At 40.1% G+C, this 144,179-nt stretch overlaps 3 protein-coding genes and 2 non-coding genes across 13 annotated transcripts; 2 read left to right on the top strand and 3 right to left on the bottom strand.

Moving 5' to 3' along the window:
* Positions 1–16,170: 16,170 nt before the first annotated feature.
* On the bottom strand, positions 16,171–80,703 carry LOC131308164 (myosin-15). Of its 9 annotated transcripts, none has more exons than XM_058334988.1 (38): positions 80,319–80,703; positions 77,217–77,360; positions 75,893–76,038; positions 75,660–75,816; positions 73,907–73,965; positions 72,835–72,991; positions 70,708–70,857; positions 70,460–70,596; positions 62,409–62,555; positions 62,208–62,309; positions 61,369–61,426; positions 61,170–61,271; positions 60,744–60,781; positions 60,515–60,641; positions 60,245–60,418; positions 58,091–58,222; positions 57,121–57,230; positions 48,839–48,899; positions 48,535–48,712; positions 42,856–43,061; positions 41,799–41,918; positions 40,475–40,573; positions 40,094–40,315; positions 39,249–39,388; positions 38,653–38,743; positions 38,442–38,492; positions 38,264–38,353; positions 37,970–38,140; positions 37,691–37,843; positions 23,030–23,206; positions 22,579–22,716; positions 18,467–18,537; positions 18,279–18,378; positions 18,134–18,190; positions 17,994–18,050; positions 17,834–17,914; positions 17,669–17,751; positions 16,171–16,826 (listed from the first exon to the last, which is right to left on the bottom strand). In XM_058334988.1, the coding sequence occupies exons 1-38, from the start codon at positions 80,436–80,438 to the stop codon at positions 16,703–16,705; spliced, it is 4,530 nt and encodes a 1,509-aa protein (XP_058190971.1). In that variant the 5' UTR covers positions 80,439–80,703; the 3' UTR covers positions 16,171–16,702. The 9 variants fall into 9 exon arrangements, with proteins under 9 accessions (XP_058190971.1, XP_058190969.1, XP_058190970.1 ...); XM_058334986.1 differs by having other exon boundaries at positions 38,653–38,764; XM_058334987.1 differs by having other exon boundaries at positions 17,669–17,747; positions 17,830–17,914; positions 38,653–38,764.
* LOC131309048 (small nucleolar RNA snoR100) lies at positions 65,523–65,630 on the top strand. Its single transcript, XR_009194722.1, has one exon. It is a non-coding gene; the product is annotated as a small nucleolar RNA snoR100 (small nucleolar RNA).
* Positions 80,704–96,491: 15,788 nt separating the features above from the next.
* On the bottom strand, positions 96,492–104,388 carry LOC131306784 (uncharacterized). Its single transcript, XM_058333212.1, has 7 exons — positions 104,237–104,388; positions 103,277–103,408; positions 100,326–101,676; positions 99,296–100,291; positions 97,615–97,751; positions 96,779–97,002; positions 96,492–96,682 (listed from the first exon to the last, which is right to left on the bottom strand). The coding sequence occupies exons 1-7, from the start codon at positions 104,386–104,388 to the stop codon at positions 96,492–96,494; spliced, it is 3,183 nt and encodes a 1,060-aa protein (XP_058189195.1).
* LOC131309000 (small nucleolar RNA R71) lies at positions 101,405–101,510 on the top strand. The gene has a single exon (XR_009194673.1). It is a non-coding gene; the product is annotated as a small nucleolar RNA R71 (small nucleolar RNA).
* A 16,060-nt stretch (positions 104,389–120,448) lies between the features above and the next one.
* Positions 120,449–121,348, bottom strand: LOC131306785 (uncharacterized). The gene is made up of 2 exons (XM_058333214.1): positions 121,207–121,348; positions 120,449–121,128 (listed from the first exon to the last, which is right to left on the bottom strand). Exons 1-2 carry the CDS (start codon positions 121,346–121,348, stop codon positions 120,449–120,451), a joined length of 822 nt encoding a protein of 273 aa, XP_058189197.1.
* Between the last annotated feature and the right edge of the window lie 22,831 nt (positions 121,349–144,179).

Raw genomic sequence — 144,179 nt, forward strand, 5'->3', positions numbered from 1 at the left:
GAGGTGAGTTTATGGGGAAGACACTGGAGGATGCTTGGGATTACTATGAGTCACTAGCTGAAAAGACCCAGTCTTGGCAGTTTGCAGATCCTGGAGATAGGGCAATGTACAATCAAGGTCCTATTGGTCCAGGAAAGTTTTCTATTGTGGAGCATACAGCTTTTGAAACTCAATTGGAGGAGATTGCTCGAAAGCTTGATAAGTTGGAACTTAAGAGTGCTCAATCTCAGGAGGTGAAAACAGTATGCCAAGTGGAGGAAGTATGTATTATTTGTGAGATTGTGGGCCATTCTACCAAGACGTGCCCCAACATTCCTGCTCTTAAGAACGTGATTATTGGGATTGCTCCGGAAGAGGTACATGCAGTGCAACGTTTTGACCCCTATTCTCAATCTTATAATCCAGGGACTCCTCAACATCCGGCCGTCCGTTGGAATCAATCTAATGAAGGGAGTTCTTCTCAAGTCCCACCGCCTGCTTCTCAAGTGCCTTGGAAACAATCTCAAAATGCTTTCTGTTTCCCTCAAGCTCAAGGTCTGCCAGGATTTGCTCCTTCTGGTCTGTTCCCACATGCAAACCAAATTCATCAACCACCTGCCCAGTTCCAACAACAACCACCAAAGCGTTCTTGGAAAGATCAATTCAGTGCTCTCTTGCAAGGTCAAACTCTATCAATGAGCAACAAACTTAGATGATGAATGATATCAAAACCAGTTGGGGAAGTTGACAACTACGGTGGGTTTGTTACAACAAGAGAAAAGGAAGTTTCCTACTCAACCTCAACCTAATCCGCAAACTATGTCGAATCCGTCTAATGCACTTTCTCAAGGTCTTCACTTTGCTAGCTCTTCGGTGACTTTTCCCGAGCAAGCAAAGGCTATTATTTCTCTTCGAAATGGCAAGGTAGTGGATATTCAAGTGGTGATGCCTCCGGAACCTACCTTGTTGCTCTCTCCTATCGAGCGTTCAAATCCAACACCAATCCTTGGGGAATCTCCCAAGGAACCGAGCAAGGAGACTTTTGAAGAAGAAGGAAAGGATAAAGGCAAGAACAAGGAAACTGTACCGGATCCTCGATTTATTCCAACACCGGCACCATTTCCTAATCGTTTGAAGGCCTTGGCGAAATCAAATTAGAATGCAGAGTTGCATGAATTATTCAATCAAGTGAAGATCAACATTCCTCTCATGGATGTGGTCAAGCAAATTCCCTCATATGCAAAGTTTCTTAAAGATTTGTGTACTCGGAAGTGCAAGCTTAATATTCAAAAGAAGATATTCCTTACTGAGCAAGTGAGTTCTATCATTCAAACGAATATCGCTCCAAAGTACAAGGATCCAGGGAGCCTTACTATTGCTGTCACCATTGGAGGGAAGCGTATCGAACAAGCCTTACTTGATCTTGGTGCCAGTGTTAATCTACTTCCGTACTCGATTTATCAAGAACTTGGTTTGGGGGAATTGAAGCCTACTCGTGTTACATTACAGTTGGCCGATCAGAGCGTTCGTGTACCAAGCGAAGTAGTGGAAGATGTTCTAGTGCAAGTTGATCAATTTATTTACCCGGTGGATTTTGTGATTCTTGATACAAATCCAACCGATTCTTCTGCTACCTCTACTCTGGTGATTCTTGGGAGACCTTTTCTAGCCACGACAGATGCAATTATCAACTGTCGAAATGGACTTCTTAATATGACCTTCGGTACATGAAGACGGAGGTCAATGTTTTTAATGTGGGCAGTCAAATGGGGGATGACGAGAACATACATGAAGTAAGCCTTATTGATACTCTTGTAGAAGAACATGTGGACGAGTTGCTCTATAGTGATCCTTTGGAAGTTGCTCTTACAGCCGAAGAAGCCGAATTTCTCGAGTCTTCTGAAGTGAGTTATTTGAGTTCGTTGCTTGATGAGAAGGATGAAGTTTGTGCTATGAATTCTTGGACTCCAAAGTTTGAAGAATTTGAAAAGCTACCACCGATAGAGAAGAAGGTTCTTCCATCTAGTGTTGAGCCACCGAAATTGGAGTTGAAGCCCCTACCTGACACTTTGAAGTATGTTTTCCTTGGAGACAAGGAGACCTATACTGTGGTTATTTCCTCCTCTCTTGGGAATCTCCAAGAGATGAAGTTGATCAATTTATTGAGGAGACACATGAAGGCTATAGGGTGGACCATCGCCGACATCAAAAGGAATTGATACTACTCTTTGGTCACACCATATCGCTTTGGAGGATAATGTCAAGCCGTCTCGCCAGCCCCAACGCCGCTTGAACCCTATTATGAAGGATGTAGTACGTGCAGAAGTTTTGAAGCTGCTAGATGTGGGAATCATTTATCTCATCGCCGATAGTAAATGGGTGAGCCCAATTCAAGTTGTACTGAAGAAGTCTGGGGTCACAGTTGTGCGCAATGAGGAGAACGAGCTCATACCAACACGTGTTCAGACAAGATGGAGGGTATGTATCGATTATCAAAAACTCAATGCAAGCACCAGGAAGGATCATTTTCCCTTGCCGTTTATCGATCAGATCTTGGAAAGGATAGCCGACCACGCATTTTACTGTTTCTTGGATGGATATTCCGGGTATAATCAGATCAAAGTTACTCTAGAGGAGCAAGAGAAGACGACATTCACTTGCCCCTTTGGAACTTTCGCTTATCGTCATATGCCGTTCAGTTTGTGCAACGCTCCGGGGACCTTTTCTAGATGCATGATGGGGATTTTTAGTGATATGGTCGAGAAGATAGTAGAGGTTTTTATGGATGACTTCTCTGTATTTGGCGACTCATTCGAGTCATGTTTGGCCAATTTAGAGAAAGTGTTAACACGGTGTGAGGAGAAGAATTTGGTATTGAATTGGGAGAAATGTCACTTTATGGTAACCGAAGGCATCGTTCTTGGTCACATTGTGTCTTCCAAAGGTATCGAAGTGGATAAGGCCAAGATTGACTTAATTGGGAACCTTCCTACTACGAAATGTGTGAAGGACATCCGTTCTTTCTTAGGGCATGTCGGGTTTTATCGACGGTTCATAAAGAATTTCAGTGCCATTGCTCGATCATTATGCCATTTGCTTTCAAAGGATGTACCTTTTGAGTGGACATCGGCATGTGAGACAACCTTCTCCAAGCTTAAATCCTGTCTTACTTCACCACCTATCGTACGATATCCAGATTGGGAATTGCCGTTCGAGCTTATGTGCGACGCGAGTGACTACGCTGTTGGAGCTGTTTTGGGTCAAAGGAAAGAGAAGGAGACGTATGTGATCTACTATGTGAGTAAAACGTTGAATGAAGCCCAGATGAACTATTCGACTACAGAGAAGGAGTTGCTTGCTATTGTCTTTGCCTTAGACAAGTTTCGGTCTTACTTAGTGGGAGCTCCGATCACAGTCTCTACCGATCATTCCATGCTCAAATACTAATTAGATGGATTCTCCTCTTGCAAGAGTTCGACATTACAATCAAGGACAACAAAGGCGTAGAAAATGTGGTGGCTGATCACTTGTCTCGCTTGGAGTTCGAAGACCACACCTCTCACATCCCTATCGGTGACTCTTTTCCCGATGAACAATTGTTTGGTATCTCCTCAACCCCATGGTACGCGGACATTGTAAACTACTTGGTGACGGGTTTGACTCCGGCTCATTGGAATACTCAAGAAAGGCATCATTTTCTAGTCGAGGTGAAGAGGTTCTCCTTTGATGATCCATACCTTTTTAAATATTTCGCAGACCAACTTATTCGTCATTGTGTTCCTAATCCGAGCAACAAAGCGTGATCAAATTTTGCCACACGGAGGCTTGTGGTGGTCATTTCTCGTTCAAGAAGACCGCCGCTAAGATCTTGCAATGCTGGTTTTATTGGCCGAACTTGTACAAGGATACTTTTGCCTTTTGCCGGGGTTGTGCTTGATGTTAGCTCCTAGGGTGTGTTACTCAACGGAATGAGAAGTCTCTTACCCCCATCATAATTATTGAAGTGTTCGATTGCTGAGGTATCGATGTCATGGGCACTTTTCCTTCATCCTTCGGGTACCTCTACATTTTGTTGGCGGTCGACTACGTCTTGAAATGGGTAGAGGCAATTCCTACGTGCACTAACGATCATTCAGTGGTGGTCGAATTTCTAAGGGACAACATTTTATCAAGGTTTGGGATGCCGAGGGCTATAATTAGTGATCAAGGGTCTCACTTTTGCAACCGGTCCATTGCCGCTTTGATGAGGAAGTACTCCATTATTCATAAGGTTTCAACGGCTTACCATCCTCAAACAAATGGTCAAGCAGAGCTAGCGAATCGGGAAATCAAGAACATCTTGGAAAAGACGGTTAATCCTACCCGTAAGGATTGGTCAACTCGTTTGGTCGATGCTTTATGGGCTTACCGTACTGCGTACAAGACAATTTTGGGTATGTCTCCCTATTGACTCATCTATGGAAAAGCTTGCCATTTGCAGGTGGAACTTGAACACAAAGCGTATTGGACGATCAAGAAGCTCAATTTCAATATGCCTCTTGCCGGAGCCCATCGGAAGCTTCAATTGACATAAATCGAAGAGATGAGGTATGATGCTTACGACCACTCTAGCGCTTATAAGTATAAAATCAAAGAAAGGCATGATAAAAGAATTGTGATTAAAAACTTTAAACCTGGCCAAAAAGTGTTATTGTATAACTCTTGTTTGCATCTTCACCCCGGTAAATTGTGGTCACGATGGGCCGGTCCTTATGTTGTTAAAACTGTTTTCCCTCACAATGCAATAGAAGTAGAGAACATGAGTAACGGTTCCTCTTTTAAGGTGAACGGTCAAAGGCTTAAGCCTTTCCTTGGAGGCTTCGAAATTGGAGAGCCCGATGAAGATTTGGTCAATCCTGTTTACACGGATGACCCTGTTGGATAGTTTTGTTTTAACTTAAATTGCACAGGGAGCAACAGCGTAACTGCTGAATTTAATTTTTTGTCGGACCCGGCCCCCGGGTAGGGGGTACCCACCATTGACTTGGGTATATGTAGCTTCGCACGCCGCTACTAAAAAAAGGATCGTGTGCCCAGCTCCAGTTCGAAGGGCAAAATTTGATATCAGTGACATAGGGCTTTAATTAGCTTTTCTGATAGGAGTAATTCACAGTTAAACACTCACGTCTTCCAAATTAGCCCCAACGGGGGCGGCATAGATCCTTAGGTTAGGCATTGATATTCCCGTGCTTACGCACTTGGCTCTATCTTGATTGCTTGCCTGGTTATGATCTTAGGGGACGCTGGACTTCATTGTTTGGCGGAGTCTAGCTGTGACTTGGACTCTTCGAGTTCTAATATTAAATCTGTATATATTGTGCATATTTGTTCTTGTTTTTTGTTTTGCATGTTTTATTGTGTTTTGTTTGTTCTGTTCTGTATTTCTTGTTTTGAATGAAGTCTTGGAGACACCTCATATGCAAAAGATTACACCAACGTGCTAGTGTAAAAAGGACTTTCATTAGTCTTCCTTGGTAATAGTTTATCGTTAATGATCCATGCCCTCCGAAATTGCCCCTAATCGGTGGCATCTTAGGTCTGTGGGTGAGGCTTGATATTTCCTGGAGTGCACGCTAGGTTGTATCTTTTCTTGCTTTGTTTTGATCATAGGGGACGCTGAACTTGATTGTTTGGCGAGGTCGAGCAATAAATTTTATTACGGGCGCTAGCATAACAAATTTTCGACGGTCTAGTATAGCCACCCATTAAGCCCCACCGATAAGAAATGGGAAGAAATGTATGACTCGTGTGATCGCGTGAAGATCAGTTGGTGTTCATTTGTTTGTTTGGCTTTTCTTTGTGTTTTTCTTGTGTTTTCTTCATGCTTTGTTTCTTTATTTTCTATCTTTTCATTTTGGTTTTGTTTAAAGCCGGATAACACGGGCCGGTGGTTCTAGTGTCAATTGTTTTGTGGAAAGTCATTCTCTTAAGTCTTCTGCAGGGTTTATGTGCTACCACACCAGCTTTGGTAGTTTGGGCCTAAAGCTGGGGTGAGTGAGGCATTCAAGAGCCCTAAGCATGGGTGCGGCTACGAGCCGCGGTTGTTAGTCCGATAAAGCTTTGGATATGGCCCAGTATGACTAGTTGTGGTTCCGAGTTGGTAGAACCGAAGGAGTAAGCCCTGGAAGCATCTAATCTGACTAGAACAAGACATTGACATGAAATCCTTCGACTTGGTCGAGGTATTTAGGGGTTGACATTCCCCTTGGACGGTACATTCGCTCACTTTCCTTTCTTCGCTCTTGTTCTTATTGCTATGAGGGCATAGCATTGCTTTAAGTTGGGGGGAGGGGTTAGCTTATGCGCTATTTGTTTGCATTTTTGTGGAAAATTGGAGAAATTCAATAACACTTAAAAATTAAAAATCCAAAAAAAAAAATTGAGATAATGAAAATTTTCCATAAATAAATAAAGCTTTTTACTTGCAATTCTTCTTGCTGTCACGGTTTTTGGTTCTTTTTCATGACTTGTTACATGCTCAATAATTGTTAGTTGGCAAGAGTCCGTAGCAATCCTAAGAATTTTTGTGCTTCTCAATTTGCATGCTTAGTTGAAAATTGAATGGTTTAGGTTTTGAGTTAAGTTTTTGAGCAAACTTTGGTCCATATCCCCATCTTCTCAATAAAAATGCTTGTAGTTAGGAGAATAATCGCATGTTCATGTCTAATTGTGTGTCGTAACGACTCTAATTTTCATTGAATAAAAATTTCATTTAAATTTTTTATTTCTTTTTAATTACTCGATATTACTTTAAATATTTCTTTTTAATTCCTATAATTTGTCATAATTAGATTTTAGCCCTTCAAAATTCATTTCTTGATTAAAAGCCCTATTTGGCTAGTAAAGTTAGTTTCCAACCGATTAGTTGGACGAACCGGACCACCGATCCACCTAGTTACAATACTCTAACCCTAATTGGACATTTTTGACCATCGTTGAGCCTTATGGACCCCTCAAAACCCTATTGAACCATTAGACCATAGAGGTAATCATTATTACCCCATGACTAGTCATTTCAAACCCTAATTATATCCAAAATCCCTTTGACCATTGGACAATAAATGTTAGGGGAAATATTGTCCATTGGACAATAAATATTAGGCTTGGCCAATAAAGGTATGTATATGACAAGACAAGTCATACAAAGAATCCCATCATTTTGCTTCCAAAAGAAGCTACCTTAGCCATGCATGCATGCACACCTAGGATATAGCCTTAAGCCTAACTATCTTAGGTTTTACTTTCCTAGATGAATATATATATATATATATATATATATATATATGTACTTATATATACAGTCCGTCTCCCGTAAGGACCACCTCATTTTAATAAAATGCGGACCTCCCTTTCCCGATTGAATTTCGATGATCCGAGTCGCTCAATGTGTTCAGAACGTGATTTTAAGGGTACCCGTGAGAAATCAGCAAAAAAAATGACCGGAAAGGGTTTCATCCGAGCAGTTTTTGTTTATTTTTTATCGAACGATTCAAACAAAAACTGCTTGGATGAAGCCCTTCCCGGTCATTTTTTTTGCCGATTTCTCGTGGTTACCCTTAAAATCACGTTCTAAACACATTGAGCGGCTCGGATCATCGAAATTCGATCGGAAAATGGGAGAAATGAGGAGGTCCGCATTTTAACTAAAATAAGGACTCCCTCATTTGAGATTGACTGCTTATATATATACATGTATATGTTTGTGCATAGTGTAGAGAGAGAGAGAGAGAGAGAGAGAGAGAGAAGCCGAGAGGAGAGAGAGGCCGAGAGTGAGAGAGTGAGGTGGAGTGTGTGCTTGTGTTTTGATTACTTACACAAGTAACCTTTAGCCCATAAGCCTAAAACCTACTTGACAACCCATTCTAGTCTTTCAAAGTACAAAGTTAGCCAATGATTTTATTCTTTCTTACAAGCCAACCCATTTTAGGACTTGACAAGCCTTAAAACCCTTCATGATTACCTAAGTCATGGCCTAAAATGGATGTGACATTGCTTGGCATGCTTGGAAGACTTGCCATGCTTGAAATGACAAGTCCATGGAGCAAAATCCATGGGAGAAAACGAGAGAGAGGGCCGGCCAAGGGGGGAAAGGGGGGAGCCAAATTTTGCTATAAATAGGACCTCCCCACCCACCATTCAACTCACACCTTCACCTAGCAACTTCTCTCTCTAAGAAATTTTGTGTTCTTGCTTGTTCTTGCCTAGTTCTTCTTTGTTCTTGAAGTTCTTCCTAAAACACCTTTTCGATCCAGAAAGTCCAAGTAGTTTAGTCAAGATCAAGTTTCGAGAGAAACCTTTCTTTTTCGAAACTTTCGGAAGCATACCTTAAGAAGTTACTCCGCCCGACGTACTTTTTCCGTAGCCACCACTACCGCCAAGAAGAAAGGTAGAACCCCTAGTCCAATAACTCTACGTATAGCATAGAATCGTACGTTAGAAAGTAGATTAATGTTCTTGATTCAAAGTATCAATATCCTCATCGTTTTCCTTAAGTAGTTAAGGTTATCTATTGTTTAGTTTTCAAATAAATAAGGTTATCTATCGTTTATTATCGTCATGCATGGTAGTCAACAAGTGTATCTTAATAATGGAAGAATGAGCATGTTGAATAAGCTACTTTTACTCAAATAAACATGTGTTGTTTTGAATTTCCCATAAAGGAAGAAAGAACGGTTTTCGAAAGATAAGACTTTATCATTGATAGAAGTATTGGTATTTTGATCTTTAGGATGGTTATGAGCATGATTACTAATATAGAGTTGGATGATCTTGCTAGTTTAGTTTCGAGATTACAATGAATGATTTATGTTTGTGAAAAGTCCTACTGCGGAGTCTATGCATGAAAACGAGACACGAAAATCAAGAAAGTAGAAACATGACACCTAGGGTGTGGTTTGATGAAAAAGCGTGTTTTGAAAAGGTGAAATGTTTTGGAAACCGCAATGTGGCCGGACATGGTAGCCCATTGTGTGGTGTGTGTTTTGTGTGCCAATGGGAACCCGGTGCGGCGGAACCATTGTGAGGATACTCGGGAACCCAGAACGGCGGAACCGAGGTTGGGTGTATGGCTTGGTTATCCGTGGAGAGGAGCAAATGCAAAGTGTGCCAATGGGAACCCGGTGCGGCGGAACCATTGTGAGGATACTCAGGAACCCAGAATGGCGGAACCGAGGTTGGGTGTGTTAAACAGATTTTGGAAATAATGATAAGGTTAATGAAATGTGGAAAAATGATGACACAGTCTACGAGAAGTCGCGTAGGAGAAACTCAGAACTCATAGACACCTACGTTAGTTGAATAGTGAATGTGGTGTGTCATTGTTAATTGTGGTGTTAATCATGTACATGTCGAAATCGTTCAATTGTTTGTAAGTTAAGGGTTAGTGGGTATGGGTTATTCTATTGAGCCCTCATAGCTTACGGTGTTACCTTTGGTGACCCTGACACATTATATTGGTGGTGACACCAGTATAATGTGTCAGATCTCAAAGATGAACATGGCGAACTTTATACCTTAGAAGCTTTTGGAGCCGAAGAGCTGGCCCGAATGGAAGAGGAAGCGGAGTAGTATATACGAACCCTAGCTACCCCTTCTTTGTTGATTAGAAGTACTCTTTTGAAACTTATGTTGTAATATTGAGCCAGACTCCTTTTAATATTCAATGAAATTGTCCTATTTAACGTTCCCAAAATTCGGGGCGTTACAGTGTGATGTCAACTTTGAATCATTTTGGAATCCATGGCGCACTTAGGAAAGGATACAAGGTATTCTTTGCATGATCATACCACATATGTGTCACCTCGTCCTACTTTGCATCCTGTTATTTTCCCGTCCTTTGCTTAACCTAGGTAACCGGTTGTTCGGAGGGTTGTTGGGGTGTGATTTCATTGTTCAAAGGTGTTTTGGGGGTGTTGGATAAATTTTTGGAAGCTCTAGGGTTTCAAATTGAAGAAAGGCAAAATTTCTGAGTAAAGCAGCTCGGCATCGATAGACAGTGAAAGTTTCAATCGGTACCGAAAGGTTATGGGGATCAACCTAAATAGGTTCGGCATCGATAGGACGTATTTTTGCCATTGGTACCAAAGCCCCTATAGCAACAGCTCAAGCAGATCGCTATCGATGGAATGGATTTGGTCCTATCGGTACCAATGGGTCTATGGTTCAAATCAGTCCAATCAGGTCGTTCAAACCCAAAACCCCACTTCATCTTCTCAAACCTGACTGTCTTTCTCTCTACACCTCCATTTTCACCCCAAGCCCTAACCCTAAACCTTCAATCTCCAACCAAAAACCTCCATATTCTTCCATAAATCCTCCAAATCCCTCGTTTCCTTCAACAAACCTCAAGTTTTCTCCCTCTATTTCAAATTTTTTAGGCCCAAACCAAGGTAAATCCTTTTCCCCTTCTTTTAATCCAAAAAGTTTCATCTTTTTCCACATATATCCTTGTTTTCTTCCTATTTTTCACCTATTTATTCAACCCCACCATATTCTTACCCTACATTCTCATTTTTCCACTCAAAAATTAAAACTCTAGAAAAATCCCACAAAAATCCGAAAATACCCAAAAATAAAACCCAAAAACCCTTTCAACCTACAATGCCAAGGATTAAACAAACCGCACATCGGGCAGCTCCTTCTCAACCGGAGATTGAGGAAGAAGATGATTTTTTGGCAAAGGAGGAGGAAATTCAACCAGAGGAGGCCTCGGGTTCTTGGAGTAGGAAAAGGCGTAGGACTCTGGCTGAGATTGCAGCAGATAAAAGGAGAGATTGGGAGGGCAATTTTGTCAGCAAAAAATTCAAGAATGATCGTCAAGTGGATGCTGAAAAATTCAGACCTGATCATGTGGGCATCCAATGCATCATTCACAAAGGTTTGACCTTCTGGACTGAACCATTACTTGGTTATAATAAGAATGCTGTTATTGAGTTTTACAAGTATATGCCAATACCTGAACGTGATTGGGAATATGACCCGGCTGTCAAAATTACATCTCGAGTGGGCGGTATTGATATTGAAGTTACCCCCAATGATATAGCACGGTATTTGAAAATTCAGCGCCCCCCTCCTGAGTCTATTAATTATCCTAGGAAAGATGAGTCGTTGGATGTGCAAGTGGTGAACAGTGCTTTGTATAGTGACCCCACGCAAGCTACAGTACCCCACGTGCCTAGAAATTTCAAAGCTAATGTTAGATTCTTGAACAAAGTTGTCCATTTCAATCTATACCTTCAAGGCACGGAGCACAAACCAACTAGGAAAAGTGGCGAACTTCTGTTTGCTTTCATGACAAATGATTTGGTAGTAGATTGGGCAATGTTCATTTTCACTCAGTTACGAGATTTCAGAGCTAATACGTTGATCACTGCCAACATGCCTTTTCCCTATATGATTACTAGTTTGTGTTTGAAAAAAGGAGTTTCGGGGGCTGAATATGAGAAGTTGGAGGAACTTTCATCTGGACCATTTGATGATTCATTTGACGAAAAGAGTTTGTCTCAAACTCATGTTGCTAAAGATAAACAGGTTCTAAGGGGGGATTATTTGACCACAATGCCATCTAAGAAGGAGAAACAATCATCTTGGATTAAGAAGCTGTTTTGTCAAGGGGTTGTACTAATTAATTCTCGAAGGAAGGAGAAGGCTGAGAGGAGACAAATTATGAGGGAACAAGAGAGACAGAGGAGAGAGATAGCCTGGCAGACATCGATTCTGAAGCAACAGCACGGGGTGAAGTATGTCCCCGAACTGGTTGATGAAGGGGAAGTTAGTGATGATTTTGCAGGATATGAGAGCGAGAAATTGGTTGATTGAGTGGTGGTATGGTGATTGGAGGAGGTAGTGAGTCGGTGGTTAGAAATTCCCCTTACTTGGTCGGGGTCTAGGTTGGTTGACATGCCAACCACTCTATCCTTTTGTTTTGTTGCATTTCAGTTCGTAGTTTAGTTTTGCACATTATTTGTAGTTGGTTTATTGGTTTGGCCAGTTTGGCCCTCGACTTGGTTCATTTTGTGTTGGCGGCGGTCACTCGGGCAGATAACCAAGCTAGAAATAGGCCGTCGCCCATTTTTGCTAACCCTTTCTTTGTAACCAAGGTCATTACAAGCTGAAAAAGACCTTAGTTGATCCTTAGCGCGCATGGATTCCTTTGTGATTGACTATTTGATATTTGCATAGTTAGTTGCATGGCATGCTTTCCTTTCGTTATCCAGATTTCATCTACTAGTTTTCACTTCAGTTGAATAAAGTGCTTTCGTTGTTTGAGGCATAGTATTTCTTATTCGTTGTTGCCTGTTTATCAAGCACTTCTTCGGTGGATATGGTTTTAGTCTGAATTCGCAGGTTTTGTGTCCCGTATCCTCCCTTTGTTCGAGGACACAAACCTTTTTAGCTGCTCTTAGACTTGTTTGATACTTAGCCTGTTTGGTTTGATGTTGAAATTGTGGATTGTAGAAATGAAATAAAAGGCTAGAATGTTGAACTCTTGTTAATTTACAATGTTGAGCATGTTCAAAGTTGTTATAGCGGATGAATTGCAAAGTTGCTAAGTTTTCCAATTTTCGCATTTTATTTGCTAGGGACTAGCAAACCTCAAATTGGGGGGGTGTGATAAGCACCCAATAATGCAATGTAGGGTTTGCTAGTTATTTAGTTTTAGATTATTTTATCACTTAACTTAGTTGTTTTGATTGCTTTCTGCTCGCGAGGTATATTGGCTTTGTTTTGTAGGAAATCACCTAATAACAGAGTTTTAAGACCCGATGGCTAAGGCAAGGTGACCCGACGACTCTCAAATTGGCAAGGCGGAGCAGATGACCAAGGGCTGGACTTAAGCACCTCGGTATCGGTACCATGAATTATTTCCAATCGGTACCGAGCCTCTTCGCGGCAGCCTCAAGCTTGCTCGGTATCAGTACCTGCTTTCTGGTCCTATTGGTACCGAGATCCTTCAAAAGCAGTTTAAGCCCTTCTCCATCGATACTGAGAGCCTTAAAGAAGGTATCTTTGGAGCATCCTAGAGAATATTCCGTGCACGTACCTTGGATGATATAAAAACCCGTGATGTCATTGTACAACAAGTAGAATAGATTGTATTGCCTAATTTAGATCTAGCCTAGATTTGCTTACTTTTTGAATTGTTCTTCATTTTTCAGCACTTTAACTTTAATTTTCTGTCTTAGTTAATTAGTTTTTGCTATTGTTCTCTTCATTAAAGTTGTAGCCGCTACTCCGATCTATCGTTTAATCTAGTTTTCTTCAAGTGTTATTATTTCATTATGCTTAGTAGATTTTTGCTCGCTCTTATCTTCATAGATATGTGTGAGTAGTTTTCTAGGGTTAGGTCATGGGGTGATTAGCACCTCATGGCTTGAGTAAAAATTGCATTTTTCACCAATAAAATTTAAATCTTTGGTTCAAAAATCGATGTGTAGTTCGGGTTTGTTTGTTAAATTGCCAAGGTATTAACCTCCTTGATCATGTGTAGGTAAGAGCATCGCCTACTTACCACACATGATGCTTGGAGCTCTGTTGCTCGAGGTGTTTTCTAAATAAATTCCAGAGCTAGCTTGGTAATTGAACCATCTTATCTTCCGGTTTAGGAACCTTAATTGAGTATCTTAAACCGCGTAATTGGGTGAAATTGTGATTTTAATTCGAGTCGCGGGTGTTAGTAATTCCTAGACCTAACCTACCTTTTTATCTTAGTTTATTCGCTTTTAATTTAGCCTTTTTACTTTCCACCGCAAACGTAAAACAAAATTGGTTGCCTAAAGGCCAAAAACCCGTGCTTACTTCTACAAATCCAACCAAGCTGTACTAATTATTCCTGTGGGTACGATCCCGGTCTTCCGGATTATTATGCTTCAATTAGACGCTTATACCCTACGCTTGGGGTGATCTTATTCCTTATATCGGAGAGAAACGAAGCAACCTACAGTTTAAAGTTTCAATTTTTTCCCACCCAAAATTTATCAACTTCGCGTAAAAGCAAACAACCATCCACAATAGCAATCGGACAACTCTGAGGACCAACTTGAAGAGCACTGCACCACCTACTGCTAGCATAGCCACCGCTTCTATTTGTATTTTAGGAACATAAACTTTTCCTTTGCGTGGGTGTGTGGGTTGCTTACTTGGTTTAAGCAGAATGGAGCTGTTTATGTCTAATGCAACTTCAAGAAGGCCACAAATGCACAAAAGAATTAACTCTCGGAGGGGACAAAAAGATCTGAAAAAGAAATGAACAAATAGCCAACAAAAGTCCTAACAAAATTCATATTTGCCCGAGGGATTTCAACTCATCTCTTTATTCCCAATAAAATTTCACAAATACCAAGACCCTACAAAAAAGGCCATGGTTGTATTCTCGTTGTTGAAACTTGAGAAAATAGATGAGAAACTTACTCGAAATTGAAATAGAAGAGCGAGGGGCGATCTCTCATAAAAGTAGAGATCGCAATTCACTTTTTTTTTTGTGCGCGTTTAATCCTTGTTCTTTATTTCACAGATGATAACGTCCAAACACAAAAGGGTCACCCAATCTCATGTAAGCAACATGTCAACACCAATGGAGAAAAATAGCATCCTTTCTTTTTAACAACCTAAATAAAGCATCACAATTGACTAAGGAAAAATCATTTTATGCATGATCAAGAGACATAAAAGACGAACAGAGAAATAATATATAAGGAAATGTGGAAAAGAAGCCCAAAAATACTACTTGAAGTTGCAAAGATTGGAACATCAGCATCCCATATTCCCCGCTAAACGCGGACGCCTCATTTAATTCTCCTGTATAAAAATAATAAAAAAAAACCCAATGATATTGATATGCAGAGAGACAACTAACGTGCATATAATGATGAACATGAATTTCCGTTTGACCGAAAAAATATATATAATGATGAACATAAAAATGAGAAACCCATGCGAATTCGGTAAACAAACGCAGAGCCAAAACAGGCACAATACAGCGCAAAAGAAAATTTTTAATACACCAGTTCATACATCCAATTAATTCCAAATTCCAAAATCTGTAAAACAAACTCAACCTTCAATGTTGCAATTTGGGCAGTGTAGGTATGGTGGTGTCCGTAAAAGATTAGGAGGAGAAGTAGATATGGAGGAAAAGAGGAGAGAGAAGAGTGTTCTGCTAGTCCTTACTTGACCTCGCTCCCATGCCGATGGGAGACGATGGAGAAGGAGAAATGGGCCAGATGCACTCAAAGTTTAAAAACTGAAGTAATGATTATGGATTTTCGACCAGGAACTTTTTTTTTTATCGGTAGTTTTCTAAGAGTATATGTATGGGTTCAAATTGGCCCTTGACTGAAAACCACAATCCAGATTGCCTTCGATTTCAAATTTTTCGGGTGAAAGAAAATATAACCACCATGTGCTCATCAACTATCTTTCTGTAGTCAATTTCAGGAATTGCTTCCGTTGTGGACTTTTACCGAACACGTGGTGTGCAAGTAACAATAAAAATTTCAACCATGCACTTTAGCACAACCACGAACTACACAACTCCGAAGCCAGAGTAAAAATAAAAATCACAAAACTTGAGAAAATAATTTCGTAGAACTTACCAAGAGTGATTTCTGGAGTAGCCGGAGGTGGTGAACGGGATGAGCTTGGAGTCGAGCAGCTCGCAGATCGAGGAGAGCTGGAGGGGGCAACATGGATGACGTTGCCTCGGGACTCCTCCTTCTGGTCGATGGAGGAAATGATGCGCCAGGAGGCGCGGCGGGCGCCGGTGACATTCTTGTAGGCGACAGAGAGGAGGTTGTGCTCCACCACGATGAGCTCCTCGGATTCGTTCAGACCGGAGACCTCCATGAACTCTTCTCCATGAACTCAACAGATCCTCGGCGAGAGAGAGAGAGAGAGAGGAAAGTAAAGCAATTTTAGGGTATGTGGGTTTTAAATTTTGAAAACAAAATCGTAGTTTTACCAAAATGCCATTTTCCACTTTAGAGAATTGCCCTAAATCAGATTGATATATACTGAAATGCCATCTTTGTTCTCAGCCCCAGTAAGGCACACTATTTACAAAAATGCCATCCAAAAGTTAGTTTGTGAGAGGGATAGAATTAGACCGTTGGATTTGTAGGAATGGAGGGTTGAGATTTGTTTGGGGAGCAAATATTATATTGGAAAAAATCCCTCCCTTGTTATATTGATAATTGTCCAACGTATGATACATGGAAATGTAATATTCCAGCAAAATAAAGGGGACACAGGCTTAACCAGAAGCACAAGGAAAGCCTAACCAAAAGTAGAATACAACATGAATGCATTTCAGATATGTTCTTGCTGTACAGAGCTTAAGCTTCATATGGTAAATATCTTGCTGTACAGAGCTTAAGCTTCATATGGTAAAGGAGCCTTTCAACTAAATTGATACATCTTCCTCTACAATCACTACTTCCTAGCACGTGTAATTCACTGGAAAACCAAGTTGATCCTCATCCAACTTCTTAGGGGGAGTCTGCAAAGGGGACATTTTGATTTCATTCCAGCAGTTCACGAAGTCAAATCTACCACTGTGATGGGCATGGTTTCAAAATATCAGAACATCACAGACCTGCATTTGTCTCATGTAGTAACTGTGTTTCTTTCACCTAAACATAGGCTTTGCTGAAAGAAACAATGACCTTAGAGTCAATGGCTGGCAAATTTACTTTGTAGGCTGGACCAGAAACTGTGCAGAAGCATAACCAGACAAGATCATTGGAAGCTCAACAAGTGAAGGATCTATTGCTGGAAGCGCCATATATATATCCTCAGTAGAGAATGGAATGCTGCAACAAGGCACTAAAAAAATGTAAGAGAAATGCCAAGCAGGAGGGAAAAAGCATCTGGACAAGATATACCTAAAAACTGAACATTGATCTAAAAATGAACAGTTTTGAGGGGTCGCCTATTAGAATTTTTAAACAGTAATTCATGTCTGGGAAATGATTCACAAATAACAAATTCCTACAGCAAACTAGCAAAAATGTGGCAATGGCATTTTCGAAATATGAGCCAAAATCATGGACACCCACTTTAAAATGAAAGAACCACAAAAGGCCAAAACAATCAAATTTGCACGAACATTCTGTTTATATATAATTCTGTTTATGTCTTACTTGGCACAAGTAGCATTACCTTGTTTTGTTTATTTTCCTCATCAATGCAAGAATGCCAATTTGCCATCATTTAGAAATTCAAATACTTACACAACACAAAGGTAAGGGCGGGCTTGGCGCAACGGTAAGGTTGCTCCATTGTGACCTGGAGGTCACGGGTTCAAGTCGCGGAAACAGCCTCTCTTCTTGCGGGGGTAAGGCTGCGTACATCAACCCTTCCCCAGACCCCGAGATGGCAGGAGCCTCGTGCACTGGGTTAGCCCTTTTAACACAAAGCTTTAGAAGCATGCTAAGCAGTTAATGGTGTCGAACACTATCCTTATTAATGATAATATTGACAAAGTTATCCAAAAAAATATAACTCCTATATCTCTTCAATAAACATGAACAGAAAAATTATTTCTTAGAACACAAAAGCACAAAATGACCAAATAAACAAGTAGAAACAATTTTCTCAATCGGTATGAATTATGTGAAACAATTCGATATGATGATAGGTGTAAGTAGTTTACCTCAAATCGTCGTCCAGCAAAAAAGAATTCGAGGTTAGATTCTGGGAGTCCTTATTCAAAATCTCCCTCATCTGAGCAACTACCTGTGTAGCCATACAATGTTCAGAAACCATGGGCAACATTGTAACCAATTAACAACAACCAGGCAAGGAACTTTAAACTTGCCTCGTTTGATACGCTCTGAGTTCCATACTTGTCATCCCAGTACATAGTACTTATCCGATATATTTGCCTGACAGTCAATGCCTGCCCAGTATGATGATCTGTATAAGTGGAATGCTGAAGAAAATCTATGATAAAGAAGTGGCCAGATTTAAGAACTTACTGGACATAGATCTTGCCTTATTTCGTCCAGGGATTTTTTCCTTTTCTGATGTATCACCTAAATGATTTACAAGGCCCTTGAATAAATACAGCTCTGAAGTCAAAATCAATACAACTTTCCATTACAGGTGTAGCTCATACCAGAAAGCCAACAGCTTGTCTAATATAATTTAGCTCGTGCCATGAGGTTCCTGCAAACTGTATTTAGGAATGACTCAGATTCAGTAACACAAATTCCGATTTCTGCAGTAAATGCTTGCCAACAGAAGAGGAAAACTCTGTTTACCTCCTCTGTCGCACCAACAATCCATTTTTCTAGTTCCACCAAACCCGATTTCACATATTCTCCATTGGAAAATGTGCAACATTCTCGTCGCAGCAGTAGACTGAGAGAAAAAGATTCAGCTCAAGACCAAAGCCTAAATTCATTGTCATTGGAAGAACACAATGAACTCTAGGATCTAAACTACTTACCTGTTGAAAAGGGATATGTTGATGAAAGAGAAAACCTGGGTAGCAATCTTACGGACAAAAAATGAAGGTACCTGGAACCACATTAGTTTGGGGCACAAATTCATAAGTCAATGGGCACAACACTGAAAATAACAAAACAGAACAGAGAAAAAGAACCCATAAATTACTATCCCTGTGCAGGGACAAAAGAGTTTGGTAGCAAAATCAACCAAAAATCCACGCACGAGGAGCGATATACAAACAATTCAGCTGATCTTGCTAAGCTTTTACAGGGTTATTTCGACTGATAAACCAAAACAGTGTTGATTAATGCCACCTATTAATCGACATTTCAACCCCTCAATTTCTGTTTGTATGTTGGTCAAAAGACTCAAAACCACTGAGTTGCCACTGAATAGGGCTTTCTATACTATAGAATGAACTTTCATTCACATGTAATAAAGAGAAAAGTAATAGCCATTATTATCATCTTTACTCGGGTCGTATAAAAAACTTGACAATTTGGCAAGCTCCTTTCGCATCATGTAGTGGTTCCAAGTCTGCATCCTTGCTTAAGGAAGCTGTTATTGAACCCCACCATCTCGCTCAGTCAATTAGTCATCAACCCAAAATTGTTGCAACACCCTTCCTTCCCTCCAACTACCATGATATGATAACCACCATCATTCTGCTGTTGGAACTGACAGTTCCGATAATTAAAAACCTTGTACTTTGTTTAAAATAAAAGTAGCACTATTTTCATCAATCAAATTTGATGTACTTGTTGAAGATATTGGTCCTATTCTCTGATTTCTTACTAAGTACTCCCTCCATTCCATTTTGTTTGCTCACGTTTCCTTTTTCGGCTGTTCCAAATTGTTTGCAATTTTCCATAATTGGAAACCACCAAAAGGGCAAAGTTCCAACTATACCCTTTCAGTGTAAAATTCTAACACAATTATTAAACTATTAAAGTAATTCGAAAGGGTACGGAAATCTATACACTTTTCAACCCAAAGCCTTTAAGTCAATAAAATGGGACAGAGAGTAGTAAGGTTTTTATCTGTGTGTGACAGAGAAGTAAACTCGAGAAAGAACTATTGTAGTGTTGTAGACAATCAGCTTTGTGATTGTGGATCTATCAAAGAGATAATGGTTGAGATAAGAGAAAAAGGTACATTGATATAGTTGTGGAAACGTGGCATGGTGATCAGTTTTAATGGACGAAGATTGCAAAACTCAAACGAAATTGACTGAAAACAATACAACCTGCACAAATATAAATTGTAGAGCAACTGACTGAAATATAAACATGGCACGGTGAGTGCGTCGAATAAAAAGAGTAGAATCTTGTGTACTAGGCTGGAAACTAAATTGTAGAGCAACTGACTGAAATGTTTATACCAAGCACGCGAAGGCTGTTAAAGGACAAAGAAAGTGCGACAAAGACGACAAACGAGGCTAGAGGGATGAGAGCAACGCGAACGACAAATATAAATTTCTTTAGAAAGGTACACATTGACGAATGCATTATTTTTTTTTTTTTTGAACGGCGAATAAAGTTTTTTTAATCACAGTAAAAATTACCAAAAGTAGTAAAAATTACCAGAAGTAATGTTACAGAGATTAAAAGGATAGGAAGACTAGGCATCATAACGAACAAAATGCATCCCAACCAACACTCAATCTGCCCGCTAATCCTATGCCGCGAACTACCCTAAGAGCCAGCCACAAAACAATACAACCTGCACAAACCACTTGGAACCACTTGGAAGTGACTATCATCTAAAAAGCCCGCCTAAAGCAGACCCAATCACCACTCCACCCCACCCCACCCCGCCGTCCACCCACCATCGCCAAACAATGTCACCGGACGGAAACTTTGCACCAACAAAACCTGCAAGAGAACCCTTCATAAGGTTTAGGTCAAATCTTAGATCCAAACAAACAGCAACAAGAACCGACCAAGAAGTCAAATGGGACAGACCCGGAGATCAGACGCGCGACTCCACATTAGCCGTTAAGTGAAAAGATCGAATACACCCAACAGTGTAAGACCGGCGGGAGCCACGCCCAGATCGTCTATGCCATTAGGCCCATAAATCGGAAGCACCCAGTAGTGCTACCAGCGACAACCCAGGAGCTGGAATCGGAGAAAATCCACCGAAAACAACCCACCTCCACCGAGCCAACCAAAACCACCTCCCCCCGCCACAAAACACCACGGCCCCCTCCTCCACCCAAACCAGCCAATCCCCCCGCCAGATCTGCAGCCCCCATCGCCAGCCCCACCACCCCCCGCAACCCCACCGCCAGAAAACCTCCACTATAACTACAGACCCCACCACCACCAATCCCCACCGCAACCCCAAACCACCAGCCAAGCCCCAACCCACCACCATCAAAACCCCATCCAGATCCGCCAAACAAAAAAACGCAACAGCCACCGCCGCCACCTACACGATCGCGAGAGGACGGATCTAAAATAGAAAGAATCACCTCCAAAACACCACGCAGCACTTTAAAACACCACGCGGTATTTCAGAGCACCTCAACCCACTTTAGAGTGTCGTGCGGCATTCCTCAAGGCACTTTAGAGTGCCGTGCGTCAGAGGTTCTGGGCACGATCAGAAGCCCGTTGAATGGACTCAGTCTTCTTCCTCCACCTCCCACACTCCACCATAATCACCTTTGACCAAAAACTCTATAAATAGTCATTTTCAGCCATTTTTGGGGACTTCTCTCTCTCTCTCTCTCACTAACCACTCACCTCTCTCTCCACATCCCAAGTCTATACATTGATATACAATCCATTGCTCACCAAAATCTCGTTTTTCCATCAACTAGTCCATAAAACCCACCCAGAATCACTTCTAAAGTCAGAAATTCAACTGGCTTTAGGAGTTTCTAGTCTTAAATCAAAACTATTTTGCCATTTTCAAGCACATTCAAGCTCTAAAAGGTATAAAGCAAGTTCCTTAGGTCAAGCTCAGTCTTGGCCTTGAGGGGAGCTTACCGCGGTCGCTCAGTCTCTCTATACTGAGTATTGGCCTCAAAATAAGCTTCAAAAGCAGAAAGTAAAACAGTTTTTGCACTGGACTCACAGTGTCGTGCGGTGGTTCAAAATCCCGCACGGCATAGTGAAGTACGCCGCACGGTATTTTGGTTCTGACTTCCAGGTTGATCAGTGCCTGTGAAGTCAGAACCTCCTGCTTTTATACTCAAATCTCCTGTTTTTCTATTAAATACTCTTTTCCAGACTCATTTAATGTCTTAAAACTATTTTTGACGCCTCTTGGCATGGTATTTCATTTGAAAGCTTGAACTCAGAGGCTTATTAAACCATTTTCAGCGACAATATGTATAAAACCCATTTTCCAAGCTTGTAGTTCGAATTTTAACATGAAATATGTTGTTCTGGAAAAGTGCACAAACCAAAACCCCGCATGGCGTTTCAGTATGCCTGCGATGTTTTATGTTTCTTTATTCGTTTTTGACATTTCTGCAGGTTGTTTATTAGTACATTATTCACTTACATCTTGTACAGAACATTGGAGGCTGGCAAGGAATTGAAGCACGGGCAATGACTACATGAAGCAACAATACTGACTTCCTCCCAAACACGCATGATTGTTATGAGTAGCTGGAAGATTAGGACAGTTACGCATCAGAATGATCCCCATGGCAAAATGGGGATGCAAACGATGACATAATGGATTTAGAACACCACATTGTTTAGTCTGCGCTACTTTTCAGAATGATATATAATCTTGTGTTGATTCTTTTTTGGTTCACCAAATGTACCTAATAATAAGCCAACTGCTATTCTCTACTTTACATATGGAGTATCAGAATGCTAAAACAGTCAATGGCATGTATCCAGTTACAAGTTAACTTCTTAAACTAGAACTTGGCTTTTTACAAGCATAATGATTTCAGGTTCACTAGGCAATTCATTTAACTCAAAGCATCAAACAAAACCATAAGAAAACCGGAGAAATACAGCAACTAGAGAAAAAAAAACATGCCCCAGACTTGAGTAATGTGCTATACAAGTAGCATGGAGATGGGAGAACAAGCAATAGACGAATTGTTCAAGGAACGCGTAAAGAGGAAAAGAATGTCAGACGTACATGATTCTCACGCAGCCGACTCATAAGAGAATCCAAAAATCTGATGATGCTATCCCACTGACTGCATGGTGACTGCTGAGGAACACTACCAGGTGATCTAGATGACTTCCCACCGTGGACTCGTTGAAACTTTGGTGCCTTAACAGGTGCAGGAGTAGAACATTATATAGTTCCCTAGTTATGAACTACACTATTACCATACATATAATAGGACATAAAAACTAGTTGAGAATTGAGATTGAGATGATTGGAATTTGGCAACTTATCCACACATGATCACATGAAAAACCTAATTTTCTATTGAAACAGCCATCAAGAAAATAAAAAACCAAAAATCATGCTGTTACAACGCTTAACACAGATAAATAGGAGATGGAAGAGTAGCCAACAAAAATAAAAAGAAGCTTATTGCTGAGAAATCTGTTACGATAAAGACAAGAAAATCATTCACCTGAATGCATAAACCCAACAGCGGTGATATTTCTTTCTTCAAATTATCTCGTATCAAACCAAAAATCTTCTCCACACAAGCAGTTAATTGCTGTTTAAAAAGTATGGCTGGATATCTTGCTTCCACATGTGAAACACCATCCTCAAATCCAATGTACTTGAACGAAGATTTTAGGCCCTAAGAAATGAAACATAGATCAACTAAATCTCAACCCCATCAAGTTAGTAGCCAACAATTTTGGTTAGAGAGAAAGCACCACGAACTACTCGGAAAATATAATATATAGGGAGAAAAAAAGCATAGCAACCAAAACAAACCAAATAGAGCCCCAAGTCCCACTTAATCGGGCTCGGCTACATGAACTCATTTTCTCCATTGAGCTCTGTCAAAGGCATTGTGTTTCATGATATTCAACAAACCTAAGGCCCTTTCGAACTACCACTTCACAAGTTATGGTCTACCTCTCCTTAATACTACGCTCTACCATAACCATCTCACTCCTAACTACCGCATCTACCATTCAACATTAGTCTGCCTAGACCCTAAAGTCTAGGCATTGGGGATCCGCCTATCTACGCCACCCAGGTCAGACTTTTAGAACACTACGATTACTGTATTTAATTTATTTGTAAAATCCTAACACTAATTGCCTATTTCTATGATCTAGTGGGCTTAATTATTTTAGATAGAGCTTAATAGTTAGGACTAATCATAGATACGAACAAGTAAATTAAATACATGTGGCGTCTTCGTCCATAATTTTGTCGGAATTTATAGAGAATAAAAAAATGCTACGGTTGAATTTGTCACTCGAAATGAGTCCCCACATACTTTTCAGGATAGAATTTGAAGCCGTAACCATATTTCGTGTGAAACAAAAGTAATTAGACATCATTTGAGGCTCAATATAATTTTCCAAGTTCTGAAATTTTTCTACAGAAATCCGACACCTTCGCAATGACCCTAATATCAAATTAGTTATTCTAGAATTTTTGGGATTTTCCGAAGACCGCAGTCCAGACCGATATGTCAAAACCGGGCAAATTTTGATATTCGCCTAGCCTTAACAAATTCATACTAAGACTCCCTCTGTTCCAAATTGCTCGTCCCTTATACTATTTTGGGATGTTCCAAATTGTTAGTTCTCATTGAAAAGTAAAAACAAAATGGGTTCAATATTCCAAATTAATCCCTTTACCAATAACAATGATTTCATTCAAAAGTTAAAATATAAGGGCATTGCATCTTCTCATTTATTCCATGTCTCCTTCAGAAGTTGAAATTCCAATAAAGGACCAACAATTTGGAATAGAGGGAGTAGTAATTTGGGAAAACTCATTAATATTTTTATGTTCAAGTGCAAGCCCTTTGGAATTTTTTAATTTCACGACAAGTTAGATCCAATCCTTCGGTGAGTTGTGCTTACCTTGGTTACATGCGTTAAAGCATTCAACTCAAAACCAATTGGCAATTGGAGGAGATAATTAACCAATGTGGGACAAACTCCAACACTTCCACACACGTCTAACCCCCAACTCACACGTGGAGAGTTAAACAAACAATCCATAACACATGAATCACAACAAACAACGGTGCACTTATGGCACAAACAAGAGGGAACAAATTTTCCGAAACCTTAGCTCTTATACTGTGTTAAAGCTTCCAACTCAAAACCAATTGGGAATGAGTGGAAAGACCACCCAGGCTCATATACTAGTTTTGAAGAAAATAATTAACTAGTGTGGGACAAACTCCAACAACATTCATTTATTAAATGCTTTAAATTCAATTGCTACATGTTTGTAAAGGTAGGCAAATGTGAAAAATGTTCCTACATAAAAAAGTATTGCTCATAAATAGCAATTTACAAAAATGACTAGTTTACTATTGCTATGTTGTCATACTAATCCAGACCATGACAGTATGTTTGATAGCATGAATTCATTATTCGATAATACATGCTTACGATAGTATGACTCATTTGAACGGTGTCCAGAGTGTTAGAGGACGTTAAATGGACTAGGGACTTGAGAATATAAGGTTGGAGGTGCAACCATGCACTAACCGAGTACAGACATCACAATTCGCAAACACTCTAGAATGGGGTGACTCCCCAACCGAGTGGCAACAAAACCGTTGAATGGTATTATTCCAAATAGGCATGTGCAATGAAAATGGGTCTGACTACTAGGCTCCTGGACCGAAGAAAAGGATCCTTGTTCTAGGACTAAATGCATGAAGCTATTATTTTGCGATATTGCCACTTTCTATTCTTGGCAGAGTCATGAATATTTTTGACATGAATACTTTCATGATCAAACATGGAACCTTGGTATACAATTCTCATAAAAGCTTTTGCTTTTGAAAATCTCATATTTTTTTTCAAGTTAAAGTAGATAGCAAGGTTGTGGGTCGTGTACAGTTGCTCGAGTAGTAGTTGTAAAGAAAAAGTATGTAAACTAGGAGTACCTATAGCTCTTTCAATCGCAGCTCAAATTAGCTGTTGTAAATCGTAGCTCACCACTTAGTTACGCTGGAGTTGTATGTTAATACCGATTCCTTTTCTTTCTTGTAACATATTGTTTGAAAGCTCTGAATAATAGTAAGGCCTTGGTGACTGTCATCGGCTGGTCACATAAACCCTGTGGTAGAATCGGGTGGTCACACCCGTACTTTCCATTAAATTGACAATAGATATGTTACCAGAATATCCTATTGTTGGTTGTATAAATGGGCAAAATACCCTATATAGCTTTATAAAGACAACCAAACACCCTTTATTTTATCACTTATCATTGTGACCAAACATCCCTCCTACCACTCCCAAGTCCACCATTCCCTCTCAAGCTTTAATATCTCCTTCATTGCTCTCACAATTGGCCTAGTTTGGTATCACTTAAAAGGTGGCCATTTAATCTTCATATAATTTGGTTATTGGGTTATCACTTAGTGTAACTTTCACAAGATGTTATGTAAACCTATAACATGCGTGATTGAATAAGCTCCCACATAGCTTTTTAATTATATTTTTATGACTAAATGAAACAAAAAATAAATTTCAAGTATCTTTTTTTTATTTGGGTTTTGCTACACTAGGAAATTTTTATTTAACATTCTTGTTTCTATAAATTTTAACTCATAAGCTGACACTAATACTCCCTCCATCCCATAATTTTGGTCCCTTCAGAAACTACGTGCAATTTTCAAACTTAAAAATAATGTATTTACTAAAATAATTTTTTTTTTTTTTGCACTGTTCAAAAGATCTTATCGAGCTCTGTTCAGCTGACCTCAGAGGATTCCAGTCACCCGGCGCAGCATGTTTTATTATCGGCGGCAATTACAATCTGTTTCCCAGGGTCAAACCCAGTCTCAGTCCGCCTACGGTCTACCCGAAGGTTGAAGAGGAAGAGAATGGGTCAGATGGCAATTCGATTAAATAAAGAGGACTAGCTGTGAGCTTTGAGGAAAGCCTGTAATTTATCTTCCGACTTCCCCCTTCTCTTCCTGGGGAGAGCCACTAAGTAAGGCCAGTCAATTGAGAAATTAATAGAGTACAAAACTTATCTTCAAGCTTTACCTTATTTTGATCGTTCGAAGGGCAATCGCAGGGTCACTGAATGAAGTCCTCCGTTTATTTCGGAGATGCTGACCCGGAGCAAGGCAGAGATGACTAGAGCGATCACTTCATTGGCAATAGATGGGATGACTGTATTCGCATTCTGATGACCTTTTCCTCCTTTCTTCCATAAAGGTTCCCTTCACCGAACAGAATTAGTGCTTTAAATTGACTTCTTCTCATCCATCATCGGACTCGGTCCCGCCAATGGGGAAGATCCAAAGAACCCATCCGTTTCAAAAGCAGAGAAAATCAAAGAAACGAAACCCAGAGAGAGAAGAAAAGCTTACCGAGGATATCTTAGTGAAAAAAATTGCTTGTTTTCTTGGGGGAAGAGGAGTAAGACAAGGGCAGTTAGCGGGGTTGACTCAATATCAATATCATGATAGACAGAGGTCTAGGAAACTAGGCTGTTGACCGGGGTATGGTAACGAAATTAAACCAACGAAATGAAGGACTAACTTCCCCTATTAGATAGTACAGAGGAGGAAGAATCGATTCTATGAAAGAAGATTGTTAAGATAGCTCGCTACTCTGGCCAGTGCTATTGCCCTCAGAGATAGAGCGATTAGGAGAAGGAAATACAACCTATTATGTGCCAAAACTCAAAGCTATTTACTGCACAAAGTATGCTGCTACTAGAAGAGCAGTCCTACTAGCAACTGTCAGGCTTACCAGGGTCTAGGAACCTGGAACCTGCTTCCCAAAAAGAAGGGACGCTATGTATTCAAACAGAAAAGAACATAGATAGATATTCACTTTCAGAACTTTCCCTGAAAAAGAAGTCGAGGAAAAGGGTACAAGATCCCTGATCTCATCATTACATACGACATTTCGAGAAGAGAATGCTTTCTGTCTTGAAGCGACTTTGAGGAAATTTCTATGGAAGACTTAAGTTCAGGTGGAGCTAAAGTTTCTTGGGATGCGGTTTGTATGCCTAAAGATGAAGGTGCGTTGGGCCTGGTAAGGCTTGCTAGCTGGAATTAAGCCGCAATGTTGTTGAACAGTGAACGAGTACAGGAAAAGGAGAACACTTCACAAAATTAGCTTTGACAGTGAGCGAGATCATTGAAATTCAATCATAACAGCACTCAGTGAGTAAGAAATAGGATTGAAAGCAGGAGCAAGCAAAGGAGATGTTGATCTCAACGACGGGAAGATATATTGTGTATAAGAAGCTATCGAATACATCCCCACTACCCCCCGTACAAGGGGACATGCATGTGAATGCAATTAATGGTGACAATATTTAGCTCTCTCAAGAGCTCCTCAAGAACTTTATCTTTTTTTCTGGAAACATGGTCAACCAGAAAATTATTATACTCGCGATTCTTCATCCACCGATGCAGAAAATGCTCCAGTTTCCCATTCTCACGTGAGGCCGGAAAGTTTATTGGCAACAGGTCGGCACGAAATGATTCATCATGCTCAAACATCAATCTCGATCAATTGATGGGATTGCTGCAAAATCTCCAACTGGTGAGTATGCTGGGTCAGCTGCTGGCTTTGCTAAATCTTCTGCTGTTGGGTATTGAATTGTGAGGGGTGCTTAGCGAGGCACGGACGGACTGCCTTACAGAGGCAAAACTCCTAGCTCACAAATTAGTACAGTAGAACGACAAGCTGACTTGCTTCGGTTAATGAGCATAGTTTGATTATTGGCTTATTCGGATTATTTCGACCGTTGGACGATTTGGACGGTGTAGAGTAAATCTTCCTTCCGAGGTCTTACCCAGTGAGAGAAAGTTCGTGAGCTTATTTGGACCATTGTGAATGAGTCTTCCTTGGGTTTTCCTATTTCTTTCATGTCAACATTTCCTATAAAGCGCTTCTTGGAAACTTTGGACATTTTCAGTAGTAATCAAGCCCAGAGCGGGTTCCCGGTCTTGAGTTCCTGGTTGGTCGAAGTTTGGGACTTCGAACCTTCATTTATTGTCCTGTATCGTAAGCCATTTCACTTTGGTTGACTCTATATATCATCTTCCTCGTTCTCTCTTTCTCCACTTTGTAAGTCCATTATTTTTTTGAAAGAGTTGATTGAAAGTCGTCGTAGAAAGAAAAGTACCTTTGGAAGTGGCGCGGATTATTCTTTTCGACCGCTTTTTCTGTTCATTTCAACATTGATTTTTTAAACAAAACCATCGCAACAAAGTGACCGATAAATAAGAAGAAAGGATTCCTCCTTTTGCAGGCGCTTGCTCAGAATTGCCATGAATCAGACCTGTTTTTGACTATTTTGTCTAACCTTGTTCCGAAACTCAAAAGAAATAATCCTGTTGTGAGGTGTACGATCTAATCCCCCAGATCAATGAAGAAGGGAGAAGTCAGTTGATTCTTACGAAGAACCGGAAGTGAAGCGCTATGCTGGGGCGGGGGGACAAGAAAAGAAACTGCTCCAAAGAAAGAAATTGGGTTTCCCAATGCTTCTCCATGCCCAACGAGATGTGCCAACCTCGGGATGCTTTACTCCTAACCCCACAAGGTTCCAAGATGGCCCAATCTATCTAGAGTGCCCTTGATGTTCTTGTAGCGGAGGAAGGCGAGGTATTCTCAAACGGCAAAGCCTTAGCTGCAGTCCCATATATAATACCATGAAATATATCCTCTCATGCTATAACACTACAGGAGCTATTAGAGTCCTTATGTGACTGCTTACTACTTCAACTATAACAACATAGCTAAAAAGGGGCTTTCTCCATCCTTTGCTCCTTCTCGTGCAAGACCGCTTTCATTGGGAAAATCCTTCTCGTCAATCTCTACCCGTGGTCCTACTGATTCTAGCCAGTTTCTGAATGGATTACTCAGCGTGGGTGTCGAAGGTTCAATTCACACGAAATGTAAAAGAATGAATCGTACTTTACGTAGAAGCTAACCTCCATCCATTTCTCCTGATCCTTCTTTTCCCAGTGAGCTAACAGAGACCAATGAACCTCCAGACTTGAGATCATCAGCAACATCCTCATTTCCGGCAAGCGGACGGCTGCACCTCATCATTGCTACCCTCGAAATGAATTGGCTAGCTAGCTAGAATATGCATGTTGCTTCTCTTAGCACTTTTACTCACTACTACTTTCTTCCAGTCCCTTTTTCAATTTCAACTAAGCTTGGCACAGCCGCCTGGTAGTCGGTGAATGCGCTAATTGTAGGTGCGCGAATAATAGTAGTTGTCCGAAAGGGGATGTCATGCCTAATGCTAATTGGATTTGTAGTCCGATGTGGTAACTATCCTAAGGGGGAAGAGATCCAATAGTGGATTTCAAGATCGAACCGTTTCTTCTGACTATTTTCAGAGCCACAACTGGAGACGTGAGAGTGTCCCGTTCGATGAAGTCCTTCCGAATGCAAGGTGGTAATAAGATTTAGCGAAGAAATGTCACGTGACCAAAGACTTTGATGGGTTGGAATGCTCGTGATGTACCAATTTAGTGCGAGGAAAAAACCATATTTGCTAATAAGGAGGAAGTATTGTCAATGGGTGGCTTCTCTTTGTACAATGATTACATGATTATAAGTGGTTTAAGAGACCTACTTATATTTTGAATCATTCGTTGATGTAACATATGAGATAAGTTTTTAATCACTCAATCAATTAAAGAATTTAGTGATAATTTATTAGTCTCTCGTTCCCAAAGAATTTGAAAAGTTAGGACCAAATTTGAAAGAACATAATCTAAACCTGAACAAAATTCACTAAATCCAAAAACAAAAGGCTCATATTTTTTGGATTTTCTATTGGTGGCAAACATTTTTCTAGCTTCTTATAAACAGCTTTCATTTTTCAGATACTACATTTTGAACTGTGTGATAAGACATGTATCCGTGGCCTCCCACTAGAAGCGCCTAAACCCTCTTCACTGAGATATTCCTCGTGCTTCTCATTCATAGTCTATGAAAGTGGTTCTTCCATCTTCCTTTATTCTCCTCATCCTTCACCAATACCCTACATTCGTCATCTTTCATGCACTTATGTTGAGAAAAATCTCTTATTTTCTTTTCTCTCAATTTGTTAAGCTTATAAATGTTCTTTTCTCCATCCTTGTCATCTAGTTATGCATAGAAACCCTCAACTTGATCACATCTTCGCTTCCCCCACCAAAAGGCTCAAACTATGACTAAGTCCCCAGCAGCTGCAGATACAAAAGAGTGTCGCAGTGCCTACTTGCCAACTTCTTTGTAACTCTTAAAGTACTCTTCATTCAGGGACTTTGCCAATTTCTAAAGCACTCTTCTTTAGCTTTTAATATGGCTTGAACCTTGTTAGTCAACCACCATGACTTTTCCTTGGAACATCTAACCTTCGGCTCTCCAAGGACTTCTTGTGATATTTTCTGATGCAGCCTGCCATCGCATCGACATTTCCACTACCACTTTGTCTCTAAACAACTCCGAATTCTCCCCTTGTTTACTCTGTTATCTAATTCGTAGACTTTTACTTTCTTTAATCATTCTCTGATGACCTTGCAAGCAAATATGGACTATAATCATATGGTGAGACACCAAACACTCTCCACGATATGCTCATTAGTATTACAGAAGACGCCTACACCCAACATTTAATTTTCAGTGTAATTCAGCTAATACTTTACTGCATCTGAACTAGTGTTTTCATAATTTGGTTATTGTTCTATTGCATTTAAATTGAGGATTGTTCCTGAATTGAGATTAGATTAACTTTTTCATATTATTGATAAGAGTGTTGTTTCATTTATGAGATTTAAATGAGTAGAAGGTCATAAGACTTCCAATTTCATGTTGATCTATAACAAATAGTTTTGATCTGATATTTTTCTCAAGATGAATAGTCTTAAAGCTTTTAAAATTTACTTTGCGACTTGATTTCCATGCTTTAAATTTATGGTGCTCACTTGCTTTATGAGTTCCAATAATTTTCGTAGATGATAGTAATTTGTGCTTAAGTGACAAAGGTGTTTGTTGCATTATATGTATTCTATATTTTATTGAGCTTTAAAGTTGATGCAGGACATAATGGTATTATTACAATCACAAGAAATGTGTGATTGGTGATTGATTGGATATCTAGGTGATTGATTGGTAATAGATGGAAGGGGATTAGAATTTTTCTTTTCTGTTTTAGTAACATGTTCTGCCATAATCTTCGGTAGATTTAGATTTTTGATTGCTTTCCTTTTTGGTTAAGATCCTAGTAGTTAAAGTATTCTTGTAAGGCATAAGGCCAAGGCACTTAATTTTCCATCTTCAATAATATTTCTCTTGAGAGTCATTTCTCATTCTGGTGGATTCCAATCCCGTGGACTCAGGAATTAAAGAACTCACTTCCGACCTGCGTCAGTTGGTATCAGAGCAGTAACGTCCAAGAACAAAAGCTAGCAAATGAGCAGAACCAACAGCAGTTCGATGAAGTTCGACGTACGCTGGCGGAGATGCAGCAATCATTCGCGCACCTGTACCTTGGCGGCCACCGGGATCGGGGGTGCGTGTCAACGAGAATCTGCCTCGTGGCCGCTCGGATGGTGGTAACGATCTTATCAATCTGCGTAGGAAACCAGCCTATGTAGATGATTCCAGTGATGAGGAACTTGGCAATGTGCTGGTTGAATGGCGTCAGGATTACCCCGAGCGCAACGGCCGTGGCCATGGGTTCTCCAATTTCAAGGTTAAAGTGGACCTCCCCAATTTTAATGGCCATCTTCACGTTGAAGGTTTCCTTGACTGGTTATCTGAAGTTGAGAATTTTTTTGAGTGTATGGAGATCCCGGAGGAGAGGCAGGTAAAGTTGGTGGCTTATAAACTTAAGGGAGGTGCCTCTGCTTGGTGGGAGCAGATGCAACATAATCGCAGAAGGCAAGGGAAACAACCTATCCGTACGTGGAACAAGATGAGGCAGTTGATGCGAGAAAGGTTTCTCCCTCCAGATTATGAGCAGATGTTATACCAGCAGTACCAAAACTGCAGGCAGGGGTACCGGTCAGTCAGCGATTATACCGAGGAGTTTTATCGTCTGAATGCTCGTAACAACTTATCAGAGACAGAAAATCAGCAGGTGATGAGGTCTATTGGAGGTCTAGGCCTTCCAATACAAGATCAGATTGCGTTTCATACCGTTTGGAATTTGTCCGAGGCTGTAAACTTGGCTTACAAGGCGGAGTCTCAATTATCGGGGGCACCAGCCAAGACTCCATCCACTAGCAGATCAGTTTCTGATTCAAACCGAGCTGCAACTGATCGGGGCAAGCAATTCAACCCGCAAGTAGTTCAACATCAACAAGCATCTCAACGCATAAACCAACGTGATCCTATTTAGACCAAACAGCCAGCGATTTCTCAGCCTCATCGCAACAATAATCCTTATAAACGTCCAACCATTTATAAGTGTTATTGCTGCAACCAACCTGAGCATCATTCCAGCACGTGTCCAAACCGAAGGCAGGCTAATTTGGTTAATGCAACCGAGGATGATCCTGCAGATTTTGGGAATGAAGGAAGTGATGACTACGGAGATCAGAATGATGATGAAGAGGTCAAAGTTGTAGAGGGGGATATGGAGATCGAGTTGTGTGTGTTGTGCAAAGACTTTTGTATGCACCAAAGCATGAGTCTGACCTGCAGCGACATAACATCTTCAGAACTAGCTGTACCATCAATGATAAGGTGTGTGATGTCATCATTGATAGCGGTAGCAGCGAGAATATTGTGTCGAGGGCTCTCGTCGACAAGTTACAATTGAAGACCAAGCCTCATCCTTCTCCTTACAATATCGGATGGATCAAGAGGGGTGCCGAGATCAAGGTAACAGAAGTTTGATGTATTCCTCTTTCAATTGGTAAAAGTTATCGAGATGCAATAACATGTGATGTAGTAGACATGGATGCAAGTCATGTGCTGCTAGGGAGACCTTGGCAGTATGATGTTGATATAGTTCATAAGGGGAGGGACAATACATAGTTTAGTTGGAACAAGAAGAAAATTAAACTAGTTCCATTGCAAGAAGGACTACCTAAAGCTTCTAAAGTGGAGGGGAAATCCTTTGTTGCAGTTCCAGCATCTGATTTTGTTGACGATATGAAAAAGGCAGGTGAACTTCTTGTTTTAGTTGTCAAGGGACAAGAACCAGTGGTTGTAGATTCTAACATTCCTGGGGAGCTTCAACCTTTGTTGGAAGAATTTTCAGACATCATTCCTCATGAACTTCCTGATGGTTTACCACCCATGAGGGACATACAACACTGCATTGACTTGGTACCCGGTGCAAGCCTCCCGAATCTTCCACACTACAGAATGAGTCCTGCAGAGAGTGCAGAATTGCAAAGGCAGGTTGCTGAGTTGAACCGGAAGGGGCTTATTAGAGAGAGTATGAGTCCTTGTGCCGTACCGGCACTACTTACAACAAAGAAAGATGGGAGTTGGAGGATGTGCGTTGATAGCAAGGCAATCAACAAGATTACGGAAAAGTACAGGTTTCCAATACCGAGCTTGAGTGACATGTTAGACATGCTTGCAGGCTCTAAAATATTTTCGAAGATCGACTTGCGTAGTGGCTACAACCAGATAAGAGTTAAGCCTGGGGATGAGTGGAAGACTGCCTTAAAGACAAAAGAAGGACTATACGAGTGGTTAGTTATGCCATTTGGGTTGTCTAATGCACCAAGCACCTTTATGAGGGTGATGAATCAGGTTCTGAAACTTTTCATTGGCAGATTTCTTGTGGTGTATTTCGACGATATCTTAATTTACAGCTAGTCAGAAGTTGATCATATGAGCCACTTGCGAAAAGTTCTTCAAGTCCTTCGGGATAACAACTTATATGTCAATCTAAAGAAGTGTTGTTTTATGACAGAAAAGTTGTTCTTGGGATTTGTTGTTGGAGCAAATGGCATTCAAGTGGATGAAGAGAAGATCAAGGTAATCCAGGATTGGCCGACTCCAACAAATGTTAGTCATGTTAGAAGCTTCCATGGCTTAGCTACTTTCTACAGGAGGTTTATCCGGAACTTCAGTTGTATCGTGGCACCTATCACCGAGTGTATGAAGAAAGGAAAGTTTCAGTGGGGAACTGAGCAAGAGGAAAGTTTTGCGCTAATCAAAGAGAAGTTGTGCAGTGCTCCAGTTTTGGCATTGCCAGACTTTGACAAGCTATTTCAAGTTGAATGTGATGCCTCTATTGTGGTAATCAGGGCTGTCTTATCTCAAGAAGGTCGACCAATGGAATATTTCAGTGAGAAGCTTAGAGAGGCACGACAGAAATGGACTACCTATGAGCAGGAATTTTATGCAGCACTTCGGGCTGTCAAGCATTGGGAGCATTATCTTGTTCAGCGAGAGTTTGTGTTGTAGAGTGATCACCAAGCACTGAAGTTCGTAAATACACAAGGCAGCTTGAACAGAATGCATGCCAGATGGATTTCTTTCATTCAACGGTTCACTTCTATTTTAAAACATAGGACCGGGCAACAAAACAAAGTGGCTGATGCATTGAGTCGGCGAGCAGCTTTACTTACAACTCTTAGTTCGGAAATTGTTGGTTTTGAATTCATCAAGGAGTTGTATGAAGAAGATGAAGATTTTAGTAATGTTTGGAGGAAGTGTCAACTGAAACAGGATGCTGGAAATTATCATGTGCAGGATGGCTCTCTTTTATGGTAACCAATTATGTATTCCAAGGGCATCACTAAGGGAGAAGATCATTTGGGACTTGCATGGTGGTGGCCTAGGAGGTCATGTGGGACGTGACAAGACTATTGCTTTAGTGGGAGAGCGATATCATTGGCCACAAATGAAGAGGGATGTTGGCAAGTTCGTGCAAAAGTGCCTTGTTTGTCAAAAGGCAAAGGGGCAACAAAACACAGGCCTATACACTCCATTGCCCATACCAGAAAATTATATGGGAGGATCTTTCCATGGATTTTGTCTTGGGACTTCCAAGGACTCAACGAGGTATGGATTCTGTTTTTGTTGTAGTTGACAGATTCTCCAAAATGGCACACTTCGTTCCTTGCAGAAAGACATCAGATGCAACTCATGTGGCAAACCTCTTCTTTCGAGAAATTGTTCGATTGCATGGAGTTCTGAAAACTATTACTTCAGATCGTGACGTCAAGTTTCTCAGCCATTTTTGGAGAACATTGTGGAGGAGATTCGATACGAGTTTGAATTATAGTAGCACAAGCCATCCGCAGACTGATGGGCAGACCGAAGTAACAAATAGATCATTGGGGAACATGATCAGATGTGTCTTGGGGGATAAACCAAAACAGTGGGATGCAGCTCTTCCTCAAATCGAGTTTGCATTCAATAGCACAGTGAATAGGTCAACGGGAAAGACCCCTTTCGAAGTTGTCTACACTAATCCTCCACAGTTTGCACTTGATTTGGCTCCCTTACCAAAGCTTCCAGGTCAGAGCGTCGCAGCAGAGAACATGGCACAACAGGTTCAGAATATTCAGGTTGAGGTGAAACAGAGCTTAGAAGAGGCCAACAAAAAGTATAAAGCAGCTGCAGACAAACATAGTCGAGCTAAAGTGTTCAAAGAGGGTGATCAAGTGATGGTTTATCTACGCAAGAGCAGGCTCCCTACAGCAACTTACAGCAAGTTAGCGGACAGGAAGTATGGTACTTTTCGAATCAAGGTGAAGATTAATGACAACGCTTATATCATTGATCTTCCAGAGCATATGCAGATTTCTTCTACCTTCAACGTTGCAGATTTGTTCGAGTACTATCCAGATAAGCCGTTATATCCTGAGAGTAACTCGAGGGCGAGTTCTCCTGAAGTGGAGGTGACTGATGCAGGACATAAGACATAATGCTATTATTACAATCACAAGAAATGTGTGATTGATTGGATATCTAGGTGATTGATTGGTAATAGATGGAAGGGTATTAGAATTTTTCTTTTCTGTTTTAGTAACATGTTCTGCCATAATCTTAGGCAGATTTAGATTTTTGATTGCATTCCTTTTTGGTTAAGATCTTAGTAGTTTAAGTATTCTTGTAAGGCATAAGGCCAAGGCACTTAATTTTCCATCTTCAATAATATTTCTTTTTAAAGTCATTTCTCATTCTGGTGGCAGTCCCGTGGACTCGGGAATTAAAGAACTCGCTTCCGACCTGCGTCAAAAGTTCTGAAACTTTTGTGGAAGATTGTTAGAATATTATTTGAAAACTTCCAAAACATTGGTAACATAATTATATCATCTAACTTTCGCTTACAAGAGTTTTATTGCCTACTTATATAGAGAATTCTTTGGTTGCTTATCAGCCATTATATTGGGTCATTGCAAAATCATTATTCAGAAATGCATGTCATTGGCCATTAGATCTTCATATAGCTCTATGTATAGAGAAAGCTCTACATGCTTTTGTAAGGAGAATGATATGAGATAAGATGAGAAGGAAATATTCGATCATGTTACACAATTACATTTCAAATATTTTGTCGCATTCTTATAGGAAACTTTGATTGGTATGTGAACTCTGGATGAGGACGCTTGCAAGCATTGGGTTGGATCTGGGAGTCATTGACGTCCGCTAAATCATGAGGCGACACCAGTAACTTTTGGACAGCATCTACGCGCCACACAATCCCGCAGGCTACCCTTTTTGTTTTCCTCTAATTCTTGTGTTATATTCCCATGTTTTTTTTGGTAATTTAGATCATATTAAACCAAAACCAAAAACAGGAGCAAAGGAGCATACCTCAGAAACAGAAATACAATCAATCAAACTGACCCTATCTAACAACCCAACGAAAGCCATATGCAAACCATCTAATTCATCTACTCGTGCAAATTTTCAAACAATCTAAAGTTGTTTGTCTTGACTTTACATGTAAGACAATTTTATCGTGGAATGATTCTGGTAGTTTACTGGGATACCTAAATGAAAGCAAATTTTCTAACATCCAGTGCCCCTAGGTTTAAGGTGCCAAGGTGGGTTCAACGTGACCATGCCCATGGCTGGTTGCCCTTTTACCAAAAAAAAAAAAACACACTTATTTTCATCAAACAATGTTACTAATTAGATGACAAATACTATGTGGTATATTGTGTAACTGCAGAACTAACTTGGGAAATTCGTCCATTCATCCCAGAAGAACCTGCAGAACGTTGAGAAGTAGCAGTCAAAAGCCCATTCGAGCGTGAATTCTTTTGCAGGAAGCACAGAAGTGCAGAGGTATTAGACAACCAGTATGGCAAGGTAACATTCTCATCTCCCACCTAAAAGACAGTTATGACAAATACCATTATCTCTTCCAATAGTTCAGCAAAAACTCTACTACAGTAAACATTGCTCAACCCCAAAAAGAAAGAAGCATGCCCGGGATATTGGAAAGGATGAATGACCTTCAAGACCTCATTAATGCCCTCAATAATGTAGTCAAAAATAGAAGTCCTCTCTGAGTCGAAGGCATGCCACTGAACAAGGCATTTGTATATGACACAAGCCGCCACTGGTTTACCATCTTTAAACCCCAAATCCTCTTTGATACAGCTTGAGAGAAATTCATCGTTCTCCTGTACAACAATTTCACTTGTAGCCCTTGAATGTTATACAGATCTCATCAAAGAATTTACTGTTAAACAAACAGACTGTCATAAATACTAAGCTGTAATATAAAACAAATTAGGTAATAAGACCTGGTGCTTTTCAGTGGTTAACTTTGTCCTGCGAGAGTCAGATAAACCTTGTGAAAGAGGTGTTATAAGTTTTGTGGGTGTGGGTGTTTCCTGCGTCGAAAGGTATTACATAAGTCAGCAAAATGAAGAGAACTACAGTATCCAAGTAAATCATTGACCAATATCAGCCAGATCTTACATATACAGACTTCCTATCAGCACAGGGAAGGGCAAGTACACCAGTGTACTTCTGTTTCATCAGAAAACATTAAGTTGAAATACACTCTTAGTTTCTGTATGAAAAGTAAACTAACCAAGACACAAAGTACACGGGTACACATATACACACTCACCGACACACGCATGTGGCTGGAAAACTATAGAGACCAAATAAATGAATGACAAGTTACCTCTAAAAACGGCTTCACAACACCAGGACGGTTGCTCTTTGGAGAAGCAAACAATGTTTTTTGCCGCAGCACATGATTCTCATCCTCTAAACTGCAAAGCTTCTCCTCAAAACTTGTATTCAGAAAACATATTTTCAAATCAGGAAGGGAACATAAAAGACGAGCAATTTTTTTTGAAACATACTTAAAAAAGAAAAGAAGAATGCAATGCAATTTTTTGACGTCTGGAGGTACTTGTAGCAGTAGGTAATGGGAACCCAACCCCAAGATACAGGTACATGAGAACCCACGCCCAAGATTTGAAAAAAAAAAGATATGATAAAGATAATGACAAGAAGAATTGTCAACTGCATGAACTACTTTTAAGGAAAGGGAAATGCTAGGGACACATCAATGTGTGACACCCCAATCACACCTCTCTCACATGCATGTGTGGGAATTTCACAATATATTCTAGGGACCCGCTAGGGACCCACATGTATGTGAGAGGGGTGTGGTTGGGGTGTGATAAATTGATGTGCCCCTAGCATCTCCCGGAAAGGAAAAGACAAAACTAACAATTAACCAGCTCAGATCTTTAAGCAGTGATAGAACACCTTTGTAACTTCTGCTGCAGCTGCGAACATGTTTTTTCAACTTCCCACAACTTTTTCATTGTATCATTAGTATATTCTTTAGCCTTCACAAGCTCCTGCTCAAGAATTGAATTTTTCTTCTCCATAGCATTAATGAAATTCTGCAAAGTAACAAAAAAAAACACTTTCCAAAAGTCAACTTTCATCCATTGAACATGAAACAGTAGTGAAAAAAGACTCCAAAACAAGCTGTGTAACAACTCTTGGGAAGACCAACTTCCAAGAAGGCTTTGCATGATACTAAGCTAGAAAGATCAATCCATTGGCAAAGCTTAACCATGACATTCGGTTGTCATCCTTCATCTTAATACATACTTCTTTTCCAAGTTGATATGTAGGGAAAGATGCTATTAGTCGTAACAAACGTCAACTGCCAGGAAAGAATCCATCCGGTTGTGTTTGATGGACTGGCAAATTAATACAAAAGAAAAGAATCAAATCAAACAAAAGAGGTGATAGAGTTGGTTGCCTAGATTTACAAGAACATTAAAGCTTATCAAGTATATGCCAATGTTACAAACTGACCCCTGAGTGGAACCAAGTACCCAGCCAGAACATTGAAGTTCTGAAGACAAACGAAAAAATTGTACCGCTATATTAATCACAGCGGAATGCAAATATCTGAGTTCATCGTAAATATGCCTTCCATTTACAGAAATATCATTCAGATATGGATAAAACTTGTTACATTCTTTAGATCTTGCTCTAGATAGCAATATCGGTCTTCCAGTTGGTTGGCCATCAACGCATGAATAAAAAAATTACATATAATCAAGGATATGAATAATGCATTCATGTGAAATCACCTTCAAAGAAGAATTTTCATTTCTTAGTTCGGCCACAACAACCATCTCTCCTTCCATAGCAGATTTCTCCTTCATCGACAGCTCCAATTGTTTTTGCAGGACTGCATTCTTGTTGCACTCATTGACTGTGGCCATTTTAGCTGCATCTAAACCAAGCCTCAAAGACTCCACCGTCTTCTGAAGTTTTGACATTTCAATTGATTTAGCCTCTTCATTAGACAGCTGCATCCCAGGATATTATCATTACAAAATGGAGCCTTGCGTAGCCACTTTAACGTTACAATAGAACAATCAACGTGCAAACAATGAAGAAAAAAAAACATAACTGAAGGACACAGAAAACTCAAGTGAAATCATAAAAATAATTTCAATGTTGCTAACCCGTAATTTTTTTTCCAGCTGAAACCGCCATGTCAGATCTTCTAACTGCTTCTCAAGCTTAGTCTTTGCCAAACGCAAGGCACCTGTCTCATTAGCCTCCTGTAGACAATAAGTGCATTAAAAAAAAGGAGATACCTCAACAATTGATAGCAAAGGATTGACACCACGGAAAATTATGCCGATGTTTCATGAATTAACTATAAAACTAATGCATGATCAGCACAGTATTTCTCAAACAGCGCGCTTGCAAAGTACATGTATTTAGTCAAAATGTTCTCTCATTTCTCTGCTATCAAACACAATCACCAGAAGACCCGTATTCTAAGGTAATCTAAAAAAGTAGCTCAAACTTGAAACCATCCACCAAAGCCACCTCCAAAAGTTACTATTGCATCCATAAATTACTGCCCCAGTCCATTTTGTTTGTCTATCTTTACATAGTCGTGTACTGGATCACAAAGTAATACATTACGCGAGCAATTTTCTGTAACTTTTTTCACCAATCAAAAGATCTCAACCAATTCTTTTATCGGTAGCGATAAAAATAAAAAATAAAGATTTAAAAAAATTAATTACCTCAATTGACAGTAAAAACATTTGTATCATCAAATTACTATGTTCACGAAAATAATTGAGAAACAAAAAAACCCAGAGCTACAGTGCATACCATTTCAAACTCATAAGAATATTTTTTGGCACTATTTCATTTTAATTAGTTAATCTCACAATAGCTTATGGCAACCAAAGACTAATCTGATTTGCAGAAGAAAAAAGCTAACAGAGTTCGTTTCCACCCATCAACACAACTTGCATTTTCAGTTTAGAGGGTAAAATGGTGTCACGAACTAACATCAAGTACTTAATGCATAAAATGAGTTCTGAATCGTTATGTAGTAAATTTGATACGGTATACAAAATGTGTGCATGACCATCTAAAGACGCCAGAAGTATATCTCACGCCCTCATTCAAAACATTGACTGTCTGACAATGGTAGTCCACAAATTTAGAAGAGTTAGCGTAATGTAGCAGCCTCAAGCAATGCGGAAAAGATCAATCAAATACACGAATCACAGAAAATTGAGATTCCAAAGCTCCCCACCTCACTCCCCCTCCAATAATTAAATGAATACCTAAACAAATGCAAACTATTCTGCTACTGGTCCAGAACTTCCCACACAAGTCCTCCATTCCCACGCCAGTTAAAGTTTCCTTCCAATTTTTCTACCCTTGGCACTAGGTTTAAACTTTAAACAACTTTATATCACTGCCCACAGACAAGACTAGACTGAATAAAAAGTGAAAACCATCTACGATAAAGTTCACCTGCTTAAGCCTCCGAAGCTCTCTTTCTGCCAATTTTTGCCTCCAAAAACATTGTATTGCTATGATATTAGTTTGGCAACGTCGGAAAGCAGAACGGACCTTGCACATTCTCCAATGGGACTATGGATTGCACCATGTCAGCAAGGGATAAAAAAAAAGGGGCAAAAGAGGAGTTAAATACTGCAGATAAAATACTTCCAGGCAATGAAAGAGAAAGTTACCTGACAAGCAAAAACCAAAAATATATGATGTAATTCATGAATTGTTTTTTTGTATAATCCAATGCCATTAAAACTTGGATGCAGAATGCCAAGAGAACAACTTTGCATCCATGAACCAGGGCATGATAATTTAATTGTATCTAATCCTACATTCTTTTATAAAGTGCAGTTGACCATAACTAACTTAAACACAAGCTATATTAATCATGGCATATGGTATTGCAAGGCATACAATTATCTTCAATAAAAAGCAAGGAAATGTAGATTTTTTTTTAATAAAACCCTTGATCACAGGTGATCTAAAACATACAAAAGACATTGTGCGTGTTTACGAGAAATTATTTTTACAGATTTTGAAATTCTAGCTTTCAGAATCAGTTTGGAGTGTCCATAAGAAATTACAGATAAAAGATTCTCAAATTTTGAAGATTTTGAAATGCTAAAAAATGAATGAAATTAGGAAAACCCAGAAGCTGGGTTTGAGTAGCTTTTTGAGCTTTTCAAATCAGATTTTCAGTTTTAAGTTAAGTTTCATAAAAATTGATTTTTCAGCTTTTTGCAGTAAACATTACCACCTTTTACTGCAGCTTAATCATAATTTGATAGATACGGTACACATGTTTATCTAATCAAGTAAAATCTAAAATCTAGAATCTGCAGCAAAATCTAAAGGTAGAATCTAAAATTTGTATCCACAACTATCGCAAACACGGACATTATCGTGCATGCAACAGTAGAGAGGCCTTGATTATGCAGGGAAATGAATCATTTATATTCAAGGAAACATATGGGAAGTCATACATCATGGAACTTCCGAACATGAAAATCAAGTTCACCTGAATTAATGTGGCAGCTTTATGTTCATTTCTGTGCAAAAACATTTTCCGAGTAAAGAAACCACGGATGTTGGATTGTATGAGTACAGAAGAAAAGCGAAGCTCCGTATAGGCACCCACTAACAGCCATCTGCGGACATATTTCTGTATTGAAATAGCAGATGAAGTTTCCCTTTTTTCTGAATACCTTTTTTGAGCAAGACAACCTGGAAACATACAAACATTTTCAACACTTTTAGAGTGCCACCCAATGCTAAATCTGAAGCAAAACAATACAAAGACACAGAAAAGCAACACCGCCCTGAACTCCAAACAGTTCCAATGATATAAAAAGACGTACCCTGGAATTATAATGTATATGGGCAGATGAATAAAAAATGATATCCCTGAAGCTTTCATAACGAACTCTACGCAAACTTCCACAAAAAAACATAAATCGACCACCTCTTCTGCACAAGGAGCTCTACAGCTGCACCTTATCAGTTTCCATTCCTGGCCAATATCAAGCTAAAGACCTCCTAAGCGAATTACTGGTGGAGATAGTTCAATGAATTGTTTCTGAGAGAAAATTATGGAAGTTCCAACTACCATAGTAACTTTCTGAAATTCGCAATTAATATTCTTAAAGAACTCTTTAGCCAGAACACAATGGGTAATTCCGTACAGACTCTACTTATTGATTGGACCAATATTATTCAGGTTCTCTGACACAGTAGTTCAAGTAACACAGTTATGAACATGGGCCACCCCAACACTGACACTACGACATGACTTAGGCTGCGTTCTTCTAAACTTATAAGTCTGAAAATTATTTCGGTATTTTTTACTTTTCGTAACTTTTTATTTAACTTTTCGACGTAATTTTTGGGGTTAATCGTTTGTCTCGGACTGTACTCCAATTTAGGCGGGCTATGTATGGGATACGAGCCAATTCATACGTGATCCCACTCGTGAAGGCAATGAAGTGATCCTCCTCGCAGAGTCCCAAACCAGCTGCTGCTTGCCGAGTATGGAGGAATATGGACGGATGTTGAAAAAATTCAAATAAGAGGGCACTTTAGACAAAAAAGACAACCGTTTGATACTTTTTTCGTCTTTTGTCTTTAGCGAACTGTTTTTTGCTTTTGGACATAATTTTGTACTTTTTAGACTTCTCTCATTGAAATAGATGATTAATCCAAAAAATACCACGCAAATCTAACAAAAATTCAGAAAAGACTAATAAAACACACAAAACGAAGAAATTAATTAAGTTTACAAGAGCCCACCCCTATTTCTTATGATAACGAAGCCATCGAATAATTGCAACATGAAACCTAAATATCAAATCATGCCAGCAAGACGATAAAACAGTCCGCTGCTAAGCCTGCTATCCTTAGAGAGGGGTTATGGAAAAGTGTCCCGCTTTGGAGAAAGCTCGGGCAAGTGAGTCTTCGTTAGATAATCTATCCCAAATTTTCATTGATTAGTTCGCTACAATCAATGTTTCTGTTGCTTCCATGGCACTTTCTTATGTCGCTCTAAAGTGAAACTCTTTTAGAAATCTCAATGATTGTGAACCGATTGGAGTGCCGCCTTAGATGGCAATTCTTTTTCTGGCACTTTACTCGCATGAATAGTGTAGTGGGCCGAAATTACCAAAGGTTCGGAGAGTTCATAAGGGTCACAAGTTTGGACCCACTGTCCAGTTGTCTCAATTCGTCTGAAGTCAAGTTATGTCTCGGGAAGACCCTCTGTAGGTTTGCCAAACATTATCCGAATCCCAACTGCTCGGCTGAACGTCCTTTTTGCTCCTTGAGCACGATGCTCGGTAAGCCTTTCCTTCATTCGGCAGAGTGGTAATGCTCGGTGGGTCTTGTCACTCGGCAAAGCTCATTACTTGAGGAGTAAGGCTCATCCGTTAGTATTCAACATTCTTGTAGAAGCTTCCATGTCAGACCAAAGTGACATTCCTGACATTGACAAACGCGGCTCTGCACACCCTGGGAAGCGGCGCTCATTAAATGACTCTGACATGTGATGTCATCCGAGCGTAGCTACGCGCGTGAGAGGCACTGCCAACTTGTTGAACACTCCAAGGCTTTGCCTATAAATACGAGACCACCCCTTCTAGTGCAAGGGTCTGAAAAATCACTATTTGCTCTTCTCTCTCTCACCATACTTTCTTACTATACTTCTCTCTATCTTCTGCTACCTCCACCTACTGACTTGTTCGTCGGAGTTTCTTCCCGGAGGAACACTCCCCTCCGGTTTGTAGGTACACAAGCCGCCGCTTCATCCGACCACGGTTCAACAACGAGAAGGAAAAAAGTTCAAGAAGGTTCAAGGTTGATTCAGTCCCCCACATATAGCACTTGCCCAAGGACGGCCAAGAAGATATCACAAGAAACAACTTTTGAATAAAGATTACCCATTATGATTGCTCTAAACACCACTCAAAGACTAGAAAAATAAATAATTCCCTCAGTGTGGGTGTGGTTCAATGCCAAAAATTCCTATTTTAATGAAAGAGTTACAAAACACATTCATTGGGATCTCAACGATAACAAGTGTTGTTTGGGACAGAAGAAAAGTATTACCAAACCAAACCAAGCCTTGTGTCCCAATCAATTGGGATCAGCTACATGAATCCTATTTTTCCATTGAGTTATGTCCAGGGCTTCCTATTCACTTATATTTACTAAGACCAAATCCTTCTGTATCACAGTTATCCAAAATCAGTTTAGGTCTTCCTCTTCCCCTAGCCCTACTATCCACTACTATCATGTCTCTCTTCTTGATACTGCGGATAAAGGTCTACGGTTAATGTCCAAACCACCTTAGTGTATTTTCTCTCAACTTATCTTGTATAGGTACAACTCCTACCATCCCCCAAATAGTTTTGTTTCTAATTCTATCTCTCTTAGTCTTACCACACATCCACCTCAACATCTTCATTTCAGCTACACTCATCTTACTCGCTTGTTGCTTCTTGATAGAACAACTCTTCATCCCGTGTACCATCGTTGGTCGTTGCTAAAGGTTATACAATTTATATCAAGCTATCTAACAGTTGGTCCATATAGACTTCCTCTAGAAGCTCCCATGAAGGTAGGCTTTTTTTAACATCCAACTGAAACAATGACCAACCAAGATTGGCCGCAAAAGAGATAAGAAGAGGAGAGAAAGTCTCCGCATAATCAACACTATATGTCTAAGTATAACCTTTAGCAACAAGGTGAGCTTTGTAGCACTAGACAGACCCATCAGGATGGTACTTGACAGTGAACACCTAGTGACACCCAACGGTGGTTTTTCAAGACAGAATACCACCTCCCAAGTTTCGTTGTGATGAAGGGCAGACATTTCATCCTCCATAGTTGTCCCTCATTCAGAAATAGACAAGGAATAGAAAATTCTCACTATTTTTCCTTAATTGTTCATTGTTTCAAGTACAAGGTCTCCATTGAACCACAAAAAATTTAGTATATGCAAGCTGAAAATTCAGTTTTATCAAAATGTTTAGATAGAGGACGCAAAAACTTTCATATTTCACCATTCTAATTATGATTATATAAATGTCAGGTATAAGGTTTTCTATAGCACTGAGAAGTTCTCAATAAATTGACAAATTGCAAGCTGAAAGAATGCTGTTTTTGTCCAAAAAAAGAGTAGGAGACAAAGAACTGTTTATACCAATATCGTATTCGTGGCCAATACAAAATTCTCACTTTTGTCATTCATTGAAGAATCGGAAAAGTTTCAGTAATGCAAAATCGAATCCTCTAGACTAGTAATCAGGAAACCCTCATGAAACTAATGGTAATAATAAACATATCCCAACCCTAGATATAATGTTCATTTCTCAAATGAATTTGTGAAATTTTACGCCATGAAATAACCTTCAAAAGGGATAAACAAAATTCGCCACTTTTTGAAATCTGTAGTTCATTGAGCGGATTAAATCTCAAATGTCATTTGAATTATGAGGAACCAGAGAAATCGGTGAAGCGATGTCCCACATTGCGACACCTACGTACCAAAGTAGTATGAAGTATATAACCGTGAGGGAACCCTCACTTCATGAGCTACCTTTTGGGGTGAGTTCTACCCAAGACTATGTAACATGGTATCAGAGCTAGCTTTTGGGGTGAGCGTTGGGAAGTCAGCTCTATGTAACCTTATATTTTTCCGTAAGAGAATAATACATTGAGCAAGTTTAGCTGAGGAATAATGCGGTGAACGGATGGAAGACGGATAGGGCGCTAGCTATGGTGCTGGTGAAGATTATTGGAAAAAAAAATTACAAAGGGCTAGATTTAGCAATTGTTGAAGATAAGGGCATTTTAGGATTAGATTAATTTGTTTAAAAATTAAATGACTTTAAAAAGAAATTGGGGCTAGAGAAAATTTATTTCGGTTCATCTAGAACCACTCAATACTTATCAAGGTACTTATCTTACCATACGCAGCTAATAGAGGAGTGGGTAGCTAAGCACCCTATTTATAAAGCACGTATAAAGACAACCGCTGAAATTAATCAAATTGTGGCGGACAGCGTACACAGATCTTTGAATCTAAGAGAACAATAACTATAACAAGGAAATGCCTGAATGCAAAGACCATTTTTTTTTTTTGAACAGTGCACAACAACTAAGAGACATTGGAGGACAACGATGAGGAGGAGAACGGTGCAGTTACATTAACATAAATCATGTACAAGAAGTTGCTTAGGAAGAGTTTCAGACAAACCAAACAACCCAAACCGAGCCTTAAGTCCCAATCAATTGGGTCAGCCACATAATTTTGTTTTCTCCTTTGAGCTCTGTCGAGGCCATTGATTTCCAGAAAACTAAGACCCTTCTAACTAGGGGTGTGAACGAGCCGAGCTGAACCGAATATTGGCATGTTCAAGCTCGGCTCGATCAGAATTTGTTTGGCTCGAGCTCAGCTCGAGTTCGAATCGAGCCGGAAAATCTCAGCTCGAGCTCGGCTCGACAAGAATATACAAAGCTCGAGCTCGGCTCGTTAGTATTCGGTCTGAAATAAACGAGCGGGCTCGGCTCAAATTCGTCAACTTTTCAGCCTTAATATTGAAAAATTTGCTAAACTAGCCGAGTCGAACCAAATATTGGCATGTTCGAGCCAAGCCGAGCCGAACCTATATATTTCGAGCAGAGACGAGCCTGATCGCAAACCTATATATTGGCATGTTCGAGCCGAGCCGAGCCGAACCTATATATTTCGAGCCGAGACGAACCTGTTCGAGCTGAGCCCTGTTAGGTTCGAGCTCGGCTCGTTTATCAAATAAGCCGCAAAATCGGGCTCGAGCTCGCTTATTTATCCTTCGAACCAAGCCGAACTCGCGAGCTGCTCAGCTCATTTGTAGCCCTACTTCCGACCTACCTCTAAAGTCAATTTTGGTTTACCCCTTTCTTTAGAGCTACCATCTACCATAACCATATCAGTCCACCTAAACCGCTTTGACCGATCTATAATAGACATGTTCCAACCACCTTAATCAGTTTTCTCTCTTCTTATCTCCTAACGGTGCTAAACATTCTCATTCCACTTACACTCATCTTACTCGCAAAAAAAATATATGACAAGTTACGAAGAAATAGAAAACCTAAATGAAATAAATAAAACTATGAATGCATTCGCAAGACTTCAAATGTGAACTACAAAATAGAAGAAAACCTCTGCAGCATGCTTGTAGGGAAACTGCAGCAACCCTGGTTGACAAAAAATCCCTGCGTGCAACAAAAGTCCGCAGTCGCTCCTGAATACACTTTGCAGCATTATCCAAAACCTCAGCTCGTTGTGAATCCAAAACTCCAATCTGACCAGCCCTAAGAAAAACTTTGGTCTTTCCCAGCTACAAAAGTAAGAAAGGAACACCCAAAGATATAAAAATACAATGGTTTGCCCCATGATAAACAAGAAACCTTACAATGGAAAATTCAAGAAACTGAACATGAAAGGACTCCATACAAAAGCATACCTGATAATTCTCAAGCTTTAATTTCTTAAGTATCTTCTCCGTTGCTGTTTTCTCATTGTAACTATTACCATGTTAAGAGGGGAAAAAGTGAGAGAAAGAGAGAGAACACCGCAAAATTTAAAGGGGAACATACCTAAACAGAAAAACAAGATATTAGTAAGAAACAAGTAATTCTCCCCCATCCAAAATATTCACCACAAAGTATATGAAAGTATCACATTGCAATAGACAACATAAATTACAACTATTGATGGATCTAGATAAGTGTCTCCACTTGAATACTAACTCCCAACTACTGATTATTGGCTATATGGTCCTTTTATAAGTAGTTCCCAATGACAGACGTAGGTTCATTTTTCCTTTCCTCTATCTTATTTGTCCTCTTTATTTCATTTCCTAGAGGAGGGGCTAGCAATGGAAATTTTGAAGAATCTATCCAATATTGTGAAACCCTCTAGGTCATTTGGAGCTTACAATGCTACAGAGGAACAGGCTTATCTAAAATAGAAGGGGGGTAAGGAAGCAAAGCTTACAAGGCCTTAACAACTATAGTCACGCATTCACTGCCAGACAAACACAAGCATCAAGTAGCCTTTTCGGTCAAAAAATAAGTGTGAGGTAGTGTCATGGAACGGTATTTTGGTAACTCTAGAAGATTATGACCATGGACAGTAGGGTTGTTCAAAGGCCATCATGAACCCGCTAGTAACATGAAAATGCATTCAGATACATTAATCAATATTCTCTTCATTCCATGTAGCCGCCGTTTTAATTCATGTTCAATGTGTGCACTTATAACTAGGTCCACTAACATGACTTATTCAAATATATGCATTTATAACGAGCTCCATTAACGTGACTTATTCAATGTACAAATCCACTATTAAGTTCATTTAAGGACATTTAGGTTAATTCTACCTAGACTCCTCTGGCATGGCTTGTATACATGGAAGTAATTTTTTAATATAACAGTTGATAATTAAATTTGAGTTAATGAGGTTGTGTCCTTTGCTACAGGGGTTGCAGTCCTTGCAAAGCGTAAACCTTGTGAGAGTGAAGCAAACTTTCTCTATCTTCTTCTCTTTCTTCTTGGTTGCAAACATACTGCAAATATTAACGTTATTCCCTAACCAAAACCAACATGATTCCTATTGTGGGAAGCAATATCACATTTTCCTAAAGTTTTCCTACATCGCTTTGGCACCAGGGCTTCAAAATCTTCCATCCTTAAAATCGATATATAAATTACAATGGTGACAAAATAGTGAACAAATTTCGAAGGTTGAAGCCCTTTCCAAAGGCTTTGTTAGAATAGAGTTGGACTAAGTCCCACATTGGTTGTCTATGTTATGTAACTAGTCGCCACATAATATAAATAAAGTTTACTTGTGTTAGGGTTAGTTAACACCCTATACACCTTTCTTATTCTCTCTCATTCCAAACAACATGGTATCAAAGCGTAACCCTAATCCACCCTAAATTATATGCGTCTAAACCCACCAGCCCCAACTCACCATCCATCCATCCATCCATCTACTGACGTCATCAGTATCTATACCCTAAACCCAGCCCCCGACAGCCTTCTTTCTGAACCTAGACTGCATCTGATCCACACCCAGTGACCGGTGACCATTGCCGACCGTCGGCCAGCCACCAGCGCACCTTCAGCAACCTCCGAAACCCTCGCCTGAACTCCTATGAGAGAAACCCAACCTCCGAAACCCTAAAACGATTCTCAAAACCCCAAGAAAATCAAGACCCAGTCCCTACCATACCTCAAACACACTCGCCGGAGCCCCAACAGTGCTCGCCGGCCGTCGTCTGTCTCCGGCGACCTTCACCGGATGTTCAACAGTCCTCGTCGGACCTGGATCTGCTTCGAAATCTACTGGGTCTTAGTCTGGTACACCTACAGTGCCGTTCTCTCAGTTTGTATGTATTTTCGGTCGTTGTTAGCATGTTTTTGAGATCTCTTTGTCACTATTTGTTGGTGGTGATTAATGGCTTGTATGGACAGTACTGTTTTTTCTTCTAACAGTAGTGTATCCTGGTGGCTCTTGTTTCAGTTGTGCATTGGTTGGTAGTGGTGGCTATTGTTTCATTAGTGGTGGCTCTTATTTCATTTGTTGGTTAACAGTGGTGCATTGGTTGATGGTTGATTTTGTTAGTTCTGTTAATTGGTGTTGATTCGGTATAATGGACGAGTCAAAGTCTGGCTCTGGCGTTGTTTCGAGCTCTACTGTTGTTGGTAGTTTGTCTGGATCTCAGTTTCGTGAAAAGTTATCTATTTCTTCCACTCTTTTGAATGGTAAGAATTATACTGTCTGAGCTAGAGCCGTCGAGGTTTATTATGTGGGTCAGAAACTTTATTATTATTTGACTGACGATCCACCCGCAGCGACTGCTGCCACCTATGAGGCATGGGTATCTGTGGATGCTAGTATTCGGTCTGATTTGTGGAATAGTATGGAGGAACAGATTGCTAGTACGATGATCTTCTTACCTACAGCTAAACAAGTATGGACACAGGCTCAAGAGATGTATTCTGGTATTAATAATCTCCGTCGGGCGTATGAACTTCATCATTCTTTTTTTTCGATCTCCCAGGGTGATTTATCTTTGGAGGCTTATTGTGCCAAGTTTCGTGGTATTTGTGAGGAGCTTAATATATGTGAACCGATTTCCTCTGATGTTCAGGTCATGCGGCGCCAGCGTGAGCGTATGCAGATTGCTCGGTTCCTATCCGGTGTATCATCGACTACTTATGGTCCTGTCTGTACTCAGCTTTTGGGGTCTCAAGATTTACCTCCTCTCAGTGAGGTTTTTAGTCGACTTCGTCAATCTTCTGTTTCTGTGCCTGTGCCACCCTCTGATCGTTCAGCACTAGCTTCCGTTGTCTCTGGTATTTCTGGTATTTCATTTGGTCGTGGTCGCAGTCGCGGCCGTGATTTTGGGATTAGTGGTCGTAGTCGTGACTCTGGGTTTAGTGGACGTGGTTCTAGCCGTGGTTTTGGTGGTCGTGATTCTAGTATAGGTGCTCGTACTTCTGGTATTGGTGGAATTGGTCGTGGTTTGAGTTCTGGTATTGGTGGTTTTGGTCGTGGTTTTGGTGGTCGCATGTCAGGGGGTAGTGGTCGTGGTCGTGGTCGTGATTCCCAATTGTGTACTTATTATGGGGGGACCAATCATAATGTGGATTCTTGCTATGATCTCCATGGGTTCCCTCAGGCTCATCAGGCTGCTATTTTTGAGGATGTTGAGCCGCTTTCTCACCCTGCTGACCCTGTGGTGACTATTTCTGCAGAAGAGTATCAGCGCCTAGTGTCACGTCAGATTTCACCCTCTACTGCTACGCTCGCTCAGACTGGTTCCTCTGTTGCTTGTGTTGCCTCTTCTCGTTCCTCCACTCCTTGGGTTATCGATTCGGGTGCTTCTGATCATATGACTGGTACATCTTCGGTCTTTTCTAGTCGTCAGTCTGTTGGTACATCATCTCGTGTTACCTTAGCAGATGGTTCTACCTCTGCAATTACTGGTTTGGGTTCCGTTTCTGTTACTCCATCTCTTACTTTAGATTCGGCCTTTCATATTCCTAGTTTTCCATTTAATCTTATGTCTGTTAGTAAACTTACGAAATCCTTAAACTGCTCCATCACCTTTTCTTCTCATGGTTGTGTGTTTCAGGATCTAAAGACGGGGAGGAAGATTGGTGGGGGTACTGAACGTGGCGGCTTATATTATTTTACCAATGACATCTGTCCTGCGTCTGTTGCTCTTCAGTCGTCCGTTTCTCCCTATCAACAACATTGCCGTCTGGGCCATCCCTCTCTTCAGAATATGAAGCGTCTGGTTCCATCATGTAATTATGTTAAGGACTTACAATGTGAAGTCTGTGAGTTTAGTAAACACCGTCGAGTGTCCTTTTATCCTAGGATTGAGCGTCGTGTGTCGCGTCCTTTCCAGTTAATACATTCGGATATTTGGGGTCCTATTCATGTTCCCACTTTGGCTGGTTTTCAGTATTATGTTATTTTTGTCGATGATTTCTCTCGTATTACATATCTTTATCTTATGAAAACGAGGTCAGAGTTGTCTTCTGTCTTTAAGTCCTTTTATGCAGAAATAAAGACTCAATTTGATACTTGCATTCGTATTTTTCGTTCTGATAATGCACGTGAATATTTTCATAATGCTCTTTCGCGTTTTTTTGAAGATCATGGGATCATTCACCAGTCCTCTTGTGCTCGTACTCCACAACAAAATGGGGTTGCTGAACGCAAGATCCGACACTTATCTGAAGTTATGCGTGCCATGTTAATCCAAATGCAGGTTCCTAAGTCGTATTGGAGTGATGCTATTCTCACAGCCTGTTACTTGATTAATCGTATGCCCTTTACTATTCTTGGTGGTCAGATCCCTCACCAGGTTTTATTTCCTGGTCATTCTCTCCACTCATTACCCCCTCGGGTGTTCGGGTGCACATGCTATGTTCATGCACTAGATCCTGACCGGGACAAACTTGATCCTCGCTCGATCCGGTGTGTCTTTCTCGGTTATTCGCGCACTCAGAAAGGATATAAGTGTTACTCACCCTCTCTTCGTTGTCACTTTGTGTGTGCTGATGTCACCTTTAATGAGTCATTACCTTTCTTTTTGGGGACCCCTGAATCTGAGATGTTCTTTCTGAGTCTGAGTATGTTATTCCTATCGATGTTCCTACTGCTTCTGTGCCACCCTTGCAGGTATATGTTCGACAACGGCAAAGATTCACAGCCCCACCAGTGTCTCCCGCTGCGCCTCCTCCGTCTCAAGATCCCGCTTCACCACTGCCACCACCACCACTTCCATCTCCACCTCTCCCTTCTCCTGGTCTTCCTATAGCTCTTCGCAAAGGTATTCGGTATTGTACTACTCATCCCATTGCTCAGTTTGTTTCCTATAATCATTTGTCTCCGTCCCTTCGTGCTTTTACTACTTCTGTTTCGTCTATTTCTGTTCCTAACACTGTTTAGGAGGCCTTATCTATTTCTGAGAGGCGGACAGCAATGGAGGCTGAGATGTCTGCTCTCCATGACAATGGCACTTGGGAGTTGGTTTCTCTTCCGCCAGGAAAGTCTACTGTTGGCTGTCGGTGGGTATTTACCGTCAAGTATAATCCGGATGGTTCTGTAGAACGGTACAAGGCCAGTCTTGTGGCCAAAGGCTATACTCAAACGTATGGTGTTGATTATGCCGAGACTTTCTCTCCGGTGGCCAAGATTAACTCAGTCCGCATTCTTATTTCTCTGGCTGCCAATCTTGGTTGGCCCTTATTTCAGTTGGATGTCAAGAATGCCTTTCTACACGGTGACTTGCTTGAGGAAGTGTATATGGAGCAACCTCCTGGGTTTGTTGCTCAGGGGGAGCGTTCTCAGGTGTGCCGTCTTCGCAAAGCCCTCTATGGTCTTAAGCAGTCACCTCGAGCTTGGTTTGGCAGGTTTAGTGATGCTGTGTTGCAGTATGGTATGCGTCGCTCCCATTCTGATCATTCTGTCTTCTCTATTCAGTCAGATCGGGGGAAAGTAGTGTTGATTGTGTATGTGGATGATATCATTATTACTGGGGATGATCAGAAAGGTATTGATGAGTTAAAACAGTTTTACAGCATCAATTTCACACCAAAGATTTGGGGAAGCTTCGATATTTCTTGGGTATTGAGGTAGCAAGATCCAAGGAAGGGATCAGTTTGTCCCAAAGAAAGTATGCACTAGATATTCTAGAGGAGACTGGTTTATTGGGAGCAAAGCCTGTCGAGACCTCTATGGATCCAAACGTCAAATTGTGTGTTGATCAGGGGGAGATATTTCCTCATCCAGACCGATATCGTCGCTTGGTAGGAAAGCTGAATTATCTCACCAACACACGGCCTGATATCTCATTTGCTGTTATTATGGTAAGTCAGTTCATGGCAGCCCCTCGTCTTCCACATTGGGAAGCATGTCTTCGTATTGTGAAGTATCTCAAGGCTCATCCTGGACGCGGTCTCTTTTATCGTTCAAATGGTCATTTATGTGTTGAGGCCTTTACTGATGCTGATTGGGCGGGATCACCGTCTGATAGACGGTCCACAACCGGGTACTGTACTTTCGTTGGTGGCAATTTAGTTACTTGGAAGAGCAAGAAACAAACTGTGGTTGCTCGGTCCAGTGCTGAAGCAGAGTATCGTGCCATGGCTCATACTACTTGCGAGGTTGTATGGTTGAGAGCTTTACTCGAAGAATTGGGGTTTGACGTGACGTACAATTACCTATTCCTATGTATTGTGATAATCAAGCAGCAATACATATCGCTTCGAATCCAGTCTTTCATGAGAGAACCAACCATATCGAGGTAGATTGTCATATTGTTTGGGAGAAGATAGATAGTGGCGTGTTAGCTACCCCATTCGTGTCTACAGGAGCTCAGTTGGCCGATATCTTCACCAAACCTTTATTTAAACCACGTTTAGAGTTGTTACGTAACAAGCTGGGATTTTGTGATATTTATTCTCCAGCTTGAGGGGGAGTGTTAGAATAGAGTTGGACTAAGTCCCACATTGGTTGTCTATGTTATGTAACTAGTCACCACATAATATAAATAAAGTTTACTTGTGTTAGGGTTAGTTAACACCCTATACACCTTTCTTATTCTCTCTCATTCCAAACAACAGGCTTCATCAGAAATGCATTGCAACATTAAAGATTGAAATTGATACGGTAGGAACTGATGTTGCAGCATAAAATGAGAACAAGGGATCAAACCATCAATAGAAGATTGGCATCTTTCGTCCAAGGCCAAAATCCTGTTGGAGAGGGCACCGAAACATCGTGTACTACCTTTCCCTTAGTTTCAACAACTACTTTGGCTAATTCAAGTAATATCTCATGGGTTGCCAATACAACCTCATCTGGGATTCTAGGTTCTGGAACTAGCTCACATATATCTGATAATTCATTACTTCACTTGGATTGCATCCTAACCAACTTTATGTTAATGGAGCCAATGGTTCTTCTAGTCCCGTTAGTGAACAAGGTGTACTTCAAAAGTAGGAAGCGATACCTCATGTTATATAAACTTGTCCTACATAAGTGTTCATCCATCAAGAAAAATCTCGTGTGTCATCTTCATAAAAATCAACAGCTATATAAGCTTTCTACCTGTCCCCTCTTTATTACCCTACCCTCTACCAATGCTAGGCATCTAGTTTAAGAATAGGGGGTGATTATGATCAGTGATGTTTTCCCTCTTTCATCATGTGAGTACAGTGTCAGACAACCCATGGAGGATGCATGTAAATTGATCACCAGATTGCACAGCAATTGATCTCCTATAGCGGTTGTCCAACTACAAAACAAAACAAAAAAGGGAAGCAAACTAGATGACCATCGTCTAATGCGAAACCAAGACATCTAGTGCTACTATGAGACATGCAGGAAGGTTAAATTGTAGTTCAACATTACAACAAAAGACCATGAAAGAGGCTATTCTAGAGCATTCAAAAGGTAACAAAAAACTGAAATTCAGGATACAAAATGATTACTTGGGGAAGACCATTACTCACGAGTCACGCTAGATACAAAAGACCACATCGAAAATCATCAACCATAAAAAGTAAAGATACTAAAGTAAAAACAAAGGCTTTGTTTGGTTGAGAGTTTAGTTTAGTTTAGTTTAGTTTTGGTAGTGGATGAAGAGAGAAATAGGGTAATGATTGAAAAGAGGGGTAATGATTGGAGAGAGACAGAGAAAGATGGAAAAGTAATAATTAGAGAAATAGGGTAATGATTGGAGAAAAAAGTACGGTAATGATTGGAAAACAAAACTAAACTAATAACCGAACAAAGCCAAAGCATCTGTAACTTCATTTTCAGTAAATCAGTCCGACCTATGTTCCAAAAGCTACATCAAAGTTTACGTAACAGGCTAGTGCCACAAGAGAGCAAATAGTAGTGTAATGATACCCAATGCATTACTTATAAGGGTATTTGGGTCATGAATTAATCATGGGCGTATCCTCCTATATAACCAAATTGAACACAGCAAAGAGTACGCTAAAAGTATTGTGCACCGGGGTATATTAGCCGTGGCTACTTACAAACTAAGCTTGCCAACCGAAATACTATTATTGCCAAGAAAAAACATCAAAATATTAACATCGAACTGTCAAATGAAAAAATCAACCTGAAATGGGAGAATGAAACATGAATAAAATAATCAAATAATCCAGTACCAATACCTCGGATAAACAATACGAATAAACCCACCTTCCATCTATAACATCAAGAGCTATCAGTCCAAAACGATCCACAAACTCATGATATGTCTTCCGAGTGGGATAACCAGCCAGACTTATGCGAACAGCTTCTAAAACACCCTGAAGAAACCCCGATAACAACAATAAAAAGACCCTACATGTAACACTAATAAGAAACTTCTTCGCACAGTTCATAGTACATAAAGCTGCGGTAAATTCTACAGAGAGATGACACTCAAATAGACAAATTGCCACAGTATGTCCGTTATAAGATTTTTTTCTTTCGAGAAGAAAGGATTTAAACCTATCCACTTCTCATTTTGAGTTTACCGCAAATCAAATCCCATATCTATCATGCTTGGAATTCACGGAAACACAAGATTTGTTTAAAGAGACATCAATATTAAAGCTTAACAACTTTTCAAAAGATCCAAATTTTGTCATGGCTTCAACAGTGTAACCCTCAGCAAACTAGCCTCTTAAAGATAATGGTCTTCATTTCTGCCCAAAAATGTCCTGTATATGAAAAAGAAAAGAAAAAAAGAAAAAGAAATGGAATACAAACAATACAAGCACAAGTTGAAATTATCGGTGCGATAGTTAGGTCCCGATGGTACTGGAAGAGCAGTTGATGACTTTGGTGTACATGACATTTGTCTATTACTCGTTCAAAACTCAAAAATTTCAAAGAGGGAACCTATTTGAAAGGTTTAAGCTATTGGCCAAGTATTACTTTATCAGACTGCTGCAGCAAGTATAGCATTTTTTAAGGTATATCATTCTCCCTTGTAGAATGACCTAATGAATGACAATTGTCAAGGGAAGAATGGTGTGCTTACGATTGAATCTAACATTTCAAACGATATATTCTCAGTTCCAGACTTACTCACCAAAAAACAATGAACAAGTATTTAGATTTTAACCATGTAGCTCTTTGAATAACAAGTCAAATGAAATTTAGAAATTCCAATATTACTAACCCCACATCGTAACTGATGTAAGATGCTTTCATTCTCAAACTTTTGAGGCTGATTGAGAGAGTTTGGCTTCACACAGCGAATATAATGAGGCTCTGTTGAATTGAGGGTCTCCATCAGAGCTTGCAGTTGTTGCTAGAAGAAGAAGGAGAACACTTGACATATCAATTCCTATTAGAAAGGTATGGAATGAATGGATCTTGCAACAATGCAATCAATTCTTGTCATGCTTCAAAGCTCAAAAAGGAGAAGACACTAGGACAAGCATAAGCAGGACATGCTGAATAAATGATAGCAAACTGAATTAAAATTGAGCATAGGTGCACAACTAAAACGTATACCCAGTACCGCAGGACATGCTGAATAAATGATAGCAAACTGAATTATAATTGAGCATAGGCGCACAACTAAAACATATACCCAGTACCACAAAACTTGAGCAACCCAAGTTTTGAGCACTCCCAACTTCCACAAAACAATTTGTGCCAATGCCAAAAAGAAAAAACAACTAGCAGTCAATCAAAGGTGCAACATAATTACACTAACACCAATGGCCATTGAGTGAATGACTGAGAAGGGCCCAAAGCAGTCATCTATTGCAACCCGGCATGATAGAGCCACAACAAAGTGCCTAGCCTTATGAGGCGTCATAAACTAAGGAAGAGCCCAAAAGAATCAATCCTAAGGCTAGCGAGGAGCCTCAACTTAACAGTCCGTAATTTGGACACAACCACGACATCCTCGTCGGAACCTTGCTCGGCTTACAAATTCGGACCAACTCGGTGGTAGGCCTTTAGGCCTGAAGAAAATAAAGGCCATTGTTTCCTAAGCGGAGATGATAACAGGAATGACGTTTCTTCATCCCCAGGCCAGGCCATTGCGGCCAACCTCATTTCCATTATCAACTCAGCAATGATTTAGAAGAAATCAACACGGAGCAGAGTTGGGGGAACACCGTAAAAAGATAAGGCTTCAGGACAGGGAAGAAAACTTACAACTAATATTATGCTGAAATCTAAGGCTTCAGGGAGTTTAAATGCTAGAGTCTACAGAGGAAACACAGCCAGACGGGTTGTATGGATTAAATGCAACGTTTCGCGATGCTCGACTCAACCCCTAATAGGGCCAAGAAAGACCAACAAGATGAGGAAGATGCCCAAGAAGTTCCAAAGCTCCGAACCCATTGAAGGAAGGGAAGTCCTCAGCTCAATCTTTCCAGAGAGCCAACAAAACAAAGTAATCAAGGAGGTTAAATGCTCCCAACCCCTAAACAGAAAGGAAGTGCCCGACTTAGGGGAGCCAGGGAGACAAAGCAGCCATGAGGCTCAAGAAGATCAGGCGCTCCTGATCCTTCAAGGGAAGGTAAGTCCTTGGCTTAATCCTTTAAGAGAGACAAGGAGACAAAGCAGCCAAGAGTCTCAAGTACTCCTTACCCTTCAACGGAAAGGAAGTCCTTGCCACAAACTCTTGAGAGGGACAAGGAAACAAAGTAACCAAGGAAGTTAAGTGTTCTTAACCCTTTTAAGGGGGAAGGGTACCCTCGACACAAGCATTTGAGGGAGCCGAGAAAATAAAGTATTTAAGAGATTCAAATGCTCCTGACTGACAAAAGGATAGGGAGGTCACAAAGCCAGGGAAAGGATCTCAGCAGGAAAAGTTTAGCAATGCTGGAGCCCCAAATTCTTGGATCACCCTTCAATTCTGATTGCATCACCTTTCAGGGACCTAATAGTGACAGATGTAGATACTAAGTGGTTTCCGAAATTTACTCTACTCTTCTATGAATTTATACACGATGTCAAGGAGAGGGCATGCCCTTCAAAATCCCTGCTACTGTTTCTCGTTAACGACAATCCTGTAGATATGTATCTTTTCTTTCAATCTCTCCCAAATTGTAGTTGATAGCAACCTCTTAGCCAAGGGGCATAATTAACGGCATGAAAACAATTTATCATGAATTGGTACCCAAATACATCAATGATCAACCTACTCAGAAATTTTCAATATCAAGGGAGTCTAATGTAAGAACTTTTTATCTCTCGGTCTATCAACTTCTTAGATTTCCCTAATCATACTCGTTTCAGACAGCCAAATTAACTATAGTCATTATGCAGTAAAATTGAAAAGGATAAGCATTGGTTTGTGAGGTTCAAATACCTTGAATCTAGAGGCTACTGAAGAAAACTTGTATGATGATCTTGAAGATTCATCTGGTAATGAAGGAAAAAGACCAGCAATGAAGGGGCATTCTGAAGAAGAAAGCAGATTGCAATGTTCAACAACAACATAGTCACGATTTTTTTCCAAAAAAGTATTTGTCTGATACGTGACCTGCAAAAAATAATATAGGCAAAGGTAAAATACGGATGTAAATTTAATGACAAAAACCTTACTCCATTTTCAACAACTTTATTACATATGACATGCCTTGCCAGCATAGTGGGACATAGTGAAATCTGTTTCAGAGAATTTCGCCTTGTCCAACCTTGGGTGAGCCCGAAAATTCTGGAACAGCTTGGTTGTAAATGATCCATGGGTTGATTTGGGAAACATGCTGCATAAATAAATGAATATCGTGATAAGTATTGGAATACGCTACAACTAGTAATAAAAATGATCAGCAGGAACCAATTCACTTTGAGTAATCATATTGTACCAAGCTTCATCGAGAAGAGCAATGATTCCAATTGGCTTCTGCAAACAGAAGCACGAGGCTAAGAAAAAGTTTTCATGGAAATCAAAACAAGAAGGGAAAAAAAATGGAATGCGATGATCAGTCTCAAGGACTTGCATTTTAAAAAGTTAAGGAGGAATGTGTAATAAATAAATAAAGAGAAATGGGAATGGGAATCAGCTGTAACTACACCTGTTGGCTTGGGAATTGTTAATCCGATATTATCTAGTGCATAGTTAATCTAGTCTTCCTCTTTTTTCCTTCTTGAAAAAATTGGTTGATGAATTGCATTAGGTAATTTAATGCGTCGTCATATTTTGCTATAAAACATCAAATATATGTTCCATCAAGTAAAAGGTCAGGCAGAAAGAACGAAATATTCGAAAATTTGGTGTAAGGAGGGAAAACCTTCTCAATCAAATCAAGGACATCTTGATTGTCTATAAATTCAACATAGCTCCAGTTAATTTCCTCTTTGCGATACTCCTCTTGCTCCATCTTAAATACATGCTGAAAGAAGCACAAAACAAAACAAAACATGACACAGCAAAACATTGAAATAAGCTAGCATAGACATACTATAAAACAATGTGGCATCCTTTCTTACCTCATTGAAATGTTGTTGAAGCTTTTCATTCGCAAAGTTAATGCAAAATTGCTCAAAACTGTAGAAATAACATAAGAACCAATCAGGTAGGAGATGTGCAGCCACCAATTGAATCAATAGGGGATGGACAAAGTATGCAAATGCATGTCCACATCCAAAAGTCAAAACATAAAATCTTTAGATTTCCCAAACTATCCCTCCCAAATTGTTATGAATATTTCAAGGGGCATTGTTGGTAATCAACACATTTTGATTCGAGTTGGAGTGCATTAAATGTATGGCCCCTCAACAAGTGGAACCCCCAAAGGGACAAAACGGCGGGAAGGAGGGAGCATAACAAATTTAATGTCCAATTTGGCATCACTAAATGCCTTCTCTCTTCGCCACCAAAACAAAGAACAATAAAACATAAAAGTACTATTAATAATCCAAGCGAAGTGGGTCAATATTTTGCTTGAACCTTAGTTGCAGGGTATTCTACTGACCCTACAATTGGGCCACATCTTCCAGTACGGTTTATTCGTATCAGTACAGACTTGTAGACTTTTGGAGGGTGAACTTGGGTTGAACACAAAATGCAGAAAGTTGATAAGCGACTGCAACTAATTATGGAGCACTTTTAAACCTATTTGAATTGTTCCTAGCATAGGGGTGGGCTTTTTCACTGAGTTCTTTATCGCATATCCACCATAATGTTCCTCTTTCTATTCACTAAAGATGTCAATGGTTTCTTCCTGTATGAACAGACAAACTCAATCAACAACATATAGCCATACTGCATGGAAAATGAAGAATCAAGAGTAGACATAATCAAAATATGTTAAGGAGAAAAACTTCACCTGTTAATCTTGAAGCATTCAAATCCATAAATGTCAAGGACTCCAATTTGTATGAAAGAATCCTTATCTTGCCCGACAGAACTATTGATTTTATTGACAAGCCTGAAAGAAAGAAACGCAGAACGTACAAGTCCATTGGCAAAGCAAAATTTTAATCAAACAAGGGAAATACTACTCGCAAGGCATTAACAGCAAGCATACCAATCAAATACTCGAGCATAAACAGTCTTTGCCAAAGCATCCCGACTTGCAACAGCATCATTACAATCCAGGGCTTTGATAATAATCCCTTCACGAGTTTGAATTGAGCGTGTGCACAGCGTGGCCAATAATAGATTTACATCACACCTAAGAAAAAGTAATTCAATGAATTGGGACTATCAAAAGCTAACACCAAACAACCACCAGCTATGAAGCACGGGTACTTCAGAAATGTCGCCGTACGCGTACCGGGTACGGGTACGGGTACGGCGCCGGTACGGCAAAAACGTACCGGGTACGGCAAAATTTGATCGGGTACTTTTGATAATTTTGGGTACAGCATGGGTACGTTTTAGCCCAAAATGATTTTTTTTTCAAAATTTCAGGGATTTTTTTATAAATAATTATAAAATATGGGCTTATTGTGTAATTTTTTTGTCTTTTATATACACATACACGTTTACTGAGTCACTGAGAGAGGCAGCGGTCTAGGGCTCCAAATCGGAACAGAAGACGTAAGTTCTCTCTCTTTTATATACACATACATGTTTACACTGAGTCAATGTTTGTAAGTACTGTTGGTATGTAAGGAACAAGGAACTCGTCTAGCTTTGATCTAGGCACGTTGAACTTGATGTATGAACTTCGAACTTTTATCTATGTTGCTTTTTGTTGGTAAAATGGGTTTATATTTCATTTAAAGCAATAAAACTAGAAAAAAATTATATATCTATTCGCCGTACCCCCGCCGTACCCGTACCCTACTTTTTTGGGGTTTTACCGTTTTCCGTACCCGTACCCGTACCGCATACCCGTACCCGTGCTCCATAGACCACCAGTAATGAAAAGCCATCAACAGGTACCTAAACCTTAAAAGGTCTATAGTAGTTATGTCCCACTGTTGGCTGTTTGTGGTACATCATTTTGATACTACAGGACCCATATTTCTACTCTTATTCAAGCATCCAAGGATAACAAACTGAATCATATGGGCCAACATGAGTTCAGTAACATTTCCAACAGAGTGGTAAGTGCTAAGCACCCACTTGATGCTCTCCAACAGGAGTTAAGAGGTTAATCCCCTGAACCCTCAAACCAAGAGAGAGAGAGAGAGAGAGAGAGAGAGAGAGAGAGAGAGAGAGAGAGAGAGAGAGGGCTGTGTACAAACAGTATCTCTCCCTTGCTAGGGCAGAGGAGAGTTTTGCTAGGCAAAAATAAAGGATTCAATGGTGATAAATGGGAGACCAATGTACCTCATATTTCTTCAAATCTGTTAACAATCTTAGGAAATAGGAGTAAAATCACTAATCTGGTTTTGGATGATGGCGGCACTGTCACTCAGGACTTAGGAGTGATCAAATCCACATTTGTCAACTCCTACATCAAGTTTTTGGGTATATCTCACTCCACACCTCATCATGGTTCTTCCAGGAGTCATCAGCTCATTAACAAGAAGTTGTCTCCTAACCAAAGTCTTGCTATGATTGCTTTTGCTTTTTTCTTAACAGCAAAAAAATTTCATTAATCTTGAAAATGTTACAAGACTAATAGAAGCAGGTATACAGCATCATGCTCAAAGAGCAATCGTCTACCCAATCCAAGACCCAAAACCTACGATTGGCAAGAAGCCAATCAAGGACACCTTTTGGGACAAAAACCACCTAAATAGGTCGAAGCCCAGACACCCTTGAGGATCTAAAAACCCAAATAATACATTCAGCTCAAAAAACAAAAGCCTACTGCCAACAAAAGCCCACCGGCAATCGAGTCCCACCAAACAGCCCACCACCACCGGAGCACCATCCAAGCCCTAATTAGCCCAAGTCCAAACCACAGTAGAGAGGACAGCCCGCCGGAAACCATCTACCGGTGAACCTGTCGAACACCAGCCAATACCCAAGAAACCCTAACCAATCTTAAGCCCAAAATAGACCCAAACTCGCCAACAACCACCACGCCGCCGGTCACCATCCCTGCCACCACACCACCGCCCGGGAACCCACCAAGCCGGACAATCAGAACTACCGGACTCCGAACACAAAGGACAGCATCACCACGAAACTCGCACTGAGCACCGCCCCCATGCACCACCGTGTTAATGCCTCCCATGAAAAGCTCCGGTAGCTACCAGATCTGTAGCACCACAATCCTCGGCCGCTCCAAACGAAAGCTTCAAGATCTCCCCCTTGCCGTTAAGACACACCGGCATCACTCAGGAGTGATAAGCCATTGGGAGACCAAGAGCCACGCCCCACCAGCTGCCGCAATCCCAACTCGCCGTTAAGCCATCTGGTCTCCTCCAAGCAAAAGAAACCGGCGAGGGAAAGACAACAGCCCACGCGGTGAAGCGTAGGAAGAGGGAAACGTCAGAAAAATAGGTTGTGAGCTCAAATCTATAAAAAAAAAAAAGGGAAAAAGATGGGGGATAGATGAAAAAAGAAAGGAGATAATGTTAGGAGAAAAAGAGGTAGAGAGGAAAAGAGGGAGAGAGAAAGCCCGGGGGGAGGAGGAAGAGGGCATCCCGCCCGCCCGCCCGCCCGCCCGCCCGGAATTCACCCAAACTTTTCAAATTCTAGAGAGAGAGCGCTTTTTCTCACACATGAGGTGTAGAAATTAACGAATTTCTTGCACCTTTCTTGCTATGATTGTTGATGTCACAGATATTGAAATAAGGGAGACATTCAAATCCCTTAACCCCAACAAAGCTCCTAGGCTTTTTACAAGGCCTGGGATGTGGTGGGGCATGAAGTTATTGCTGCTGTTAGAGCATATTTTAGGTCTAGACAAATTTTAAAAAAGGCTAACTCCATTACTCCACACTAATTGTTCTTGTCCCCAAAGTCCCTAACCCCTACAAAGTTGGGAAGAGGTGTCAAACGGGCACGGCATGGGCACAAGCACAACACGGAAGTGGGCCGGGCACAGCATGACACGATACGATCTTAGGCGGGCACGGCATGGCACGGGCATGGCACACCGAATACTAATTTTAAATACCAAAATATATATATATATATATATATATATATTAATTTCTTATTTTCTACTATAACATAATATTTTACACTTTTTATGCTGATAAAATCTATCGTGCATACCGATGCTCTGGACTATCAATGAAGGAAGCATGGTAATGTGCACGTAAATTGATTTGGGTCTCTAGGCCTACCTTCTCTGAAGCCATTTGGCTTTGATTTGGGGGCATAGTTTTACAACAAAACGTCCTTGTAGCTCATCGGTTCTTGGAGGTTTAGGGGGGCCACTGTTTTAGTGGTATTCTAAGAGCAGCCACTTTGTGTATATATTGCCAAAGGTTAGGTCTGTCTCCAATCATCCCCGCCCATACCCCCAATGATTGGGGACTAGATGGGTTATGTTATGTTGTTATTGTTGTTGTGCTGATAAAAATTTTATACTTTTTCAGAGTTTTTTTCTTTCCAACAAAACTCAATTGGAGATGTGCCGACGTGGGTCAACACGATAAAGTAAATGCGTCAGCACAGCACAACACGGCACGATTAAAAAATGGCACGGGTACGGCACAGCATGACATGATTAAGTAAACAGGTCGGCACAGCACGATAAAGTAAATGGGTCAGCACAGCACAACATGAAGCACGGTTGGCAAGGAACTAAACGGATCGGGTTGGCACAGCAGCACAGCACAGCCTGTTTGACACCTCTAAGTTGGGAACTATAGGCCCATATCCTACTGCAACACCATTTACAAGTGCATTGCCAAGATCTTGGCTAAGAGGCTTCAGGTAGCTCTTACCTCTCTTATAGATCCTACTCAATCAGGCTTTGTTAACGGGAGGAGAATTGCTGATAATATATTTCTTACTAAAGAGTTGATGAGGGGTTATCATCAAAATTCCCCCTTCCCCAATTGTGCTATGAAAGTGGATATAATGAAAGCTCATGATAATGTCAGATGGGGTTTCTATGGGATGTTCTTGACATCCATGAATTTCCATCCTCAAATGTTTCAATAGCTTAGAGCTATTGTGACCACAGCCAATTACTCTCTTAGCATTAATGCGGATGTCAACAGCTATATCCCCGGCAAAAAGGGTTTGAGGCAAGGTGATCTCTTGTCCTCTTAGCTCTTCGTTATTGTCATGGAGGTATTAACTTGTATCCTCAGAGAAAAATCCTTGCTTCCAAGCTTTCACTTCCATTGGAAGTGTGGTTAATTAACCTTTGTTTTGCTAATGATCTCATGGTTTTCTGCAGAGGGGAGCTCAATTCAATTAAACACATCCATGACGCTTTGGCTGAATTTGAATCCCTCTCTAGGTTGTCTCCAAGTCCTGGGAAAAGTAATATCTTCTTTTCTGGAGTGCAACCTAGCGTCAAGTTGGCAATTTTGGATGTTCTTGGTTTTTAGGAAGGCACCCTTCCTGTGAGGTATCTGGGTCTCTCTCCTTTCAACCAAGCTAAAATACACTGACTTGCGCCCCTAGTGGATAGAATTACTACCAAGACCAAATCATGGACCAATAGGTACCTTTCATATGCTGGCAGAATCCAGCTTATTAAATCCATCTTGTTCTCCATGCAACCCTACTCGTGACTCCTCCCTATTCATTCTTCCCAAAAAGGTGATCAAGTGGAGTCCATTCTTAGAGCATTCTTCCAGTCTGGGCCTGACATCAAGAGATCTGGAGCTAAGGTCTCTTGGGATCATCCCTGCTCTCCTGCTCTCCAAAAAATGAAGGTGGGCTTCGTTTCAAGTCCATTCAGCCATGCAATAAAGCTGTTGTGGCCACGCATATTTGGTTCCTCATTTCCGAAGGGAAACAGTCAATGGGTTAAATCTGTCTTACTCAAAAAGAGGAATTTCTAGAGTCTTAAGATGTCTAGTAATCCCTCATGGGTGTGGAGGAAAATGCTCAATCTTAGGCCTCTTGTTCGCCCTCACATCAAGTACCACATTGGTAATGGTCTCTCCATCTCTCTGTGGTATGACAATTGGCATCCTCTTGGTCCACTGGTTGAGAGGTTTGGTTCTAGAATAATGTATGATTATGGCCTTCCTCGTGACACTATGGTCTCTTCCATTCTTTGTGACAATCAATGGGCTTTTCTAGTCACCCAAACATTTGATCTTAATGAGGTGAGGAATTCACTTCCCCCATTGTTGGCTCTAATTGGGGAAAATGATGATTGTTGCAGGTGTGTTACACGGTCTTGGGTAGAACTCAACCCCAAAAGCTAGCTTTTGAAGTGAGGGTGCCCTCACGCTTATATTCTTCATATTACTTTGATACCCAAGTGATGTGAGACTTCACTTCACACCCTCCCACACGCCCAACGTGCTCACTCGGCAGCATTTGCCGCGTGCAGGCCAAAGACATGCACCCTACCCATTCTTGGCATACCCGGCTCTGATACCATGTTACAAAGTCTTGGGTAGAACTCAACTCCAAAAGCTAGCTTTTGAAGTGAGAGTGCCCTGAGTAGAACTCAACCCCAAAAGCTAGCTTTTGAAGTGAGGGTGCCCTAACGCTTATATTCTTCATTTTACTTTGGTACCCAAACGATGTGGAACTTCGCTTAACAGTCCCTTACCCCTGATGGAAAGTTATCTATCTCATCCCTATGGGAAAATTTGAGAACCCAATACCCAAAAATAACTTGGAGCCATATTGTTTGGTTTCCTGCTCACATTCCTAAATGTAGTGTGGTTACTTGGCTTGCTATCCAGCATAGGCTCTCCACAGAGGACAAGTTGGTCCTGTTTGGCATTAAGTCCTCTTCTTCTTCTTGTCTTTGTGGTGGTAGTGAAAGCCATGACCACTTGTTCTTTAACTGTCCATTCTCCAGTCAGATTTGGGACAGTATCTCCACCAAACTTAATGTCCCATGGGCCCCTCAATCATGGACCAATTGGGTTGTCCTTTTATCCTCTTTTAGGGGCATATCACTAAGGGTAATAACTATCAAGTTAGCATTCACAGTAACTCACATATCACATTTGGATTGAGAGGAATAGTAGGAAATTCCAAAACAAAAGCTGCCCTGCCTCCATTGTTGCTCACAAGATTTGCTCTAAAGTGAGGCTAAGATTATTGTCTCTTCCCAAGCTTCCACAAGGGGCTTAGGCCAGTTGGTTTAAGTCACAAGGGAATTTGTTGTCTAGATAGCTAGTTATGCTGATAATGTAGTTCACATGGGATTTGGTTTTCTTTTAGTTTTGTTTTGTCTTTTTTTTTTCTTTTGTGGTTTTTCTTTTAGTTTTGCGGTGTGGCTTCCTTTACCTTTAGTTACTTGCTTCCTTTTCAGGTGTTTAGCATTTGTTGAACATCTGCTTGCCTCAGCCCTTGGTCTTTTGACACTGGTAGTCCAAGTGGAGTGTTTTGGCCCACTGCAGTTAATGGGATGGTGTGCTATTACTCCTATGCGCTGCTATTACTCCTATTCTAGCAGGTATATATCTTAATCATTTGTGACTACAAGGTGTGGCAGCCATTCAAGATCTGTGTGCCTTGTATATCGTGTGCATTCCCAATGAGCTGTGTACTTGTGCCTCAACTTTTTTGGGAGAGGAGGTAATAACTAGTGGGGGAATAATGTGACAACAAGTGGAAGGAGTTGTGGAACCTGAGTCTATTGCATGAAGAGGAAAGAAAGGAGGAGAGTCTTTTGAGGGTGTTGTGGTGTGAGCATATACCTGCAATAGGCTTTATCACTTTCCCTCTTTCATCTCTTTATGTTATATTTAAATGGTATCTTCATTTGTGAATGCTGTTGAGGGAGATATAAGTTGATTAGTACAAATTGGCTTGGGATACTTTTGGTAATATTATCTGCTTTTGAGCTCACTGTGTTCGACATCCCCACTATGCTACTGTCATCGTTGATTCGGTTCCATCTTGAGGGACTTGAACCATTCCATTTTGGTGAACTATTATTGTTATCTGTGCTTTGAAGACCTGGTACATTGTGGTGTTGGTGTATTGTGGTTGTTTACGGTATGAGGTTGTTTACTGCAATACGTTGACCTCTAGAGTTGTTAGAGCTTCATAGGCTGGGGTGCATCATAATCATTCGAAGGAAATATCACATAAATCACCAGACATCATATCACCCTAGTTTAAGGCATGCCTAGTGACAATGGCTAATAACATTCTCCATAAGAAGTGCCTATTCGGGTATCTATAATGGCATAATGCCATAATCAAAAATGGATAACGAAAAGTTGTCACATCAGCTTTTGATTATCCATTTAAGAGATTGGTAAGATTAGCAATGTAGAGATCCACAATGGCAAAATCAAAATTGTGCCACATCACCTTTTCAAACTACAAAAAACTATAAAACTAGGAACATAGAAAATAGTTTTTCTAAAAATTGTTTAAAACTAATAAAAACTATTTATCAGAAATAGAAAAAAAAAGTTCAAAAAAAGCAGTTTTTGTGTAACTACAGTTTTTGAAAAAATAGTCTTTATATAAGAAAAGGTTTTGAAAAAGAAAAGTTTTTTTTTGTATACTGCGATACGGTTTTCAAAAGTTGTTAAAAAAACAGTTTTTTGGGAAAAAAACAGTTTTTTGGGAAAAAATTTGTTTTTAGTTTACTTTTTAAAAAACTGTTTTTTAGTAAAATATTTTTTTGTAAACATTGTTGAGAGAGAGAGAGAATGTTTTTGCGTAATGATGGTTGTATTTGATTGAGAATATGTGGGGTTCATTAAATTTGGTTATTGACAAAAGGTTGCTAGTTTTGGTTATCCAAAGCCCAAAATTTGATTATTTCTAGGGAGGTTATTAAGTTTGATTATACCATTGTGATCCATATTTTGCACAAACATTGTTAACTTTAGAAACCTATTACTTTTGACTATGCCATTGTGGATACCCTTAGCAGTAAAATCTAACCTCAAACAATTGTAAACAATAACAAAATCTGTGCACGCGTATAAATAAATCATAAAGGTTGCAGAGAGCTTGAAGCATTGATTTCGATACTATAAAAAAATCAGATTCCATAATTAGATATGTCAAGTTAAGAATGAAACCGTTTCATAGCTCTCTCAAGTTACCTACATAAAAAGATTAGCAGCCATCTCCATATGAAAGCTAGATTTCTGGTCCTTTATAACTGATGAGTCATGCTCTTGGCCAGGAGAAAAATCTATGTTCCCCAAATGTAGAATGCCAGCCAAGATGCGAAATATGGCTTCCTGATAAAAGGAGAGCAGATGTAAAAAGAAAAAAAACAAAAACAGCATGCTACACGCTTGAGGAAACTGAAAGCTACAAGATTGCTAAGCCTTCTGAAAAAAGTTAAAAACCTGTTCGCCATGGCTAATGCCAACAATGTCCATTGCCCTTATTGTCTTCATGTACTCCTCTGCACTGTTTACTCCTTCCAACTCATAAGTCTTACTTTGATTTAAATAGTGGAAATGGCTGGGGTGGCCTAACTTGTACTTCTCTGCATCCTATGCCCATGAAGACAGAAAATCAGAAGTTTAAACGTCAAGCATACACAAGAAGTACTGTAGGATGGTTCTGAATCATCTCAGTAACCGGAAAACCCCACATGATGACAAGTAGGGCTGCTCAAAAAATCCGGCGAACCGTGAAACCGGTCCGAACCAATCTGTACGTTTTGGATTGGATCCGTGGATTAAATGGTCCGGACACGGATTCAAAATTTACAAAACCATGAGATACGGATCGGTCCAAGGACTCTCATTTAGAAACCGTGGATTAACCAAACCGGACTATATTTATATATTTTATATAAATATGTAAAAAAAAATTACCTATTGTTACAAATATTTTTAACTATTTAAGTATTTAACCTTAATGTGATAAAGTGTTTCAATATAAAACCTAAGGGGGTAAAGTGTGACTTTTTTAAATGGGAAAAAAACGTGTTATACATATAAATAGTGTACTCTTAAAGTCGACTAAACCAATAAACCAATTTTGTTTTACCTCAAATACTCGTAAACATAACTTCGATTTCCAGTTTTTGTATTAAGTCCAGGATTAAACATATCCACAAACAGTAAGATGTGTAATATAATATTAGAGATGCTGAAACTTAATTCCACAAAAAAAAATTGTGGTAATCCGTTGATAAAACCGGAACCAATCTGTGACTCAAGGATTGGATTGGAACAGAACCGTAGGACTTTAGGTCCGGACACCGATTGCATTTTCCAAGAACTGTGACTCGCGGTTCAGTCCTCGGATTCCTAGGAATCCGATCCGAATCGTGCGCAGCCCTAATGACAAGGACCCACAAATCCTCTAAAGTCCACCCCTATCAAAAATGGGCAACGAATTCATCTCCTATCAAAAGACACTAGAACCCACACTCGCAGAAGCCAAAGCTTACCTTTTGCATTCTGAATTTCAGATATACAAGGAAAAGCAATTCCGAAGTTCGAAGGTGAAAAAATAAAACAGAAATAAATTAAAGCTTGTGGCTCATCAAGATATTATATTTTATGCAAGTCTCAGTGCTTCCATGAGAGTGTAGAGTGCAGGCGACATAATTAACAAGTTTCCCCATAACTGCCGCCTCATTTTGACCGATCACCCTTGCAAGCCCAATGGGCAAGAAATCTTGACTTCAAACATGTGCCTCATAGACAATATATTAAAAAAATTCCCATGCATGTTGTCCAAACCCTTCTCATTTCTGAAACCAAAATTGCAGTCCAGGACCATCTAAAAAAAAGAAAGGAATCTGCAGTGGCTGTTGTTGGTCATGCGACTAAGTATAACCACCCTCTTTATATATTTTTTTGATAAGTATAACCACCCTCTTTATATGATATGAGTGATGAGGAAGAGACGCCTTTAGCCATTCTCTTTTCTTCTTCTGCCACAATATTTCTCATACTACAATAGTTTACTCCTTTCTTGCCTAATTCTCCAAGTTAAAGCAACACTCTCTAGGATATAGGGAGCTATTAGACTTCAAGCACTGCCAGATTGTGCCAAGAACAATTCTAATGGACAGTTTAGAGTACATTTATAAAAAAAGTGGAACGCACAAAATAATTTTCCTTCAAAAAAATGATCATATACCTTTTATGTGCAAAAAAATACGTCCATACTTTTCATTTTGGTAGCAATAAAAAAAGATTCTTCTAAGTACTGGAACCTAGCACTATTAAACTAATAGTTTTCCCTAGCGGAAACTAATGGAATTTAACGGCAAGGTGTACATTGATACTTGACTGAAAATGTGAGGGCTTGAAAAGTGGAATTGGAAGGGTAGGGGGCAAGTGACACCGAGTGTAAAGTGCACGGGTGCAACATTTACTTTACCCAAGTAATTTCTCATATGAAAATCAGGACAAGTATAATCATTTGAGTATCAAAATGATTAGTTCTGGAAAGAGATAATGTCAGAAAAAAAATAATAGAGGTAACGTTCGAGAGGGAAAAGAGATTACCCCTCCAGATGCACACAGTTGATAAAAGCAGTGATAATTCCTCTCGCCATCAGTTATCTGAACTACACGGGATCGTTCAAGCAGATAAGTTCTAATTGCCGCACCCGATATTTTCCCAATTGCATCAAACTGGATCTCGACAAACTTGCCAAAACGACTACAAAAACAGTTGTTAGAATTAATTTATCGAGCATTATCATCTTCGATGAATCTTATTATTCTCGATTCAGTTTGATTCTAGATATACAAATAAGGATTCAATTCATGACATGTTAGGTTTCTCAACTCTTCAAGTTACATGGTCTAGATGTCCAAATGCAAAACCTTAAGATATGTATAGAGTTTTTCCTTAACACAATGGCTATAAAACAAAAGCAAAAAACAGAAACATTCCCTAGTTCAATCCAGATGCGACAGACTGAATTGGGAAGACTAAGTCAAGCAATGGAGTGAGTCAGTAGATACTCCCTCCGTCAGTTTTTGTAGGTCTATGGTGTTATATAAATTCAAAAAAGAAGGGCAAGGCGGCACGTTTCAAATTTTGCTCTTTGACTTTTTAAAGTGGGAATTCTTTATCAGACAACCAAAAGTGAAATCATGTGTTTCTGGTGATCTGCTATTGGTGCTGAGGTATCTCTAATGCTGGATTGGGTTTTGTGTTGATGACTAATCAAAGGATGTCTATGGGGATGCTATTTGCTGTCACGATGTGGTCCAGAGTGGATTGTTCGAGGCATATTTCAGTGCTTTGCTTATAACATATGTATATTGCCATGTTTTGGTTGGTATCTTGCCAACTTGTACTCTTTTGGCTTAGTTTTTCAAGGTTCTCGGATTGGGTGCCAGCATAGTCGGGATGTGATCCTAGGGTCTTCATACCTTGCCTTCTAGTTCTTGTATCTCTTCTCCTTATTAATGAAATTCTTCTATGCTGATCAAAATAATAATAATGCATGACAGAGGGAGTGGCATGTGATCCTAAGACAGTCAGAGAGAAGGGCAATTGCAAAGGTTTGTGAGAGAACTCAGAGAAGTAACACTAGAACTGTCTTCGAGAATAACATTAACCCACCTTGAATTGTCATTTCTAACAGTTCTTGCATTGCCAAATGCCTCCAAAAGTGGATTCGACTGAATCATAACAGACCAATATTAGCAATGCAAACAGTTGAATATAAGCAGCAGAGCAAGAAGCAACAAATATCCTTACACAAATTACTAGAGCTAGCAAATGGGCGGGTTTGGGCGGGTTGAAATGGGTCATGGGTTGAATATGGGTGGGTCGAATATGGGTCAATAGGGGGCGGGTTGAGATGGACCAGGTCGAATATGGGTCAAGTCATACCCAAACCTACCCAACCCGTTTACTTTTTTTTAATGTAATTTAGTGAGGGTTTTTTTGGGCAATTTTAGTACATTTTCTGGGGTCAGAGTATCAATTTATTGTTGTAGTCGTTGAGTTTAATCGGATGAGGAATGGAAATTAAATAGTGTCAATTCAATCTATTTGTTGTGCAGTTACAATTCTTTTTCTTTTGAATCCGTAAAAGGTTGACATTTTCAAACTGGTACAATTGTGTTCGGAGCCGTTCGAGGCATGCGGATATATGTGCATCGAGCGGTTCAAACACAACGGTTGTGTTTGGTTAGGAGTTTAGTTTAATTTAGTTTTGGTAGTGGGTGGAGAGAGAAATAGAGTAATGATTGAAGATACGGGTAATGATTGGAGAGAGATAGAGAGAGATGAGAAAGTAATAATTGGAAAAATAGGATAATGATTGGAGAAAGAAATAGAGTAATGATTGAAAACAAAACTAAAACTAAACGGTAAACCGAACAAAGCCAACATTGTCCGGAGTTGCGTTTGTAAAGTTTTTTCCCTTGCTAATTTTGGTTCGAACACAGCATTGTCCGGAGTTGTGTTTTGAAGTTGTGTGTTTGTAAAGTGTTGTCCCCTTAAATGCTGATGACCCCGACACTTACATGCTCCACTGAACTGAAATATGTGGTCTCAACCAATTTGAAAGAAAGGGAGGAGAGAGAGAATTGGCAGGTGAGGAGAGAGAAAGAGAGGAGAGAGAGGGTCAGGGAGGAAATCGGAAAGAGAGAAGGATAGGGGAGGGCAAGATGGGTGTGGAGAGAAATGGGTGGGATGGTAACTAATTGAAAAGCCCCGGTAGAAGAATGGATGAGTTTTTTTAAGTTGGACCCATTTTCAACCCATCTAAACCCATAAATTCAGTGGGTTTATTAAGTTGGCCCAATTAGAACCCATATTTAAATATGGGTGGGTTTGGGCTAATTATAAATGGATGGGTTTTGGTGAAACCATATTACTAGACCCAAACCACCTCTACAAATTACAGATAAAACCAAGTCAATTAATCTGTTTGTGCAAATTGATGAACATACTTAGTAGAGATAATTAGTACTCCCTCCGTCCCATTTTGTTGTTCCCTTGTTCCATTTTGCGATGTCCCAAAATGTAATTCCTTTTCGAAAAGTCAAACAAAAAAGTGTTTAAATTTCCAAAACTAACCCTCATAATTGTATACAAATAAATTTAAAAGTGGGAATTAAAGGACAATAATGGAAATCAAAACCAACTTTTTGAGGACACATGCATTCATTGCAATGCATGTCCCCTTACAAAATTGGAACTCCCTAAAGGGACCAACAAAACAAAATGGGACGGAGGGAGTACAAAAGAAGCAGGCTTAATTGCTTCACTTACATACGCCCAATACCAAGCAGAAACCTGTATTCTATTCTAACGCAAATGCACACAACTGAAAAATAAATAATTGATCAACTTGCAATCTTACTTCAAGGACTTGTTGTTCAACAGTTCTGTCGTCACCAGCAGCACGGCCACCAACAAAAGTAAGATACTGCATAATCAATTTGGTTGTCTCAGTCTTTCCAGCCCCACTTTCTCCACTAACCAAAATAGACTGGCTTCTGGCCTCCTTCATCATTGCCCTGCACACAAACACAGACTAAACCATTTACTGAATGTATATCCTCACTTCGACACAATCAAGGAACGTTTACAAACCTGTAAGATGCATCAGCCACAGCAAAAACATGTGGGCTTAGCTCACCAAAAGGAGCTCCCTTATACTGCTCCATCATGTGCGCATTATAAAGATGTGGAAGCCTTGTGAAAGGGTTAACAGCAATCAAGATGCTTCCCGTGTACGTCTGTCAAAGATGTAGAACAGCCAACATGTAAAGATCAGCTTAAAGGAACAGCAGACAGTAAACAAAGCACAGAAATCTGAAATTCAAGGTCTGAGGAAAATCAAAATCCCATGATAAAACTAGGAGATAGGACATATTTACATTTATGGCAGCTGACCGAAAGATTATATATTTACAACGGTGACTGATATCAGTGTCCAGCTAGTTGAAGCTAATGGTGGATAGTGATAACTAATACTCCTACTATAAATAAAACAAAAAATTACCAAATAAACACTTGCCACTGTTGATGGGGTATTAAATCTAAGTGAAATTGGTGGCCCAATTCTCGCGAGTCTGTCGACATTGGAAGATAGCCCAACCAGTGTGCTTGTGGTTGGATGACGACATCTCTGGGCCCAACTAAAGATTTTAATAGATTTGTTTATTCTGTATTTATCTGGCTAGAAATTTATTTAGAGTCTTATCTTGCTAGGACTTTGTCTTGAGTATCACTATCTACGGAGAACCGCCACTCCTAGAGGTCGCCGTATCCATGTCCGACGTGCGGGGACACGGCAAAAAACCTAGATACATGCCACGTTGCAGTGTTCTAAAAGTCGCTGCACGCTAATTGGGTAAAAAGGGGTGCCTAGCGCCTAGAGGCCGGCTAACATTTGTCAATTTGTCAATAAGGCATTAGATAGGAGCCCTAACCTGAATATGAAGTGATTATAATAAAGATATGCATAACTAAAAAAAGTCCAACAAATATTGCCGGGTCCCTTTTCTGAGAATTGCCATGTCCCATGTACGTGTTTGTATCCGTGTCCGTGTCTGTGCCCGTGCTACGTAGGGAGGAAGGGTAGATATATAATCTTATACATCTATTTTTTGAAGTCCAATGATAATTAACTCTCATCACTTATGCCAACAAGAACAAGCATGATAGTCAACTAACATTAGTTCAATCCTGTCAAATTCAAGTAGTTATCCTAGAAGATCATTTAGTCTGATCGCTTTGGGCGTTATTAATTGTTAAACTTAACACATATATCACGAGATGCCAGAATTACTAAGCAATAACACATCGTTCAACGACAAAGTCACAACTCAAAAGGTAAAATGCCAAATTAGTAAAACCCAGTAGCATCATAATGCAAGTCCAAGCACAAAAGATATATTAACAATTCACTTACATATATTTCATTAAGAGTGTATCTCCTCTCCAAGTTGTCAAGAACTCCTGGTTCATTGAGATAAGTCAATTTCGTCATGTCATCAACTCCACCATGGTCCGCATCTTCGTCCCTCGAAAATAACTTCACAGGAAGTGTTACAACCTACACACAGTTTATAAAAACCATCGTATTGTTAAGTACTTGAGTATGGACCCAAGATCACTACTAACCAAGTTACTAGCTTAGCCGAACCAAGTCAGCATCATTCAATTGTTCGGCAGTTAATATGGTAATTTGTTTTATTTGTTAAAGCAGTTAGTTAGTTTGCATTTTACCAAGGTTAGTTATGAGTAAGGGGAGAGAGTGGTGAGGATGTGCCCCAATCAATTGTCCTTCTAACCTTTTCTCACATACACTACAATATATAATCGCTAAAAGGTTTGATGTTTTTCCAAATACCCAAAGTACCTACGCCCTCATGTTGTATATCATTCTTGAAGTATCTTCCATTTCATGTGTCCCCCCATCATCGCATAACTCCCATTTTGAAGTGAACAAAATTTGAAGCTGGCCAAACTATGCTTTACTCAATTCCCATGTTGTTTACCTGTAGACTTAGAACTATAACAGGAAAACATAGGACAAAAACAAAAACCAAAAAAAAAACACACTACATTCCATCCCACTTCCTGAATTGTCCATATCCAATCAATTTTCAATCTTGAACACATATTCCCTATTGCGCCACTATTACCTTTGCCGGCAATTTAGGCTCCATTCCCGAAATTGCATTTTTGGGTTCTGAATCTAATTGGCAGACGGATAGCGCCCCTCACTCTACCATGAGAATAAAGAAAGACAGCATTTCGTCTTTTTATCTCTGCGAACTTTGACTCTGAACCAAAAGGATGAAAGAGCGAGCCCCTTTTTGAAGGATCCTTCAGAGTTTAGACTAAATATGCGATCACCATTTCACGTATCGCTAACAGAAAAAGAGCTTACTTTACTATCAAGTGCCTCGATGGAAGTGTTAGTTTAACTTTTTGGAATAGGTTTCCACATTTCATGGCATTTCCAAGAACCTATCTGCTATAACCATTTGTGTTTTTCTTTAAAAATGAAAAACTAATCGCTTTAAATGACGCATTGGAGGTTTTACAGCAGGGAGAGGTTGGTACAAGTTTATTTCATTCTTATTTGAACTCAGAGTTGCAAATTACAATGTCTTCACATCTTACTCTTACCCTTACTTTCGACTGTCAGCTTCAAAACAAATTATTTTATTACTTTTTGTTTTCCAAAATGGTTTTCAATCATTTTTCCTCCTTGAAATCTTTTATTTTATCAAAGGTTGCATGGCTCTTCAAGAAATGGAAAGATCTTATTTTTCACAAGAGCACATGGAACAAGTGAATCTATTTTTTTTACTTTACAGTTCCACACATTTGTCATGAGACTTGGAAATTGGAAGTACTAAATTCATTTAACTTATTTGAAATCTTACTTTTGAACAAAGAATCAATCAAGTTGCTTTCCAAAGTTCACAATTGTAACACTTTGTGTATAAATAAGACTAAACTATACCATTATGAACAATACTTGTTGTGGCCCCGGAAATGGGGCTCGGACCATTCCCAAGCCAGGTACCACCGGACGTGCCCGCATCAGCCCATTGGGTTTACACGGAGCGCAGCTCCGTCCAGCGTTCTGATGTCTCGGAATCCTGTTGTTATATCGCTCGGTTACACGAATGGATCCTTGATGTCCGAACGAAATGGAAATAAGGACTTATCCTCGTGCACCCGAGCCCCCGGGCCATGTATGTCATCATGACACACGTGGATCATCATTATGGCCAGCTCAGGCCATGTGCTGCGTAACCACCTTCTCCGGTGCGTCATTTGTGACTTCACCTGAGGCGGTTACCCAAGCATATCCTCCACGCGCTTACTTGGGGACTAAGACAAGCGAGGCCTATAAAGGGGAAGGGACAACAACCTAAAGAGGTACGCTATTTCACCCTAACCCTAGACTTACCTTCTCCTTCCTAGATCTAACTTAATCGTCGGAGGGTCACTGGGCTGCCACTAGCCCTAGGGTCCGTTTGAATAGTGTGAAAGTGATAGAAAATGCAAGAAAGATAAACTAATGACACTTTTGTGGTGTTTGATTAGCATGAAAATACAAGAAAGTGTAAGAAAGTGAATTTTCTTGTACAACTCATTAAAGCATGAGTACATAGCTTCTACTTTCTTGCAAAGCAAGGAAATTTTATTTTCTTGTGAGAGTTGCCACATTTTATGACACTTCCCATTATGTCCATAACTAGTTTTCCTTTTATAGAATGATCCATAATATATTAGAAGGGTAAGGTAGTAAATATATTTTTTCCCTACAAGATTGTTACAAAACTTTTCATTTTAACCAAACACATGTAAGAAAATAATTTTTTCACTTTCTTTTCTTTTACTTTACTTTACTTTCTCTCATTTTCACTTTCCTACACAAATTTCTTTCTGATCAAACGGACCCCTAGTGACTTGTCACAGGTGAGCCGGAGGCCGAGCGGAGCTGCACGGACGGAACCAGAAGACGATTCTAAACCTACGATCCAAAAACCTAACTCCACGATACTAAACTACAGTATTATTTAACAATAATCGAATTGCCCGCATTGCATGTCCGATCCGGCTTCTAACATGGAGTAAAGTCTCTCCCTAGAAGAAGCAATTGTTCTTCTAATTCCGCCTTTACAATTCAGCTCCATAAAATTTTAAATCTTTTGGTTTGATTTTAGAACTATTTCACACAGGGAGGGACAAAGGGGAAGCGTGTGAGTGGCAACCGCATGCTAAAAAATTCAAAACCCTACTATTATAGAACAATTCTTTCTAATTTTGCATCAAGTTGTATAAGTTTTTGGAAGGTAGTACTATTTGCCACCCAAAAACTAAGCAGCAAAGTACAATCAGCAACTCCACATAGCATTCGTCTTCTTAGAAACGAAACAGAAGAAAAAGGAAAACAAATAGTAATAGTAGTAGTACTTGCTAGAAAAAGTGGCGACCTGAAGATGAGAGGGAAATGAATGAATACATTCATTAATTATTAATGTAATACCTTGTTCCCAGAAGAAGTGGCGACCTGAACTTGGTCCCCGACAAAATCGACGACTTCAGCAGCAACCCAAGCCAAGTCTCTATCTTCCACCCAAACCTTGGAGCCCTTACGGAGACTCATCTTCTTCCCCTAAACCCTAGAAATTGAATTGAATTCAAACAAACTACGCTTCTTCTTAAAACTACACCTTCTAGTGCATTGAATTTGCGAAAGCCCTAGAAGCAGTAATAGTAGGGACAGAGGCAGAAAGCAAGGGGGGGAAAAAAAGAAGCATTTCTTGCGTCCGGCAGACTGGCTTATAAACATCCCTCTGATGGGGGAATTCGACTGACTGACTTCCCGCCCTAACCAAATTTATTATTGGGACATAGGGAAATGGAACACGAAAACAGTCAAATACAGCAGCAGCAGTAGTATATTAGTAGTACTAAGTTTTTTCCTTCCGTTTAGGCGAAAACCTTGTATCGTATTCAACACGTCGGCTACAGGTAACAACTACACATGTACGAGTCTCTGTCTGTGATCTGTTTTGTGTATCTGTCCATAGACGAAAATACTAAGTCGGATAATCAAACAAAAAAGTTTATAAGGTTAGCAACATTTGTTTAAAAAGAGCTCACATTAGAATAACCAAACTTAGAAACATCTTAGCAACTCATCCCTTGGATAATCAAAACTACCAATCTTTTGTTAATAATCAAATTTAATTGTCTTCACATTTTCTCAATCAAGTACACCCTCATTATACAAAAACTTTCTTTCTTTCATTTTCAACATGTTTATAACAAAAATAATTTTAAAAACAATTTTTATTTTTTTGCAAAACTAGTTTTTTACACGTTTTTTTATTAAAACTGTTTTTCCCCAAAAAAATTTAAACAGTTTTTTTATTAAAACTTTTTTTTTAAAACTGTGCTTTCGAAAAGAAAAAAAAACTTTTTCTATTCAAAAACTATTTTTTTTTTTTACTTTTTCCCAAAAGCTGTTTTTTTTAAAATCAAAATTTTCAAAAAACTATTTTCTCTTTTTCTAATAACCTATTTTTATTAGTTTGAAAACTGTAGACACCCCAATCTGATTTCCCGATCGTTTTACTTCATTTTTCGGTTTCTTGTTTCCCCGATGATGAATCAAGTCGAAAAAAGGCTTGAGAACATGGAATGGCTTGAGTTTGGCATGCGTGTAACCCATCCTTAGCCCTGAAAACCCTTGAATCCAAACCTGGACCTCAGGCTTTACAGTCGCGCGATGCACTGGAACCATCGCGCGATGATTTGCTTGCCAGGTGTTAGTCAAAGTCAAAGTTTTGACTATTGACCCTTGCGGGGTGTAGCTTGACACTCGCGCAATGGACTCACTGTCTTGCGCGATGGTCAACACCTGTCATTTTCACCGGATTGCGTGGTGATCAGGGGGCTACAGGCCTATGTGACCCCGTTTCGTCGACTGAACAGCGTTCTGTGGGGCTCCCCTTGCACCACCTCTACCTCATTCTCCCATCACCTTTGCCACCCCACTTCTCCACCAAGCAATTGTGACCAGCCTTGTTGGCTGGTTGCATGGCCTTGTCTAGCCACCAACCAACTCCTTCTTCTATAAAAACCCCCCCCTCCCCCCCCCCCCCCCCCCCCCCCCCCATGCTTCATTTTAAAGGGTTACCAATTTTTCCTCAAGAAGGAAGAAGGAAAGTTTAAGCACAAGCACCCTATATTGCACCCATTCCCACATAATCCCAGTCCAAGCCTCACCACCTCATTCAAGCCATCACCAAGACACTCAAGCAAAGGTATAATACCTTTCTGCTTACTGTTCGAATCCCTGAGGGGGGCTGGCAGGGTCGAGGCTGGTAATCAATACCAGTTCTGGCCCTAAAGCTAGCAAGGTTTCAAGAGCCGTTGCCAAGCACTCCCTCGCGCGATGGTCCCGCTCACTCGCGCAACAGTTCTTTCTGCACGAGATTGGACCACGTGGGGAAGGGATGCTGGTCTTTAAGTTTATTGTCATGTTCATAGTCACTTTCAAGTCTTTTAAAAGTATTAGCTCATTGCTTTGCATGTTAAAAATCATAGTTTAGCTAAGTTTACAACTTCACTTGGTTCGGAATGCTCTTGGGATGCTCTTGAACACGTCTCAGAGCCCTAAGCATGCGAAGCATTTCCTGGAAGTCCAGTCTGAACAATCGCGCGCGTGTTTCACTTCCTCGCGCGATGGTTCTCTGTTTTCCCAGGGACTGCCCTTGCATGAGCAGCTTGGCCTTGGCCTCTGTTTAGTCACCCCCACTGTTTAGGGGTCGTGTTTCCATAATATTTCCATCTGTCTGTTGTAATATTGTTTACTTTCAAGTACTTATAAACTGTTTGGTTTGCACCTGGGTGAGCACTGGTCCTTCCAGAGCCCAGAAGGGGGTAAGATTCAAACCATTGGTGAGGCATCAACACTCGCGCGAGTGTATGGTATTGTTGCGCGATGGTTTGCTTGCATGCAGATGGATTCACGCATGCAAGCTGGCTGTTTGTTCGTGCCAAAATCATACACAGCACTGTCTTGATGTACGATTGATGTGTTGAACTTTATTCCATTTATTATTTGTTATCTCACCTATCCACGCCATATCTATCACATCCTGCAAACTGTTACAGTTTTAAATCTCCGATTAACTGTTCCCCCGCCCTAACTGGCTAAAAATTGATTAATGAAACAGAATCGCAAACAAACTCTTTTCCGCAAGTGCCTAAGTAGAGACCGATCTCCGGATTGAGCGAGAGGGGTGCCATAAAACCCTTCCCCTCTCGTAACCTGGCTCACGAACCCAGATATGGTTATGACGGACTGGTTCCTTAACTTTTTCAAAATCAAACAGCGCGGCAAGTGCTTCGAAATACGGTTCCTTGGGTGTCGGACCTTCAAAACCCAAGTGGCGACTCTGTATTTTGCGAGCGCTTGCTTCCCCGCTCGCGCTCCCTCGATCCGGGCCCTTGCACTTTGGAATCCGGAAATTCCAAGGGCACGCTGCCCACAAAAACTATTTTAAAAAAATTATTTTCTATGTCATAATTTCTACATTTTTATGAGTTAAAAAGGTGATGTGGCAAATTTTGGTTATTCAATTTTGATTTTTCCATTGTGGACTTCTACATTGCTAACCTTAGCAAGCGCTTAAATGGATAATCAAAAGATGATGTGGCAACTTTTGATTATCCACTTTTGATTATTCCATTGTGGATGCTCTAAGGAAATTGACGGGGAACCGACGGCCACGAGCCCAACTCTGGGCCCGCACAGATGAACCAAACCATTCAATAATTTAAAAAAAAAACAAAAAAAACTAGGCTTGCTTCTTTTGGAAGCAAAATAAGGATTATGACTTGTCTTGTCCAAGTCATACACACATGGGCAAGTCAAAGGTCCAATAACCAAGGGATAATAATCCCCCTAACATTTGTTACCCAATGAGTAAAGAAAAAGTAAGATTGACATGACATGACCCAAGGTTCTTTTCTTGACTTGTCACATCAAACTTTATTGGCCAAGCCTAATATTTATTACCCAATGGACAATATTTTCCCTAACATTTATTGTACAAAGGTCAAAGGGATTTTGGATATAATTAGAGTTTGAAATGACTAGTCATGGGGTAATAATGATTACCTCTATGGTCTAATGGTTCAATAGGATTTTGAGGGGTTCATAAGGCTCATAGATGATCAAAAAGGTCCAATTAGGGTTAGGGTATTGTAACTAGGTGGATCGGTGGTCCGGTTCCTCCAACTAATCGGTTGGAGACTAACTTTACTAGCCAAATAGGGCTTTTAATCATGAAATGAATTTTGAAGGGCTAAAATCTAATTATGACGAATTATAGGAATTAAAAAGAAATATTTAAAGTAATATCGAGTAATTAAAAAGAAATAATGAAATTTAAATGAAATTTTTATTCAATGAAAATTAGAGTAGTTACAAACTATCCCCCTTAAACAATTTCGTCCTCGAAATTAGGTGCACGCTCGGATTCGAACAGGTGAGGGTAATTCATCTTCATAGTTTCTTCTCTTTCCCATGTGGTTTCTTCAAAACCGCGGTGTTTCCATAAAACTCGCACCAACTTGACTGTCTTGTTTCGGATTGTCTTCTCACTTCGGTCCTGAATCTTTATTGGTTCTTCCTCGTATGTCGCATCTTCTTCGATGGTGAGATCTTCCCAATTGAGAACATGCGTGGGCAATGCAAGATACTTGCGGAGCATTGAAAGGTGGAACACGTTATGTACTCTATCTAGCTATGGCGGCAGTGCTAGACGATATGCAACCTTCCCGATTTTCTCCACGATGTCAAATGGTCCAATGCAGCGCGGGGACAACTATCCCTTTTTCCCAAATTTGATGACTCCTTTCTTCGGTCTGATCTTCAGGAATACACAATCTCTTACTGCGAAGGTTAATGGTCGGTTCCTTTTATCTGCATAACTCTTCTGTCGGCTTTGAGCGGTCTAGATCCTTTGCCTGATGGTTTTGACCTTCTCCATGGTATCCCGTATTATGTCAAGTCCAATCAATCCAGTTTCCCCAGCATCGGTCCAACAGACTGGTGATCGGCAAGGTCGACCGTATAGAGCTTTGTACGGTGCCATCTCAATACTCGCTTGATAGCTATTGTTGTAGGCAAACTCTACCAACGATAAATGCTGCTCCCAGTTTCCAGAAAAATCCAAAGCACAGGCTCTCAGCATGTCTTCCAGGGTTTGGATTGTCCTCTTCGTTTGTCCGTCTGTTTGAGGGTGGAAGGCTGTACTAAGCCTTACATCTATCCTCAATGCCTTCTGCAATCCTTTCCAAAAGTGTTATACGAAACGTGGGTCTCTATCAGACACTATCGAGATAGGTACTCCATGTAGGCGTACAATCTCTCTAATGTACAACAGACTCAGCTGTTCTACATTCTCTGTCATCTTAACAGGCAGAAAATGCGCAGATTTGGTGAGTCGATCCACGATTACCCAAATGGCAGTGTTTGACTTGGCGGATTTTGGCAGTCCAGTCACGAAATCCATTGAAATGTGCTCCCACTTCCAGATCGGTATCGGTAAGGGTTGGAGATCTCCTCCTGGTTTCTGATGTTCAGTCTTGACTTGCTGACACACTAGGTAGGTTGATACAAATTGAGCTACATCCTTCTTCATTCCTTCCCACCAGTACGTTCTACGCAGGTCATGATACATCTTTATACCGCCAGAGTGAACTGCGAAGTTCGAATGGTGAGCTTCTCGGAGTACAGCTTCTCGAAGGGTCCCAATATTAGGTACGAACACCTTTCCCTTGAATCTCAGGTTGTTATCCTTCTCGATCGTACATCCTGGTAGCGTCTTTCCTTCTCGAATTTGGTACCGAATGAACTCACAATCCTGCTCAAAGGTTTGGGCCAATAAGATTTCTCGATGAAGCACCGGTTCTGCAACCAGAGCGTACAATCGAGCGTTCTCGTTCTCTGATGATGGTTGCAAGTTGAACTCGTTGAGGGTATCCACCATCTCCCATTCCTTAATAGCTGTCTTGACCTTCTGTGCCCTATCCTTTCGGCTTAGAGCGTTAGCTACCACATTGGCCTTGCCAGGGTGATACTGAAGTGTAAACTTGTAGTCCTCCAAGTATTCCATCCATCGACGTTACCTCAGGTTCAACTCCTTCTGAGTGAAAAGGTATTTGAGGCTTTTATGATCGGTGAAGACCTCGAATTGTTCTCCCCACAAATAGTAACGCCAAGATTTGAAGGCGAATACTACTGCAGCCAATTCTAGGTCGTGTGTGGGTAATTCCTCTCGTGCGGTCAAAGTTGTCGTGATCCATAGGCTACAACTTTTCCATTCTGCATCAGCACGCATCCCAAGCCATCTCTTGACGTGTCACAGTAAATCGTATAATCTACACCCCGCTCGGGAATGATGAGTATCGGTGCGGTGGTCAGTCTTCTTTTCAGCTCCTGGAAAGACTTTTCGCAGGCTTCATTCCAATCCAACTTCACTCTTTGCTGAGTTAGCCTAGTCATTGGTTTGGCTACGGTTGAGAAGTCCTGTATGAATCTTTGGTAATATCCGGCCAATCCTAGGAAACTCCTGATTTCGAACACCGAGGTCGGCTGTTTCCAATTCAGTACTGCTTCAACCTTACTCTCGTCCACTGCAATTCCATCCTTGGATACTATGTGCCCCAAGAACTTAACCACTTCTAGCCAAAACTCGCTGTGGGCAGCGTGCCCTTTTCAAAAGGATTCTGTTCCTTTCAAAATGCCGGTTCGAGGGAGCGCTTAGCTGGATGACAAGCGCTCGCAAAAATACAGAGTCGCCACTTGGGTTTTGAAGGTCCGACACCCAAGGAACCGTATTTTGAAGCACCCGTCGCGCTATTTGATTTGAAAAAGTCAAGGAACCAGTCCGTCATAACCATATCTGGGTTTGGGAGCCAGGTTACGAGAAGGGAAGGGTTTTAAGGCACCCCTCTCGCCCAATCCGGAGATCGGTCTCTACTTAAGCATTTTGTGAAAAAGTTTGCGATTCTTCTTTTATTAACCAATTTTAGCCAATTAAGGCGGGGAAACAGTTAATTGGGGATTCTAAACTGTAACACCTTGCAACATGTGATCAAAGATAACATGGATGCATGGCATGCTTGAAAAATAAACGAGATAAAACCCAACACTATTACCGGGCATCAAAACAGTGCGTTGATATGAATGAGGCACAGGCAGCAGCCAACTTGCCCGCATGGCTCTGCCAGCATGCAAGTTAACTATCGCGCGACCAACCCATACCATCGCGCGATGGTTATATCCCTCCAACAGATTCAATTTCATCTCCTTCTGGGATCTGGAAGGACCAGTGCACACCCAGGATTCAAACCAAGCAATTTATATGTACTGAAAGTAAATAATTATTACAAACGGGGATAACAGGAATAAAATACAACCCCAAAACAGTGGGAGTACCAAAACAGAGGCCTTTAGACCTAATTGCCCATGCAAGGGCAATTGCTGGCAACAGGCTGACCATCGCGCAATGGAGTCAAATTGTTGCGCGAGGGCCATGACTGGACTTCCAGGAATTGCTTTGCATGCCTGGGCTCTGAGACATGTTCAAAAGCAACCCAGGGGCATTCCCAAGCTAAATGATTAGGAGTTCTAAATTAAACTACAAATTTTAGCATACAAGATAGTGGGTCTAGTTTTAAACATGCTTCACAGTGATTTAAAATACTATAAAACAGAAAATAACCAGCATCCCATCCCCACGAGGACCGTCACGTGCTGACTGAAACAGTCGCGCGATATAGTGAGTCCGTTGCGCGTGGGTTTGCTTGTTACACGGCTCTTGTAGCCCTGCTGACTTTAGAACCAGGACTGATATTGATTATCAGCCTTGGCTCTGCCAGCCCCCCCCAGGGATCAAAACAGTAAACAACAGGAATTATACCTTCGCTTGAGTGTCTCGAAAATGGATTGAACAAGGTCGTGTAGCTTGGAAAATGAGTGTATAGATGTGATTAGAATGGAGAGATATCAAGTGTGTTTGGGGTTTGTATGCCTTCTATTTTGCTTATTTTTTTTGTCACCCTTTGCAAGATGATCAATGGGGGGTATATATAGGAGATGAGAGAGTGTTTGGTGCGTGGCAAACAAGGTGTAAAGACCAGCCAACAAGGCTGGCCTTGGTTACTTGGTAGCCAAGGCCATCCCAAAAGGTGATGGGAGTGGTTGTGAGGGTGGTGCAACCCATGCACCTGCAGAATACTGTTTAGTCGACGAAAACGGGGTTCCTCAGGATAGTGGCCCCCTAATCATCACAAAATCCAGCTGGAAAAAGGTGAAAGTGACGGGTGTTGACCATCGCGCGATGGAGTGATACCGTTGCGTGATGGTTAAACAAGCCCCGCGATGGTCAACAGTCAAGGCTGGGACTTTGACCAACACCTGGCAGATAAAGCATCACGCGAGAGATCCAATAGATCGCGCGATGGTCAAACTTGAGGTTAGGGTTTTTTATTTAGGGTTTTTGGATTTAGGATGGGCTCCACTCACTCCAAGCTCAAACCATTTCACTCTCAAGACTGTTTTCGATCTGATTCATCATCGGGGAAACAAGAAATCGAAAAACGAAGTAAAACAATTGAGAAACCAGATTGGGGTGTCTACAGTAGTCTCTCTTTGACGGCACGCGAAGCACCATTGACTGGTACGGGTAACGTCAAAGATTTCTAGACACACATCCAATTTACCCAAAAGTCGATAAAATGGAAAATGCGAAAACATACCGTGCACCGATGGATCGGAGAGCTGACCAACCGTTTGAATAAACTCTCCTGGGGGAGCAAATAAGATGGACCGATGGATCGTCGTTGATTTTGAAAATGGATGGATGGATCGTCGCTGATTTTGAAAATGGACGGATGGATCGTCGTTGATTGATAATCAGACGGATGGATAGTCGCTGTTTTATAAAATGGACGGATGGATCGTCGTTGATTGATAATCGGACAGAAGGATCGTCGCTGATTTTGAAAATGGATGGATGGATCGTTGTTGATTGATAATCGGACGGATGGATCGTCGCTGATTTTGAAAATGGACGGATGGATCCTCGTTGATTGATAATCGGACAGATGGATAGTCGCTGATTGATAATCGGACGAATGGATCGTCGCTAATTTTGAAAATGGACGGATGGATCGTCGCTGATTTTGAAAATGGACGAATGGATCGTCGTTGATTTTGAAAATGGACGGATGGATCGTCGCTAATTTTGAAAATGGACGGATGGATCGTCGGTGATTGACAATCGGACGGATGGATCGTCGCTGATTGATAATCAGACGGATTGATCGTCGTTTATTTTGAAAATGGACGGATGGATCGTCGCTGATTGATAATCGGACGGATGGATCGTCATTCATTTTGAAAATGGACGGATGGATCGTCGTTCATTTTGAAAATGGACAAATGGATCGTCGTTGATTGATAATCAGACGGATGGATCGTCGCTGATTTTGAAAATGGACAGATGGATCGTCGTTGATTGATAATCGGACATATGGATCGTTGTTGATTGATAATCGGACGTATGGATCGTCGCTGATTGATAATCAAACGGATGAATCGTCGTTGATTTTGAAAATGGACGGATGGATCGTCGCTAATTTTGAAAATGGACGGATGGATCATCGTTGATTGATAATCAGACGGATGGATCGTCGCTGATTTTGAAAATGGACGGATGGATCGTCGTTGATTTTGAAAATGGAGGGATGGATCGTCGCTGATTTTGAAAATGGACGGATGGATCGTCGTTGATTGATAATCGGACGGATGGATCGTCGCCGATTGATAATTGGACGGATGGATCGTCGTTGATTGATAATCGGACGGATGGATCGTCGCTGATTTTGAAAATGGACGGATGGATCGTCGTTGATTGATAATCGGACGGATGGATCGTCGCTGATTGATAATCGGACGGATGGATCATCGTTGATTTTGAAAATGGACGGATGGATCATCGTTGATTTTGAAAATGGACGGATGGATCGTCGTTGATTAATAATCGGACGGATGGATCGTCGCTGATTTTGAAAATGGACGGATTGATTGTCGTTGATTGATAATCGGACAGATGGATCGTCGTTGATTGATAATCGGACGAATGGATTGTCGTTGATTTTGAAAATGGACGGATGGATCGTCGCTAATTTTGAAAATGGACGGATGGATCGTCGTTGATTGATAATCGGACGGATGGATCGTCGTTGATTTTGAAAATGGACGGATGGATCGTCACTGATTTTGAAAATGGACGGATGGATCGTCGTTGATTGATAATCGGACGGATGAATCGTCGCTGATTGATAATCGGACGGATGGATCGTCGCTGATTTTGAAAATGGACGGATGGATCGTCGCTGATTTAATAATCGGTGTGTGCGCAGGCAGACTAACGCTGGGGATGCAAAAAGTGATCCGGATTTGAAAATCATGCAATTCAAGGCGACCATCAAAAATTGCCGCGGTGTCATACCCAGAGACAATGGGCCTTTGTAAGGGAGGTAAACATGACCGGCCCTGTCCAGAAGCTGCATTGGGCCTAGAGACCCAACCAAACCATCGCGCGACAGATCCATTTCGTCGCGCGAGGGTTTCTTGTTAGGGCTTAGGCCTGGAAAGAGCCCAGACCCGGCCCACACCTGTTTTTCTTCCATACAAACGACGGGGACGTTCTGAAACCGCTCACAACAGTTTCAAACTCTCTCTAACTCTCTTCTCCCTCAAACCCCCAACTCAAACCCTAGGATTTCTTCCCAAAACCCATAAACCCGCGTACAGTAGTAAACATGGCAGATCACGGCAATGGTGGCGGTGGAAGAGAAGTGGTTGATCGTCCGGAGGACAAGAAAGGGCCAATGGAGGTCGAAATAGGAGACCAACGGCCAGTGGGGGCTGTCTTGGGTGCTGGTGTAGTGGTAATAGGCGGCGGTGATGGCTTACAAGGTCGCGAGTAGGAGGTAGGTGGCAGCGACGAGCATCGCGCGACGGAGTCAGATCGTCGCGCTACGGAGGAGACTGGGGCCACGGGGTCTGTTGTTCGGCCATTGGATCCGAGCATGGCAGTGGAAGGCTCGGTGGTGATTGGTGGCGGCTCTGGTGGCGCCGGGGATAGTGGTGTTGGTGGTGATGGCGTTGGGCCGAGTGGGTCTCCGCCAAGAGATCCTGCGAGAGGCAAGGGTGTGGCAACCGAGGAGGTAGAAACCACAGGGATTCCGTTTGTATACAGAGAGGAGGATGTACTCTTCCGGCCGGCGGCTACATCATCGCGCCATAGGCCGATCACGAAATAAGATGTCGCTGAGCTCCTGAGTGACGAGCAACTTGCCCAACTTTTGGAGGATAACCCTGCAGTAGGGGCTGCTGTTTTGGAGGCCCGGGAGGAGCGTGAGAGAGTGATAGGAGCTTCGGAGGCCGCGGCGAGGGCCGAGAGAGAGAGAGCCGAGGAAGAGGAGGTCCTAAGAGGTATGGAGGCCGAGGAGAGGACCGGAGCTAGGGTTTATGGGCCCAGAGTGATGGCAGTGACAGAGGCAGAGGGACTGACATGTGTCCCGTTCACAGCAGAGGGGTATGAGCCACCCCACACCACACTTGTTTGTACCGTCGGGCTTTGCAGCGTATAGGCCACGGCGGACGGAGTACGACTCCGAGCTTGTCTTGAGAGACCCCGAGACCCACATTTCAAGCAACTGGACAGAGGTAACTTTCCAAAATCCCCCTTTGTAGTTTCAATTTGAATTCGCCTATTTGTGCTTGAATGTTAAACGTATACGGTAATTCTTGAAAGAAAAGACCAAATTGCAATAACATGACCTTGCCATCGAATGCCATGCATGCAATATAATAACTTAAACCAACCATCCGTTGCCAAGCTACATTGATTACCTAGAACTTGAGAATGAAAATCTTGCATACTGACATATCCTCTTGCTGCGTGTTTTTGTTTGGTGTCTGCCACAGGAGAGAGCGAGGCAGAGGGACATCCGTGGCTTTGGAGGTGCATGCAGCTCTTTGGCATTGTACCAGGGTTTGCCTGCCAGGGTGAGGCAGTTAGAGGATGAGGCGGGCTTCGGCGAGTTCATTTAGACGCTTACTCCGGCCAGAAATGACCATGTCGTTTTAGTGGTACTAGCAGAGAGGTGGAGGGACGCTACCAACACCTTTCACTTACCTATAGGGGAGATGACAGTGACACCGGCCCATGCTTGATCTAGTTGCCCCGGGCCAGTAACAAATGTACTAACAGTAGTCTCGAATTCCCAAATATGAGCATAAGGATCCTCAAGTTCAAGCCTTCAAAATTTAGGTATACCCCGATGATATTCTGGCTTGAAAGCAAATGCATTGGCAGCATTGGTGTTCGGAACTACTATCGGTGAAACGTATGGAGCCCTTTTCGGAGTTAGATAATCCCGCAAAGTTTGAGCCAATGGATCTGCCATTGGCCTCAAAGGAGGTGATAACTCGCGCGGTGGAGAATAGGCCTAAATGATACTACGTACCCTCGGAGGAGAAGCAGACCTATGCAGCCAATTTGAAAGAGGGCTACGATACACATTGAGCATATGCCCTGCACAAATCTAGTTAACAGACTAGAGGGGCTATGCCGCCGCCTCTTTCTCACAATAGTCTTGTAGGGTTATGCCACCTCCACAGCTATAAAATCAATAAAAACAGTAAAAAGGCAATTCGTCAAATTTGCTTCATTACACCTCAAGTCGAATTGGAGGCTCAGTTAGAGGTATCCGCTAAGTTGAGTTCAAATTACACAAAGGAAAATAAATGGAGTACTTACAATGGTTTGTCGATCCTCCAAATAAGCTATAATAAGAAATCCCTGGCAACGACCCCAAAAATGCTAAACACTACAACCTCGCCTTCAAATAAGGTTGGAAACCCCAAGCGTAGGGCTAGATCGTCGGTAGCATAATAAACCGGTAAGACCGGAATCGTACCATAAGGAATCGAATATAGCTTAATCGGATTGTAGGTATTGTAAGGTGGATTGCAGCGTTGAAGACGGCCAACTTGGTTTTGCTTTTAACGGAGGAAATGCTAATTAAAAAGACTAGAAATGAACTTTGTAAACTAAAAGAGGCAAGTCTAGGGATCGTCTATCCCTCGACAAATGCCGCTACCGGTTCTCAATTATAACTCAAGCGAGAGTCACGACCGCGTGCTCACGCTCGAAAGATTTAGCTTTAAAGACTATATTTATCGAAAGATGTGATTAAACGGAACTAAACTAACCTATTTTTGCTAATGTATCTAACATGTAGGAGGCCACGAGCCCTTGGTATGCCGCTTGCTAAGACTGCTTGACTAAACCACATACCAAGGAGTTAACACCCCTCGTTTAGATCGAAATGGCTAGGTTAACTTAATTTCAAAAATCATGATTTTAAGCCTTAGAGTTTAAGAACCAAATAACTACCTAAGTCTTTAAGAAAGATTATCCCGAGACTTAGCCAAACGACTACTCACACATGGCTAAAGAAACAAATATAGCATAAAAACAAGACATGATTTTTAACCGATGAAAATGAATACAAACTTGATGTTAAGAAGGATCTAGTCCGAACAAGCAACTTTAATAAACGAGAAAACAACAAACGACAAATACTTACTAGAGTTCTTAAAGAAAAAGACTTAGAAGCTTGAAAAAGCTTTAATGGAGTAAAAACTTGATGTGAAATTTTAATGTACTCGCAAGCGCACGAATCGTACCGAAGTATAGTAATGCAAGAGCGAGGTCGAACCCACAGGGACTTATGATTCTTCTAGGAAAAATAAATAACTTAAACCGATTAAACCCTAACCTAGTTGACAAAAGTTGTGATTGATTTTTTAAACTAAAAGTAAAAAGTAAAAACAATAAACTAAATTATCAAAGACGAGAAAATTAAAGCTTCTTTTTAACCAAAGGAGAAAATACTAAGGTTTCGGAATCCACACCCATTAACTCGTATCATTATATATTCATGATCACTGACTTTACCCAAAATTTCTTCATGATAATCTGAAAGCTAATTCTGTTACCATGGAAAATATCATCGTGAAAATTCATCAAAAAGTCTAATGTTTGTTCCTCTCCGCTCGCAAGTATAAAACCGAATCATTAATTGTATCCGCTTTTGACAAATCACAATAAATATCCAGTTTTATAGTTAACAATGAAAATTCAGCGTTCAATGTTAAAGACAATTCCAAATCATGAGAAAAACATGATTGAACTCATATCCAAAATTTATCCCTAACAGTTGATTTGGAGTAAGAACAATTTAATCAAAATCAAACCAAATAATCGGGTAAAATCAAATCTCATGAACATATAAACAATAGTCATTAATAGGGCTTCATCCTCAACCCTAGTTGAAAAGTTTAGCCACTCATGGAATCAAAACACATAAACAAATAAAGATAAAACTCCATTGAACAAAGCTTACAAAAAGAGAACAAATAATTCTTTCTCCGTCTTCTTCTTCTCTGCGCCAAGATGCTACTGCTGCGTGCAGTGTGCCGAGTTGGTGCGTTGAAAAGGTCCTCTTCTGGGGTGTGGGAAGTCCTCTTTTTATACATGCCAAGAATTCTTATGCAAAAAGATCTCTTCCCTAATTAAATCCCATATTTAAAGAAATAAAGTAGATTTCCTAATTCCCTTCTAATTTGCCTTGGTCTCCCCTTCTTCTGAAGTCCAATTCCCATTAGTGCATCAAAAGGAACGGGTAAGGTGGATCCACCTTTAAAAGATATGGCCGAACTTTGATTCAACGTGAAATTTATTTCCTTTCTTCTAGCCAACTTCCATTCAGAATGGGACACGATCCGTCACTTTTCTGCAATTCCAGATTGACTTTGGACACTTTTAATTTACCCAAAATACCACTAATTATCATCTTTTCTTGTGCAAACAATAATCCAATATAAGTGATGAAAGATATAATAACCATAGGCAATTATGCGCATTTTGGGACTAACAAGATGTGACATGGGACTTCCATGTGTCAATAATTTGTGCTCATCAAATACCCCCAAACCTACTTTTTGCTAGTCCTCGAGCAAAAGAAATAAAATTAAGACAAAGAAAAAGAACAATAATAACTAATCCTTTTTCGGAGGAGTCTGATTGCATTTAGCATATGCAACAAGCCTTTAAACCCCTAGGTTGCCCTAGTGGACGAGTTATAGTCTCGTGAGGGTTTGCCGTGAATATACCCACAAAATTCTTAACAAGATGACACTCAATTAGAATTCCAAAACATAGTATATGGCCTCTCAAAGTAACTAGTGTGAGAATAACACAATTAGAGGCAAGATATTTCATCCATTAACAAAGTTAAACACGTGAACATTCTAATCTGAATTAGCACAAAAATTGTTCCTCCCACATATATCTGGATAGAAAGAAATCACAAGGCATGCGTGTAAAGTGAAAAGTCGCACAAAGATGTTCATTAACCTCGAAAACAATACACACACCTTCAATGCCTCAATACTCATCAAAATGCTTATATCAAATTATAGCCCCTCCCCTTTATTCTTTTTTTTTTCTTTTTCTTTTTTGCTATATATATATATATATATTTCCTGTGGTCGTGCAATGCCTTGGTCCCTTAAGCTTTCTAATTGACCATTGTAGCGAGTTTTAGGCCAGTGACACCCAAACCAGACGGCTTTAGGGCACTAGATGTGGAGAACACCCCAACGGACTTAATCACTCAAGTCAAAAAGGCTACGAACCCAAGCTAACCACACATGACAATCGCGGAACTCTCCACTGTTTGACGCGAATACTCACTGCTTACTGAGGCAAGAGGCCCGGTTACTAAGTGAAAAACCCGAAAAAGCATGCACTTTATTCAATTTTTTTTTTTGGGAAAGGACATTAAGCATTCCAATAAGACATCTGACTCATACCGAGGCATCAAGAATATATGTACGGCGCTCGAGGTTAATTTCAAATCTAAGTGTAATAGTGCTTGTGCAAAGGCATGTACACAAGTGATTAATCGCTATCCAAACATAGGTGATACGAACCAGGTAGGTGCCTCTCATCAATGCCTATGTTCACAAGCTTAACTCTATCAATGAATTCATATCAAGACTCCAACTTGGGCAACAATCAAACTAGTACTGATTGAAAACCAACGACATCATCGGAAGTCAACATCAAGCATCTATATTTTTTTTCAACTTTGACTTTATTTTTTTCGTTTTTTTTTTAGGAGAAAAAAAAATGGTTAACTATGGAGTCTATGCACAGAACAGTCACAAATAATAGGTGAACCCTCCCCCAAACCTAAATATGACAATGTCCTCAATGTCATGAATGCAAACGCTTACAAAATAGACTGTAACATAAAAGTGAGAGAGGATAGGGTACACCTGATAAGCGCGATAAGACTGAACTAGCTATGTGACTCCTGCAAAAGAAATTATGGGTACATAAGAAAAGAAAAGAATGCCTACAAATATTGAATGAGACAAATAAAAATAAAATAAAATAAAATAAAAATAAGAGAAGAGAAAATACTAATCTCAACGAGTAATGTACAGTAGCATACAAAGATTACCAGTTTTGGGCAGACTAAATGGTTAATCCTGATAAACAGGATCCTCTAAAAGGATTTCCTCTACTTCTGGGGTTTTTAATTCCATAAACTGTTTCAACCGTTGCCCATTCACTTTAGACATGGAACCATCTTTTGGATTCTCAATTTCAACTGCCCCATGCGGATAGCTAGTGCGAACGACAAAAGGACCGGACCATCGAGAACGAAGTTTGCCTGGGAATAAATGCAAACAAGAATTATAAAGAAGGACTTTTTGACCAGAAGTGAAAGATTTTCTTAAAATGTTTTGATCATGAACCCTTTTCATACGGTCCTTGTACGATTTGGCACAGTCGTAAGCATCATCCCGAATTTCCTCTAGCTCAAGAAGTTGAAGCTTTCTGCGAATGCCTGCCTTGTCAAGATCAAAATTGAGTTTTTTGGTAGCCCAATATGCCTTGTGTTCTAGTTCTACAGGTAAGTGACATGCCTTGCCATAGACAAGTCGGTAAGGAGACATTCCAATTGGAGTTTTAAATGCCGTACGGTAAGCCCACAATGCATCATTAAGGCGTAAAGACCAATCTTTCCTATTAGGGTTCACTATTTTTTCAAGTATATTTTTAATCTCCCTATTAGATATCTCAACTTGACCACTGGTCTGGGGGTGATAAGCAGTTGCAACTTTATGCATTATGATATATTTTTTCATTAACTGCTCAAATACTCGATTGCAAAAATGCTTACCGCCATCACTAATAATAGCACATGGTGTCCCAAAACGAGCAAACACATTATCTTTCAAAAACTGGGCCACCACTTTATGATCATTAGTTTTACATGCAATGGCTTCACCCAACTTAGAAACATAATCAACAGCGACAAGGATATATAAATTACCAAAGGAATTAGGGAATGGACCCATAAAATCAATGCCCCATATATCGAATATCTCTACAATCAGAATTGGGTTAAGAGGCATCATATTTCTCCTTGTAATACGACCTAACTTTTGACAACGCTCACAAGCTATACAGTATGCATGCGCATCTTAAAAAATAGAAGGCCAATAAAATCCACACTGCAAAATTTTTGCAGCTGTCTTTTTAGCACTAAAATGGCCTCCACATGCATAATCATGACAAAAAGAAATGACACTTCGTTGGTCACTTTCAGGAATGCACCTTCTAATAATCTGGTCAGGGCAATATTTAAACAAGTATGGATCATCCCAGAAGAAGTACTTAACCTTGGATAAAAATTTAGATTTATCATGTTTGGGCCAATGCAAAGGTATCTCTCCAGTTACAAGATAATTTACAATATCTGCAAACCACGGTGAAGATAATTGAGACACATGCATCAATTGTTCATTAGGAAAAGTTTTAGAGATGGGCAATGAATCCTCGGTGAACTCTACAATTAATCTAGACAGATGGTCAGCTACCACATTCTCAGAGCCTTTTTTATCTCGAATCTCAATGTCAAATTCTTGCAGTAACAAAATCCATCAAATTAATCTAGATTTAGCATCTTTTTTAGACAACAGATACTTCAATGCAGCATGGTCCGAATAGACTACGACCTTAGAACCCAATAAATAAGCTCTAAACTTATCAAGTGCAAAAACAACTGCTAGTAACTCCTTTTTTGTTGTGGAATAGTTTAGTTGTGCATCGTTTAAAGTCTTACTAGCATAATAAATTACATGAGGAAGCTTATCGACACGTTGTCCTAAAACAGCGCCTATTGCGTAATCAGAGGCATCACACATAATTTCAAAAGGGACATTCCAATCGGGTGGTCGAATTATAGGGGCGGAGGTCAACTCACTTTTTAATCTCTCAAAAGCATGAAGGCACTCCTCGTTGAACACAAATGGGGCATCTTTGGCCAACAAATTACATAGAGGTTTAGCAATTTTACTAAAGTCTTTAATGAACCTCCTATAAAAGCCTGCATGACCCAAAAATGATCTAATCTCCTTTACAGTACGTGGGGGTGGAAGGTTAGATATCAAATCAATTTTAGCTTTATCCACTTCAATACCTTTATGCGAGATGATATGCCCTAATACAATTCCTTGCTTAACCATAAAGTGACATTTTTCCCAATTAAGCACAAGACTTTTTTCTTTACATCGCACTAACACTAGGGTCAAATGGTGTAAGCATTCATCAAAAGAAGATCCAAAAACTGAAAAATCATCCAGAAACACTTCCAAAAAACGTTCTACCATGTCAGAAAAAATACTAACCATGCATCGCTGAAAGGTGGCTGGGGCATTGCATAGTCCAAATGGCATGCGGCGGTAGGCAAAAGTACCATAAGGGCATGTGAACGTAGTCTTTTCTTGGTCTTCCGGTGCAATGGGAATTTGATTATAACAAGAATAACTATCAAGAAAGCAATAGTACTCATGTCCTGCCAATCTCTCCAACATTTGGTCAATAAACGGTAAAGGAAAATGATCTTTTCGTGTCATGGAATTTAATTTTCGATAGTTTATACAAACACGCCATCCTGTCTGAACACGGGTTGGAACTAATTCATTATCTTCGTTTTTTACTACCATCACACCCGATTTCTTAGGAACAACTTGAACAGGACTCACCCAACTGCTATCAGATATTGGATAAATAACGCCAGCATCTAAAAGCTTAAGAATTTCTGCTCTAACTACTTCTTGCATTGCAGGATTTAGACGCCTTTGTGGCTCACGTGAAGTTTTAGCATTTTCCTCTAAATTTATTCTATGCATGACCAATGAAGGACTAACTCCCTTGATATCATTTATGGACCACCTATTGCTTCCATGTGCTCTTTTAGGACATTCAACAATTTTTGTTCTTGTGTATCATCCAAATCAGAAGCTATGATTACTAGTAAGGACTCACAAAGGCCAAGGAATTTGTATTTAAGAGTGTTTGGCAATGGTTTGAGTTCTAACTTAGGTGGCTCCACTATAGATGGAAGTGGTGGTGATGAAGAGAGTGGAAGAGGGTTCACTTTTGGTTGCCATTCATCGATGCTCATTAACGGGGCATTGTCTAATAATGCATTAACCTGCTCAATTGATTCATCTATGTCAAATTCACACCCAAAATGTGCTAGGCAAGCTTCTAAGGGATCCTCATAACTTGACTGAACAAAAGTACTTCCAACCAAAGTGTCTATCATACAAACTGCACTAACCTCATCTTCATCTAGTGGTTGCTTGCTTGTATTAAAAATATTTAGCTCGACAGTCATATTACCAAATGATAATTTCATTACGCCATTTCTACAATTGATTAAAGCATTAGAAGTGGCTAAGAAAGGACGCCCTAAAATAACAGGAATTTGCCCATTAGAGTTTTGGACAGGCTGAGTGTCAAGGACTATGAAGTCCACAGGAAAATAGAATTTGTCAACCTTAATTAGAACATCCTCAATGACTCCTCTAGGAATTTTGACAGATCTATCAGCTAATTGGAGTGTTACTTGAGTGGGTTTTAACTCTCCTAACCCTAATTGTGAGTACACTGAGTAAGGTAATAAATTGACACTCGCCCCCAAATCTAACAAAGCCTGATCGATATGATGGTTACCTATAACGCAAGAAATTGTTGGACAACCAGGGTCTTTATATTTTATTGGAATTTTGCATTGGATAATGGAGCTAACCTGTTCAGTTAAAAACGCCTTCTTTGGAACATTTGTCTTCCTTTTTATAGTGACTAGATCTTTCAAAAATTTAGCGTACGAGGGCACTTGTTGAATGGCATCTAAAAATGGAATATTGATTTGTACTTGCTTAAACACTTCTAGAATTGTCTCCAAATTGTGCACCTTTCTTAGGAGCTACTAGTCGATGAGGATAAGGAGCTTTAGGGACAAAGTTCCTAATAGGTGGCTCTATTACAAGTGGTGGAGAAATAGACTCTTGAACTTTAGTAAGATCAACATGATTTTCTTCTTTTTCAGCTTCAACGAATTCCTCTGTTGGCATACTAACTTTATTATCAACTTCTTTCCCGGATCTAAGGGTAATGATTGATTGAACATGGTGTTGCTTGTTTGAAGGAGTAGAGGTGGTGCCTATAGAAAACTGCCCTTTTGGATTCACTAGAGTTTGACTCGGAAACTTCCCTTTCTCTCTCTCTGCAAGTTGACTAGCTAATTGACCCATTTGATTTTCAAGTTTAGCGATGGCTTGAGCATGCAAGTGAGTTGAATTTTCCATTTTAGCATCATTTTTTTCAATTTTAGCCATGATTGCTTTAAGGGTGTCCTCTAAGGATGATTGTTGCTGTGGTGCAACAGATTGGAAGTTCGGTTGAGACACGGGAGTTGGAGCATAAAAAGGCTGAGATTGAGTAGGATATGACTGTGTAGGAGGACGAAAACCTGGGGGAGATTGATTTTTTGAATGGAATGGTTGCCCACCTATATTTGTAGACGGTTGGTTCTGACGCCATGAAAAGTTTGGATGATTTCGCCAATTTTGGTTGTATGTTTCGGAAAAAGGACTAGCAAATGATTTTCCATAATTATTAAGTGCGTTCGCTTGTTCAACATAGCTGTCAGAATATCCATTAATGGAAGAACATGTTTGTTTTGTGTGCATGTGACTATCGCAAAGAGAACACCCCTCACTTTGAACTTGATTGGCTGACTCCATAGTTTTACTTAAAACTAACGCCTCAACCTTTCGAGTAAGATTATCTAACTTTATTTTCATGTCTGAATCTTCTTTCACCTCATATAATCCCTCTCTCTTAGGTGTAGAAGATTGTTTGTCTCTATGAGAAGTAAAATTCCACTGTTGAGAGCTCTCAGACAAATTTTCAAGAAATTCATACGCTACATCGCCCCTAAGATTTAGAAAACCACCCCCGTTCATTGACTCAAGCATATTGCTGTTCGACTGAGTTAAACCGTTATAAAAAAATTGAACTAGTCTCCATATTTCATAACCATGAGGGGGGCACTTTAAAATAAGATCTTTAAATCTCTCCCAACTCTCATAAAATTTTTCATGTTCTTCTTGACAAAAATCAGTAATCTCCCTCCTTAGAGTAGTTGTTCTTGACATTGAAAAGAATTTTGAAAGAAACTTTTTAACGAGGATGTCCCATGAAGTGATTGAGCCAGAAGGTAGAGAATTTAACCATGCCTTTGCTTTATCTTTCAGTGAGAAGGGAAAAAGGCGCAATTTAACAGACTCCTCAGAAAAATTTTGAAACCTAAAGGTAGCACAAATTTCAAGAAAGTCTTTAACATGCATGTATGGATCCTCTCGTTCAATCCCATGAAATTGAGGAAGAAGTTGTATTGTGTGATGTTTCAGCTCAAAATGTGTCGCATTTGTTGTGGGTAACACAATACAAGAAGGAGGATTTGTGGTTACGGGTGAAAACAACTCTCTTACAGGTTTTGTATCTTCTGCAAGTTCCGTCATTTTTAATTGAGTATGTTCCACTCTTTGAATGTTTAAGCTGCGTCTAAAGGTTCTCTCAATTTCTGGATCAAGAGGTATTAATTCTAACTTTTTCGAACGACAACCAAACATAAACTTATAAATGAAAACAAATAAGAGAAACAACTGAAAATAAAAATAAAAATGCAACAGAAGTGTCTGACGCTAACTAAAATGATTCTTTTTTTTTTCAAACACTAACTTACTAAGTACTTGATAAAGAGAACAAAAACAGATCAATAGCAAAAGTAAATTAAGATTAATTAGAACTAACCTGTGACTTGTTGCTTCTAAGTCCAACCACCGTGTTGAATGGTAAATATAGTGGTTCCCAAAATTATTTCAATCAAGCACTTGTAGCCGACTTGGAAATCTCGGCCAATAAAAACAAATAAAAAGGCAGCTCTACTGTGTGACAGCAACCACAAAAATACTTAGTGACGAAAAGCAATTACTACTAATCAGAGATTCACTGTATAGCAAATGCACGTGATGAACGTTTTTCTTTTTCTTTTTACTAACTAAACTAGTAGAAGAGTGAAATCAATTCAAATCTCTAGAGTTCCTAAAAAAGTAATTAAGTCCCCGGCAACGGCGCCAAAAACTTGATGTGAAATTTTAATGTACTCGCAAGCGCACGAATCGTACCGAAGTATAGTAATGCAAGAGCGAGGTCGAATCCACAGGGACTTATGATTCTTCTAGGAAAAATAAATAACTTAAACCGATTAAACCCTAACCTAGTTGACAAAAGTTGTGATTGATTTTTTAAACTAAAAGTAAAAAGTAAAAACAATAAACTAAATTATCAAAGACGAGAAAATTAAAGCTTCTTTTTAACCAAAGGAGAAAATACTAAGGTTTCGGAATCCACACCCATTAACTCGTATCATTATATATTCATAATCACTAACTTTACCCAAAATTTCTTCATGATAATCTGAAAGCTAATTCTGTTACCATGGAAAATATCATCGTGAAAATTCATCAAAAAGTCTAATGTTTGTTCCTCTCCGCTCGCAAGTATAAAACCGAATCATTAATTGTATCCGCTTTTAACAAATCACAAGAAATATCCAGTTTTATAGTTAACAATGAAAATCCAGCGTTCAATGTTAAAGACAATTCCAAATCATGAGAAAAACATGATTGAACTCATATCCAAAATTTATCCCTAACAGTTGATTTGGAGTAAGAACAATTTAATCAAAATCAAACCAAATAATCGGGTAAAATCAAATCTCATGAACATATAAACAATAGTCATTAATAGGGCTTCATCCTCAACCCTAGTTGAAAAGTTTAGCCGCTCATGGAATCAAAACACATAAACAAATAAAGATAAAACTCCATTGAACAAAGCTTACAAAAAGAGAACAAATAATTCTTTCTCCATCTTCTTCTTCTCTGCGCCAAGATGCTGCTGCTGCGTGTAGTGTGCCAAGTTGTGCCGAGTTGGTGCAATGAAAAGGTCCTCTTCTGGGGTGTGGGAAGTCCTCCTTTTATACATGTCAAGAATTCTTATGCAAAAAGATCTCTTCCCTATTTAAATCCCATATTTAAAGAAATAAAGTAGATTTCCTAATTCCCTTCTAGTTTGCCTTGGCCTCCCCTTCTTCTGAAGTCCAATTCCCATTAGTGCATCAAAAGGAACGGGTAAGGTGGATCCACTTTTAAAAGATATGGCTGAACTTTGATTCAACGTGAAATTTATTTCCTTTCTTCTAGCCAACTTCCATTCAGAATGGGACACGATCCGTCACTTATCTGCAATTCCAGATTGACTTTGGACGCTTTTAATTTACCGAAAATACCTCTAATTATCATCTTTTCCTGCGCAAATAATAATCCAATATAAGTGATGAAAGATATAATAACCATAGGCAATTATGCGCATTTTGGGACTAACAAGATGTGACATGGGACTTCCATGTGTCAATAATTTGTGCTCATCAAGTACAAACTAGATAGTGTAATGAGCTAGGTACAAAAGAGAGAGAGAGAGAGAGAGAGAGAGAGAGGTCTATTTATACAAAAATACATTCTCTCTCCTCCAAAATATCTAGATTACAGCCAAAAATGGAAAGTTACTACTTATGGAAAATTAAAATCTGCTAAAAAGTATGTCGGTAAGCCTTCTATATCGATACCAAAGGAACCGTATCAATACCGAGCTGCCTTGTCTTGAAGATCAAAATTCCCCGGAGGCCGCGCGCATCGATACAAGAGGAACCGTATCGATACGCAAACAATTGTATCGATACGCTGAAGCTTGGTTTTTCTTTTGTTTCGTTCCAATATCGATACACGAACAACCGTATCGATACCGAGCTCCTTTCTGGGCATATCTAGGTCTTTTTGCCCCGACTTGAAACCCGATGACTATTGGTCCTCTCCTGCTCTTCGGTTCTTCATTCTCAAGCCCCGATGGCTGAGTTCCACAATGCCTCGCCAACTCGATTACCCAAGGGTTGTCCATGGCGTCAAAACACGCCCTTTTATCGTGTTTTGCCTGAAACGCTCAACAAAATACCTACCGCGCAAAATTACTACGAACGACAAATAATCATACGATAAATGACATAAAACGGAACTAGTCGCACCAAATATCTATACTATTGGGTGCTTATCAATACACCCACAAGGTCCAAACTAGTCTAGCTTGTTCAATATCTTACAAATAATTTAGCTAAGCTGACACTAGTCCCACTAAGACCGTAGTTAAGAAATTGAAAGATAGACAAAGTTGTCATTAAATCATAAGCTAAAACAGAACAAGGAGTTGGAACAAGATTTTCCAATTATCAGATAGCGTTACATCTGACTAAGAGGTACGAGTCACCCACACAAACTCCTTCAAACACACGTACGCCTTCCATCCTGGCATCAAATTTATCCTCTAACCAAATTTTCCTTTTTTACCGGGTTTCCCTTATAAGTCTAATACACAAGTACCGTCATAAATCCCTCATAATACGTATATCATATCACAATTACCAAACATACATTCATACCAAATAAAAGTCCATACCGATATCATAACAACAGGTTACCGTAATTGAAAAGTCTATAAGGAGACAACAAAGCTGGTATCAACATTTCAAGCGATCCAAGGTGCCAAATCCAATTCAATGTTTATAGTTTCTCATCTAAATACTTCATTTTTTTTTTTGATTCCTTTCATAAACCACAAACATTCACATTCGACGTTAATAGCATGCAATCAAGGTGTAAATAACGATCTCATTTCACAATTTGAAACAAGGACACATGCTCATTGACCACTACATTTCCACCCCTTGAGTTGCAGTAAACATTATCCATTAATTGGGTCTTTGCATTACCATCCCTTGTGTTGCAGTAATCCTCACATTCCAATTCTTAACTACAGCCCCCCAAATCACACTAGTCTAGCAGCTTCACTATTAGACATTTTCTCAAATCAATACATAACAAAGCACGCCAACAAAACTAATTCATGGAGCAAACACACATAAATAATGTAGAGGCCCGTGTTTAATTTCAATAATTTTAATGTTAGAATAAAATTAGAATATTGAGGTAAAGAGAAAGTGTGATTTGAATATGTGATTTGGGTTGAATGTGATAGAATTTGGAAGTTTGGGGTGCAATTGTAATTGATGTGTGTGGTGGTATAAATAGGTGAGAGAGAGTGGTACAGAATCATTCTCCCACTCACGTCTCTCTCTCGGTCCTCTCTCCCTCCTGCCCGACTCTCTCCCTCTCTCTCACTCTCTCTCTCTCGAAATCAAGCCTATAAACTTGAGACCCACGAAGATTAACCTTCATTCCACCTTCCACACGCGATCTTGAGCTCGTATTTTGTTGGGTTTAGCTCGGAGAGGAGTATTCGGTTGATTCAAGATTTTTGGAGCTAGGGCTTGCTTGATTGAGCTTGGGTTTCGTTCTTCGACTTTAAGGTAGGGATTTCTCACTTCTATTGCGTGTTAATGTGTTGATTTGGAATTTGAATTGTGTCTTAAAACGTTCGTTTTGTTGTTGGACTTGTTCTTGTGAAATTTGAAAATCGTGCACTAAAAACCCAGGTCCTACCGGTAGGAGTTTTGGCCCTACCAATAGAAACGCTATCCAGTAGTGTTATTTTGTGAAATTCTGGTCTCCTACCGGTAGGAGATTGTGTTCTACCGGTAGGAAATGAAAAATCTGCATTTTGGTAAAACTTCGGAAGGGCATAACTTTTTCATCCGAACTCCGTTTTGGACAAATTTTATATCGAAATTGATGAACGAAAGGTCTACTTTCCAATGGTGGTGGTCTCGTAGCCTAATTCCAAGCTGATAAGATTTGATAGCCAAAATAAGATGAATATGTTTGTATACATTGGGTAATCCCTTTCCTTAGAATCATTTGGGTGAGACATGGACGTTCTTAGGTTCTCCTGAGTACTTAAATGAATGGTTTGATGAGGCTAGTGGTATACTCAAGGCTTTGTAGTGGTCATTGGGTTCCATATGAGTCTTTGACACCGAAACGAGGGTTTAGAGAACACAAGGAATATTGGTGGGCGAAAGTTGTATGTGTTGACATGCGATGTGAAAAACGAACACATAGGACACTCCTTTAAGTTAAACAACGCTAGGTGTGGACACATGATACACTCTCCTCATGTTCAATGTGTGGCACATCTCTCGTGTAGCTTATACGATTTAGAGAGTTGTAGGGGAAAACTTATGAACTATTGTAAGCGATTACATTTGATATGCGGTAGGTGAATGCTTATATGAAAAATTAATGGTGTAATGATGGTGAGTTGACTGAAGTGGAATTATCCCTATCGCTGCTGCTGCTACTACTACTACTACTACTACTACTACTACTATGTGAATAAGCTTTCATTGTGATGTCACTATATGTGATTGAGATGAATAACTAAATTGTAAAGTGTATCAGAGAAATTGTGGTATGATGACTTATGATGTGTGACCTAAATTAGCTCCATTAGTGAGGGAGGTACTAATAGGGAGTAACGGGACTCCGTAAATGGCCCGGCAGGAGCAAATGCTCATAATATATTCAGGACCTACCAACGGGTAAGGTGTCTGGTAGGGGGTTTCGGGATTCCTTAAATGGTCTGGCAGGAGCTTTTGCTTATGACACAGAACGATAAGGAAATTGTGACATGATGTGAATGAAAAGGGGGTATCATGGTGAAAGTATGAGTGGTATTAAAGACATTTGCATTGCGATTCTTTGATTACGATAAATTCATAAGTCAAGATATCGGATTGGTGATTTAAAATAAGATGAGGGGCAATGTTACTCATGACAAAATCATTTAGATAGTAAGTTCTCGTGGTCAAACTAGAGTCTTGGTGTGTAGTCATGGTACTTCATTTGTGTCATCGACTTTGGGGCGTTTACTAGTCGAGTTTTCTTTCTCTTTGAGATACCGTACCTTGCTTCTATTATACATTCTACCTGTCATCCCATTTGCATATAATGGTTGTGTAGCTCAACCTATCATTTTTCAAGTGAGATCCTAGAGTAGTAGCATGGAGTGAAGTGCATGCATTCTAGTGCATATTTTCGGAAGAGGTGGTAATGGAGACTCATGGATGTTTTGGTAAAACATATTTTGGGAATGTAATAGAACCATAACTCTATGTCTTTTAACGATGTAATATGTCCAAACTCTTGGAGTTGGATCTGTAATTTAATGACTAGGGCAAGATGAACTCTTTTGGGATATTATGTAAGATAATGTGAGCAGTTTTATTTATGAAAAGCTATCTTTATTTATGTTGAAAATTGAGGGCGTGACAAATAATCTCATCTTTACAATTTTAATAAGGACACAAAATTTCACATAGGAAATCAACCTTTATTTCACATCTTTTTTTACCACCTAATAGATCTCCTTCGTGATGTCCCCACGCATTAATGGTCTAACTTACAAGTACCTATAAAGACCCTTAACTATATAGCACTCATCAATACTTATCAACCATAAGTTCTTGCCAAGTAATTTTACCAAAGTCCATTCGTTGTACTACAAGTGTCAAATAAGCATTCTACCACTCAATGTCACATCACGACATCAATTAACTTATACATCACGTCAACAATTCACTTGTCGAGTTATCGTCAAAAGTATAATCCATTTAATCTATTTTCTATTCCAATTGCTTCATTAGATATCTAAATCTTCATTTCATAAAATAGTCCTCATTTATGTTACACATGACTTTTATATAATATGGTTATCCCCATTTCTAAGTTTTATCTAACCATCGACCATCTCACATTACCTATCTCCTATAACATTCCTTCAATCATAATGGCATACCACTGCCTCTCCAAGTATCAAGAATACATATACTAATTCATATGGGCGATAATAACCTTAATGCTTCATAGGTGTCCTTTTTTAAATCCTTTATGATAATAATTAGACACATTCTGACATTCCGAACATGACTCATACATTCCGGCTAACCCAAATCATTCACTCTTAGTCAAGGTTACCCACTCTAATAGTCACTATAACTCAACCCATTGGAGAACTCTACCTTCTATTGCAATAGCAACCTCCCTTATACTGATTTATTTAAAAACTCCCACAACGGATGATCACCATCCACCAATTATACCCTCTTGTCTTTCTACAGAGCGAAAAGAAAAGTGACGTCTCATCTTTCAAACACAAATCACATAAAGGTGACGTGGGACCATTTCACATTCCTCTACCTGAATTTTTTTTTTTGTTTATATAGTTATTACACATTCCCTTCACATAAATAAATGAGCTATCCAACACTATGACTTAACCACACTTAGTCTAATAACTTAAGGAGAAGAGATACATTTGGAGGTCTCAAGACTGCACAAAGCGTTCAACCGTCAATAATACTACAGCCCTAATTGCCTATATAAAAGGGTGAACAGGTAAGACTTACGGTGCACCTATCCACTCTCTAGGTGTAGTCAATCATAACAACCAGCTAGACTTAACTCCAAGTCTCCTCTCATTTAGTCTTACAAACTCTAGTACACTCATTGACCTTACAAGATTCACAACTTGGGCCCAGATCACTTGTCATATCACCATAATGACTCACCTTATGCCTCGGTCTAGATTCAACAGCGCACAACACCTAGGGTTGCCGGTTCACTCTCATGTAAGTAAGATCATATAAGCATATACTCCACTTAGCAAGAAGCACGTAAGCATGCATGTGTCAGGCAAACAGACACATAAGCGCATTACTTACAAAAGACAAGCATCAGTCAAACATTCAACTGGACATAAAATAGAGACCGAATCCTTACCTTTCAAGGTTCAAGACTGGAGATGTTCACAGGCTCTTCGTTATCACAAAGTAATTTATTCCACTATTGTTCCGATTTCATGAAGATAAACAGACAAGTGATCTTAATAGCATCTCCTGTTTTCCCATAATCCACCAATCTATCCATTAACTTTGGTTTAGATCCTAGTAAGCACTAGGCCCCTCGAACACTAACACTCTTTTCAAAACCAAACACCTACTTAAACAAAACCTTCGGAGTAACTAATCTAAAAGAAAAATAGTTGAATTCCTTTAACTCAGAGACGTAACACTTTACACCCTATCATGATATTGTGTCAAACTTTAGAAAGTCACTATCGACAACTCATTTCCCCAACTTATTTGAAAACCAAACAGTTTTTCACTAAGATTGGATAACACACATCTTTAAAAATATAGAGACACTTTCATAATGAACTCATTAGACAGCACGAGGTCATTAAACATGCATAATTGTTATAATGTTACTCTTTGTTCTTTTGCAACTTGAATTTACATATTAAGTATTCCCATATACGAAAGCATGAAATCAACAAGCAAGTACAATTTTTGACTACGACATCGCATGATCTATCTAAATTCAGTTTTATAAAAAAATGTAAATCTTTCCATTGTTTATCTTGTTTAAAGAGCATCTCTTCTAGATGTTCAATCATGAAGTCATGATGGCCAGTCGTACTTCAAGTTGAATATCCGGAATTAGATTCTCAAAATCTTAGAAAAATGAGTTCCACAATGATTATAAACATCCACCTTTAGTAATCAAAACATCTCTTAACATAAACATATTAAACAACTCTAGATTCAAGCTCCATCACTCAAGATAACACAAATAGGCACCCAGTGTATTTAGCATACGACAAAGATAAACACACAGAATACTTACAATAATGTAACAACCACAAGGTCTAATCACCTAACATCAACCACATTAAGACCTAACTTTCTACGAACACACGTATTCGCAGAACAAGTAATTTCAAGCCATCACAAGTGTTAAAGAAAGGGAGTAATCAACGGCAACCAAAGCACCTACAAGGTCAAGCCTCCAACTCCTAACACAGATTGACAACAACACGTCATTCTGTTCAAATGTAAGTGCAATGTCACTTAGTATAATGAACGTCGATCACACGAGCACATATGATTTATGCAGAAAGTTGTGATATTTTGAACCCATGAGACTAAATGTCTCCCCACGGTCTCAAAGTATTCAAACCTAGATGCTCTGATACCAATTTGTCACGCCCTCGATTTTGAACATAAATAAATAATCGATTTCAATAAAAGATTCTCGCATAAGATAAATAATACCCAAAAGAGTTCCCACCTGTTTAACTTTACAAACAAGTCCCCAAGTTTAAAAATATACAACATTGGCACTCTAGCCCCAAATAAGTTCAAGTACAAGTACAAATATTTTCTAAAATTACAAATGGTTTAGTCAAAAAGAATTCCAAAGTAATTAGTTACAAACTCATCCTTAACAAAAGAAATTCATTACAAAGTTGAAGAAGTAACTAAACAATGTTTGCTTTCCAAAAGTCTTCCATATCCAAGCACATGGTGCATGCATGCTATTGTCCGGCATTTGAACCTGAAAAGAATGATAGGTTGAGCTACACTAGCCTAGTAGGAAAATCTTTACCAATTGTAGGTACAAATATGGTGACAAGTGCAAAGGGAAGGATATAAAGGAATATAGTTCATTCAAAGGGTTGCAATCAACTCATAAGTGCGTCAACGTTCACTACGATCATTCTAAGACTTGCCATTATCATAATTAGCCACATAGTTCACAAGACTCATGCAACTCTAAAGTTTCTGACACGACTCACTATCCCAAATCTTCACTGTCTATATTTTCACCCCTTGCGTTACAGTATAACACCATGAGGATTGCCATATTACCACCCCTTGCGTTACGAGGAACTCTAACTACTTGGATCACCGTATTACCACCCCCTTGCGTTACGAGACTCTCTATTCCAACTTCCGACTCACACAACTACTTCCTTAATATGCAAACCAAGACCTTCTCATGATCACAATCATATGTGAAACATCATACGATATGCCAACATCACAACAAATGGGCCACAAACATTCACAAGTAACCAATAATCAATAAGATGCATTTCACTAAAGTTTTAACCAAGTAATTCCCTATTTGTTTCTCACTAACGAAAGGCCAACAGGTCAAGAATAACATCTACTAATCATAGGAAGTCATAACAATAAAATGAGAATCTTAGGAGTAACCAGCGGATATTGGCAGGCTGACACACTCCCACTCCAATGGTTATAACTTTATGTGTACTCAGAGTTGTAAAGTGATTCTGGTGGCAATGCAAAGCTAACTTCAAGAACTTCGAATCGATATAAAGTTTGTATGAATCAAACATCGGACGAGGAAGTTATGACCATTTGAAATTTGGCTGAAACCTAAAAGACGAGTAGAGTTTCCAGAGAGGGGAGGGATCGATCCCTAGTCTCATGGGGATCGATCCCCAAGGTGCAAAATATCCAGATTTGAAAGAGGGATCGATCCCATTTTGGGCGATTTCTGCAGATTTTGACAGACTTTCAGGAGAGCAAAGGAGGACGATCAAGGTTCAATTACCACACCAAATTAATGTAAAAACACATAAAAGAGATAAAGAAGTTCCTACCTCGCGACGATAACCAATATCCAAGCGATTTGAATAAGCCCTAGCCTCCATAAACTTCAAAGCTTCGCTCCAAGCTTGACCCAAGGAACTTCGAGCCCAAAAACACGATTAGAAGGCCGAAGGGAGGTTAATCTTTGATGGTTTTGTGAGATGGAGTGAGGTTTTGAGTGAGAGGGGTTTTGAGTGAGAGGCGGAGAGGGAAAGAGATTTCGGATGAGAGAGAGAGAGAGAGAGAGAGAGAGAGAGAGAGAGAGAGAGAGAGAGAGAGAGAGAGAGGAAGATAAGGAGACATAATTATCCCTTATACGCACACACCCACTATATATACTCCTATATCCTTTAATCACACACACACTCCTTCAATCTTCTATTCTCTCACTTCAATCCTTAATTCTAATAACCACCATTTAAATCCTATTTTCCACATTAGGCATTTAATAAACATTTCAATAATTAAAATTATCCGGGTCTCTACAATAATCATAGCATTCGATTTCTTGTTAATTATTTATCCTGGTGTGAAGAAGAACATCGACTTGGCCATCGATCCTTCGTCTGATACATCAATCCAGAAGGATCCCTCGGCCGTGACATCCATTCACCGGTCGCGGGATCCATTCCTTGGGACAACCTATTTTTTATCTTGATGCATGTTTCAATTGCTGTTCTCGCTCACCTTATTAATTGTTAAAGGCTAAAAAACAGATTACGTGTTTAGAATTAAATAAAGTAGGTATATACCATATGTCAAACAATTATGGGCCAGTCTTATGGCTCGGCAAAAAGAGGTGCCTAACACCTTCCCCTTATTGTACTCTTGGCTCTTGTACCCGGAATCTCTATCTGTTTTTCCTAGTTTTTATAAACTAGGTGGCGACTTTGTTTTAATGATAATTGTTATCGTGTGGCGATGTTCCTAGCCATGGGAATATCCACGATCTTGGTTTATGAAGTGGAACCAAACAAACATGATCAATCTGTATGGCAATATCCAATTTGGGAGGTGTCTACAAGTTAGCATCTAAGTCATCTGCTTTTCCGTTTCTAACTCATTTCCTCTATAGCCATTTTCAGCTCAACCAGCTCAGTTTGCCCAGCCATTTGAGGTGATCGAAGAAGGTGGTATGGATTTATGTAGGATGGGTGGCCCAGCATTGACAGTAAAGCAAAAAATGGACTTAGAATGTGCCCATGTTGTGTTTGTTTGAAAAAGAAAGATGGTTGTGCATATGTCGTCGATGCCTTCCTAAGACTCTGCCCCTAGACTTGAATCCGATCTCGGTCTCACTCAAGACATTGCACATGAGTTTTGCAACAATCACGGGTAGGTCGTTGTCAGGCAGGTTAAATTTCATCGGTTCGGAATCAGAGTCAATCTCCTTATCTAAGACCCTCTGAGGCAGAGCAATAAGATTGTTGCAATCCCAATACTAACATTCTTGAGGTTAGACCGGGCTGGAGGGAGCCATTTGGGCACGGCGAACACTAAAGGTATCTCAACTCCGTGGATTTAAGGTCTTTTAGACCGACCTTAGAGACCTACTGTGATCTAAGTCTCACTTAAGGCGCTTGCACTAAAGATTTTCCAACAATTCGGGTACATCATTGTCAAGGAGGTTAAATTCCTCTCTTTCGGTAATCAGAGCCTATCTCCTTATCTATGTCCATCCGAGACAAAGAAATACGATTGCTGGAATTCAGATACAGATGCGCTTAAGGCTAGACTAGATCAGAGGGAGCCATTCGGGCACGACGAACACTAGATGTATCTCAAACTCCATGGATTTAAGGTCTCCTAGACCATCCTTAGAGACCTACCGTGATCCAAGTCTCACTTAAGGCGCTTGCACTGATGATTTTTTGACAATCCGGGTAGATCATTGTCAGGCAGGTTAAATTCCATCTGTTGAGAATCAAAGCCAATCTCCTTATCTAAGACCATCCGAGGCAAAGCAATACGATTGCCAAAATATCGAAGTGCTTAGGGCTTGACTAGATCAGAGGGAGCCGTTCGGGCACAGCTAACACCAAAGATATCTCAACTTCCACGGATTTAAGGTCTCCTAGACCGTGACTCAAGGAATGACAACCTACGAAGGATTGCATTAGTCCTCAGGGATTCTTTTGAGTGCGCATCCTTTGAATGACAAAACTTAGGAGATATCAAGACAAATTAAGTCCTTGACATTTTTCATTCGAAGTTTCTATTTTGATTTCAAAAATTGTTCAGTGTAGATGACATGATACTGAAACCAGGGCGGCGTAAGTGACATGGTGTCATTAGCCTAAGCGGTGTAAGTGACTTGGCACTATAACCTGGGTGGTATGGGTATCACGACATTGTAGTCTAATTGTTTCATTAATCTACATTGAATCCTTGATTGAAAAATGTATTGAAGGGTTAATGAATTTTGACATCCCCAAAACCTCATCATTCCAAGGACTAATTAATTTCAACAACGTGCCTTTAAAAAGGAATGACTCTTCATCGGTCCAGGCAATCCTAAACAAGTTGCGCGAGCGAGTCTAGGAGTTCTATACGCGACACGAAAGCATGAGATGCAAGGTGCGATGCGCGAGCGGGATATGTTACATAAGATTACAGTCTTTCGAAGGTTGCCTCATTCCTCAGAATTTCTGTCACACCCTCGATTTTCAACATAAATAAATAATCTATTTCGATAAAAGATCCTCGCATAACAATAATAATACCCAAAAGAGTTTCCCACCTGTTTAACTTTACAAGTCCCCAAGTTTATAGAGTTTACAACATTGGCACTCCAGCCCAAATTAAGCTTAAGTACAAGTATGAACAAGTTATAAAGTTACAAGTTGTTTAGTCAAAAAAAGTTCTTGAAAGAATAGTTACAAACCCATCTTTATCAAAAGAAAGTCAATTACAAAGATGATTAAGTAACTAATAAAGTTAGCTTCCAAAGAAAGCCTTCACATCCAAGCACAAGATGCATGCAATCTATTGTCTGATGTTTGAACCTGAAAATGAAGATTGGGTTGAGCTACACTAGCCTAATAGGAATATCTTTACCAATTCTATATGAAAACATGGTGATAAATGCAAAAGATGAAGACATGAAGGTATGGTTCAATCAATGGATAGCAATCAACTCAAAGGGATGCCAATCATTCACAATAATTGTTCTAAAACATGTCACTATCATCAATTGGCCACATTGTTCATAATACTCACGCGACTCTAGTAGTTCCGACATGACTCGCTATCACCAATCTCCACCATCGGTATTTCCACCCTTTGGGATACTGTATGACACTACTAGGGTTACTGTATTACCACCCCTTGCATTACAAAGAACCCTAACAACTTGGATCACCGTATTACCACCCCTTGCATTACAAGATCCACTCGAGTCTCCGTATTACCACCCCTTGCATTACGAGACTCCCTAAATCAACTTTCGACCCAAACAACTACTTTCTCATACAATATGCAAATTAAGATTCTCCCATGATAACATTCATATATGAAACATCATACAATATGCCAACGTTATCACAAATACGCCATAAACATTCACAAGTACCAACAATCAATAGAATGCATTCAAACAAAGTTTTAACCAAGTAATTCCCTATTTGTTCCTCACTAACGGAATGCCAATGAGTCAAGAATAACATCCATTAATCATAGAAAGTCATAACAACAGAACGAGAATCTTAGGGGTAGTTAGCGGATGATGGCAGATTGACACACCCCCACTAAAATGGTCATAAATTTCTATGTACTAAGATTATTAAGACGATTCTAATGGAAATGAAAAGCTGACTTCAAGACCTTCGAATCGATATAAAGTTTGCATGAATCGAACATTGGACAAGAAAGTTATGACCTTTTGAAGTTGGGCTGAAACCCAAAAGACGAGCAGAGTTTCCAGAGAGGGGAGGGATCGATCCTTCCTCTCATGGGGATCGATCCCCTAGGTGAAAAATCTAGTTTTAAGTTAAGGGATCAAACCCCCATGCTTGGGGGATCGATCCCTGGGCGATTTCTGCACTTTTTTTTGCAGCTTTCCAGAGAACGAAAAGGGACGATCAATGTTCGATTTTCACATCAAATCAACATATAAACACATAAAAGAGGTGAAGAAGTCCCTACCTCACGATGAAAACCAAGATCTACGAGATTTGAGCAAGCCCTAGCTTCCTTGAACTTCAAAACTTCGATTCAAGCTTGACCCAAGGAATTTCAAGCTTAAGAACGTGAATGGGAGGGCAGAGGGAGGTTGATTCTTGAAGTTCTTGAGAGATGGAGTGGAGTTTTGAGTGAGGAGAAGAGAGAGAGATATAGTCGGCTAGAGAGAGAGATGAAAATAATCTCCTACAATACACACACCCACCTTACATACTCTTATATTTTTTTTATCACACTCACACTCCCTCAAGATTCTATTCTTTCACTTCACTCCTCAATTCAAATAATCACCCAATAAACCGTATTTTTCCAATTAGGCATTTAATAAGCATTTTCAATAATAAGATTTTTCGGGTCTCTATAGTCTATCCTCCTTAAAGAAATTTCGTCCTGAAATTTACAACTCAAGTCAATCAAGACCATGCATCAAGAAATTCATGTTCATGCCACAACATATATAACTAAACAAATTAAGAATCATAGGGTTGAAACCTATAACTCACATTGATCAATTAGGAAAAAGATGTGGATGTTTTTCTCTAACTTCGTCCTCCCTTTCCCACGTCGATTCTTCCTTTCCAAGATTATTCCATAGAACTCGCACTAACAGAATGGTTTTACCCCTCAAAACTTCCTTGCTTGAATCTAGGATACGTATCGGCTCCTCTCCGTAAGATGCATCGGCTTCCAATTCTAATTCGACCACTCTAGAATTTGTGACGGATCTGGCTCATACTTCCGCAACATTGATACATGGAATACATTTTGAACACCCGATAGCCTCGATCTGTGGCAATGCCAATCGATATGCTACTTCCCCGATCTTCTTGATAATATCGAACGGTCCGATAAAACACGGTGAAAGCTTGCCCCTTTGCGCAAAACGAGATAATACCTGATGTAGTGATATCTTAAGGAACACGTGGTCGCACACTTCAAACAATAATGGTCAATGACGATAGTCGGCATAACTCTTTTGCCTATTTTGCGCGGTTAGTAATCATTGACGAATCACTTTGACTTGCTCAGTGGTTCTCCTTTGTGGCTCAAGAAGACGTTGACGAATCACTCTCATATTCTCAGAAGTTTCTTGGATCAATTCTAGCCCAACCAACGTAGCTTCGTCCAACTCGGTCCAACAAATGGGTGATCGACACGGCCTCCCATACAAAGCTTCATACGGTGCCATCTCAATACTAGATTGGTAACTATTGTTGTACGTGAACTTGACTAACGGTAGGTGATCCTCCCAATTACCCCAAAAATCCATAACACAAGCCCGAATCATATCTTCTAAAAGATCATTCTCTCAGATTGCCCATCCAGTTGAGGGTGGTACGCGGTGCTAAATAATAAGTTGGTGCCAAGAGCGGCCTGCAGACTCTGCCAAAAGCACGCGGTAAACTTTGGATCTCAATCTGACACGATAGAAACTGGAATTCCATGAAGACAGATAATCTCTTAGATGTATAAATGACTAAGTGTATCAATCGAATCTGTAACCTGAATCGGTAAGAAATGTGCAAACTCGGTCAATCGATCGACTATCACCCAAATGGCATCATGCCCCCTCGGCGATCTCGGTAAACCAGTAATGAAATCCATAGTCACGTTCTCCCACTTCCACTCGGCCACTGGTAACGGTTGCAACTCCCCTGCAGGTCGTTGATGTTTGGCTTTCACTTGTTGGCATGAAAGGCACTTGGACACGAAAATAACAACGTCTCTCTTCATTCCCGGCCACCAAAACTGTCTACGGAAGTCGTGATACATTTTCGTTCCCCCCGGATGCACGGCTAACGGTGAATGGTGAAATTCCCTCAAAATTTCCTCCCAACACGAAATGGGTACGAACAATTTTCCTTGGTATCGCAAACTTTGATCGGCATGAATCATCCACCCTTCTCAAGCATTTTCGCTAAGAAACTTGGTGCGAAATTCCCCCGCTTCTTCATCTTGCTGTTGAACCTCAATTACTCGAGACGGCAAGGTTTATTAAATGGTCAAGTTGCACAAAGTGACCCCATCTTGAACCTCCTCAAAATGCAATGCATAGGAGCCTAAGTCGTTCATCGTTTTCCACTCATGGATGGCTAAACTCGCAAGTTGTGTTGATTTTCTACTTAATGCATCCGCTACCACATTCGCCTTACCTGGATGATATTGCAACTCAAAATCGTAGTCTTCTAAGTGTTCCATCAAACGGCGTTGACATAGATTGAGTTCTTTTTGTGAAAACAAGTACTTTAGACTCTTGTGATCAGAAAAGACTTCGAACCTCTCACCGTAAATGTAATGACGCCAACTCTTTAATGCAAAAACGACGGCTGCAAGTTTCAAGTCATGGGTAAGGTAGTTCCGCTCGTGAGTTTTCAATTGCCGCTATCAATACGCTGCCACTTGCCCCAATTGCATCAATACGCACCCCAATCCCTCTTTCGAACAGTCACAATACATAGAATAACCGACTCCTCGTTCGGGCACAACCAAAATCGGTGCGATAGTCAACCTTCTCTTCAATTCCTCAAAGGCCTTCTCACACGCGTCATTCCAAACAAAGCGAGTTCCCTTACGAGACGATTTAGTCATCGGAGCTGCTAGGCGAGAGAAATCAAGGATGAAACAACGGTAGTACCCGGCCAAGCCCAAAAAACTACGAATCTCGAATACATTCTTCGGTCGTTGCCAATTCATTACGGACTCTATCTTTCCCGGATCAACAGACACCCCATCATTCGATACAACGTGACCCAAAAACTTGACTTCGGACAACCAAAATTCACACTTGCTAAGCTTGGCATATAAATGGTGTTCCCTCAATAGCTCAAAAACGATAAAAATGTGAGATTGGTGCTCCTCCTCCGAAGGCGAGTAGATAAGGATATCGTCCACAAAGACAACTACAAAGCGATCAAGATAGGCACGAAAGATGCGATTCATTAAATCCATGAAAGTTGCCGGTGCATTTGTTAGTCCAAAGGGCATAACAACAAATTCGTAGTGGCCATAACGAGTACAAAAAGCGGTTTTAGGAATATCTTCTCTCCGAACTCTCAACAAGTAATAACCGGACCTCAAGTCAATCTTAGAGAAACAAGTTGCGCCTCGAAGCTGGTCAAACAAATTGTCGATTCTAGGCATTGGATACTTGTTCTTAATGGTGACACGGTTCAACTTATGATAGTCGATACATAGACGAAGCAACCCATCCTTCTTTTGAGCAAATAAGGCCGGTGCTCCCCACGGTGATGTACTTGGGCGAATAAATCCCAAATCTTCCAACTCTTGCAACTGAGTCTGCAATTCTCTTAACTCGGTAGACATGAAGTGATAAGGAGGTACGGAAATGGAAGCGGTACCAGGAAGTAAATCAATAGAAAATTTGATTTTTCCCTCGAGTGGTAAACTAGGTAACTCCTTCGAAAATACATTCGGAAAGTCACAAACGACAAGAGATAACTCCTCATGCGTAGATACATCCTCATCTAAGGACAAACTTGCTAATAAAGCATACACCGATTCTTGCTCTCGAGACCCACACAAATATGGTTCTAACGGTTCCCGACGCTCCCCAAATAACTCGAGACAAGCACCCACAAGCGGACAAATTCGAACCCAACGCTTGAAGCAATCTATGGTAGAGTGAAACGTGGATAACCAATCCATTCCCAAAATGAGGCCGAACCCCGACATATTCAATACGATGAAATCAAAGGTAAAACGATGATCTTGGATGATAAGCTCACAATCCCGGCAAATACGATCTAACGGTGACCTACCTCCTATAGGTGTCTCAACGAACAATGGAGGACTAACATTCTCAATTTCCAATTCCAAAGCATAAGCAAAAGATGTAGCAATGAATGAAAGTGATGCTCAAGAATCAAATAGTACTCTAGCAAAGAAGTTAAATAGTAGAAATGTACCTCTCACAACTGAAGTTTCCGAGGCCTGAGAAGTAACAGGAGGTGCTGGAGGCGGAATAGTAGAAGTGATAGCAAAAGCCCTTCCTTGCGTAGTCTAACTCTAAACATGTCCACCCCGATGACTGGAACCCTGAGTAGGCATGGATGAACTCGTTCCTCTCTCAATCTGAGATCCTTGAGCCGACGTAGTTTGACGGAAGTGAGGCTACTACTGCTTTTGATTACCCTGAAATGTTTGCCGACTAGAACCCTTCCCACAAGTAAAGCATGTGTTCAAAAGTTGCAGACACTGGGCACGAATGTGCCCTGCCTGACCATACTCATGGCATACGATCGGAGGTCTATTGGAAACTCCCCGAGTCTCGAACAAAGAAGAATGTGGAGGCCTAAAGTTTGACAGACCCTGCGAAGTCGACATTTGATCTCATTGTCTCTTCCTCCCTTAACTACCGAAACTTCCCGATGAAGAACTCATACCCCCCATTGGTTTTCTCGGTTCCCAAACCTTAGGATTTTTGGGTGCCTCCTTCGGTTTCTCGATGCTCCTCGCACACTCAACGACTTCGAAAAACTTTCCTTTGCGTCGTGCCAAAACAAACTTCTTCACGGTGTCAGGCAAGCCCATTTTGAACTGTCTACACTTCTTTTCTTCAATAGCCACTAACTCCAGCGCGAAACGGGACAAGGATTGAAACTTTAAGGCATACTCCGATACGGCCATATCCCCTTGCTCTAGCTTTTCAAACTTGTCTCTCCATTGATCACGACTCATTTCCGGAAAATATTGCTCCTCGAAGAGCATCTCAAACTCGGCCCAAGTAAAGTTCTCCACATCTAGCTCATTTGCTTGAGCTGCGGTCCTTGCTGCTCTCCTTGCGTCCTTTCTCAATTCCAAAACTGACTCCCACCACTCATTCACCTCTCTGGTAAGTTGGACGGCCACAATATTGACTCGCAAGTCATCCTCCATGATCTTAAGAGCCCTAAAGAGTTTTCGGATCTGAGCTAGCCAATGATCGGCCACAAGAGGGTCATTGCTCGACCCATCAAATGTTGGTGGATTCCTACAGCTAAACTCTATCATTGCCGATAACGCACGACTATCCGCATTTTCCCTAGGAGCTGGGTTTAGAAGGTTTGCAGTCGCAACAAAATCCCTAGTGAAAGGATTTTGAACTACCGGTACTTCCTCGCCCTAACCATGTCCAGCCCCATCCCTTGGATTCCTATTTGAATTTTCCCCATGTTGGCTAACCTCATCCTCAACCGGCGCCTCTCGGCTACGACCACAGCCACCCCAACTTTCGACCTCACCTGCTCTAGCATGCGTTCTCGGAGGCATCTTACTACAAGTTACATAAGAAAAGAAAGGTTCATCAATAACGACGTCAATTTATGAAGTCAAAGCCCCGAACTATCCCAACACTGGTCAAAGCAACTTTACGCCACTCTACTATATTGAAATGTAAAGCCACATAAGCCAAGTGATGTCAATACACACAAGCACACATATGTTATGCAAAAGGCTTGACTTTTTGAACCCATAAGACTTGAAGTCTCCCCACGGTCTCAAAATATTCAAACCTAGACGCTCTCATACCAATTTGGCATGCCCATGATTTTCAATAGAAATAAATAATACATTTCGATAAAAGATCCTCACATAACAATAATAATACCCAAAGAGTTTCCCACATGTTTAACTTTACAAACAAGTCCCCAAGTTTAAAGAGTTTACAACATTGGCACTCCAGCCCAAATTAAGCTTAAATACAAGTACAAACAAGTTATAAAGTTACAAGTTGTTTAGTCAAAAGAAGTTCTTGAAAGAATAGTTACAAACCCATCTTTATCAAAAGAAAGTCAATTCCAAAGATGATTAAGTAACTAATAAAGTTAGCTTCCAAAGAAAGTCTTCACATCCAAGCACAAGAAGCATGCAATCTATTGTCTAACGTTTGAACCTGAAAAGGAAGATTGGGTTGAGCTACACTAGCTCAGTAGGAATATCTTTACCAATTCTATATGAAAACATGGTGATCAGTGCAAAAGATGAAGACATGAATGTATGGTTCAATCAATGGATAGCAATCAACTTAAAGGGATGGCAATCATTCACCACAATCATTCTAAAACATGTCACTATCATCAATTGGCCACATTGTTCATAATACTCACGCGACTCTAGTAGTTTCGACATGACTTGCTATCACCAATCTCCACTATCGGTATTTCCACCCCTTGCGATACCGTACGACACTACTAAGGTTACCGTATTACCACCCCTTGCATTACAGAGAACCCTAACAACTTGGATCATCGTATTACCACCCCTTGTGTTACAAGATCCACTTGAGTCTGCTTATTACCACCCCTTGCGTTACGAGATTCCCTAAACCAACTTCAGACCCAAACAACTATTTTATCATACAATATGCAACTCAAGATTCCCCCATGATCACATTCATAGATGAGATATCATACAATAGGCCAACGTTATCACAAATCCGCCATAGACATTTTCAAGTACCAACAATCAACAGAATGCATTCAAGCAAAGTTTTAACCAAGTAATTTCCCATTTGTTCCTCACTAACAGAAGGCCAATGGATCAAGAATAACATCCATTAATCATAGAAAGTCATAACGACAGAACGAGAATCTTAGGGGTAGCTAGCGGATGATGGCAGATTGATACACCCCCACTAAAATGGTCATAACTTTTTGTGTACTAAGATTTTTAAGACAATTCTAGTGGAAATGAAAAGCTGACTTCAAGACCTTCGAATCGATATAAAGTTTGCATGAATCGGACATCGGACGAGAAAGTTATGGCCGTTTGAAGTTGAGCTGAAACCCAAAAGACGAGCAGAGTTCCAGAGAGGGGAGGGATCTATCCCTCCTCTCATGGGGATCGATCCCCAAGGTGAAAAATCCAGTTTTGAGTTGAGGGATCGATCCTTCATGCTTGGGGGATCGATCCCTGGGTGATTTCTGCACTTTTTTTTTTACAGCTTTCTAGAAAACAAAGAGGGACGATCAAGGTTCGATTTTCACATCAAATCAACATATAAACACATAAAAGAGGTAAAGAAGTCCCTACCTCGTGATGAAAATCAAGATCTACGAGATTTGAGCAAGCTCTATCCTCCTTGAACTTCAAAACTTCAATTCAAGCTTGACCCAAGGAATTCCAAGCTCAAGAACGCGAATGGAATGTCTGAGGGAGGTTGATTCTTGAAGTTCTTGAGAGATGGAGTGGAGTTTTGAGTGAGGAGAAGAGAGAGAGAGAACGGAAGCGAGAGATGGGAGATGAAAATAATCTCCTACAATACACACACCCACCTTATATACTCTTATATCTTTTTATTACACTCACACTCCGTCCAGATTCTATTCTTTCACTTCGCTCCTCAATTCAAATAATCACCCAATAAACCATTTTTTCCAATTAGGCATTTAATAAGCATTTTCAATAATTAAGATTTTCTGGGTCTCTACGATTTCTTTTGACATTGTATCCTTTGTTGAAAAATGGCAAGGCTTGGGGGATGTCAGAACGAGCTAAGTCCTTAATTCATTCTTCTTTGAAAGTTTCAATTTTGACTTTAGGAATAACTTGGTAAGAACGTCGTGGCACCATAACCGGGGTGGTGTGAGCGATGTGGCGCTGTTAGCCAAAATGGTGTAAGTGTCACGGCGTTATCAATTGATCGTTCCCTCATTCTCCATTGGATCCTTGATTGAAAAATATATTGAACACTTAGCAAATTTTGATTTTTGCTAACACTTATCGTCTCAAGGATTAGTTCGCGCAACATGCGTCCGATGGAGCACAACTCTTCATCGGGTCTTGGCAACCTCTTTGGACCACAAGGGAAAGGACAAAAAGGTGGGGTGCGAGTCCCAGAGGACGAGGTGCGAGTGAACGCGAGTCCAAGAAGATGAGTAGACGAGCGACCTATGGATGTATGGCACAGATGGGTCCTTGTCTTAACTTCCTACGAACCTACCTTAGCTTCAAATCTCACATAGGATATGACTATACCAAGGGTTTCAACAGCCATGGGCAGGTCGTTGTTAGGCAGGTTAAATTCCATCCATTGGGAATCAGAGTCAATCTCCTTATCTAGACCATCCGAGATAGAGCAATAAGGTTGTCAGAACCTAGATATAAACACATCCTAAGGCTAGATCCAGACTAGAGGGGCCGTTCGGGCATGGCAAACACCGGAGGTATCTCAAACTCCATAGATTTTAAGTCTCCTAGACTGTACAAAGTGGTCCTTAGAGGTTGCTTTGATCCTCAGTGTTTCTTTTCACGATGTGTCCTTTATTGAAAAACAGCAAGGCGTGGGGGATGTCAGAATGAGCTAAGTCCTTAATTCATTTTTCTTTCAAAGTTTCAATTTTGACTTTAGGAACAACTTGGTAAGAATGACATGACATCATAACCAGGGCGGCGTAAGTGGCATGGCTCCATTAGCCTAAGCGGTGTAAGTGACTTGGCACTGTAACCTGGATGGTGTAAGTGTCACGGCATTATCAATTGATCGTTCCCTCATTCTCCATTGAATCCTTAATTGACAAATATATTGAAGACTTAGAGAGTTTTGATTTCCCCTCAGACTTATCGTTTCAAGGATTAGCTCAAGCAACGTGCGTCCGATGGAGCACGACTCTTCATCGGGTCTTGGCAACCTCTTTAGACCTTAAGGGAGAGAAAAAGAAGCTCTATGATGGACGTAACAGTAGAACTATACATGTGTGATGTAACATGATGATGCCATGTAACATGTAAGTAGGAAAAATGCAGCACATAAGCAAGATACATCACGTAGCCCTAAACCACGGGATCCTGTCCTAGTTTGGAAGGTTCTATGGTTATGTACATGTGCAAAAGGCCAGGTTTTGGTTTGAAAAGGGGTTCCTCAGACTCGGGATCACAGGTATGCCTCTTACTGCTGAACGTACGCTGAGCAATGGTTGATGGTAGTGTGACCCTTCTTCATTGGAGATTGTTGTGCATTTTGGGATTCCCTAACGTTTAATAGGATTGCCAAAATACGCCAGCACGGCTAGTGAACAATGCAAGTGTAAAGCAAAAGTTAAGAATATAAGCATTTTCAAAAATCCCACGAATATTTTTCAAGTTTGGCTTTCTTTAATCGATACACAAATGAACAATTGGAAAAGTCCCAGGTTGAAAAGGCAGGATGTGTGGGTCCAGTTAGAATCGCCATTTCCTTCCTCAACAAGCATAGAGCATTTGTTGTTTTTGACAGACTTTTGAGGGATTGTTCGCGAGTGTATTAAATTCAAAGCATGGATTAATTGTCCCCAGCAGAGTCGCCACTGTGGACTACCAGAGCCCAAAAGGCCTTTTCAAAGGACTCCCTGCACGCTGCTTGTTTCTTTTGGATTTATTGGAGATTGAAGAGTCGCCACCCAGGTTTTTGTAAAATGGTTTGTCACTCGAGAAACCTTGAACTCGAAAGTGATATTTGAGTTTGAAAATAAACCAAAGATCGTGGATTCGGAAGCCAAGTTACACTAAGGGAAGGCTTTTGTTCGGCATCCTTTTCGCCCGATACGAGGACCAGTCTCTACTAAATATTTGTGGGATTTGAAAAAATGCTTATATTTTAACTTTTTAAACACATAGCAAGTTGAATGTGTGATGTAGACACGTGCTAGAGTGTATAGTATGTACAAGAATGAAAGAGAACAAAAAGTTGCAGGTTATAAGTAAAATGAATGCAAACTGTCGAAAATCTGCAGAAGATAGGGGAAAACTCTTTTGTGCTAGGGAGTTAGTGCCCAGTGCAAAACACCTTCCGGGACAACTCCTTTGTGCTGGGGAGTTGGTGCCCAGTGCAAAGCAGTTGTCCAGATTAGTTTCTGAAAATATTTTATTTTTTCATCCAAACAGTAGATTAATTGGTAAAATACATGAATAATAGCTTTTTTGAGAACGTTTTGAGGTATTTCTAGATGCAAAAGAAGTAAAAAGATAATATTAAAAAGTATTGAAAATGAATAATAAGGGCTAGAAATGGACATCAAGGCCCCTAGACTTTACTGATATTGCAAAAATCAGCATGCCCTGGGAAAGATGCTCAGTGCTGGGGAGTGACTCCCCAGCACAAAGCACACGCAATCACATTCTTTTTTTGTGAAAGGCCCACAATTGCGTTAGGCTGTTCGTGGCCCTTCATTAGGTTCCTAATTTCCTCAGATGAACAGAAATTAGAAATGCAGGTAGTTTACTACCTTTTGAATGCTTGAACGAGACTTTGAGCTTCGGTTTGGAGGATTTGAGGATTGTTTAGAGTTGGTGAATGACAAAAGGGAATTATTATGGTGGAGTGTTGAGGAAATGAATATTTTTGGGATGGAAATGGGATTTTTCTCATCAAATATAAGATATTTTAGAATTTTCTTCAAGTATATATGAAGAAAACCCAAAATATATATTCTAGAGAGAGAAAGAGTGAGAGGGAGGGTGTATTGTGTATTATGGGGTGGAGTGTATGTATGTGTGTGTTGAATTGGCTCTAGGCACCTCTATTTATAGGGAAAAACTGAGGAGGAGCATTTATGTTGGCTCAGAGTCGGTTGCATGCTTAGTAGGGTCATAATTAGATTCTTGAGGCATTCAAGGCTATTAGAAATAGAAAAAGATTCCCAGCGCTGGGGAGTTGGTATCCAGCGCTGGGGAGTCTGTTGGACTATTTTGTACTGGGCAGTTGATGCTTTGCGCTGGGCACTTGATGCCTTGTGCTAGACAGTTGATGGGTTTAGGTTCTAGGGTACTCAAAAGTCATCGATCAAGCCTTCAAATTCGTGGTTCTGTCTCATATCATCATTGGAGATCTAAGATAGTTCAGGCAGTCTCAAATTGGGGTGTCTACAACACCAAAGTATCATCTTTATGTATTAATGTGAGAAACATGTATGTCAAAAAGGGATTCAAGCTTGTGCTGTGCAATGAGGTGCATAGAATCGTGATGTGCACCTCTGAGCCGTCAGATCGTGCATCCGACGGCTTGGATCTCATTTCGGCAACTAACGATCGAAAGCCGTTCATTATCAAAATGAGATTCGAGTCGTCGGATGCACGATCCGATAGCTCGGAGGTGCGTGCTGTGCTGCGCACACCATTGCACAGTACCATCCCCTAATTCGTCAAAAAGTACAGAAACTAAATTTGAGGAAGCCCATTTTCAGCTTGCACACAACAAAAAGATCAAAGTGGATGACATAATTAAGTACTTTTCCACTTCACAAAAAAAGGTAAAATACTTCATGAAAATTCACATTAAAAAAAAAGATTCACATCAGGACCAGAGGAGAATTTTTTTTTTCTTGCCTTCTTTTCTTGGATTTTGCTAGTCACGTTTTTACCTTTAGAGAGAGAGGGGGGGTAGGTAGGTACAATTTTTTTTTCTTGCTTTCTTTTCGAAAATAGTGTTCATTCAACGCCCGAATCCCAAAGAGTTTTATATATTAAAAAAATAGTTAAGAGATTAAAGTGTTCCAATTTTTAATCTGTTTGAACCGATGCGAAGATCTTATTTTCTTGATCATTTTATCCTAAAGAGTCATAATCAATTTTTGATTATAAGGCTTTTATTTTATCTTAATCTTATAACTATATTTGGTTCTACAGTTATCTTAGGGCTCTAACATAAAGGCTTTAGAATCAAAAATTAATTACGACCATTGGGGTAAAATAATCAGTTAATTAAGATATTCCCATCGGTTTAAATAGATTGAAAATTGGAACACTTAATTTTTAACTATTTTTTAAGACTTTTATATATTAAAAAAATAGTTAAAAGATTAAGTGTTCCAATTTTCAATCCGTTTGAACAGGTATAAAAATCTTATTTTCCTGATCATTTTATCCTAAAGGATCGTAATTAATTTTTGATTATAAGGCGCTCTCTCTCTCTCTCTCTCTCTCTCTCTCTCTCTCTCTCCCTCCTTTCATCTTTCGAATCCCCACCGAGGTCTACAAATCCCGTCGAAAGCAAGGCCAAGAAATATTCATTTGGGATTTTTGATTATTCCGGCGAAGCTGATTGAAGAAAGCTACGTGATAGCTAGGCCAAGAAAGCTCTTTGAAAGCAAAGGTAATGGGTCTAACAAATAAACCATTTTTTGAAAGCCGTGTGAAACATTCCTTTGGGATTTTTTTTTGGAGTTTTTGGTGTCTATTTCTTTCCAGAGTGCAAATAGTGCTTAAATTTCAATCTAGCTGTTGTTCCAGGTGGAGTTTGTGCCTGTTCCGAGTGTTCAAGAAATTTGGGTGATTTTTTTAGTGTGGGTGGGTGGGTGGATGTGCTGTTAAATGTTACACATAATCGAGTTTTGTTATTTTGACTCCTCTTGACGTTTCATTTTGAATGATAGTTTAGTAGTGTAGTCTGCGTCCAGGTCCATGTGTTTTTAGACCATTCTTTTTCTTTTTCTCCCTTCCTTTTTCTATTATCATCGGGTTGCCATACCTACATGGGTAGAAATTGATGCAAGTCTTGGTAGAAAATTGAACTCAGAATAGTAACTCCATGGGTACATAATTTTTAGCAAATTGAGCCAATTCCAATTGGGATGGGTAGTGTCGTAGGCACTAGTAAGCACTATGCCTCCGGTGAACGCTTACACTAAGGTATTTCAACCAAAGTCTGAGTTCTCTGTAACTTTTTTCGATAGCCTGTTTTTTTCTCGCGGTCCGAACTAATTTTTTTTTACTCTTTATATGGTTAGTTTATGGCGTTTGATAACTATTAATGATTGAAGTGACACTGATGTTTTGATTTTTGGGTTCTAATATGTTCTTTCATTTTCTGCAAATGGGTTTAATGTATGTGGTAGGGGATTCATAGTAGTGCTATTTTTACTTTTTTACTTGGTATTTACTGAGATTTCATAAGCAAATTGATAGTTCTTTATAGCTAGCTTAAAAGTTTAGTTGGGGGAGTGCCGTAAGCACGGGTAATTACTTTACACACTAATGAATTAATTTAGTGTTTGAGCCACCAGCTAGCAAGTGCCATAGGCACGAGCAATTTCAACAGGGGTGTGTAATGTCATAGGCACAGGGAAACACTAGTGTGTGTGTGTGTGTGTGTGTGTGTGTGTGTGTGTGTGTGTATTGTGGTTGCAAGAGGGTTCGAAAGAAATAGGGGAAATTGCAGAACAATGGACAAAGGGGCAAATAATGCCCAGGTCATGGACCACTTTTTCGGAATTGCCCAGTCATGGGAAGGAAAACAATAACTCCCCAAACATGATGTTGAAGACAAAAATATCCCTCACTGGGCAACTTAGATTCATACACGGGCAATGTAACGACCCTGATTTTTGGTAAATAAAAATTTCGTTAAATATTTAAATTTTATCTTAATTACTTGGATTTGCTACTAAAAATTTCTTTTTAATTTTTATAATCCGGCATAATTAGATTTGAAACTTATAAAATTATATCTTTCACGCCGAGCAATCTAGTCATTTTCTAAAGACAAGTATGCTTGTAGAAGCACTCGTATTTTTTTTCTAGTGAGTTAAAATAAAATCTTTAAATTATATTTCTTGGCTAGAAATCCTACTTGGCAAGTAGAATTAGTTTCCAACCAATTCGTTAGAAAACCTTAATTACCGTTTCAATCTAGTTACAATTTCCTAATCCTAGATGGACCTTTTTGACCGTCTTTGAGCCTTTTGAACCCCCGAACCCTAATTGAACCATTAGACTATAGGAGTAATCATTTTATTCCTATGTTTAGTCATTTCACTTTACCTAGCATCATTACTTACCCTACCTATTGGATAATAAAGGCAAGGGAAAACTTTAACCTTTGGTCCATAAATGTTAGGGAAAATATTATCCCTTGGACAATAGATTTCCATGACTAGTCATATCAAATTATTACCAATATCCCTTTACCCCTTGGTCCATAATTGTTAGGGGAATTTTTGTCCCTTGGTTATTAGACCTTTGACTTGCCTAAATGCATGACAACACAAGTCATACAAGAATCCCATCATTTTGCTTCCAAAAGAAGCAACCTTAGACTTGCCATAATGAGAACCTAGATTTGACTAGTCATTCAAGCCCATACTTACCTTCTTTAACCAATGGTTAATAAATGCTAGGAGAATTTTTGACCATTGGTTAATAGCAATTAAGTTGCCAATGAAGCCTTGATTTGACAATACAAAATCATGGGCTAAGGAATCTCATCATTTTGCTTCCAAGGAAGCAAGGCTAGCTTTGCCATGCATGCACACCTATGTTCTAGTCTTAAAATCCTAGACTTACTTTCCTAGATTTTCTTGGATGTATATAGATACAAGTGAGAGAGAGAGAGAGAAAGAGAGAGAGAGAGAGAGAGAGAGAGAGAGAGGAGGCCGGATGGAGAGAGTGGGGTGGAGTGTGTGCATGAGTTTTGATTACTTACACAAGCAACCTTTATAGCCTTAAGCCTATTTTTTTGACTACATGCCAACCCATTCTAGTCTTCCAAAGTACAAAGCTAGCCCATGATTATATTCTTTCTTGCAAGCAACCTCCCCATAGACTTGACAAGTCCAAAACCCTTCATGATGACCTAAGATTTGGCCTACAAATGGAAGTGACAAGTCATGGAAGACTTGGCATGCTTTCAAGCTTGATTGGACATGACAATGGAGCGAATCCATGGGAGGAAGGAGAGAAGGGGGGGGCCGGCCATAGAGGAGGAAGGAGAAGCTCAAGTGTTGGCTATAAATAGCACCCCATGCCTTCCATTCAACTCACACCTTCACTTCTTGCTCTCACTTCTCTCTAGAAACCATTTCTGTTTTTCCAGGCAGCCTACTGCCCTTCGTAAATCCTCAGTTTTCCCCTGCTTAGGCTAGTTTTTAGAACCAACTCCCTTCGAGAAAGTTGTAGAGCACTTCGAAACCTTCAAGTTAGACCCAAGAACATCCAAATCGGTGAAGAAATGCCAAAGATATTGGCATCCGAAGTTCAGTAAAAATCTCGAATTTCCATTTCCTGACAGCATACTGTCTCTGCCTTTATCACCATTTTTCTCCTACCTAAAGTAGTTTCTAGGATCAACTTCCTTCACGAAAGTCGTAGAGCACTTCGAGAGCTTCAACTTCGACCCAAGAACGATCGTATTCGGCCAAATATTGACCAAGTTACTGCCATCCAAAGTTCGGTCCAGATTTGCAAGTTCACCGCCCGTAGAAAATCTTCCAACTAGCTTATTCGGCCCCGACTAAGTTTCGGATCAAGGTAGATAAATCTCCACTCATTTTCCCTAGTATAACTTTAGTTATTTTGCTTATGATAGGGCAAGTTAAAGTATTAAGAATAATTAGCAAGCTCGTTTTACAAAATCTTGAAATGACATTACAATCATGTAGATTTTCTCTACTCACTTCCCTAAGTATAAGTAGAACCCTAGTCCAATGACTCTACGCATAGTATAGAATTTACGTTAGAAAGTAGCATGTTCTTGATTCAAAGTATCAATATCGTAGATAAGATTATCTATTGTTTGGTTTCAAGTAAATAAGCTTATCGTTTAAAATGTATGATTGTCAATAAGTTTATCTCACTAATGGAGGTACGAACATGTTGGATAAATGACTTTGTCTTAAATAAACATATGTTGTATTGAATTTCTCAAAAAGTAAGATATAACGATTTTCGAAAGATAAGATTTTAACGCTTGATTTGAAGTATTCATATTTTGATCTTTTCAAGCATGCTTAGTAATATAGAATTGGATGATCTTGTTAGATTACAATGAATGATTTATGGTTGCGTATGCGAAAAGTCCTACCGCGGAGTCTATGCATGAAAACGAGACACGAAAATCGAGGAAATAGAAACATGACACCTAGGGTGTGGTTAACAAGAAAAATGTGTTTTCGAAGGAGAAAATATTTTTGAAACTACATAATGACCGATTCTGATGGCATTATGTGAGATGTGTGTGTGGATGTGTGCCAATGGGAACCCGGGACGGCGGAACCATTGTGAGGATACTCGGGAACCCGGAACGGCAGAACCGAGGTTGGGTGTGTGGCTTGGTTATCCGCGGAGAGGAGCCAATGCAAATGTGTGCCAATGGGAACCCGGGACGGCGGAACCATTGTGAGGATACTCGGGAACCCGGAACGGCGGAACCGAGGTTGGGTGTGTTAAAAAAAAAAAAACGGATTTTTGAAAGTGTTGATTTGGTGATGAAAAGTGAAAATGGAGACACGGTCTACGATGAGTTGCGTAGGAGAAACACCGAGAAACATGGACACCAACGATACTTGAATAGTGAATGTGAATGTGTGATTGTTACTATTCGTCGTATATGATTTACTGTTTGTAAGTTATGAGTTAGTGGGTAGGGTTTACTCTATTGAGCGTTGTAGCTCACGGTGTTGCCTTTTTGGTGACCCTGACATATTATATGGGTGGCGACGCCGGTATAATGTGTCAGATTTCTTAGATGAACAGGATAAGATGTACACCATGGAAGCTTTTGGAGCAGAGGAGCTTGCTAGGATGGAAGAGCAAGCAGAGTAGTATTAGGAACCCTAGTTTCCTTCCTTGTTGAATAAATGTACCTTTTCCTTATGATGTATTTATGATGTAATAATGAGCCAGACTCTCTTTATTATATAATAAATGCCTCATTTAACGTACCCAAAATTGGGGGCGTTACAACTTGGTATCAGAGCTTTAGGTTCAAAATCTCGGCCATGGGTAGAATGGGTAGATCCATAAGATAGTTTGACCATTGCACAAACGTAAATTGAGTTTAAGTTTACCTTCCCAAATTGGGTGGAATTCTGTCAAAACAATCTCCGGATTGAAGCAAGGCGCGGAATTGGCAGTACAGCCGAGCTGGGAATTCCCGAACAATTGGATGATGACTTAAATCAAGAATCGAATGTGGAACCTAGAAACTCGAAAAAAAAAAAAACATTTTTTTTGGTGTTAGTAAACCTTTGCGGCTCGTTTTTGGATAAATATTTTTCACACCTCTTAAACGACGAGAGCGGAACCTAGCACCGAGTGCCGAGCACAACCCCATTAGGCGCGGCAAACCGCACCCCCCCTAACCTTCAAATTTCAACCTCCAAAATTCAAATTTCAAACTTCAAATTTAAATTTCCAATCTTTCCCTCCACAACACCCCTTTTCCGTCCCCTATATATACCCCACCACCACTTCCATCTCATCATCTCCCTCACCATCATAACTCCTCCAAATCTCCATCCTATCCTATCAAACCGAACCGAACCAAGCCGAGCCATGGCAACCCGACGACGAGGATTTCCGGAAGACGCCATATTCCGAGAAATCGAGCGAGCCGAAATAACCATAACAATCCAAACCTTATGGTTGCAACTCTTCGCCCTCATTATATTTTGTGCGGTAGTCACAATAGGCATGCCACGGTGGTTCGCCGTGAATAACCGTCTCAACACCTTCTGGTACGGGACTCTCGTCGTGGCCGTCGCACTCGCCGCAGTCATAAAGGAGTACGAACGTCAGTTGCGCCACGCTTACAATGAAAGATGGTAGAGAATCTCGAGGATGGGCGAGACCTGAACCCAACGACGCCATTTAGACATATATTAGGCCGATTGTAATCCTTCGGGATGTAGGATGTTAAGGATTAAGATCGTGTTCAACTTGTATTAGGAATCTTGTTCTTTTTATAGTAGAACTCTATGTTTATGATTATAATTTCCTTTTATTTATGAAAAGCTTGCTTTATTTTAAAAAGTACGGTTGCATGCTATGTGATAAAAATTGCTTTTGACCTTTAAAAAGATACACCATTTGTTTTAATAGACAAAAAAAAAAAAAAAAAACCCTTTCGATTTTCCCTCGTAGATAGTGATTACGCGCCACGGAATTGGATACGATAACGGAGAACCCTCTAAACGCAGAATAGGTCTAACTAAGCTATTGTAGCCATTCTTAGCACTAACCAACCCTAGGCCTAAGCGGCCGGAACCTTAACCGAATTCAATTGCATACTATTCTATTGCTGCTTTGAAAATTTGTTCACGTTTCAAAATCTCGATTGTCTTTTCTCACCTCATCACCCTTTCACTAAGAGTAAGAGCCTTGCGATTTCAAGTTACACGCCGTTTGGAAACTAGATTGTGAATAACTCCCTTCTAACACTAAAAAGGAAGGACTACGAGAGCAAGTCAAGATGCTAGCACCAACGGTAAAGCCGCCACCGCAAGCTACAAGGGCGACATTGATACAGAAGTTAAAAGAGCATCCCAACACAACGTCTGAAGCCAACAAGATCAACCATTATTCCCCAAGCTTCCATTCTAACCTCTAACACCGTGAGATTCCTTGGAATCGTAAACCGACAAAGGAAGGCATGAAACTGTCCGAGGGCTGCAGACGCTAACCACCTATACCGGACGCAAATTGGGAACACTTAGATCGAAGAGTTCGTTCAGATTAGGAATGCTCAAAGGGAATGACAATTTCTTCCGCCAGTTAAATCTTGATAGGGAGCATATATCAATCGGCTAGTCATATCCGTACCGTTTCCTAACTACATTACTTCTCTCAAATCTCTAGTCGAAATCAACATATCCTTGTGAAGGAAATCATCCATTTTAACTCTTTACGACACTTATTGACAAGAGTGGCGTAATCCTGGGTATCTTTTGTGACCTAACCTTATTGGCTAGCGATTCAACTCAGTAGTACCTCCTATGGTGTTACTAATCCTAACTATTATCATTTAGAACCTTTCACTATCCCTCGAATTTTTCGTAACTCTTGAGTTTTGAACCTCGAGAATCATAGCAACCATTTTCTTCTGATACAACTTTTATTGACACTTTCGATAATGATCGGCAATGTCATTTCGCAATAACTAAGATTTGATGATTGGTCCATTCCATCATTAATAACTATTCCATTTCGTTCGTAATCAATAAATTCAGATCATCTCTTGATGATATTCAAATCATTTCGGAAAAACTCCTTGTTTCATTCTTATGGTACGATCATTCAAATTTGTTTGAAACTAATCTCCTTAGGAGATGGGTACCTTTCCTTGAACTAACTAGGTATCATCAATTCCTTATCAAAAGCTTGCGCTACTTGAGGGCAGCTTAACTCAGTCATTCCCGTCCCGACATCTTGGATTATCTTGGATTTATAAAATTTTGTTTTCAAGATAGCCGTACCTCTGAAATTATTGCCAGAAGTTGATGCCGCCCAGGTTTATTTTCCCGTGACTGCATAGGTTCTTTCAATGCCTTTGCTAATAATATCCGAGTTTGTAGAATATAGTAGGACTTGCTTGCAGATGTTCGATTTCCCCCTGAATAAGGATGGAGTACTTACGCTGTACGATAATGGAGGGATTCTGCCCAAGCAATCCGTTGTTTCCTAGTTTAGAAATGGGTTTAATATCGTTAGGTGGGAAGCATGCTGATTTGATAGGGACGTGATAAGAAAATGCTTGTGGGATACGAGTCCGCATGATGATTTGGTAGAAGTTTTGCATTTGGCGTTGGTATCTACGATGGAAACTTCATCAAAGGCGTACTACGAGGCAAATTGGTCGATGACTGAAGCAACTTCAACCCCGTCTTGTTAAGCAAGTGATGAGGCTTAATTTGATTGTGAGAGATGCTTGAAACGCTGTCGTCTTACTTCGAGATACTTCTAGGACCTGCCGGAGCCTTAGACAGTAGCCGTGTGATGCCAAAGCATTTGTGGGTTGCCAGAGTATTCGAATCTTGATTAGATCGCTGATTGGCTTAAAAAATACCTATAGGGTCCTTCCTGATTTTGCAGGGGTATTTCTTTCATTCCTTGACATCACCCCTCTCCGTTCAGTCATAAGTTGAAATCCTAATTTTCGAGCCTGATTAACACTGCAAGGGTACCTATACCCATGTAGCGTATTCTATCCTCTTTCAATCGAGAATCTACCCTTGGAATGAGAAGGTTTTTCCTAAACTGTTTATCACTGCATACCTAGAAACTGAACCCATAGGATCGCTGTTGAACCTGTTATCCCTTCAGGAGGAGGAATAGCCGTCCACAAAATCCACGAAGGTTACGCGATGGAGATATCTTCATGTGGCGAAGATGATCATTTCAACATCACGCTAGTAATTGAAGGTGACCTACTCTTATTTTAAGGGGGATAGACGATGATTTCAAGACCGGTAAGCGACGAGATCTGATCCGTAGTCATGCACCAATTTCGAGGACGAAATTATTTTAAGGGGGATAGTTTGTAACGACCCTGATTTTTGGTAAATAAAAATTTCGTTAAATATTTAAATTTTATCTTAATTACTTGGATTTGCTACTAAAAATTTCTTTTTAATTTTTATAATCCGTCATAATTAGATTTGAAACTTATAAAATTATATCTTTCACGCCGAGCAATCTAGTCATTTTCTAAAGACAAGTATGCTTGTAGAAGCACTCGTATTTTTTTTCTAGTGAGTTAAAATAAAATCTTTAAATTATATTTCTTGGCTAGAAATCCTACTTGGCAAGTAGAATTAGTTTCCAACCAATTCGTTAGAAAACCTTAATTACCGTTTCAATCTAGTTACAATTTCCTAATCCTAGATGGACCTTTTTGACCGTCTTTGAGCCTTTTGAACCCCCGAACCCTAATTGAACCATTAGACTATAGGAGTAATCATTTTATTCCTATGTTTAGTCATTTCACTTTACCTAGCATCATTACTTACCCTACCTATTGGATAATAAAGGCAAGGGAAAACTTTAACCTTTGGTCCATAAATGTTAGGGAAAATATTATCCCTTGGACAATAGATTTCCATGACTAGTCATATCAAATTATTACCAATATCCCTTTACCCCTTGGTCCATAATTGTTAGGGGAATTTTTGTCCCTTGGTTATTAGACCTTTGACTTGCCTAAATGCATGACAACACAAGTCATACAAGAATCCCATCATTTTGCTTCCAAAAGAAGCAACCTTAGACTTGCCATAATGAGAACCTAGATTTGACTAGTCATTCAAGCCCATACTTACCTTCTTTAACCAATGGTTAATAAATGCTAGGAGAATTTTTGACCATTGGTTAATAGCAATTAAGTTGCCAATGAAGCCTTGATTTGACAATACAAAATCATGGGCTAAGGAATCTCATCATTTTGCTTCCAAGGAAGCAAGGCTAGCTTTGCCATGCATGCACACCTATGTTCTAGTCTTAAAATCCTAGACTTACTTTCCTAGATTTTCTTGGATGTATATAGATACAAGTGAGAGAGAGAGAGAGAAAGAGAGAGAGAGAGAGAGAGAGAGAGAGAGAGAGAGAGAGAGAGAGAGAGGAGGCCGGATGGAGAGAGTGGGGTGGAGTGTGTGCATGAGTTTTGATTACTTACACAAGCAACCTTTATAGCCTTAAGCCTATTTTTTTGACTACATGCCAACCCATTCTAGTCTTCCAAAGTACAAAGCTAGCCCATGATTATATTCTTTCTTGCAAGCAACCTCCCCATAGACTTGACAAGTCCAAAACCCTTCATGATGACCTAAGATTTGGCCTACAAATGGAAGTGACAAGTCATGGAAGACTTGGCATGCTTTCAAGCTTGATTGGACATGACAATGGAGCAAATCCATGGGAGGAAGGAGAGAAGGGGGGGGGCCGGCCATAGAGGAGGAAGGAGAAGCTCAAGTGTTGGCTATAAATAGCACCCCATGCCTTCCATTCAACTCACACCTTCACTTCTTGCTCTCACTTCTCTCTAGAAACCATTTCTGTTTTTCCAGGCAGCCTACTGCCCTTCGTAAATCCTCAGTTTTCCCCTGCTTAGGCTAGTTTTTAGAACCAACTCCCTTCGAGAAAGTTGTAGAGCACTTCGAAACCTTCAAGTTAGACCCAAGAACCATCCAAATCGGTGAAGAAATGCCAAAGATATTGGCATCCGAAGTTCAGTAAAAATCTCGAATTTCCATTTCCTGACAGCATACTGTCTCTGCCTTTATCACCATTTTTCTCCTACCTAAAGTAGTTTCTAGGATCAACTTCCTTCACGAAAGTCGTAGAGCACTTCGAGAGCTTCAACTTCGACCCAAGAACGATCGTATTCGGCCAAATATTGACCAAGTTACTGCCATCCAAAGTTCGGTCCAGATTTGCAAGTTCACCGCCCGTAGAAAATCTTTCAACTAGCTTATTCGGCCCCGACTAAGTTTCGGATCAAGGTAGATAAATCTCCACTCATTTTCCCTAGTATAACTTTAGTTATTTTGCTTATGATAGGGCAAGTTAAAGTATTAAGAATAATTAGCAAGCTCGTTTTACAAAATCTTGAAATGACATTACAATCATGTAGATTTTCTCTACTCACTTCCCTAAGTATAAGTAGAACCCTAGTCCAATGACTCTACGCATAGTATAGAATTTACGTTAGAAAGTAGCATGTTCTTGATTCAAAGTATCAATATCGTAGATAAGATTATCTGTGACATCCTTTTTAATTGAGGTGCTTAAATGTTATATTTAATAACTTAAGGGCTAAAGTGCAATTTTTTTGTTTAAATTGGTGCATGTGTGCCGTGTGTTTGTGTGAGGTGGTGTGTGTGTGTGTCATCAAAAGGGAAAGAAAAAAAAAAAAAAAAACAGAAAGGAAACCCATCAGGGAGTTGTTCCAACGTGGAGAGAGAGAGAGAGAGAGAGAGGGAGAGAGAGAGAGAGACGGTGGAAAGAAGGTGGAAGAGTGATTGAAACCTCAATTCAGTAGGTAATTTTCACTCCCTTTTTGTTTAAATTCGTGTATAACAAATGAATATGCATAACTGTGTTTTGAGCAGAATTGAATCGGTCCTGTTTTTGATGAATATTTCTTGTTGACATACCGATCATGTTATTTTCTGATAATTTTACTGTAGGTGCCTCTGTGAGTTTAGTTTATGCTGTAAAAATTTCAGAATTTTCTGAATAGTATGGAAAAAGATAAAAATCTTGAACCGGGCTGCAGTCAGATTCGCGTCTGGGCAGACAGCCCAGACACATGTTGGAAAAACGGGCATAACTTCTTGCTCGGGTACCGGTTTTACGTACCGTTTCTTGATTCCGAAACTAGACTCGCATATCTTTCTGAATATGTATGGGTTGTGTCGTGGTTCTTTCTAGATTATAGCAGTTTTTGAATTAAAGTTCAGGTTTTGGTGATTCTGGAATTCTGGGCAGGTTTTGTAGCTGTGTTCTTAATCAATTTTCTCATAGTTGAATATGCTTCCTGACTATGGATGCTGTTGAGTCTTAAACCTTGATCAGTTGGTGTTGTTTTGGCGTTGGAAATATTGGAAAAGATTAAGTGTGTGATTTTTAATGAGCATTCGATCGCAGACTGTTCTGCTGGGTCTGTAGTTTCTGTTTTAGATGTGTAATTTCAATGGAGCATATCTTAGTCATTCGGAGTCCAATTTGGGCAAATTTTATATCTAGATTGATGTACTAGAAGCCTTCTTGCTAGTGGTGGTGGTCTTGTAGTATTCTTTGAAACCTATAGAATTCTATAGTCAGAAATCGATCAGTGGTTCTGTTGATAATGTGTGAAATTGTGAAATTCTTGGTTTTGGGTACGAATTGGTGATTTTACTTTTGTTCGGCATACGTTAAATAGTTGAATTCATGCAGAACATTGTTAATGCATTTGTTAAAGCCTTAAAAGTATTTCTATACTAAAATGTTTGGCTTGTGGATAGGTGACGAGTCGGTGAATCAAGGAGCACCGAAACCATAGTTGTACTTTCTTTTGGAGTACAAGGTGAGTGTTTGATTCATAGATGTTATTCTATATTGAATTGAACTTGAATGTTGGCTTAGTGCCCGGTGATTGGCTTTATGCCATATGGCTTTATGCCTTAAACTATTGGCTGTGTGCCCGGTGATTGGCTTAATGCCAAAAGGCTTTATGCCTTAAATTATTGGCTTTGTGCCCGGTGTTGCTTTTAATTGCTTGGTTCACTGGTTAACTGGTTGAGATATATCTTTTAGCTGTACCTTTAATATGGAATTGCATCCATGTCTCATAACACTCCTGGATTCCATTTTGGAATCCAGTTTTGCAGGCGTTGTAGATATCCACTGCTGATCGTCGTGGGGTTGTACGCTCGCTTAGGGTAGCACATCGGGAAGGCTGGACTAGTTTTGGCAAAATTTTTGTAGATAGGGATGTAGTTGCAGCCTATGTTTAAATTTGGTTTATTGTATAGTTTAATGTTTTCTTAAGACTTCCGCTGTGTTTGTAAGAACGTTAAGTTTTGCGTTATCAATAAAATGGTTGTTGGATAATTTAGTTGCTAAAACTTGAGTTATAGAAATGGGTTGGTGGTTGATGTTGCACCCTCACGTCGGTTTAGGCTCATTTGAGTGCTGGGCCGGGGTGGGGTGTGACATTATCTATTGTTTGGTTTCAAGTAAATAAGCTTATCGTTTAAAATGCATGATTGTCAATAAGTTTATCTCACTAATGGAGGTACGAACATGTTGGATAAATGACTTTGTCTTAAATAAACATATGTTGTATTGAATTTCTCAAAAAGTAAGATATAACGATTTTCGAAAGATAAGATTTTAACGCTTGATTTGAAGTATTCATATTTTGATCTTTTCAAGCATGCTTAGTAATATAGAATTGGATGATCTTGTTAGATTACAATGAATGATTTATGGTTGCGTATGCGAAAAGTCCTACCGCGGAGTCTATGCATGAAAACGAGACACGAAAATCGAGGAAATAGAAACATGACACCTAGGGTGTGGTTAACAAGAAAAATGTGTTTTCGAAGGAGAAAATATTTTTGAAACTACATAATGACCGATTCTGATGGCATTATGTGAGATGTGTGTGTGGATGTGTGCCAATGGGAACCCGGGACGGCGGAACCATTGTGAGGATACTCGGGAACCCGGAACGGCAGAACCGAGGTTGGGTGTGTGGCTTGGTTATCCGCGGAGAGGAGCCAATGCAAATGTGTGCCAATGGGAACCCGGGACGGCGGAACCATTGTGAGGATACTCGGGAACCCGGAACGGCGGAACCGAGGTTGGGTGTGTTAAAAAAAAAAAAACGGATTTTTGAAAGTGTTGATTTGGTGATGAAAAGTGAAAATGGAGACACGGTCTACGATGAGTTGCGTAGGAGAAACACCGAGAAACATGGACACCAACGATACTTGAATAGTGAATGTGAATGTGTGATTGTTACTATTCGTCGTATATGATTTACTGTTTGTAAGTTATGAGTTAGTGGGTAGGGTTTACTCTATTGAGCGTTGTAGCTCACGGTGTTGCCTTTTTGGTGACCCTGACATATTATATGGGTGGCGACGCCGGTATAATGTGTCAGATTTCTTAGATGAACAGGATAAGATGTACACCATGGAAGCTTTTGGAGCAGAGGAGCTTGCTAGGATGGAAGAGCAAGCAGAGTAGTATTAGGAACCCTAGTTTCCTTCCTTGTTGAATAAATGTACCTTTTCCTTATGATGTATTTATGATGTAATAATGAGCCAGACTCTCTTTATTATATAATAAATGCCTCATTTAACGTACCCAAAATTGGGGGCGTTACAGGCAACTTAGCAGGCAACTTAGATTCATACACGGAACGACTTAGGTTCATACACGGGGCAACTTAGGGAGCCACACGGGGCAACGTAGCAAGCAACTAAGATTCACACACATGGCAACCTAGGTTCATACACAGGGCAACTTAGGGAGCCACACGAGGCAACTTAGTAGACAACTTAGATTCATACACTGAGCAACTTAGGTTCATACACGGGGTAACTTAGGGAGCCACATGGGGCAACTTAGCAGGCAACATAGATTCATACACGGGGCAACTTAGGTTCATACAAGGGACAACTTAGGGAGCCATACAGGGCAACTTAGCAGACAACTTAGATTCATACACGGGACAACTTGTCCCGCCCTTGATTTTTAAACATAAATAATAATAAGATTTGATAATTTAAATCCTCACATGAGTTACAATTTATAATCCCAAAAGATAGTTCAATTCCCCAAATCCAAAAACTTATCCAATAAATTTACAGAATTCCAAAGTAGATAAAAAAATATTACAATGCGGTTTGGTTAACGCAAAGATTTTCAAGTATTCTCTAAAAAAAAAAGCTTTACTTGATAAAAACATCATGCACTCCAAGCACTCCATGACAGTGACCTGCAATGACCTGAAAATGATAGGCTGAGCTAAACTAGCCCAGTAGAAAAATCTATACTCAAGTTATATGAAAATGCGAAGAATATGTACCAGGAATGAATGCGTTTTAACGAACGAACACAGGCAACGATGGTTTACCAAGTAACAAACAGACATCGACTTCAATGTTTAAATCATCTTATCGGGATTCCTATCGATGTATAATTCAAACTAGAAGCTGTACTAAGCTCACCTTAAACTGAACAAATCTACAACGGATTCTCAACCAGCTCATTTACTCCATGTATGGACTCGACAACCAATCTCGATTTCACATTCTCAATTACCAAATCTCTTTCCCATAAAAACTTTCCTTTTTGATTACAAAATGATTTGTGAAAAACAAGACCAATACGGTCACACTCCGTTGATTCGAGCTTGAATAGCCGGAGTCCGTTGATTCTGTGTCATGAATACCGGAAACCGTTGATTCACTCAAGAATACCGGAGAATTTTTAATAAAAACCCTCTTTCGAAAACCAAAATCCATCCTTAAAACAAAATTTTGATAAAATTAACCATTTATCCCTTCATCGATAAGCAAACATCAATCCATGTATCATAAATCGCTAGTTAGTGGAAACGCACATCGCATAACCGTCCATTCGTCATATTGTAATTCGATGGTCCGTCTATTCGTTTTCAACCCGGTCATCTCACCATTTTAGCCGTTCTACCAAATGGTGATACCCGTAGTGTCAAATTAATCATCCCAAACAGTTCTTTCACAACATCGATTTCACTTCAAGCATTCTAAACAATCAACTATATCATAACATCGGCTAATGAATAAACACATACCATTCCCCACGTATGTCACCATACTCTAAGTAACCTACCAACCCATAGTAACTATATGACGTACGACCCGCCTGTATCGATACTTAAACATTAGATAACGAACGCCATTGGGAACTAATAGTTCAACGGATCAAGAGGACAAAAGATCCTGCTAGACATGCTCACGTCTACCCATAATACTCACTACGGCAACCCATGTAGCCTACGGTACTCCTAACCAGCTTTACGGTACATTTCCCATTTACAATGAAACTAAGATAACATTTAACGATTGTTTAAAGAGTGGAAACGATCAACGAATCATCAAAGGATGAGTAACCAACCTTAGAGATGGTTTAAAGGTGTTTTAGAGGTGTTAGAAGTAATTGGGAGTCAAAAGGATGAAATTTAGAACAAAGCTGAAAAACTATCCCTAAGCCAAAGGTATCGATACCTAGCAAAATGGTATCGACATTTGACCACGAAGCTTTCCAGATGCAAGGGTATCGATACCATATGATTTTATGGGTTTATAACACAAAGGTATCGATACCAATGCCAAATGGTATCGATACCAACTCAGTTCGAGCAGATTTTTCTGTAGATTTTCAAAGAAGAACATAACACTACTACCAATGATTCAAGGCACGATTTAGGTGCAAAATCAACTCATAAACATATAACTAGAGTAAGAAGTCCCTACCTCGAGTTTGGAGAGCAAAACCCCAAGACTTCCCAAGCCCTAGACTCCGGAAACTTCGAAATCAATCGGTTTCTCCTTCCCCGAGCTTGACCCACGAAATTCAAGCTCAAAAAAGTGAAGAGAAGGTAAAAATGGACGTGGGTTTTGTGTGGGTTTCGGTTGGGAGCAAGAGGGAGAGGGGTGGAGAGAGAGTGGAGCCAAGAGAGAGAGATCGGGAGGGATGAGAGAGAGTGAGATGGGGATTTTAATCCCCTACATCCCCACACATACATATTTATACTAGGACACACACTAATCACACTTGCACTCCCTCCACTAACAATCCTTTCATATTAACCCCAAAATCAAATAAACTTAACAAATTCCATATTTTCCTTCAATTTTCAATTTTTAATAATCCTTTA

Source organism: Rhododendron vialii, chromosome 11a, assembly GCF_030253575.1.
Source record: "Rhododendron vialii isolate Sample 1 chromosome 11a, ASM3025357v1".
Lineage (NCBI taxonomy): Eukaryota > Viridiplantae > Streptophyta > Magnoliopsida > Ericales > Ericaceae > Rhododendron > Rhododendron vialii.

Bases quoted from the DNA above. Each gene is read 5' to 3' on its own strand.
- LOC131308164 (XM_058334986.1), bottom strand. From the start codon at position 80,438: ATGAGTCTCCGTAAGGGCTCCAAGGTTTGGGTGGAAGATAGAGACTTG. The intron at 62,556-70,459 runs GTAGGTAACTTG...ACTTTTTCTTAG, and splicing joins ATGGCTGCTAATCTTTTTAT to GTGTGATGTAAATCTATTAT. The intron at 17,752-17,833 runs GCAAGTTTAAAG...ATGGCTACACAG, and splicing joins CTCAGAGCGTATCAAACGAG to GTAGTTGCTCAGATGAGGGA.
- LOC131306784 (XM_058333212.1), bottom strand. From the start codon at position 104,388: ATGGACAACCCTTGGGTAATCGAGTTGGCGAGGCATTGTGGAACTCAG. The intron at 100,292-100,325 runs GTCCCTAAAGCT...ATCGACTAGTAG, and splicing joins AGCCACCTATTAGGAACTTT to CTCCTAAGAAAGGTGCACAA. The intron at 96,683-96,778 runs GTATGAAAAGGG...ATTTATTCCCAG, and splicing joins TGCCAAATCGTACAAGGACC to GCAAACTTCGTTCTCGATGG.
- LOC131306785 (XM_058333214.1), bottom strand. From the start codon at position 121,348: ATGCCTCCGAGAACGCATGCTAGAGCAGGTGAGGTCGAAAGTTGGGGT. The intron at 121,129-121,206 runs GTTAGGGCGAGG...TTCTAAACCCAG, and splicing joins AAGGGATGGGGCTGGACATG to CTCCTAGGGAAAATGCGGAT.